The sequence below is a fragment of the Rhagoletis zephyria genome, unplaced genomic scaffold (genome assembly GCF_001687245.7).
Source record: "Rhagoletis zephyria isolate East Lansing unplaced genomic scaffold, Rhagoletis_zephyria_1.1 Rzeph_scaffold_00198, whole genome shotgun sequence".
Classification (NCBI taxonomy): Eukaryota; Metazoa; Arthropoda; class Insecta; order Diptera; family Tephritidae; genus Rhagoletis; species Rhagoletis zephyria.
The window spans coordinates 160,770-277,232 of record NW_016157282.1 but is presented as its reverse complement, the minus strand read 5'-3'; the positions used below and the strand labels follow the sequence as shown (position 1 = coordinate 277,232).

General features: G+C 32.2%; 1 protein-coding gene across 3 annotated transcripts; it reads left to right on the top strand.

Moving 5' to 3' along the window:
• The first annotated feature begins 26,758 nt into the window (after positions 1 to 26,758).
• Positions 26,759 to 108,662, top strand: LOC108358058 (protein kinase 3-like). 3 transcript variants are annotated; one of them, XM_017609189.1, is made up of 10 exons: positions 26,759 to 27,537; positions 71,012 to 73,201; positions 95,702 to 95,892; positions 97,844 to 97,927; positions 99,460 to 99,570; positions 99,871 to 100,108; positions 100,528 to 100,721; positions 103,543 to 103,732; positions 103,910 to 104,080; positions 108,223 to 108,662. In XM_017609189.1, exons 2-10 carry the CDS (start codon positions 71,455 to 71,457, stop codon positions 108,570 to 108,572), a joined length of 3,276 nt encoding a protein of 1,091 aa, XP_017464678.1. In that variant the 5' UTR covers positions 26,759 to 27,537; positions 71,012 to 71,454; the 3' UTR covers positions 108,573 to 108,662. The 3 variants fall into 3 exon arrangements, with proteins under 3 accessions (XP_017464678.1, XP_017464677.1, XP_017464679.1); XM_017609188.1 differs by lacking the exon at positions 26,759 to 27,537 and having other exon boundaries at positions 70,664 to 73,201; XM_017609190.1 differs by lacking the exons at positions 26,759 to 27,537; positions 108,223 to 108,662 and adding an exon at positions 105,396 to 106,240 and having other exon boundaries at positions 70,664 to 73,201.
• Positions 108,663 to 116,463: the final 7,801 nt, after the last annotated feature.

Here is a 116,463-nt window from a genome sequence, read left to right as displayed (position 1 = left end):
AAAAAAAAAAAAAAAAAAAAAAAAAAAAAAAAAAAAAAAAAAAAAAAAAAAAAAAAATAAAAAAAAAATAAAAAAAAAAAATAAAAAAAAAAATAAAAAAATAAGATAAAAAAAATTAAGAAAAATCATATAAAAAATAATAAAGAATTAAGAAAACGCAAAATTTTGAATAAAAACATATTTGAAAAATATTAGAACTAAAAGATATGTATAAAAAAAAGACAAAAAGTATAAAAATTTATAAAATTAAGAAAAATTTTGAAATATACGTTATTGCAGTTCATCTGCATTAGTTCACCCACGTAAACTTAATTTTATATGGAAAATCGGTTTATTTACGATGTTACCGCAGTCACGAGGGATTTACGCGTAGAGATGAATAGATTACCTTTAGGGCCAAATTCACAGTGTATAGTTAACTCAGAATCGGCAATTAACTATAGATTTTCAATAGTGTATAATAAATTTTAAAAAGTAATTCAGGTCAGAAATTTAAAAATACTCAAATATTCAAAACTTAAAATTAGTGCTTAAGGAACTTATGGTTGTCTACTGATAGTACAAAAAAGAGAATTGCAAACGAAAAAAAAAATCAATGTCTTTAAGAAGCATGCAAATTTTCAATATGGCCAATGAATAACTTTTAAGAAATCCCGCCGTCGGACTTCAAATATAGTGCAATAGAAAATAAAGTTTTATTCAGGTGGTTATTAGCCTAATGAGAAATGTTTTCAAAGGCTTCTTGTTGTGGTGACACTGTGGAAAGCATTCCTGATTTAGGTTGTCGTGTATAGAAAATATATGTAATTATTGAACTATTCACGACCATATAACTTGCAAAAAAGTTGCTTTTCAGTTTTATGCGTTACTTGCGCCTAAAAGTATGCACCCAGAAGCTGAAGAAGAATAGTTACGCCTAAAAGTATGCCCAACTTAATTAGCTCTAGTTAGCTAGCCATATTAAGTACTAGCACACATGCCATTACCATATACCAAAATTATCTGCCTCTACCAGGAAAAATACATGTTTTGGTACAACTTTACCGTAAGTCAGCTACAGCTTGTTAGAACAGCATCTTCACTGCCGTCGTGTTATTTGTTTTTGTTGTTGAGATGTATGTTCATATACATATACAGTATCGGTCATATCTATAGCACGCCATTTCAAAGTGATATTGTGTGCCACTTATGTTTATTTATTTATTTTTAAGAATTTTCAATTCAAATTTAGTTCATTCTCAGACAAACCCCATATATACCCAAGTTAAACAATTTGTAGAAAACTTCAAAAAAGTGCAACAAAATTTCACCTAAATTTCAAACTTTTTTCTCGGAAGTGTTAGAATTTTTTTGAGTACACAGTTTTTAGCCCCTGCAATTTTAGTCCGATAATGTGCAAATTTCAAGTGCCTACGAATTACCGTTAATTTTTTTAGAATTTTTTTTGTCGCATACCATATAATGAATAAACTCAATTTATTTGTATATGGAAGAAAACCGCAACACCTTTGGCGAAAAAAATTCTAAAAAATCAACGGTCACCTTTAGCCCCTTGAAACTTGCACATTATCAGACTAAAATTTATTGGGCTATAAAACTGTGTATTCAGAAAAATTCTAACACTTCCGAGAAAAAAGTTTGAAATTTATATGAAAATTTGTTGCACTTTTTTGTAGTATTCTACAAATTGTTAAACTTGGGTTTATATTGGTTTTGTTAGAGAAAGAACTATATTTTAATTGAAAATTCTTAAAAATAAATAAATAAACATAAGTGGCACACAATATCATTTTGAAATGGCGTGCTATAGATATGACCCATACTGTACCTCACTGGTTGTTCGTCTTCTTGTCTATTCAACACTTAACTACCTTTGCAGGAATTTGGGTCTCCATTTATGCTGCACTTGAGCTCATTATTTATTTATTGAAATACATGTACATACATATGTACTATGCCTATTTGTAAACACTTTTACGGGTACACATGCACGTATGCACCTATGCTAAAGTTTCTGCTCTTGTTTTGCTGTTCAAAAGACGTGACTGTTTCACTACAGCGCATTTTTATGAATTTTTTGTCGATTTTGTACAGCGTTTATAGGCTTGTGTTTTTTTTTTTTCAAAACACTTTCGAGTGGAGTTTGTTTGATCGATTTTTTCGAACAATAAATGCTTTGGTCGGGTTCGCTTCTTAAAAAAAAAAAAAACTGTGACTACTTGGTGTACTAAATCTTAGTTATTTCATATTTGTTTTTGCTGTTCCAAATTCGCACGTTATGGTCTTGCAATTTTGCATATTCGCTGCATGGCACGTTGATGACTTTTGACGGCCAGTTTCGTTTTAAATAACAAAAAACAAACAAAAAAGCAAATCTGCGTTAGTTTGCATTTTTTCGAGTTTTGATCTCAACAAATTTTATGTTATGATGTCTTACATATACATACATACATACATACATACATATGTATGTGCATGCGCACGCGTGTTTGTGTGTGAGTTTGTGCACACCCAAGTCATTTGTTACAAAGTGCTTGCTTTGTTGTTTTTGCTGATGACGCCAACATAATTGGGTCAACAAGCAACGGTCATATCGGACCAAAAACAATACCATACATTAAACACCCATTCACACACTCAGCAACTAGCACGCCAATAAACGATTTTGTTTTGTTTTTGTTTTGTCTTTGCTATTTCTTGGTTTTTGCTTGTATTTGTATTTTATGCGCCAGTGTACATGATTTATTTGATAAAAATTTCGTCATGACCATTATGTCGACGTGTAAGTATGTACATACATATGTACTTATGTCTAGATGTGTACTTGTAGGCGGTTGAGCATGCTTCTATGTACGGGTTTTCACTGCTAACGGTTGTCTTGCGAATTCCACAAGGTCGTTTCGTCCTTTGTGTGCTCATTGTGAGTGGGTGGGTGTGTGTTTGGATGATTTGTGTAATATTTTGTTCACACAAAGGATATTTTGTCTCTCTTATTAATTAGCTACCCATCACATTTGATTAATGGAAAGTGAAATTAATTACTAATCGACACAGAAAGATAGCAATTTTCGCTCGAATTGCATAGAAATATGTATAGTCTCGAATAGTTTTGCGTCCCGAATAAAAATATATGAGTTTACAGAAATATAAAAAGGTTTTATTTTTTGGTTCTTGAGAGTGGAAATTTTGTTTAAAAATTGAAGAAAAAGTCAGAGTGCTTAGAAGTATGCTAACAAAACGGGTTTTATAATTAAGAAATAATTCAAGTGTAGAAATAATTGTGTCACTTTTATTCAACTAGAAAGTTTTCAGATTCACACGATTTGTCTTAGAAAAATATTTTGCTGTGATTGCTAATCAATTTTGTTGAAATCAGGATTCAGGTTAGGTATAACTTAAGGTCCTTTATTCAGAAAAATTTATCCAATTCATGTGTGACTACAGTTTTTCGCCTAAGGGTATGCAACATTTTTTATTTGCAATTATCTCAAAAAAATTTTCTAGGTTTTCTAGACTTTATTGGTTTTCTGCTCTTTTTCTCGGCGATATTTTTGATTATTTGTGGCGATAAATTTTATTATTTAGACTTTACTTGTATTCGATACTTTACAAAATTAGTTGACAGACGCAGTTTTTAAAATCAAAGCCTCCAAATTCTGTGGACGAATGCTTCAACGCCAAAGTAGGCATTTTTTATATCAAATTACCGCCCAGTTCCTTACTGAGGAAACTAGTTTAAATATCGATGTTCAGCCAGGTTTTGACCCACCACAACTAATTGAAGATTTGACTTTCTCCCTTGGAACGAACGGTTGACTTCAACAAGGCGAAGTCCTAGGCATCAGTCAATTATCCGACTGCATTTGATTTCAACTGCTTGCTGTTTTTGCGTAATTCAACGGTTCTGCGCTTCGGTTTTGTTTTCAAAAATTATTGAACAAATCCAGCAGTGGGATTCTGAAAATCGCTATTTTCAATATCAAAAATCTCTAAATGAATAACACGAGCGCCTAACAATATGCAACATCTAGTTAAGTACATGCCAGATTTGGTTGATTATACACAGGACATGTTACTTTTTCATGTTGTTATACTTTCAGTTTTTAATTTAGAAAGTTTTGGCGACGAAAATTTAGCGCAGCGATTGTCAGAATGCTGCTACAGCTCTTTTTTAAATATACTAAAATTTCTTGATTTTCGCTCAAATGCATGTTTTTAAATTTTACTCACTAATATATTTTTTTCTCTTTTACCATTCCAGGTTTTTTTTTTAATTAGTTTCTTCAATGCAACATACAAAAACGGAAATAAATCACAGTTTTGGGCATACACTTTTAAAAACTAAGTAAATTAAATGAACATTTTTGTGCAATTGAATCGAATTCAAACGGGGCTAACTAATCATCCTCATACAAACACCACACACTACAACAATAGCAACAAGGCAAATAAGATCCAAGCGATAGTGGAAGCAGCACGCGCAACAGATGATACAAAGAGCAGCTTAAGAACTGACTGATTGCGCAAGAGGAAAGGCATTGCAAACTATCGCTTGCAAAACAAAAAAAAACGAAGCGAAAGCATAGTAAACGCTAAGCGTACGGTAAAAACACAACAGAAAATAGCCAAGCAGAGTGTAGATCGTACGCAAATGGGACGCTCGATGTGAAGTATTTGTCGGAAAACATAAAAAAGCGCAGCTTCGCATTTAGAGGTAAATTGTTTGAGTTGTTCTTACATTTTTTTGCCTTAAAATTAATTTTTTTTTTGTTTTTACATTTATCTCCCACAGCTTACCGCACATCACGCCGTATAATTTGTCTGCTTCCCCAATACAAGCAACAACAAATCGACTAGTTAATAACAAACTAAAACGGGTTTACTAAAATACAACTGTAACATATAAAAGTGGTACTACGGTGTAACCATTATCACCAACACAACAACAACAACAACAGAAATAACCTTAGAAAGCTGTCAGAGCTGAAGCTTGCAAAAAAAAAACATTTAAATTAAATAATTAAATTTCGACTCCTTTGTGTACCGCTGTAAAAGCGAAGAAATCCAAGCAAAATTAGCGCGCCCGTAGCAGTTGGTAAAAAAAATACCGCCGCCGGTACATCAGCGAGCGCCGCTGCCACTACTGCTGCTGCTGCTGGCACTGTCGCCGTCAAAAGCGTCACTCTAGCTGCTGCCGCAGTAGGAGACACGGACGACGACATGAGTGGGCGTCCAAGGACAACCTCATTCGCTGAGGGCAATAAGCAGGCACAACAAAATCTCGTGCTTGGCGGTGTTAAAACAAGTAGTAAGTACAATTTACTTAATGGAACATATTTTTAAAACACTTTATGTTGCCCTTAATTCAGATTTCCCGATTGACTATGTAGTTGTTAGACGTTAGATACATAGGTGAGCAAAGCATCAATAAGTTATTGGAAATCTACTCGATCCAACTGCATACTTTAGCGACATAACATTTTAGGATTGCTTTCGAACCGATTCTGTATATTCGTAAACGTTTCTTTTATAGTTGATTTTTCTTATCAGCTGGTAGGGCTGGGAATTTCATCCGGATTTTTCAACTATCCGGATAAACCGGATATTCGAATATCTGGATACCTAAACGAAAAATCCGGATATCCGGATGCTACGATAATATTCGGATATCCGAATATCCGGATTTTTCGTTGAATAATGTTTACTGTGTGCAGATCGAAAGTTATTAGATCGTTGAAGCACACATCGAAAAATTATTCACAAAAAGTGTTTGTTCCAAGGTACATTGAACAGGTAGTATCAGTAGAGCAGCTGATTTGATTTATTTTCAAATTATTTGGTCTCGAAAATGTCAAATATTTTAAATTTTTTCTCACAAAAATTCTGAATTGTTAAAGTCCATTTGCATGTGTAACCTTTTTCCATACAAAACAAGCGATTGAATAGCAGCTTTTGGAACGTTCGCCCAACTCGGCAGCACGACCGCTGATTACTGGGCCTTGCAAAGGATGGATCAATGCTTCGAGAAGCAAACAAATTTACTAGGAAAGAAAGTTGCATCAATTTTTATTTTTTCCAATTTCAATTTTTTATTTTTTATAATTTTTTGTATTTCACATGGCACGCTTTGATTTAGAAGAAAAAATTCAGAACAGTTTTTGACACTTTCGATACCAGAAGCAACAACAAAATACACGCAAATGTTGTTTTTGCTCTACTGATACTTTAATGTGCCTTGGTTTGTTCATTATTATATCTACGTCAGATCTATTCCGTACACAAATATGAGTGCTAAAATACCAAGTAAAATTTGGGATCATTTCCAAAAAAGTGAGGACAAGAATAGTGCCATTTGTTTATTTTGTGTCAAAACGCTACAAAACAAAGGGTCAACTTCAAGCCTTTGGAACCACTATACAACATTTTTCCATATTCAAGAGAATGGCGTGGACGCAGCTTATCTCTCTGAATCTCGGCCAGAGTCTACACCGATTAGCAGTTCATTAAAACGACACTTTGGAGACACACCTTCACAAAATTCGGAATGAAAAAGTTCGAACATCGCGTGTAGCTCAAGCTGTTCGCGCGAAGTATATGTATGTCTAAAGAACGTCAAGAGTTAATAACACAAGCGATGGTTAATATGATTTCTGTCGACTTATTACCTATTTCATTGGTGGAATGTGATGGATTCAAGAATTTTGTGAATATGCTAGAACCAGAGTACGTAATTCCCTGTCGCAAAACCATTTCCGGCAGAATTCAAGCCATGCATAACAATGAACTAGAGAAAGTTAAAAAAACTCTTAGTTCTGCATCTGATATAGCTTTCACAACTGATTGCTGGACATCAAGAGCCACGCGATCGTACATGGGACTCACAGCTCATTATTGTGGTTATTGTTAAATGAAATGAAGAATTTATTAACATTGCTACCGTTTGTTGTTGGCATTTCGCATGTTATGGTCATTTCGACATCTTTGATTATTTCAGCCAGTTACCTTTACATTTTTCTATTTATTCTATATTGCGCATAATTTAATAAACGAATATTGTTCACCAATTGGTTAATTTTTTAGTGGATATCCTAAAATACGAATATTAACCGGATTTTCTTAAATCCGGATATCCGGATAGTTGCACAAACGAATATTAACCGGATATCCATACTATCCGGATTTTATCCGTGTCAACGAATAATCCGGATGGATATCCGGATATTCGAATATGCGGATAGTCCCAGCCCTATCAGCTGGACGTGGATTGCAATGCAACCTCTGTTGGGTGGCCGATGGGCAACGCTACTGAAATGACAATGTATACTAGTTTAAAAAAGCTGCAAAACCAATAAAAAAAAATACAAATTTTTTCATTCAAAATTTACGCGACAACCACAAAAATGCAGTTCGCAATATAGCAACTCAGTTCCCAGTTGGTACCAGTAATATCATTTCACCCACTGGCAACTACACTGAAGTGCGATTGCGAACCGTGATCGACCCATTAGTATTTTCAGCATAGTCCAGCATTTATAAGAGAAATCGCAGAATAGTAATGGATTAGAAAATTTATTTCTTATGTTAGGATATGATTTGTAGACTTAAACGTGTTCTAAACGAAATTAATGCTCAAATTAGTGACTTTGCATGGTAGAAAAAGGTTGTAAGTATACTTTATAAAAACTCCAACCTTAGTGGTAACTTTTTAAGAAAATACGCTTTTACATACATTGATTCTAATTCCGATTTGACTAATTTAGTTTTGCTCCTCTGTGAAAACGTTTTGACCAAGTATTTTTACGTTAAATAAATACCTGTTTTGTTCTGCTTTGTTTTGGCGAAAATGTGATTTTGGTTTAAAAAGAAAAAAATCTGCCGTAAAATAGTTAAATTGAATCGGTATGAATAGTACACTTTGGCATTTGAATCGGCCGATGTTGTTGCAAAACGAGCCAAGGAGTGAGTTGAAATTTTTTGTATTTAATTTTATTATTTGTGCAAAGTGCACAAGTTGACGATGTAAATATAAACTAATTTATTATTTATTTATGCTACTTTACATGCGCTTAGTGAGGAAGTCGCTGTGCCATCAAACAGTCTGCTGTTTTTTTACATACCTATATTTGTGTTCAAACTGTTGGATCGATATTTCAATATACATAGTCGTTGTACAATAAAAAAATAGGTGTCATTTGTTTTGCCTATTTTTTTTTTTTAATTTGTGTAGGGACGCGTATTGGTTTTTGCTTAATGCTAGTGTTACATAAAATGAAGCTCATTTTTATAAAGCGAGCAGTTTGCTGAATGGATGCATGCATAAAGTTGACTTATGATGCAGTCAACGCTCTTGTGTTTTTATGTTTTTTCGTCGTGGAAATTTTTTCAATTCAGTTAGCTAAACGTAAACAAAGCCATTGTCATTAATTTGATGGTTTCAATTTAACCTTGAACTCTCTTTGTCTAATTGCCGATTTGCTTTTTTCCACTGTGGTAATGAAAGTTCCTAATCAACTGAAATCTGTGTAAAAACCCTAAAATGGACGAGACTCGAATTAATAACCAATTTTCATTTCGACAACTTTGAATCGATGGCGTGTCTAATCTTGTATCTCCCTTCTACTGGTCTAAATATTTTCTACAAATAATATTCTCGACAAGCCCTCCTAGAATATGATATGCATCAGCACTCGTATTATTTGACTTAATCATTCGAATTTAAATTAAATTCACCCTTAACACCGGTGGCCTTATATACATATATATTTTAACACATGTCCGCTCTGCTAAGATTGATCAAGTGTTGTATAGCGCACCAAGAAGTCTTTATAAACTCTGGCGATTGCACTCTCTCCCGTCTCAACCATTTAACCGCGTCTGCTCGTATTGATCATTGTTGATCGTGATGAAGATCACCTCACTCTTCTCTCCCTGTCAATATTTTTTACTATTCCGACTGTTTATCATTTTTTTTTGTGCATTTCGAAATTTCAACGTCGATAAAATTTATTTTTATTGCAAAATTTTATTTTTGTTTATTGTGGATAGCTCACTGTTGCCAACGCGCTTGCGGAGGCTTGCCTTTCTGCTGCATTGAGGTGTTTTTTTCATTACCACCGACACCACCGTGTTGTTGGTTGCCTTCGGATATGCTCGTTGTAATTTGTATGTACCAATACGTCAAAGTTGCTGACTCGTCTAGAATGTTACATTCGCACGCGACGTGTGCAATATGCACTTTGTAATTTTGTAATTTCGTATTTCTTCGCTGTTGTAAATTTCCGTTTAGCTATTTCCAGAGTGGTCTGTATTAGAGGTTTATGCCGACAGGCTTTGAGGCGGCGGGGTCGCCACTTTGAAAAAGAATCGGCGGCGAAGCCGGTGCGTCTGACAACGCCGTAGACAGATTCCAAAGAGCCACAAGGCTACTAATCTTATCACGTCATCTCGTCAGCGTTAGGGTTCGCCAGATTATAATTCTATTTAATTAGTTTGAATTAAAATGCGAAGTGAAGGTTTCTACTATTTGAAAAAAAAAATTAAAAAGTTATTTCCATATTTCTTGACTTCTGCACCACCTATCGGAAACGTTGACCTTGTGTAGAAAACATTGCGATGCGATGCAGCGATACACCAAAACCACACACAACCACCTAGTACTCGTATACGTATTTTGAAACCCAGAAGAAAAAAACTTACGCTTGTAGAAATTAGCAAACAAGGGTTTTGCTTTTATTAAAAGTCTGGTTAAAAAAATATTCAAATTGCATTGGTAGCTCAAACCAGCGGCAAAAAAATAAAATACTCACCCGGGACAAATACGCATATATCTAGCCTAGACGATCGGTTTCGCGGATAAAAGGTATTGTAACGAACCAGTTAATACAAAACTCGGTGAAAAAATATTCACGATTATTAACTCCACGTCGTCTGTGAGACGTATGGTATATGGTTAAGGCCCTAAAATGAGTGTTTTCTGATTGAGAAAAAATCTTGACCACCCTTGTTCACCCTGAGCCATTTTTCTACTTTTGAAAAATTGACTACTACGCAAAAAAATTGTCAAGTTACCAGTGTTTAATTCTAATTTAACAGTAATAAATGCTTTCGACCGAAAAACGCTTTTCCTATGCTTTTTTCTGAGTTACGTTTTTTAAATAAAGGAGTTCGAATTCCTGTACAGTGTCGACACCAAATTAGGTAAAAAAAACTCTTCAAAATTAATTTTTCATTTTGTGAAACGGCGTTACAACATGAAAATTTTGTACAAAATTCTTACGACGCCGAGCAACGAAAACATAGGCGCGGCGGCGGCGCGTGAGGAATGATAAAAACGGCGGCAGCGGCGACGTTTCTCGGCATCGTAACCCTCTACTCTGGGCTTGGTCGATTTTTTCTATCACTTCTATTTCCATTTCAACTTTTTTCCGTTGCACGCGAAGTGGAGAAAAGTAGCGGCTACAGCGTTGAACGCCAATTTCAAATAAGATTCCGAGTGGAGTTGGCTGGCAGCAGCAGCAGCAGCAACGACAAATCAACCGAGTTGTAATTGCCGACAAACTCTAATGGTGTGGCAATAGCTTTCGAGTTGCTGCTTGCATTTTTATTGCATTCCCTGGCCGCCTGCTCTCTACACTTTTCCACCTTATGCATTGCCAAGTGCTACAATGTTTATTTCCTCGTTGTTGTAGTGGTAGTTGCAGCTGCTTTTGTTTTTGATATGCGTCATTTTCTTTCTGGTTTTGTGTTATTTTTTTCCTTTATAAATTATTAATACTTGTTTGCTTTCAATGGTATTCTATTATTGCAAGTGTTTTCTTGCTGCGGCGAGTGCACAATCGATAAAATTTGTTTACTTTTAGTAGATATATGTATGTACATAACGCAAACGAATGCAATGCAATGCATGGTTCGCAATAGTGCTACGTTACTTTTCCTCCTTGAATCTACATATTTCAGGTGAGCCGGTCGACGTTGCTACGCTTTGCATAAAATTCTTTCTCCATATCTCCAAAACTGACCCTTCACAATTCAAAATTTTGTAACCAAGTTCTATAGAGATTAGAGTCATTGATGTGTGCTGGAAGGAAAGCAACTACAATTCTCAAACAGCTTATAAACTGTTTGGCTGCCGAAGTGTGTGCCAGAAGAAGGCGCTGGATAGGGTCGCAAGTTATCGAAAACTATTGAAGATTAAGTGGATAAGTTAATAATAAAAATTAGGTGTGTTCTAGCAATTTTCGGACTAAAGCCTCAAATGAGAGTAATACAATAATGACAGAAATAAATTGCTGGAACACAAAAACGCTTTTCCTTCGTGTATATAAACATCAAACAGTTTGTTAACAAAATCATTTATTTAGCCAGGCTAAATAAAAACTTAAACCGAAAATTGTATTTCATATGAAATTGACTGACATTCCCCGTATCTTCATGTATATATATTTGGGTGAAAATTTATGAAAACTTCCAATTTATTTCAAATAAGAACAATATCTTGTAACCTTAGACGTTTCTTCGCCGCTTTCAGTCTGCAGTCAAATACCACCCTGCTGATCATTTGCCAGTTTTCATTAAATTGGCAGAAGAACTTCGGACTAAATCCTGCAACTTCTAACTGAGAGAGCCTAAGTTACTCTCACGAAAGTACTGTCAGTTACAGGATTTTTGGCTCCTAGAACGCCTGGCTAAATGCTGTAAACCTGCAAATCTTATTTACGCTGGAACGCACCTATTATTTTGTATGTAATAATTTTCTTCAGAAATGTGTTTTTGAGAAAGGTTACCATCTAAAAATTAAAAAAAAAAAACTATAAAATTGTTTTAGAAGCGGAATTTTGAAAAGTTAAAATTTTTTCCCTAATTTTTTTCTTTTAACTTTTTTCTCTAATTAATTTTTTAATATTTTTAATTTTTCTCAAAAACCGTAATTTTAATAATTGTTCTTGACTGCGATAACGTAATACATTTTATAATTATATAATACATACACACCTAAAAATTTTAAATTTTAGAAAAGTATTTTGACATTTCTTCAATTTAAAGATCCTTAATATTATTTAAATAATTTGAAACTTTTTCACACAGTTTCAATTGTTTAACGATTTACATGGTAAAATTAGTATAAACAGGTGAAGTAATAAAACAGCTTTTTCGCTTTATTTTCTTGACATTCGGCAAATTTTCAAATAAGATAGTGTCAAATTTTTCCTTTCGCTCTAATTACTACACCTGGAATAATTTCACCATGAACGATTTATTAATCAATTTTCCGAAAAACGCCTAATTTATTTTAATGGTGGTATTTTTTTTTTTTAATTTATATAATTATACATAGTTCGACCCTTAGTAGGTTTGGTTCGCAATGAAATAATCCCCCAAAAAAAATCGACACATAACTCTTCCGTTAATACTCAATATAAAATTTCAGATTAAAATTTTTTCAAATGTTTGAATTTTCATTAAATTTTACTGTTTAATCTAGTAACTTTATTTTTTATTAGTTGTTAATTTTTACAATAGTTAAATTTTATTTCATTAAGTTTTTTTATACCACTAATGGATATCGTCTAGCCGACTAGCAACATGTTGCTTTGCGTTGATGTTGCTCAGAGCGTTGCCAACCGCATGTAGCCAGCCATAAATGCAGCGCTGCACTGCCACTGCTGTGAGAATGGCATAAAAATTCCTCATTGACTATTACAAGTAAAACATATGCACATGTTTTTGCACTTTGCATTTTTGCTGCCTGCTGATTTCTTTGCATGCTTTTCGCCTCGCTGCGCCGCCGCCGCCGCCACCTCCACCCCCGCAACAGCTAAATGCATGCCGCTAGAGTTGACGCCGTCGTCTCGGCCGCTTTTATTGGGCTAACCTCAAGTTTAACTTGTATGTTTCATTGATTTTTATATTGGTTGTTTTTTTTTGTACTATGTATTTGTATTTGCAGCTGCTGATTTTATGATTTTTTGGCTTTTGTTACTTTTGTATTATCTGCTTTCTGTGTGCGGGTTTGTTTTTTGTACTTTTTCTTAGCGCTGCAACACCGGCGCGTCTGGTGTTGCTGGCGCTGGCTGATGATTTTACCCTTTTATTACAAAGTATATATGTATTTTTGTACTTCTACTGGCGCTTTTTGTATTTTTATTTCTTTTTTTGTTTTAACATTTCACTTGCGCGTTGCCGTTGTAGTCATCGTCGCCGCGTCACGATTTGTTGCTGCTGTTAGCTTTTTCTTTGCTGCATCGTTTGGATTTTATTTCTTTCAATTTGCAAGTGTGTTTGTAGGTTCGGTGTTGTGCACTGCTTTTCAGTCCATTTCGGAATTTCCTTCAGTACAAATTGTGCGACGAACTGAGCAACGTGCGCGCGCCTATTTATTGTTTCACGTTTTTTCCGCGTTCCGCCGCCGTTTCCGCGCTCACAAAGCGGAAGAAACTCATGCAAGAAAACAGGCACTTAAATACGGGCGAAAACAGCTAAGAAAGCGAGCGGTTAATACAAAGAGCACCCCAGCGAATAAAAAAATTAAAAATAAATACAAAAGCAAAAACGAAAAAATTGCGCGTGAGGCAATGCGTGCGACGCTGGCGATGACGTGCCGTCTATCCGTATAAGCGATTGTATTCATTCGTTCGGTCGTCCGTGTGTTGTTGTTGTGGCGAGCTTTACGCAAGTGCTGCTGCTGTAAAAGTGGTGCTCTTCTGGAGCTTCGTTGTAGGCGCGCGAGCGTATATACATACATACTAAGTGCGGTTCTCGTCATTGCGCACTCGTTATTTTTCCCCTTTAAATTTACATATTTCCACATTGCGTCGTTTCGAAAGTGAAGTGCTTTATTTGCAAAACTGGCCCAAACCAAGCCGAGAGATTACCATTTATTCTAAATATTACATAGACTTTTTTATCTTTGACATTGTTTATGAAGCCTTGCGCTTCTCCTAAATGCAGCTCGTGAAATGTTGCTCAATCGTTGTGCGTTACTTGAAGGTAAAAAGAAAATAACTAATAAAATAATAAAAGTTGCTCCTAACTGCGTTGTCTGTGCACACATTTTGCAAAACTTTAATTTTACATCACACTCGCGGTCCTCTCCTTATTCTCTCTTTGCTGTCATTAAGATAATCGGTCTTTTTGTCATGGCGTGTTCTATTTTGTTCATACATATATCTAAGTATGTAGTATGTTCTTTCTTTATTCGTTAATTGGCATTTTCGCTTTCGACAGACGATCATTCGCTTTGACGGCATTTTAGACCTCGTAAAAGTATGTGCGCTGAAGAATTCTCCGATTACCCATAGACAATTGCTTCACTAAAGTTACTCATTTGTCTGCCCATGACTTTGATATAATAGGTGGATGGCGGCGGGTAAGAAGGGGCCGCTAAGGAGGTGTAGCTCGATGCACATATTTTTAACCGACTTCCAAAAAAGGAGGAGGTTATCAGTTCGTCGGAATATTTTTTTTTTTTTTTTTATGTATGTTACCGCATAACTTTATACTAGAGCTCTAGATACCCGGGTATCGAGCAATGCGAGTAGCTCGATACTCGCTCGAAACTCGTTCATTGCTCAACTGCTCAAATGTTTGTTCAAAGTTTTCGAGTTTTTGAACAATTTCATAAACAAAAGAAAATTTGTAAATTGTGTTTGTCAGCAGCTGCTTTCTAATTCATGTTAAATAAATTATATTATTAAATACCAATGTAACAATCTTTGCATTATATATCAATAATTTGAAAAATTTTAAAAGTTGCTACCAAAAATGTCAATATAATAAAAAAAACATTGCTCAAATTACTCGAAAAAACTCGAATTGCTCGAGCTCATGCTCGAAAATTTTCGAGTAATGAGCATTGAACAAGTGTGCGAGTACTCGGTGCTCATATACCCGGGCTGTTTGAAAATGTGTGAACAAAATCGAGAGCTCTACTTTGCACCACGTCAACCGATAATTCTTTTTGCAACGGAAAGGTAGTGTCTCAGAGGTGGTCCCATACTCATTTGGTTTAGATCCGATCATTGGATTATGAAATATATAGATATATATATATTTTTTTTAAGTCGGTTTTTTTTTGCTAAAAATTACTTGTTCATATTTCGATAGCCCTCTGCAATAAACACACAACTCAAAAATCATAACAATTCTGTAGGGAAAATTTTTAAGCTTTCAAATCATAACTGCTTTATAAAGATTTAGTAAGGATTAAACATGGATTAGTTAAGAATTAGAGAGAAATGTGCCACTAGCTCTGATCCAATACTTTTCGTGTAAAATCCTGTAAAAATGTCAAACAGCAAAATTACTGTCTGAAGTGAGAGTAAAAAGTGAATAACAAACAAAAAGTACAGGAACAAAAAAAAAGCGTTTTTCCTGTAAACACGCCAGACACTTCATGATTTGACCAGAAGAAAAAGTTCGGCTAAAATCTTACAACTTCATTCTCTACACAACTCTCCAAAAATCGCTCTCATTTACAGGATTTTTGAGTAGGGGAACATTTTTCCTCTAACCTTCTGCAAGTTCCTGTAAAATACTGTAAGTTCATTTAGTACTGGATCGGAGCTATTGTTAAGTAGTAAGGAATGCCAATTTCGTTTTTCTGACAAATGGCATACATAATTGCGCCCTCTTTCGGTTGGTAATAGGTACACATACGTCGATGTTCAACAGAAAAATATTGTTATTTATGAACCTAATCCGCTATATAATTTAAATAGATGAAAATTTGAGTTATGTCGTTATTGCAGAATACCATCGATTTGGGTGTTTTTTTTTTAATAGTTGTACTAGGGCTGTCAAAAAATGAAATTAAAACCATTTTAATTGTTGCCAACGATTTTTTTTATATTTTTTAAGTAAATTTTATGGTGTTTTACTCGCAGTTTGAAAGTGCTGTGATGTTTTTATTTAATTTGCTTTTACTGTGCTTTGACTTCGGCGTGTATGCTATTGAAAGCAAAGCAACAGGACAGGAAAAGAAATGCTTTGGCTGCCGTTTTGCTGTGAAATTACTAAAGAAACTAGACAATTCAAAAATAATTTGTGAAAGCACAAACGACAGCGCAGCAGGAGCAAACCAATAGCATAGCATTGACTACATACATAGGTACTATGTAGATAATACACCATGCTGTAAAGCTTCATGCGCACAGCAGAGCTAAGCAGATCACAGAACAGCAAAATCAATATCGCAGCAAATCGATAAAAAGGCTAAATCCAATTATCAAAGTCACAGCCAAGGTGTATTAAACAAGGTTTGATTGATAACTCAGTGCAGCTCTTCTTTAAGGACCCATGTTGTCAAAAAATATAAAAAACAACAAAAACGATTTAAAATTCATAAAATTTATACCTAGGATAGTTCTTATGAGAGCAATATCAAATTCAATCACACTTTGCTATATACATTTTGGTCGCAGCAACAGCAAAGCAATTCTAATGAAAATGAAAAATTTTATAACGTTTTTTTGTTACGTTTAAGAAAATTGTTTTAATTATTTGTTACATGTTTGCCTTTCTATTTATTCCCTTTTAAATTTATTTATTTTTTATATTATTTTAATTTAATTTCTTAATCTTTTTATTTCCTAATTTTAATTTCTTATTAATTTTTAAGTCTTTTGTTTGATTTAAATTTTTAGCTTATTTATTTTTTCTATAGTTTTTTATATTTTTATATGTATATTTTTAATTTTTTTATATATGGGTCATTCCACGTCAAAACGCATGCGGCTCTGCCCAAAAATGGAGAGCTATCGTTATTTTTAAGATGTAAAATGTTAGGTATTTTTATGTAGAATCGAAGGTTATGTGGCGCTTATAAGAAAAAAATGAGAAAAATACACTAAATAGGAGGCTTCTACCGTAACTATATGTTCTCATTTTGACTTTCAAATGACCTTTTATTATATGGAATAAAATGAGCAGCACCCTAGACAAAACTAATTCTCTAAAATCAACGGTAATTTTTAGCAACTTGAAACTTGCACATTGAATGGGATACAAAACTGCGTACCCGAAAATTTTGTAAAAATTCCGATTAAAAATTTTGAAATTTTGATGGCAATTTTTGGAAGTTTGATTAATGTTTGTGAAAGTTGTGAAAACTTTGAAACTTTTATTTATGTGGTATCTGCTATAGATTCAATTATAGTTTGAATGAAAATTAATAAAAAAAAACATTAGTTGAAAACAATATGATTTTGAATTTTGGCGCTAAATCTTTGCCACAGCTGTATGTACGTAAAAATCGGGAACAAAATGTGAGATTTTTAATTTTTTTTTAGATTATTAATTTGAATGAAAAACAAAACTTAAAAACAAATCCAATATCAAAAGAATAACATTGACAAAAATAACAATGAGAGAAATAAAAAGATAAAAGGAAAGTTATAAACTAAATTTTTTATTGTATTTTTTATTCTATTTAACTTAATTTATTTCATTTTATTTAATGCTATATTAATTTAAATCTTTTATCTCAATTTCGTTACTAAAATATGTGTAAGCATCCTCTCGTCGAGTACCCTCACTCACTTGTTCCTTCTCTCAGTCAATCAGCACACGTTGACAACGCAGGAAAACAGCTGATTCATGTTTGATGTCATACCGCGACAGAACAATTAATTGTACTTTAGTCAAAGTCGCTACACACAGCTGTATTAATGTTTGTTTCGACGTAAATCAACGAATTCCTAGATAATTCTCGGGGAATCGCTGATCTTTTTTTCGAAAGGGCACATACTTGTTTAGTAAATCTCAACTACGCTTAATCATTTGTCACAATGCTTTTACATAAATACATATTGTAAGACATAAAATATTTGCTTTCCACACCTTTTGATTGCCGCTAAAAATATGTGACGAACAAGCGTCATTCCGCATTAATCTATTTTAAATATCTCGACGGCAGAACAGCGGCTAGAAACTGGGGGCAGAAATGTCAAAATGGCAAAGTCAGCAAAAGAGAATAGAAAGGCAAAATAAAAAATAAAAATAAAAAAGGTAGTACATACATATTTATGTATAAGCTATAGCAAGTGGAAATAAATCGAAAAAAAGTACCACACATATCATCAACACCTCGTGCCTTGCCGATTTATTCGCAAGTTTTGTCACTTGAAATGACGCAAATCGAGCTGTGAATGCAAAGAAAAGTTTATTGGAGTGAAAAAGCCCTCAGTCACGGTCACAGCGACAGTATATAAAGCTGTCTGCTGTCTGCCGCCTGCCAACCTTAAATTCCCTGCGGCAGCAGAATCGTGATCTTAGCCGCAGCTGTGTCCATGGAACGCACGAAATCAAGACCACAGAACGCCAGTAGTGGCGCATGCAAATCATGGCGCGTACCACATCTTCACCACCACCTTACACCACTTCCATCGCCTTCACACACTTGAAGCTGCCGTATGGTATGAATGGTGTGGCTCTGAGCACTTTTTTGTATTGTAGTAGCAGCGTCCATGTATCGTGTTATTGACCTAGATACCTGAATACCCAGAAAAATTTAAATCGTGCTGCGGCGGCAAATGGTAGCGTTAACGCTTGAGAGCGCCAGTCCGTCACCTGCCGTCGCCGCTGCCGTGGGCGCCCCTTGTACTTGAGTGAAATTTGAAGAAAATTGAAAATAATTATGCATAAGCAAATTTTCACTGCTTTTTCGTTTTCACATTTGGTTACAGAAAGTACATACAGTTGCGGTCAAAATAATAGCATCAAAATTCAGAAAGGTTTTGCTTACAGCTTATGTTTATAATAAAAATATTCATTTAAATTATAGTTCGAAGGGCTACAGGATCCGGCTCTTGCTGCTGGAATTACTCCCTCCGCTGTTGCCTTCCGCATTGATACAATCTCGACCCACCTCGAGAAACGATCTAACATCACCAGCGCCATGGTGTTTCCGTGTTTTGGCCCATCTGGCCTGATATTCGCCTGTACAGCTCACCATTTTCGATGACAAAGTCGGGAAACTTTTCTGGAGGCCACTCCATCTCCGCCATCTTTTCTTTCAGCCACTTGCACTCTACCACTACTCCTCCCGCCGTCATCGAACCAAGCAATTTTTTAACAATTCATTTTTTACTTTTTTGATTTTTTTATTTAAATTTTTTATTTTATTATTGCCTTTTAATATTTTCTTAATTCTTTTATTACTTTATCATCACCACTAAAATTGTTGCTTTTGCAAATTTAGAAACATCTGCAAATTACTTTTATATTTTTTTTTGTTGCTTCTATGACTGTATAACTCAATTATTTGAACTTTTGGCTAAATGCCAAGAATCGATCGAAAAAAATCTATAAACATGACTATAATTAACGAACTGACATTAAATTCTCTCATATTATTCAATTAAAATTGCTTGCCAAAATACTATGTGTTTGTGCGAACGCAAAAAAAAAACATTGTATGCTATTTATTGCTTTAAGAGTTTAGTAATGTGCTAAAGTATTGACGAAAAAACTTGAATTAAAGAAATAAAGCAATACACGAATTAAAAAATAATAAGGAAAAGTAAAAGGGTGCAAATTAAATAATTGTTTGTAATAGAACTTTACCTCTTGCTTGGGTACATATGTATGTATGCACATTAGGGTGGTCCAAAAACAGTAAAGTCGGAATTGTAATGACCCTACCCCCTAGGCTTGTTCTATGTCGAAAAAAGGTAGACCCCTATTTTTTATTTTGAAATCAAAAAATATCTAGAGGTCGCTCAAAGCGCCTAATATTTTTTGATTTCAAAATAAAAAATAGGGGTATATTTTTTTCGGTATAGAACAATCCTAGGGGGGGGGGGGGAGAGCATAAAAATTCCGATTTTACTTTTTCCACATGCATTTCTGGGCCACCCTAATGCACATTTATCTACTGCCTTGGCAATTTGCTTCCTAAATCTAATGGATTCGAAACTTACCCAACTCATTTTCAGACCCTCCGACAGTCGTCAGTTTTTACTCTTATTTTATCTCCTCTTCTCGAGCACTTCCCGTATTTTTATTACTCGCTTTTTGAACGTCCACTACCTCTTTTGTATGCAATTTTAATTGTCTCGTCCCATCTTTGTTTTTGTTTCACGGTTCTTCTTAAATATGCACATAGCAATCAGCTGTCTTGTGATAGCTTTTCCTTCATTGCAATGCTCACATCTAAGGTGCTACAAATATGCAAAAGAGGAGCATTGCTTTTGATCTGGCACTGACAGTAGAACAACAAAGTAAAAAAAAATAATAAATAGAACGACAAAATGATATAATTCGTGACAACTGCATGATTGATTGGTGATTTTCGTTGTGATCGTCGAATGATGTCATTGGCAGCTATGCGTTTGGGTAGAGTTGTAGTTTTGTATGTGTAATGCTGCAGATGGTCAGACAGGGAAGAGTGTTAGTGTGTAATTTTTTTCGTTGCAAACTTTTGTTGCATACATAGATCCACTTGTATTGCAAATATGCAAATAGATGTCCAGTTCACATCCGTTTCTGAGAGCAAAAAAATGGAAGATCAGTGGATTTCTTTGTTCTTTGCACTCTGCTGAGTTTAAAGAAAAACTTGTGATACAAGCGTAGTAAAAAAAATTATTAATTTACCTTACCGAACGTGATGGAAATTTGGGGGCTCCTTTATTTCCAGATCCAATTCAGATTTATTAATTTAGAGTTCATGTTTATTGTTGTACCAGCTTAAAACATCACTTCTGCTGAGGTGACAACACTCTTCAAGATATACAAGTCAAGTTATTCTGGACTGTTTCGTTCAGGGGCCTATTCAAGTCTTCAACATTTTCTATGTACATATTTTTACATCTATTATGATGTTATGCACTATAACTATTAAATATGTAAATTTTTTTTCTCTTTACAGGTAAGTGTTTCAATAATTTTAAACGTACACATGCTACACTAATCTTTAAAATTCTCTGGTAAGCAATTCTGAACGTCAAAATCGAAAAATCATTTATACTTTTTTAATTTTTTATTGTATTAGCTTAAATTGTATCAAATCTTTTTTTCAAACCCATATTGTTTAAACTTTTTATTTACTTTTAAAACATTTTTCAGTATAATTTTAAATATTTTTTCAATGGGTTTTTATTTCCTATACTTTTTTTTTACTTTGGTCATATTTTTTATATAGTACTTTTTTTAATAGTTCTTATTTTTAGTTATTTTAGTTTTTTATTAATTTTGACTCTTTTATTTGTAATTATTTTTTTATTTAAAATGTTTTTTATTTTTTGTAATTATTTGTTATTAGCATATAATATTTTTCTGTATGTAATTATTTTTTGCTGTGAATTATTTTTTTTTGTCAATTATTTTTTACTGCCAATTATTTTTTATTATCAATTATTTTTTATTATCAATTATTTTTTATTATCAATTATTTTTTATTGTCAATTATTTTTTATTGTCAATTATATTTTGTTGTCAATTATTTTTTATTTTCAAATATTTTTTGTTTTCAATTATTTTTTATTTGTAATAATTGTTTTATTTGTTATTATTTTTTATTTAAATTTTAATTTTCATCTTTTTTTTACTTTACACTTTTATGTTTTTATTATATTTATTTTTATTTAGAAGATAATTTACTTTCCTCTATATTTTATTCTTGTTAATTTTTAAATAAAATGTTTACCCCTTTTAAATCGATTTTAATTCCATTTAAATACTTTTGTTATAAATTTTTATTCTTTTGAAACAAAATTTGTTTAAACCTCATATAGATACCTTATGAACAAATATGTTAGGGTTTTTTGAGTAAAATGCATAAAAAATGTATCGCTTTAGTGAAAGACTTTCACGCACGGCGAAATTCCGCCGCTTTATATCTACTTCATTAAATATCCACATTTAGGACATATTTTTTCTTCTCACTATTTTTAGTTATACATTTTTTATTTTTCGTCATATCATTGATTCTGTTTTTATTTTCTTTTCTTATTACTTCCTTTGGTCATATTTTATAAATATTCTTTTTGGTTTTGCTTTGATTTTAATATCTAGAAATTTACTGTGAGCTGTTTAATGTATTCGCATTTTGCACTTGCCCTGACCTCTGGCAATAATGTATTAATGCTAATGAAATAAACGCGTTTGAGATTGCGGCAAACTGCCGGACAAAAAAAAAAAACAAGAAAAAAGGCCTGATTAAAAATGCAGACAGTTTTCATAGAAGCTGTATTTTTTTTTTTTTTATTTCACATTTCTTAATTTTTAATTTTTTTTTGCTATAGTATTGCTTAATTTTATTCCATTTCCATCGTCGTCATTAAACAAAAGCAAAAAAGCTTTGCTACAATCAAAGTCAACTTGAAGCAGCGTTTTATTTTCTACATACTTTTTCTTATTGAGAGCTTTTTCTTGCTCTTTTAACAGTACAAATACCAATGTGTATTTTCTCTCACCAACAGGCACAAACACTCACTTAAAACATTGCGCTCATGTTTTTGATGAAATGCTTTTTCCGCTCGGTATTGCATATTTTTAGGCCTGAATGCAGATAAGGGCAAAAAGCAATCAAATTCAGGAAATTGGTTGGGAAATGCAAATTTGAAAGTAAGAAAAGAAATTAAGTGAAATGGAATAAAATGGGGAAAATATGTTCATACATACATACATAAATGTGTAATTTTATATTTGTGAATGCTGTTGTCTTGAGCGTCCATTTGAGCATAGAGTTGCTCATACGACAAGGCGTACAAATTGAAGAAGAGTACAGATGTACATACATACATACATATGGACATAAATGTGAAGTTAAATGCATATTAAAAATTTAAAATAAGAAAATTATTTTGTAATGATTTTAGGATCAGGAAATTACCCTGGAAATTAATTTTATTACCTATTCTTATTTTGACGCTGTAACCGCCTAAGCTATTTTGGCTGAGTCAAATAAAGCACCGCCAGTTGTAATTTTCTGTGCTAATTGACTGCCTTTTGGAAAAGAAAATAATTTCACCTTGTATTAAAAAAACAGGAACTAGTTTTTGACATGGAAGTAATTTGCATTATTTAATTTTTGTGTTTTTTTTTTTAATTTGAAATATTTATGAAATTTAGATATTTTTATTTTAATGTACTTTTTTTTTATTGATAAATCAAAAACATAGTTTAATTACTTTTTATAACTTAATATTTTTAAAATAATTTTTTATTATTTTGAATATTTTCATTATTTTCAGTTTCTTTTTTAATATACATACTATAATTTAAAAAAACAATAAAAACAATGAAAAAAAAAATAAATAAATAAAAAGTAAAAAAAAAATAAAAAATAAAAAATAAAAAAAAAATAAAAAATAAAAAATAAAAAAAAAAATAAAAAATAAAAAATAAAAAAAAAAAAAAAAAATAAAAAATAAAAAATAAAAAAAAAAATAAAAAATAAAAAATAAAAAATAAAAAAAAAAATAAAAAATAAAAAAAAAATAAAAATAAAAAATAATTAAAAAAAAATAAAAAATAATAAAAAAATAAAAAAATGAAAAAAATAAAAAATAAAAAAATATTACAAAAAAATATTACAAAAATACTAAAAATCGTAAAAAATTATTTGAAAAATATTAATTTGTTTATTTTTCAAATATTCTTTAATATTTTTTAAATACTTTTTAAATTTTTGTTTAATTTATTTTAATTTTTTATTTCTTGAATATTTTTCTAATTTGTTATTTTAATTTTTTTTATATTTTTGTTCTAAATATACACACATATTTTGTTTTAATATATTTTTCTTTAAATTTTCTGTCATCATACTCGTTATTTTTTTCAATAAATTTTTCATTACAAAAATGTTCAACCAAAAAAAAAATTGCACACCAAAACTAAGTCAATGGTTTTCTTTAAACTACACTCTACGCTGCAGCATCTAATCTTGCTTGCCTACAGTGAGGTAAACGAGCTGAGAAAGCAGTAACCGTAAAGTTTTCGCTACATTTGTACATAAGGGAACCTCAAAAGCAGTCAACAATTGATTCTCGCCAGCAATATTGGCCAATAGTAGTTATTAACCTGGCTCAGCTGCTGCCACTTTAGCTAATTTATGTACATATGTATGTAGTTGTGAAGAGAAAAAGTGTCGCAGTAGTTGTCCGCGCTCACTGGCCAAATCTAAGTATGTTGGGCGCACTCAGTGTTCGCACGATCATGCTCTCATTTACCTGGTTACCTCTAGCATGCTTATCATTTACTGCGTTGTTGGCCTTTTTGTGGTGAGTTTTTTGAAATATTTATTATTAAGATTTTTTTTAACATTTGTATTTCCATAATATCTGCCGCAATTTTTATAATGCAGCAACAACAAGCAGTAGAAAAAGAACATTGTACTTTTTCTGCACTTTTCTGGGTTGGCCTATTTAAATTTTTTTATTTGATTTTATAAAGAAAATGCACACAAAGGTGCGTCTATGACATAGCATGACGAGATAGAGAATTGTCGCAGTGCCTGTGTCGTGTGTGCTCCGACGAGTTGATGTGCCAATTATGAAATCACATAGGCATTTTTAAATTTTCGTTTTATTTTAATATTGGTATTTTTGGTTTAGTGTTTTCTAAACAGGTTCTGAGAAATTGCTGTCTTATCATCGAGTGAATGAGCACTCTGGTTGACACGTGCCATGGTTTTGCTCCATATATTTCAGAAGAATATTGTGTTTTTCATTTGCAAAAAATTAAAAACGTTTCTCGTTGATTAAAATGCTTTAAATCTATTAAGATTTTTAAACTAATAAAAATATTTAAAATTTATAAAAATATTTAAAATTTATAAAAATATTTAAAATTTTTAAAAATACATATTTTAAATTAAAAAATTAAATATATGAAAATATTTAAAATTTATAAAAATATTTAAAATGTATAAAAATATTCAAAATTTATTACAAAAATTTAATTCATAAAAATTTTTTAAAATTGAATTTAAATTTTCTAACTTATTGTTTTATATTTTTTAATATTAACTTTTTTATATTTGTTTTAATTAAATTTTTTTATTATTAGCAACCTATTTTTGTATTGAATTTTTTGTGTAATTTGTTTTTTGTCTTACTTTTTCAAATCTCTACTTAATTCTTTTTTTAACTTTTTTGTTTTTAATTTCTATTTCTTTATTACTTTTTTTAGTTTTTATAACTGTTTTTTTTATTTCCACTAAATGAATCAAAATTTATGTTTTTTTATTTTGGCATTTTACCTGCCTGACTCTCTTAACGTTTTTGCCAGCTCATTCTCGCCCGTTTTTGTGCCAACCTGCATAATTTTATTGATTATTTGTTGGTAGTTAATGCCTTAGATACACTTGATTAATTCCATATTAAATTTTTCCGGTCAGAGACCGGAAATGTGAAAATAAAATATTCATTCCTATTAACGGCACAATCAATATGTAAATAAATATTTACTGCCGCTGGTCGCCTTTTACGCTTTTCACTACCCGCCTTATTCTTTATTAGTGTTTTTTTCCTATGCATAGTCATAAATTATTGTAATTTGTTGAAAACTTCTAACTGCGTATTTATTTCTTACTTATTACTCTATTCTTCTGACGCATCACCGCTAAAGCTCGTCTAAAATGCGCTTAACACAAAATTGGTTATTCGCTTGAGCGACTTGTTTTCTCTACTTTTCTTGAGCAGCACTACACATACGTTGTTGATTTGCCATTTTCTGTTTAACTCATTCAGCAAATATTTGTTATTGTTGTTCTTAATAGAGTTCCTCAATACCTTTTCATAAGCACTCTTTTATTTTCTTTGGATGACATATGTATGTACATATGTTGATCTCTCATTGTTCGCGAACAAGTCAAGTCGCGCTCACAGTGCTGCCACTGCTTTCGATTCGGTAGAATTTTTAACTGATTTAGCTCTTTTAATAATTTGAGTTCTTGTTAAATATATTTTAGGAAAGGTTAATATTTTTACTGTATTTAATTTTTTGTATAAAATTTTTTTTTTTAATAATTTCGTTTTGTTATATTTATATTATGGGTATTTAGTGTTTTGTTTTTTTTTATATATATTTTTTAATTGTTTTTGTTTTTAATTTTAATTTTATTTTTAATCAATAACATTTTTTCATTCAATAAAATTTTTTATTACATTTTCTCTAGTTTTTTATAAATTTATTTTCTTTGTTTATTTTAAATTAAATCTTAAATTTCATTTTTAAAATTATTATCCTTCTCTACTTTTAGATGTTTTAATTAAAAAATTTTACTGTTAAAGGTTTGAAAAGGGTTTTAATTTTTTAATCTTTTAAATTTTTATATTTTTTAAATTTCCTATATTTTTTAAGTTTGCTTCAATATTTTCTAGTTCTTTAAATTTTTATATTTTTTTGTTTCTGTTATTTAGTGGTTATTTATTTTTCTTAAATTTTTTCTGTGAGTACCCGCTAGGTCTGAAGTATCCAGTTACTCTCAAACAATACCACTTGCAGGCATTTTAAAATCCTATGCGTTTATAGTATAATATGTGGCAACTCCATGCCTAAATACCGATCAAGCTGATCATTATTTTCTGCACTTTCCTCCTCCGCCAAACTTCCTAACACCGACTATGTCGTCTGCATGTTTCATTCGTGTTGCCTGCACTATGGAGTTGTTGTAGTTTAACCGGTGGTTGGTGTTGTTGGCACCAACATTGCCATCAACGCTAACAGCTACAATCGCCCTCATTGCCTGCGCTGCTCGCCGTCGTCATATTCATCGTCATCGCCGCCGCCGCCACTTCACAGCACAGACTTTACAGTTTAGTTTACTTGTAGACGAGCTACGAAGCAGTGGTGTATTTTCGTGTTTCCCTCAGTATCTGAGTGTGTGATATCGGCAGCCAAACCGAAAAATAGAAGACGACCAAGCGGTGTGCGCGCGTTCTCATTAAATGTACAACAAAATTGCAACAACGAATACAAACTTATAGCAAAAAATCGACTCCCGTCCCCGATCGTTCTCGTATCGCTCGTAGCGATAGCAGTCTCGGTTTCGTCAACGTATGCGCGTTTTCGACCAGCTCAACACCCGATTTCGATGTTTTTTCTAGCTTAAAATATAAGCGAACTGTGGATTAATTGCTTAATTTAATTTAATAAAGAATTCTATGGCATTTATTTCGAAGTCAATTAATAATTGAACTCCCGCCCGTGTAGCCTTATTGGTTGCCGATCCTCCGCATAGTTGTTGTTTTTTTTTAATCCCCTACAGCTTCGAAAACATTACGAAAACGGATCTAAAGCGTTGTCTTCGTACCCACGAACATCGATGTGTCTGTTCCAGTAAAATACAAAATTGCATAAGCAAAATTTGTCTACATTCAAATACGACCACGTACGCACAACAACGTCGTCCGCATTTGAAATTCCATAAAAAGCGAAAAAAGCGAAAGAGGAAAAAGTAAAAAAAAAAAGTGTGCTGGTGCAGGAAAATATATATACGTGAAAATTTATACGGTTGAAAATAAAAATGAACGACGAATAGCTGCAGCAAAAAGTTGCGCTATTTTGGGAAATTTAAAAAGCATTTGGCTGTTTCGGGTAATTAAAAGAAAAAAAATGTGTGAAAAAATGAAATCGATATGAAAAGTTTGGTTGAAAATTAAGAAAACTGGGGGGAAAAATATACAGAACAATAAAACAAATTAACAGAAAAAAGGAAACAAATAGGGGAAAAATAGAAAATAGGGGGGAGAAATATAAATAAAGTTATGAAAAGCTAAAAACATTAAAAGAAACTAACAAATTTCAAAAGCTTACAAAATTACAAAACGAAAATATTTTTTACAAGTAATGCAAATAAACTCTTATAAACTCTTTTTTTAATCATATATTTTTACATTTTCTGCGCTTTCACACACCATACACAGCTGAGTAGTTGTTTGCGAAATCCAATAAACAGCAAAATTTTATTTGCAATTGTTCAACTTAACCTACATTTTTTCGCACTAAACAAAACGCCGATATTTTGCCAGTGTTATTGTTGTTTTCCCCCTACGGGCCAGCACTCGAATAACACACGTCAACAATTTCTTAATTGAATTGAAACCACCGCTGCGCTTACCTTACCGACCTCCACTCTCATCCTTCGCCTTCCCTTGCCAGTACTATATTTGTTTTTTTTTCGCTTCAATCACGAGCACTTCAACTTTAAAGCCAATTGAGAGCACCCTCCTATCCGTGGATTATATATGTACATGACTTTGGCTTAAAGCTCTTCAATATGGTACTTCACTTTGCTGAGTTCGCTATGTGTGGGTTTTTGCGAGTTTTATCGGATTTGGATGGGTTTTCTACAAAAAGCTGAAAATTAATTAAATTATTTTCTGCTTTAATTAAGCGTTCATTAGTGATGCAAAAATATACAAATACGTTTGCGAAAGAAAAATGGAGAAAAAAATTATGATACAGAAATTTAATCAATATTTACCAATTAAATATTTATCTATACATAGTATACTAGGGTGCCTCACAAAAAAAAAAAAATGCTGGTTTGTCGCCGGAATTTTAAAATGTATTATATTCTACGACTTGCGCCAAAATATTTTGGAACAATTTTAAGATTTACGTGAGCTGAAACGATTTAAAAATACCTCTAAAAATCTCATTATTTTGATTCCGTTGATAAAATGTTTAAGCATTTTTATGTAGATCTTTTAAGCATAACTTTTTTTGTCATCCAAAGTGACTTTTCGAAAAAAAATTACAAATAGATACGTTTTATTTATAAAAAAATTAACTTTTGGAAATATTTTCAAATAGGTCCAGCTCACGTAAACCTTAATATTTTACCGAAATATTTTGCGGAAGTCTTGTAATATAAGAGAATTTATATAATTCCGATGAAAAAACAGTACTATTTTTTTTAGTGGTGAGTGATGCATCCTAATGTATATGCATTTATTTTTTTTACCACCTTATGACCTGCTCACACAAACTATTCACCTCTCGCTTTAGCGCTATTTGCGAATTTGAACCGGTTTCTTGATATTAATTTTTCGTTTTTCGCCATGTTGAGCGCTTCATTTTTATGGCGCTTTTGCCTTTACGTTGCCGTACTTGTGTATTTTGGCCATTAAATTGTGTGGCAGCAGCGGCAAAAGTAGCAAGTTGCGCGACTCTTCTTGCCTTTCTCCATTTCATACACACTCGCACACACTTTTTATGAACACTTCACATTCTCTGGTGACTTCATTTCGCGTTGGCTGATCGTCGATCGCCGACCGTCACCGCGTATGCGGCCGTTTTTTCGCTCGTTTGGCAAGTCTATGCTGTCTTGAGCATTTGTTTTTTACATCTTTGGCGTTACACTACACAGCGCAATGTTGATCAACTAGATATTGTGAGCGCATCACCGTTTCTTCTTTATGTTTCACGTGTTGCCCCCTTGGCGCTTGCCTCCCAGGCACATTCTTTCATCAGCGAGACAATCAGTACCAGATTTACATGCTTACACGCATTCGAATACTTGTCATGCCCACATGCCCTTTTAGGCCAGACCCGATGCGACGACTTGTAAACTGAGGGAGGTAGTAGTTACAAGTTAGAGCAAGCACAGCAAGCTTGTAGGCAGTCACATTTCGGCATCCATGCAGCTGCTTCAATGAGAACTTCTTAGTCACGTGCGGTGGAAGCTTCTGGAAATTAGTTTCAAGGCAGCTTTTTTTGATTGCGCTGAGCCCAGTTAAATTTTCCAAAATTTTTTTCTTTTTAGCGCGGCTTCGGACTAATTTTTTCGTATCCATATGAGCAATGACTCGGTTGTCCTTCTGTGCAATCCTAGTCCTACACCGATGATTTTAGACCATCACCTGTTTTTCAAATTCGGAGTGGTCTCAGGTTAGGACAAGGTTGTGTTCCTACGAACAGGTGAAAAAAGCGCGAGAGTATGCTGCTTGAAATTTAGCCGTTTCTAGAGCCCTTTTCTGTTGGACTGGTGAATTGGATCACTGGACAATCCGAGGAATATGAAAAGCTAACCTCGTTTCCATAGCCAATGCTAATCCTGGATATGCTGCCTGTGGAGTTTCTCCTTTTCCCTCCCGACTACAACAAGTTAGATTCATAGCCAGAGGTGATCGTAGTCGCAGCCTAAAACAGTCGTCCTGTCGATAAAAGATTTAGTTTCACTTCTAGCAGTGGATTTAGGCATTGGATCTTCAAAAGTAGTAAAGAACGTCCACAAAACATGTCATCGAAGACAAAAAGAACAGTGAGGCAGCATGTTGCTCTAAAACGCTTGGTTGCCTGGGTGTGTGCTGAAATGTGTTTCAAAATCGACTATACCAATAGTTTTTCACCGTCTGATACCTGAATGATAAGGCTAGTGGTATCGGTTAACTTAATCCCTTCCTCTGTAATCCATTAGTTTTCATCCGGTCCTCGAAGCAATGGGTCGTCGCGTACTTTTCATATCGACTGTTTGATAGGAGTTTTACGAAAACTTGACCATCGACTATTCCAAAACACTATCATCGTTCTCTGTGAATCTAAAACTTGTTTAAAATACTGTTCGAAGTACTCTTGAAAATTCAACGACCCTTTGCACAGCAGTTTCGGATAAACCATATACTTAAAAGGCAACACTTCTTTCTGTTTTCTTAGTGAGTTAAGAGGAAAACACTTGAGGGAATTTACAAAAAGGAACACTTTTCACTATGTCTATCAACTCATCAGCGACCATTAGATCACACAATGCTCTAATCTCTGACTAAAACAAAACACTTATTGTGAAAATCTGAATTATCGTGCTTTCGTGTGATTATTTTTAAGCAGTCCACCAAGTCTTCTATGATACACACATATGTACCAAACAAAAAATCTATATTTATATATAATTAAACCACCCCATCCGCTGGCTCCCAAATACCAGCAAATTTTTCGCTGTCTGCCCACTTGCTGTCAAAGCTATTTGTTGCATTATTATTCACACAAGCGACGTCATTAGTTGTCGTTGGTGCACTTTTGTTTTATTTCTTTACTTGGAACGCCGGTCTGCCACCATGAAGCTCTTCCAATGCTGTATTCTTCTTATTTTATGTAGATCACTCGCCACATTCCGCAGTAGTCGACATCTATTTTAAACCCCAACAAAATGCGTACGTGTAAAAGCAGTCCGCGCGCCATCGTGTGAGAGTTCTTTACTCATGAGCGCAATGCGTGCCTGTTCGCTGCTGTGCTCATTTCCCAAAATGCGTACTTTTTTGTTATTGTAATCCTTGCATTGCATTTGTGTGAGTATATGTATGTATGTGTGCGGTTGTTGGACTTTTACGGCATTATAATATTAATTTTCTTCTTTTTTTGCTTTGCATTAGTTCATTCATACTCGTGATCTCTACAACATGTGCTTATCTGCCGCGGGCAATGCTTCTTCCTAATTCAAGTTTCCAGCTGCGTTCATTATCATCATAACTCGAAACGATATGAAGTTTCTTGCCCCTACGAACGAATATTCTGTGTGGGGTGCGGTTAATCCCCTTAGCGGAGATATGCTTCGTAGAAATCAGCCTCGACTTGCCTCCTTTTTCACTCCCTTCCTTCCGTCCATTCACCATCTGCTTCCTGTCTCTAGTCATCTACAGCCAGGCTACTTATACAGTTTATAGCATGTCGATTCGCCTGATCGATTTCATTATGGCGCTGCTCACTCTCCACTCGTACGTATTACCCACGTTTACTCGTACATGTGTATATATGTATATGTGTATGTATGTATACTATAAAATATTAACACCAACTTAAAATGGGTGCTAAAAGTCACAAGAAACAAATATTGAATAAAGCAAATAATATACATGCATATATATGTATGTATGTGCGACTTTACTTCATGCAAAAATCGCAAAAGCCAACGTGGAAGTGCCATGAATCGAGCGGCCGTAGCAAGCAAGCAAGCCAAATCAAATAATTCAATAAAATAAACTAAAAAGCTATGTAGATTAAATCAAAATTCGCGAAAAAGTTTTTTTTTTATATTTTTAAAGCAAAAAAAAAACATTAAAAGAAGCAGATACATATAGATATGTACAGTGGGGAGCACTGATGAGTACATAGGTTTTTTTTTAGATATTTGAAATTTTTTGAATATATATTTTTGTTATTTTTTCAAAAAAATATGATTCATGCATATAGTATAATAAAGCGATGGCTTTTTGCACTTTTTTACATACAAGCATGCATTTATATTTTTTTTTGTTATTTTTTCAAAAAAATATTATGCATGCATATAGTATAATAAAGTGACGGCTTTTTGCACTTTTTTACATACAAGCATGAATTTCTTATTGAAGAAAATGCGCGAGGTCGTTTGAAAAGAAAAATAAAAATCAACGCCAGTTTTTATAAATTGCACATGTTATATGAAAAACCCCGCAAAAACCGCCAGCAAAAAAAAGAGAAATATTAGAAATCAACGCGATTTTGCAGCCGCTTAAAGCTTGTACTTTATTATACTAAAATTATTAAATTTACAAAACTACATACTCAAAATTAAAAAAAAAAAATTTGATTTAAAAGCTCAAAATTTTTATGAAAATTTGTTAAATTTCTTCTAAGTTCTGTATAAAGTTTAATTTTATATAGTTTTGGTTTTAAAGCATGAACCATATTTTTATGAAAAAATAGCAAAAAAAAGTTCAACTTTAAAAACCTTGCAAATATTTAAAAAAAAATCACCATGTACTCATCACCGCTCCCCACTGTATATAAGCCAGACCGCATGTTCGTTTCAATGGAAAATTCCCAACTGGTTTAAGGCAGTGTTACATATAGCGAATATTGTTTGCTCGCGCCGCTCGTTAGCTGACTGACAAACCGCTTCTGTATACAGTTGTTGGTTCTTGGCTTGTCTGCAACAAAAAAGCCTGTGCTGTGCCTTTTGTGAGTACATATTTACAAATATTTTATGCCATATTTGATTTGTGGAAGTGTTTTTTTTTTTAATTTTTTTCTTTTGATTGTTGTAATACTGAGTCATCATATGCCGTGTTTGCCCGCGGCGCGCAGCGCCTGCGTCCTTGAACTTCGTTTCTAATTGACTCGGCTGGACATGCTACTTCTTTTTTGATGTACTATTTGCAGTTGATTGAATTTGAACGAGAGTGGTCTTGTTTCAATGGGAGTGCTGTATTGGCATCTGTCATTGACACATACATTTTTCCTCACGACTCTATTCTAGTTCTTTTAGTATGTGCAAATGTATATAGGAACTTCTCGTTGCCTACAAGCACTTTCGTTATCGCCAAGCACATGGTCTATGGACATCTGACAGTCGTAAGTTAAGCGAGAACTCTTAATTGGGCTCTCGTCACAATAGATGATCTATAGAACTACGATTGGCACATTTCGAAGTATCAAAGTACACCCTTCAATACGTTCCAACCCCTTGTGCTTTAGCCTGAGCACGCTTATTTAAGTAGCTCTAGACAAAAATAATAATTCTATGCTCTCGTGTCTGGAGAGTGTCTGATTAAAAACTTGAGAAAATTTTTTTGTCAAGCACTTGAGAAATCTCTGCTTACGAGCTTCAAGTACCCTAATAGATTAGTCGAATTAACCAACTACTATTCAAGGCCTTGAGCTTTCTAAGTCGATTTAAGAGGTTACTAGCTACCGAAAGTTTTTGCGCCTCTGATTATAAATAATAAAGTATGAGCCGAAGTAATATACTTGAAAATAACGTAAATAAATTTTGTTAGTCGAGATACATACATATGTACAGTGGTCCACGAAATCGTTTATTTGATGTTCATTATTGTTTTATAAAAGTCTAAACAACAAACACCATATTAATTAACATCTGAAACTTTGTACAAAAATTATAAAAATTCGGCAGCTTCACGATAATTTAAAACTTTTTAATCAGAATCTTTGGACAAAATTTGGTATGCAGTTTTGTAACCCATTAAATTGTACATAGTTTACTAAATTGCAAGTTTCAAGCAGCTAAAAATCACGTTCATTTTTGGGATTTTTTTTCTGGCAGTGTCTTTCATATAAAAGAAAATTGTCGATCATACTTTGTATGGGAAAAATGTGAAACACCTTCGCCCAAAAAAATTATCAAAAATCAGCAGAACTTTTTACCAACTTGAAACTTGCACTTCATTATACTACAATTAAATCGGCTATAATACAAAACTGCATACCAAAATTTTGTCTACAGATTCTGATTAAAAAGTTTAAAATTTTGGTGAAACTTTGCAGAATTTTTGTAATTTTTGTATAAAGTTTGAAATGTGAATTTATATTTTATATTTCCTGGTAATGTTGATTGATATTTTCTGGTAATGTTGGTTGATAGATTGATATTTTCTGGTAATGTTGATTGATATTTTCTGGTAATGTTGATTGATATTTTCTGGTAATGTTGATTGATATTTTCTGATAATGTTGATTGATATTTCCTGGTAATGTTGATTGATATTTCCTGGTAATGTTCATCGATATTTCGTGGTAATGGTTATCGATATTTATCTGATAATGGCTGTCGATATTTTTTGGGCAATGTTTACCGATATTTTTTTGGCAAGGTTTATCGGTATTTTTCTGTCAGTGTTTATTAATATTTCCTGCCAGTTTTTATCGATATTTTTCTGGCAATGTTTATCGATATTTTTCTGGTTATCGATATTTTCTGGTAACGTTTATCGATATTTCCTGGTAATGTTGATCGTTATTTCCTGGTAATGTTTATCGATATTTTCTGGTTTTTGTTTCAGATCTGATTTTGAAATTCTGCCTCTTTTGAAAAGGGTGTGCGATGTTTACCTGTTGTGGTACAACTATGATTGCAAGACCTCTTTCCTTTAGCGAAAAACAACTACCAAAAACAAAAACTTTTTTATATTGTAGAATATGTACAATATATTGTGAACATACCTTAAGCAAATTTCCGCTGCTCGTCTATCACAGCCCGTGACAAAGATTACTAATTTTTCCACCTTCTATTTACTCATTAAATCAGCAGCGACTGCTGTGAAGTAGATCATAAGACTTGACATTCTTGCCATAATACAACTTACCTTAGTCCCACATCTACGCGATGAACTCTTCCCCTGAAGATCCCTAATATTTTGTGTTTTTTTCTTCTTCTAAGAAAAGTATCAGCACAAAAATCAAAACCAAGATGGCGGATCATCACTGATCACTGACTCTTGCTGAAATAATTCTGCTTGATCCTCTACTAAACCCCTGTTCCTTCCGCCTTTTCGTCTCACATTTCTAATGCTGCAAATACCAGCGTTACACAGACAACGATGCTCGCCATGCGCTACATTTAACAGCTAGGGCGTGGCACCTCTTCAATCCCGCCACGCGTTCGCAACATCTCTTCGTAAGTTCTTTTCTGTTGCCTTTCGACATACATGCATACATATCTACATACATATTTATTTAGGCGCGTTGTAGCTGTTGCTTGAAAAAATGTCATATCTAGTGTAGCACATACATATCATTGCACATTGCAGATGCGTGTTGCATGCAACATCGATCGAACAGCGGCGCATGCAATGAGTGCAACTTCAAATAACCCAACCAACAACAATAACAGCAAATGCAAAAGCAGCTGTAAATTTAAGTAGTTGGCTGTAATCCAAGTTGGGTGGCAGTCGCCGAGTGTGTATGTAGTTGGTGGGCGACGCGGCGCTGCAATTTATATGACTACATACATACATACATAAGTATTTATGTAGGCTGTCTGACTGTCTGCTTATTTTATTTTTAAATTATGCGACATGCCTTTCTGTAGTTTTTTGCTGCGTTGCTGCTCCTACTGCTATTTTATATGTATGTATGCGCCGCGCCAGTGCCGTGTCTAGTGACCATCGCTTGTCTACGCGTCTGTCTGTTTTATTTTTTGAACGTTTTAGGACAATTCGTGCGCCGCATATAACATATTCTCACGTACGACCAAAGCGCGTATACAATTACAACAATGCGCAGAGCAGGCGGTGGGACATTTTTTCTTTCGTTCGCTGTATTTTTCGAGGTTTCATTTTTATTTTATATTTTTTTTTACAGTTGAAAGGCCTTTGCGTACTATTCGCATATTTACGTAAATTTTTTTTTGTTAATTTTTTTCGTCTTTTTATCTCCATTGTTTTCTTTTATTAATTACATTTTATTTTTATATATTCTCTTTTTTACACGTTCTTTCTTTTGTGTGGTGTGCTTGCTATTTTTGGTCACCTGTAGACTAGATACCCGCATATGTATGTATGTATGTATGTACGTGCGTATGTAAACATTCACTTATTCGACTACATACACATGTCGCATGGCGTACATATGTTTTTCGCCTGTGCTTTGCCTACAAAGTGCTCGCAACAATGGCGTTCGCTCGCTTGTGAAGTGACGTTCTACAGGGTGTCAAGCAGCGCCATATTTGTGTTCGCTGGCTGGCGCTTGTTTTCAGTAATTACCCAGCGATTTTCGCTTAAATTGTGGCCGTTTTGGCGTAATTACTTTGTGATAATACAGTAGTGGCGAGTCAATTATGAACGGCATGATTCAGTAAGCATTCATAATTAATTTAGTAATAATAGAAACGTTTAAGCTTCAAAGCAGTGTTGATCACCTAGTTTAAATATTGTTAGAAAAAGTGTTGAGCTTTCACGAAAGCTTTCACTTCCAAGCAGGAGTAGTGACTGAGGTGAGATTGATTTTTTTCGATGAAAAACGAATTAAGTTTTCCAAGCCAATACGTTCACTAGGATTAAGTGAATGCAAAAGGATGCAATTTGGAGCTTTCACTGAAACTTTCATGCGCCAGTCTTATTGTAGAAAAGTTTTCTGCGCTTGTTTTCACTACAAAAGACTTGTTTACGGTTTTTGTTTATCTATTTAAAACCATTTTGAAAGAGTGTAACATTTAAAAGTTCACACGCGTTGTACGTGCTGCGCATACCATGCACAGCAAAAAATGAATAGATTAAAGTGTTGAAAGTTAATCATGTATTTTTTGCGCGCTGCAATTTTACGGAAATTAATGCCATTCTAATTATAAATACATACCTTTCATTATTGCAATGCATACAATACATGCCATTTTACGCAATTACTTCGTTAATTTATTGCCGCTCAAAACTGTTGTTTTTTGTTGCTGTTGTTTTTGGCTATCACATTTTTCACTTGCATGCGGCAAATTTTCACGCAAACAATGCGCTTGCCGTATAATTTTTTTCCTGCTTACTTACTGTAAACTTGCATGCATATATTTTGTTGATTGGAGTCAATGAAATTTGCTCATTACTGTCAAAGAGTTGACGGAAAATGAAATGAGCGCGCAAGCATTATCGATATTTGTTTTTTTTTAAGGAAAGCTAAAGTTAAGGGGGGTATGGGGTGGGGTAGCTGGCCGCGTTAAACAATCCGGTAGACTTTTAATGTGACTGTGTTGACAGGCGTGTGAGAGTTCAGCACGATTAAAACAAACACTCCACTTCGCATGTAACAATAGGTAAATTATATATCTACACTTAATTTTTATTAAAAAAAAAATGTGTTGAAATTGTGTGTTTTTGACGGTGTATACATTTCCGCATACGTGTTGTTGGCGCATGCTGGATTTTATTTGGCTGGATTGTATTTCGGGTAAATATTGTTAACATTCGTCAATATTATGATCTGAGCATCTGGATAGCAATCTTTATCTGCACTGGATTGCTTTAATTACAACTGGTCTCTTTACTTTGCTTTTATTGTAGGAAGTGATTCCGTAATGATCTCAAGAAGATATGAAAAAATTTCTGATTTGCGCAGCTTTGAAAGAAAAATTCAAGGAAAGCTTTTGTAATGAAAAATTTCACTTTGTGAGAGATGTATTTAGATATACATACAGTTGTCTACAAAATAATAGGAGTGCGATATTTTGACCAGTTTTGGCTATTTGTCTTTTGTTTATTTAATATTTATTATTTTTTTATAAAAGTCTAGCTGTTTACAACAAACACCATATAAATAGAGATTTCAAACTTTGTACAAGGATTATAAAAATTTCGCAAATTTTCATCCCAATTTCAAACTTTTTAAATCAGAGTCTTTAGAAAAAATTGAGGTATGCAGTTTTGTAGCCATTAAATTCAAACTGAAAATTTAATGTAGCTAGGACTTGCCGTTGATTTTTGGTAAATTTTTTTTTGTGGAAGAAGTTGCTCATTTTCTCTATGCAAAAAATTCTTGAACATACATACTTTTTATCGAAGAAGATGCGGAAACAAAAACTTGCCATAAATCAACGGTAAGTGCAAGCTACTTCAAACTGGCACTAAAATTTAACGAGCTAAAAAAGTGCATACTCAAAAAAAAAATTCTAGAAAATTTGATTAAAATGTTTCAAATTCGTCGAATTTTTATAAGAATTTTTATAATGCCACCGTATATATTGTGTGTATACATTAAAAGATGTTATGTTTTTTTATTCTAAAAACAAAATTGTAGCTTCGGAAATCTGGTCAACGTAACGTACTTATACTCAAAGCTTTTCTAAAAAATCGAATTGAAAAATTGAGAATTTCGTGTAAAATTACTTGGTATTTCTTTAATTTTTCCGAGTTCTATATGAAAAAAAAATATTCTTGAGGTTTTTGCTTTGATTGTTAGGAATTCAAAATAAGTCTAAATACACAGCAAGTGTACTATTTTTGAAAGTTCATATAATAGATGAATGAGTTCTTAAAGAGTGATTAGAGAATTTGCTGGCATACGAATTTTACATTTAGTTCAAGAAAAACGCATAAAAGTGAAGTTTTCCGAAAAAATTATGAAAATTTTTCGCATTAATGAATTAATTTTTGAAGCCATAAAACCCTTATATGCGGGGAAATTGAAAGGGGTTGAAAATTCCATACATCGCAAGGACGAAAAATTCACAAATTGAATGATTCGTTCTTTTAAACATACATACCTATGTATGTAATTCGATTTTTTCGATTATTTTCTTTTTTCAAATTGATATTAAAAAAGTTATAGCATATTCATTTCCAATGCTCTCAAAAAAAAATAGCACATGAAAACTTTTTCCGGTCTCATTTCTCGCGTTTTTCTAGCAATCATTTTTTTTTGCTATATATTTTATAAACTTCATTACCATGAACATGCCCAGTCTAAGCGAACATGCCCCAAAAGCCGGTTGGATACTTCACAATCAACTCGTACGATAAGCGTTCGAGCGGCTCACGATTTTATACAGCGCCATAGCGCCTCACAGCGCTCTTTGCACACTTAAATACATACATACATACGTGACCTTTAATATAATTTATTTTTATTTTTTGCTTATAACATTCTACGTTGACTCATCTTTTATTTAATGCACTTATTTTTCACATATTTTTTTTTTTTTTTCAATTAGTTATTGCCTTTTTAACTTAATTATGTATATATGTACGTATCGTTCACTTACTTCAAAAATGTCATAATTTAAAAAATAAAAATATTTAGTTGAGTATACAGAAATTACTGCTACCTCTTCTTCTATGTTGTGTAAAAATTTCATAGCGGTATCGATTACAAGTATCTCACTAGAACAAAATACATATGTACATATGTATTAATTTTTACTTTGGAAAACAATGTAAATTCAAAACTTAAAAGCCGTTTTTCTCGAGTTTTGCTTTTTTGAGTTATGACACTGTTGAAGTAAATCAGCGATATATGCATTACATCTAAACATTTGCTCTAACATAAGGGTGCGTCATGAATTTCAGGATATTGCCAACTTTTGAACTTGAATTCGTGTATTTCTTAGAAAATCGATTTCCACTGTATTATTGAAATTTTTAGAGTGGAGTTAATAACTGACTTACAGGCTATCAACCAAACTCATAAAATATAAAGAAAACTGTTAACTGCGTATGAATCGAAAATTTGTATGAGAATGTCACTTTTTAGAGCTCTTTAAATCTATTGTATTTTTCATGAATAACGGCATACACATATCATTACCTAAACGGGAAAAGGTGGCAAGTCCATTTTTTGAAATTGTTCAGGAGAGACGAAAAATCGATGTAGTTTCACACAGTCTGTCATTCTGCATCAAAAACTAAATTTTGAAAAAAATGGACTTGACACATTTTCACCTTTAGCTAGCGATATGTTTATCCAATAAAATCACCTTCAGCGGCAATAATAGCTTCAATTCTCTACCAAAATCGTTTGCATGCCCGGATCGAATGTTCCTCGTCCATATGCGTTATTAATCGGATAGTTTCTGCTCTTAGATAATCAGGGGCATTATGGAGATGTTTGTTGATCCTCCGTTCAACAACGCCCCAAACATAGTAATCCAAACGATTAAGATCTGTAGAGTTGGGTGGCCATAACATTGAATGTAAAAGTTCTCGGATTTCTAATCTTGCGTCTATTTAGTCTTCATGGCCTTGTCTGAAGTAAAATTTTGTTAGAATACGAATGGCCTCTCATAAACTTGTTCGACACTTGCAATAGGAATGAAATATTTTTCCTTGATCACAACTCCCTAAACCATAACCGTCGCCGGGAACTCTGTTCGCAATACATGTGGAACGGCTGAGGGATTTGAACATAGCCCCATATCGACTTTCAAAAATTGAGCTGTTTCAAGAACTCTGCGATTCGCAAGTACAGCAACGATAGATACCAGCGTGTCTCTTAATTTTTTGTATGTGAGTGTTCTCAAATACCAGACGACGCACCCTGTATGTTTTTATTTATTTTTTTCTTATTTTCGCTTGTTCAATTTATTTTATTTTATTTTTTATTGCATATGTGCAAGTTATTGTCTCATTTAATTTATTACTACCACACTTTAGTGGCCAAAAAATGCTGTCCGACCATCAGCGACTTGGCCGGTCTGGCTGAATGTTGCGGCCATCTAAAAAACAAGGTCACTATTTTGTTGCATTTATTTTTAACGATTGAAGGATGAGGACGGCTTAACGAATTATAAAGTAATAAAATATTTAAAAGTTGGGGCGTTTTGTTTTTTGTAGTAAATATGTATGTACATATGTACTGGCAAATTGACCACTACAAAGAAATCTAATTGAACGTTGCAGTTTTTTGATTTGTTAGTGGCTAGTTCTAATGCAAGTAATATCCACTTTGGATATGCATATGTATAAATGTATGTATGTACATTAGACCGTACCAAAGAGAAAGGGGCAATCAAAAGACAAAATTTTTTGTTAGAAACGAAATCACCATTAAAGTATTTTGCAAGTCAATTTCGAGTTTTTTTATATATATATAAATTTTTTTTTTTTACCGAGCGTAGGATCGCATTTTTCGTCATATTTTCGGCGTTTTCAGTCGGATCTTAAAGTATGATATATCGTGGAGAATTTGTTTTTTGCTCCAGAGCTCATATGTAGGCCTCCAGGGCCGCTTTTTATCACCCTAACGTACCACCCTAACGCCAGTAAATTGAAGGTCACCAAAAATCATTAAACTTTTGCTAAGGAAGTATTTCAATTAGTGTTGGGAAGTATCGAGTACTTTTGAGGATCGAGTTCTTTGTTATCGATACTTTAAAGGATCGGGAGTACTGAGTAGTACTTTCTTTAAATATACACATGTTGGTAACATTTCAATGCTAAGTGTAGAAATCTCGCAAGCTGGCGGCACTTTATTTAAATGAATATATTTATGCCAAATTGCGTCAAATGAAATGCTAACTGTACTGGGTGCAAGTATTGTATTTGAAAATTACTGAAACTTGAAGTTGAACACAATTATTTCTGAATAACGGTAAATGTAAATAAACCTCAGTACTTTTAAGTATCTATTCAACACATAATACTGATTATTTTGAATTGATCCGGACTACACGTTTTAAGGTACTGATTGGAACATAATATTTTTGGGATGAGTACTTTCGAGTTCTTTTAAGCTCTGAGTACTTTCGAGTTATTTTGTGAGTACTGAATACTATGTAGCAGCCAGTATCGATACTTTTAAAAATCGTGTACTGTCGATACTGCCCAACACTAACTGCAATTATTTCAGTAGAGCTACGAGCATTTTAAAAACATATTTTTTATTGCCGAATGTAGGTGTCACCGAAAAATGTAAAAAAGGCGACCTCCAGGTTCGGCAAAAAAAATTATTTTTTCGAAATTTCCCTACAAAAATATTTTAGACGCAGGGGTGTACGGCGTACTTTCTATGTTTACTTGTAAGGTAGTACGATCTAATGTACGTACATACTTACGTACATATGTGATTCTTCTTACTATCAACCACTAAGCATCGTTCAATAGATGTAAGTCGCTACATTCACTCAATTTTCTTTAATCATTGAAAGAATAAAGCAAAGATATTTTTTTGCTCGTTTACCTTTCACCTTTTTCATTATTCAGCATTAAGCTTGTGAGTCATTAGTGTGTAGAGCGCTAGAAACTATTTTTTTTTTTGCTATTCAGCTCACCTTTCTTTTTATACATACTAATTATTTTGCTACGCCTGAATGCGCATTAAGCGCCTTAATTTTTTACGGCTGTCCTTCACGCTTTTGGTTATAATATTGGTTACTAATTTTTGCTTTTAAAACCACTTCATTGCGTTTTCTTTGCGTTTGACGTAGTTAACTTGGTTAATTTAGCGTTTCGTTCACCTTTAAATAAAATTCCAGAACATTGTCAGTAAATTTGCAAACAAATAAGAATGGAATTACCAATTAATTATTCGCAGACAAATATTTACGCAAAAGTTATCTATCAGCAGGCAGCGTATATGTATCTATGTATATAGCATTTTCCATAAACATAAATATTTCCTTTCAAATTACTTATTTACTTTTCCATTGCAAGGTAAATACATTTTAACCAAACTAAGTGTGCAATGTCAATTAACGAAATTAAAATTAAATTAAATTTCCTTACAGCGACGCTGGCGTAAAATTAGCGCTTTTTACTTGTCTTCACCGGATCTTAATATGTACGTTTGCTTTCTTTCTTTGTCCGCCCCCTCTCGTTGGCTCCACAACAGTATCGGCACGAGGCATTCATTATTCATTTACTATATTTGCTACCACTTGCGACTTAATTCAATTAATATAATTGTGCGAATTGAAATCTAAATACATTAATAGATTAGCTACTCATAATCGATCAGCTAAGCTGTAGATATGTATGTGAAGGAGGAGGAGGAGTAGGAGTAGGGTGGTCCAAAAATGCATGTGAAAAACTTGTAATGTCGAAATTTTAATGCACTCACCCCCTAGGATTGTTCTATACCGAAAAAAAATTTATTCCTATTTTTTATTTAGAAACGGAAAAATATTTAGAGGGCGCTCAAAGTTTTCCATGTCTTTTAAATCGGGGAAAACAACTTGTCTTAGAAATTGTATAGAATTCTTGAAAATCAATATTTTTCTATCGGAAAACTGTGGTTCTCTTCAGGAGACTTCCAACAATAATACCCAATTTTTTATTGAACCATTTTTTCATAGTAACTTTATTTTATAGGTCCGCTCAAACCCCTGAAAATGCAATAAGGGTACCCAAAAAAATCGTTAGTATAAAAAGTGGTCAAAGAAACAATTGGGTATTCGAAAAATCTTGATTTTAAAGAATTCTATACCATTCCTAAGAAAAGTTGTTCTTTCCCCCATACAAAATATATGGAAAACATTGAGCGCTTTGAACGACCTCTAAATATTTTTTCATTTCAAAATAAAAAAAGTAGGGGTATATTTTTTTTGCTATAGAACAATCCTTGGAAGTGAGCGGATTAAAATTCCGACTTTACTTTTTTTTTTGACCACCCTTAGGAGGAGGAGGCTACTCAGCGGTGGCTATGGAAGTAGCAACAACAAAAGTCATAAAGTCGACTTCATTGACGGCATCACGTATCCGGCCCCTGAAACCATTTCCGCCACGTTTTGTCTGCGTAGTATATCAGTATCATTTTACTAGTATTTTTTGCATTGCCTTTTTCTTATTTATAAAATATATTTGCTTTTACATTTCACAATTGAATGCAGCGCAGTAAATTGTTTAGTCTGTCATGCTCGCCTAATTGATAAAGGCACTCAAAAATAAATGCTAACTATTGCAAATTTTTTTTTTTTTAATTTTCTATTGACGTTTGATATTTGTCTGAAAGAATGTCGTCGAATGTAAGCGTTAATTACTGATCACTGTTTGTGTGTTTGGCCAGCGTGCGGAAATTTCTGGCCTCTGCTAATTGAGATAATTGTTATTTACCTCTACGGTTAGCGAGTTGTAATATTTTTTTTTTATATTGTTTTATTATTTTTATTAATACTATTCCAATAAGAAATTTATTGCCTACGCTTTAGCTACTCAATCCGATAATTATCGATTTTTCGATGCATTTCATGTTTTTATTCACTAAATACACTAAACAAAATAAACACTTTTTGTTGCTTTCTCGCGCTAGCTTTGCATTAGGCATAATGTTTGTTTTTCAACTCCTTATCTCTAAGTATACGTTTACAAATAGTATGTACCTCTACTCAGTTGCTACTTAGGAAAAGTACTTGTTTACATAGTTCATTACAATGTTTTTTATTTTTCTCAATTCACAGGAAAATTCCGCTAATTGAGTAAATATTTATTAATTTTGCGCGACACGATCCATGATCCTATCAGGCAACAGCATCTCATTAGTCTCTGAATGTCATTTGTAGCAATACTTATTTGTTTACTTTTTGCTGGACTATATAACTTGACTCTCCCCGTCGTGCTCTAGTTTTTTTTCCAGGAATGTGTGGTTATCCACTGATTTCGCATTAGTTTACCTTTGCTCTTATCGATAAAAATCACTATTGTTCAAATATGTTTTGCAATCAATGATTTTTTTTTTTACTATTATTACTAGCACTTAGTTATACGCGTCGTAAATAATTTAATTTGTGTCAGCTTACAACAAATTCAATCGACTCGTATCTTATCTGACACTTACATAGCTACTTAAATGTGAGTTCATACACATATGCCAACACGAGCAATAGCTACCCAGTAGGCATATTTAGCTCAATCAATTACCTTAGAAAAATTAATTTATTTCTACTTATGCAGCAACGGATTTTTAGGACCTACAAACCTATAAAAAAAGCAAAATAAAATAAAGAAATAGGCTGGAAAATTCAAAATAAAATAACGAAATAGGCAGGAAAAGGCACTAGAAATCGCAAAAAAGGCAAAATAAGGCAATAAAAAAAGACAAAAACCGACAAATAATACAAAACATCGTCATGTTAAAGTCAACAGTTCGTTCCAAGGAAGAAAGTCAGATCTTCGATATTTAAACTAGTTTCTTTCCGTACTGGGTAATGAATCATAAATCATACTACACACATAGTATTTAGCTTCTCTTCTACATACATTTCAGCTTAACACACACATATTCCTACCGAAAATACTGCCAAATATTGAAATGCAATAATGAGCCAGCATTTATTTCGTATTTTTTTTATGTTTTTTTCCATTTTTTTCGCTATCAGCTCGGCTCGGCCAAGCGCATATGCTGATTATTTTCGAACGTGATTTGCGGTGGCAGCACTTATCTGCCTAATTCGAGGGTTGTATTTATACGAAATACGCATACAAATAGAACAATTTGGATTGCTGCTACAAAAAAAAATGCTCACATGCCTACATAAGGCGTTCGGCCTTTTTCTTGCTCTCTGTACTTTTTTCCCTTTAAATTCTTGTTGTTTAACTATGTAAAACTTGTACATGCACCGCTGTTACAGTACTTCATTCAGCATATCGTATGTATCTCGTCCTTGCATGCTTACGTCAATACGTTTTACTATACATAAATATGTGCGCCGTTTACGTCATAAATGAAATAAAAAATTCAAACAGTATGTCAGTGAAAAGTAAATACAAGTTTTAAGCTAAAAATAAACTCACAAAAAATGACGTAAAAAAATAGTCAAATAAGCAGGAATAATTATGAAATTGTATGTCAAAAAATTAAATAAAATTACTTTCCTAAAAATCTGTTAGTTTGAAGTTAAAAGTAAGAATGTTCAAAACACGTGTTTCGGCGTGCACGCAGTGCGGCTTGACTTTGATGCGAAATATTCGAAATTGCTTATTTATTACTAAATATTTAATTTTGTAAGTGCACGCCTTAGCGGGGTGCGTTTCCCATATTTAGGAGCTGATATGAGTTGTTATTTATAATTGAATTATCTAAAAAAATCTTTTGGGAATTTTACTAGATAAAAATATTATTTTGAATGACTCGGTATGGGTTGCATAGTTGTTTTTGAATTTCCGTCTAGTAGATAGATAATGTTGTATCCTTGTTATAATTTTTCCATGTTTAAACATTTTTTTTTAGTAAATAGCTTCATTTTTTTATTTTATACCATATATTTTTTTGTTTATCTCTTTCTGGTTTTACCAATTTTTAAAGGATTTTGAATTTCTCCCCCTTTTTGAATTTTTATTTTCAAATATTTTTAATTTTTAACAATTTAAAATTTCAACATAGACTGACGACCAAAAGGGAGCATGGCGTTTTTTGTTAAATATTTGCAAAGTTTTTCAAGTTACAATTTATACTTTGTTATTGTTACTTTTTTATAAAAATGTGGTTCCAGCTTTAACTTTCAACCTTTATAAAGAGCTTCTTCATACGCTGTTTTCAATTTTTTACCAAAATTTGTAATTCTTAATTTTCTCTTAAATTTCAATCAATCTACATTTCTTAAATTTTTAAGAAATTTTTAATTTCTCACAATTTAAATTTTTTCAAACAAATTTTAAATACCTTTCAATTTTAGCAAATGTTTAATTCTTTGACAAATTTTTAACTTTTAACAAATTTTTGAATCGTTGGCAATTTTTTTAACATTTTACATTTTTTTAACCTTTTAAAAATTTTTTAATCTTAGAAAAATTTTTTAATCTTAGAGAAATTTTTTAATTTAAAAATTTTTTAATCTTGGACAAATTTTTTAACCTTAGAAAATTTTTTTAATCATTGACAAATTTTTATTTTTCCAATTGGAATAGCAGATAAAAAATGAGTTATTCTCTTTTGAGGTCAATATAACTTTCTAGGATAAATCAAAACGTCCGAAACTATACGAATACATACATTGATTATGCGTCATTTAAGCGTTATAGAGGCTCAGATTCTTTAAATTCGAAATATTTTTATGTTTTATTTTGTAATTATGGAGTAGATTTGACCCAAACAGAGAAAAAATTTATGAAACTTCAAAAATACCTGTATCCGTAAAAAAAATTTGAAGTGAACCTACCTTAATTTTTATTAATCATAGACTGAACTCATTATTTTGCCAATTGACAAAAGTTTCTGAAAACCAACAAGTTTTTCACTGGCAACTTTATTAAGTTATTCAAGTGCACAGTAAATCCTGCAGGTTTCCGAACTTTTAACCCTTTCCTTCCCGAACTTTTTGACGTAGGAAAAAATATTTTGAATTTTAGTGAAAACATTCTTAAAAGTTGACAGTTTAAGGTCTTTTTATGATTCGACATCAAATGAGTATACTACATATATTTCTAGTAATTATTGTTTTTTATCCACAACTGCTACTAACTAGCTTGCGGTGCCAAATTAGGAAAATAGAGATTAGTATCCATATGGTTACCGTGGATAGGAAAGGTTTAAGCAAAAATAAATATATTTTAAACATATGTAAATAAATATTTCAAATAAATTAAAATTCGTAAACGTATTGCATACGAGTATAAATAGTTCAAATGATTCTCTGACCGCGCGTGTACGCTAATTACTCTTTAACTGTCGATAGGCAAATTTATAGGCTACAACATTCCAGTGAAAATTGACTCATCAAATATTTACAAGTCCATTTTGATGGTGTACAAATGTAATTAAAGTCGATTGTGTGACCGTTGTAGAGTGTGGGACTGGAAGGAAAGGAGTGCAGGTAGGATTTTATACCTTTTGCGGCACTTTTCGTTTTGTTTTGGAATTTTCTTAAGATTTCCGTCTGTTGGTAACGATTTTTTCTTCATTAAGTGGGACGAATGCGATTTTTTATCTCTTTAATTTTTTTTTTGGTTTTTGCTATTTACTACCGGAAGTTGTTCGCAATAACAGATAAAGTATTGCTATACTTTGCATCTGCGTAGGCGGTGCGGTTACCTTTGTTGTGTCTGCAATATGAGCGCATCATGCTTAGCTTGTTCATAAAAGCGTTCACAATTCAAAACTGTTTGTGAAAATTTGCTGAAAACTGGTGAAAGAGTTTGAAAAATCTTTGGAATTCGCCTATTAAAAAAAAACCTGCAACAGCTGATGCTGTTCGCAATACCTGTAGTTAACAGCCGAACGAAAGTTAACTCGCCGCTGTGAAAACGGCCCAAGTCTTTAATTCCGCACAATACATATAAACGTACTTTTAACATACGAATTTGGGTGGAAGTAGTTCCTACCCAACATTTTTATCACATACTACTCATTCCTTCCTTACATTTTTTATACTTCCTTATTTAAAAAAAAAATGTGATTGTACCAGGTCAGCGACACTCAAAAATTTTTGCTCATTAATTTTCTTACTTGAAAGTATGCTGCGTATGTTATTTAAAGTCATTAACTCCATACACGTAAACATTGATTTCCTTTAATCTATTATGATTTTAACCTTTTTTGGCATTCGATATGGAATCAACAATTTGCCGCTGGCAGAAATACATACAAACAGAAAGTCACAAGCAAAACATAAGCGAAGAAAAAGCAAAAAATAAAATAAAATATAAACGAAATGAATTTGGCGCTACTAACTGCATACATACATACCTAACAAAAAAATAAACAATCAATTACTTTACGTGTGAATATCCTATAATCGGCTGCTTGAAACTATAAACGTTAGTCATCGACGTTCGATACTATTGTTTTATACTTGTTTCAGTGCCATCATTTTATGTCACTTGCACATTTTATATTTTCATTTGTTGAACTCATTTACGGTTTCTCATGTTATAGTATTTGACATCTTAATAGCTTAAATTTGTTATGGTCTATTATCACATTTTTCTCCACGAGTCAGGCATGCGTGTCTACATTTGTGTAGCTCAAAATCCAGCACTGCCTGGCACCGCATCTTGCAGCTTTCCATTCAGCTCACCATTGCTGCGAATCATCTACAAAAATGGTTAGAAAAATGCGACTTGCAATTTTTGATCCAAAAATGTTTTAACTGGCTGACCGCTTTGCAACTTTATGGCCCCTTTCTTTGTACACTTCTCTGCTCTTTCACCAGCTATTAATTTTATTACATTTACTTATTTGTGGTGCTTTGCTGTTTGCGGGCATTTCACGCGGTGAGGTTGTACAACTTATTTAAGTCTTTAAATTGTATTTATATTTCCGTTACTAGCGGTGCAATAGAAGTTCGTATTTATGTATATATATGCACAAATTCATGAGGTTATCAGTATATTTGTGTATTACTAACGTTTGTACCGCTGACTCTCACTTTAATTAGCTTTAAAGCGCACAAAAAAGACGAAAAGCTACTGGCCGCACGTTTGCTTCCCTTGTATACCTATCGGTTAACATTTAACCGTACCGCAAAGTAGTAAAATTTTAGAGCTAAATTTCCATCATAATTCTATTATTGCAAGGATTCTGAAGAAAAATATTTCTTTTTTTTTTAGAAAATTTTTGGGTATGCAGGTTTATAGCCTATTCAATTTCAGTATAAAAAAGTGCAAGTTTCAAGGTTCCCAAAATTCGCGTTGATATTTCATAACTTCTTTTGTTGACGGTGTTGTGCATTTTCTTCACGAGGGCGCTCCGATAAGTACTTAGCCTACAAAAGAAAAACGAAAATTTTGGAAAAGTGGCGATTTATGGATTTCTCAATATAGTCTCCTTTTAGATACACTTGACCTGGCGATGCTCTAACTTCTTTAACCCGTGTGTAAAAAAGCTTGAACTTTCGATGATAATTTTTTGAAAATTGTAGAATTTTCGCAAGTTTAACACACTATTTTAAGCTTTGATTTATGTTACTGAATGAGCCATATTTTTATAAAAAAAAAATATATATACTATTTAAATTCAAAAAAAATGGATAAGCTTGAAAATATAAACATGTGAGCACTGTTTCTAATCGTTTGGCGGCACGGTTTAAATATTAACCAATAACAGTATAGAAAATACTGTTATCCCCTTAATTTGTCCTGCAATTCTGGAAGGTGACAGCAAGAAAGTTCCAAAAAATTGATTTTCCAATTTATTTTGGGACCACCCTAATGTACATACGTATGTACATATTTTGTTGTCTCATTTAAATATTCGCTACCCTTGCATATGAAATTCTGAAATTCACATGTTAGTCGGCGCTTCAAAGCGCTTTGCTTGCAACGCTACTGTCGTTAGCACTCAACACCAGAGTTCAGCTTTCGCGTTGACCTTAGTGACGCTCGCTGGAGCCGCTTTTCTATTTTATTTTATTTTTGTGCTGTACCCCTTCGCTGTCAGCGGTGGCATTTGGCTTCAACAAAAGCTAAGTATAGCGCCTCGTATTATCTTTTTTTTTGGCACAACGTCAGCAACTTGCTGCTAAAGGTTAATTAAACCACAAGGGAAAGGCATTCAAAAAAAAAAAAAAAATACACCCAGAAAACACTTGAGAAAATATGTATGGATATTATAAAGTAAATAAATACATACATACTTACTGTAAATCAATGCAGCGATTGTTGTTTTTGTTTTTAATTTTACTACATTTTCCCTTCACTGGCGCCGCTGTTTAGTGCAATAGGCTTGCGTCAGCGTGAAATTGGGTTACTGCGTTTCGTTTTGCTTTGTTGGTTGGTCGGCAGCGCGCACAAACACACACACACACACACACAATCGCCTTAATGCGAAATAATTTTGCATTTATATTGCAATTATTTGCATTTAAAGCCGATTTTTGGTTTTGCCTCTGTAACCAGCTATGCTTACTGCTGCACGTCTTCTTGCCTGCCAAGCGCGCACGAAATTCATTCATAATTTTTTTTTGTACCCTTCACGCGTTGATTGCTTGCTTGCTTGCCAAGTTATCCCATTTTTTTTTTGTTCAACGCTGATTGAGCTTCAATTAATTTGTTTGCTGCGTGTTTCTCGCACCATTGCGCGCCTATTCGGCTGCGTTTTAAATTATTAACAATTATGTATACAATTTTTGTACGTGATTTAACATTCATTTCGCATTCGCCGATTGAAAAGGGTTAATTGCATTGAGACTTTTTGTGTGTTGGTAGCCGCTCGTCGCGTTCAGTATCATTGGCTCTTTTTAGCATGATGCAATATTTGAAATTTGTTGCAAGTGCTCAAGCACAAATTAAATTGTTATTAGCGATGGAATGGCGAGCGTACGCATGATGTATGTATTTATGCGCCGCTACAAAAAAATTTATTTATTTATTTTTGCCAATTCTGTTTTGTTCGGATTTAAAATAAGTTTTCTGTTCATTATATTTAGTTTATTTCCCCATTCGCGTTGTTTACTCAATAACTTTTGGTTTTTTGTTTATTCTCTGACGGCTTCCTTATACTATTGCCTTTCAGTTTTTTATAATTCCTATCAAAAATAAAACGCTTTCTATTGTATTATCTGTTGTTACTTTGAAGTCGCAAAGTTTTTCAATGAGTCACAATTTCTGGTTAATTATGTTCACTTAATTATTAACGCTCACTGTAAATCAATAACATCGAGAGGGCTACACTAAATTATCTTGACTTTTCTAAGAATTGTGTACGTGTTTTGATGCCAAACGAGCTTACTGTGCGCAAATCTAAACTTGCATCAGCTAAAGTTAGCATAATTTTCTGGTTGTTTTTTTGCTATATTCGCTGAATCTGGATCGCTATATTTTGCGAGCTGGCATTGCCGAAGGCGCAGTTGACGTTTATTTCAAAGACGTTTGTAGCCAAAAAAGTCGAATCATTTTTTTTTTTTAATTTTTTAGCAGTGCATCACAATTGACGGCAAGAAGTAGAGAACCTGTTCAACAGTTAAAATGTTTTAAACCAGTTGTTTGACTATGTACAAATTTCGAAAAATTGCGAAATTCTCTTATATCACTTTATATTCCAAAAATTTCTCATTTAACTTTGCCGCGTCGCATCACATTTCTTACTTTATCCAACAAACTCGCAGCAACTAACTGGCATTTTTTCAGCCAATTAACCTTGGCAATTGAATTTAATTTACATTTGAGTACGCAAAATATTCAATTTAATTATTTAGGTTTGTAGTCTAGAAAAATGCTTAGTAACAGCCGGTTAGGAGTTGTCGCGTAAAGGCACTTTGTTCTGCTGTGCGGTGCGGTGCGGTGCGGTGCGTATCACTTAACTTTGATCTTTCGAATTGAGTGCTTGCTCAGCATTGTATGGCTGTTAATGAGTCAAAGACTTTGAACATCGATTAAGCGACGGCAGTTTAGTTAGCGATTTTTGCGAATTTCACTAGCAACCTGTTTTATTACGCTCTACAAAGCTTTCGTCATTTTAGGTCGCACAAAAATATTTCCAGTTGCCGTTCTCCTTTGCGCAGGTTGCGTCAGTTATGAATGACTTCCTCAGATGATTTCTTGTGAAGAAATGTCTTGTACCTACGTTATTATTATTATTGGCGCCCTTGCTTGTATTATCCACCGAAATTATCTGGCAGCAAGCACACGAAATCGATTTTTTTTTTAAATGTTACCACATCTTTTATTACGAAAAACCCACGTCTTCGAGCTGTTTTAACAGAACCAATATAATCGACAACATCCTTTTTTGTATCGATTAGCTACACTTAAGTAGCCTATAGACTATTCACATACGCATGGTAATATTTTCTTCAGCCTAGTGCCATACGTCAATCACCAATTTGCGATAGCAAATATTGGCTTGTTTGTATCATTTCCTTAGTACTATTGTATTATTTCAAAGTAAATTACACTAACAATTTGTTAACATACTTACATATACAGTAGCGCTCACGTAAATAGCACACAAGGTTTTACGTGGTGCAATTTTTTCGTTATTTTTTTATTTAAAAAATAGCAGATTCTTTAACATAAACTATAAAAGTCAAAGTTTAAAACTTTGTATACAATTCAGGAAAATTTAACAAGTCTCCAAAAAATTTCATCAAGATTTGCAACTTTTTATTCAGAATTTTTTTTAGAAACTTATTAGATATACAATTTGTAGAATATTCAATTTTAGTATAATAATGTGCAGGTTTGAAAATTCTGAAAAGATCGTTGATTTTTGCGATTTTTTTTTGTCTAGGGGTGGTATTATTATTATAAAATTGAAAAGGCTGCAAAACTGCATACCCAATATGTTTATAAAAGTTCTGTATAAAAAGCTTAAAATTTTGAAGATTTTTTTTTTGGAATTTGTTAAATTTTTATAAATTTTGCACAAAGTTTTAAACTAAAAAAAAAAGTTTAAACTTTTATTAAAAATTTACGGAAAAATGTATCACATAAAACATTGTGAATATTGTAAAAAATAAATATGTGCTATTTACGTAAGCGCCACTGTATGTGCGTACAATGTGACGTGCTTTTCTCTGCGTAGTTCTACAGTTTTTTCGGGATTTTTTTTGCTTTGATTGTTTACTCTTTTTAATGCCTGCTTTCTTGACTTACTTTTCTTACTTTTTTCACTTAAATTCTCTTTGCCACTAATGGCAGTTCAACAACGCAATGGTGTTGCGCCTGCTTTTACATATTTTTGCGTTTATGCTGTTATGAGTCAGTCAATTGTGGTAATTTGAAACCGTAAAAATATATCAAAGTGTACACCTTGTTCTAATATAATATTTACAATTATTTTCATGAAACATTTTTTGCATTATTTATTTATGAAAATATACGTAAAAATTCAAAATAAAATTCATCGAAATTTTCAGCTTTTTATTCAGAATTTCTAAAAATTCTCAATTTTAGTCTTTAGTGGAAGTTTCAACCGGCTACAAAATTGTGTTGATTTTTGAGAATTTTTTTTTGGAGACGGATTTTTGCAATTTTTTTCATATAAGTAGGAATTTCTTATGAAATAAAATGCGGGAGACCGTTAGCAACAAATTTTTGTAAATTCCACTTGTTATATATAAAAAAAAACCCCCGTAAAAGCAGTCTCAAAAAAAAAAAATCTCAAAAATCAACGCGATTTTGTAGCCGGCTGAAACTTGCACTTCATTAGACTAAAATCGAGAATTGGCTAGAAATTCTGAATTAAAAGTTGAAAAGTTTTGGATGAAGTTTTTTTTTTTAATTTGTGTGAACTTTACCTATGTAAAGTGAAACTTTGATTTATATGGTTTATACTATTATAGAATGAACTATATTTTCATAAATAAATAATGCAAACATTTTTTCATTAAAATAATTGTGAATATTATATTAGAGCAGTCGTCGCCAAGTGTAAATAAAAAATTAAATGTGTACAGATATTCGTTTGTGGGATTTTTCTCCCTATAAATACTGTTACATTAAACTATATTTAGATATGCATAATCCGTTACAAGAAATCTTCAAATAATTGTAAATTACCTTTGTTTTATTGCGTCATGTTTCTGCGTATTGAGCTGTAGAAAATTTTTTTTCTGCTGCACTTTTTCGATCAAAATTCGTTCAAACCAGTTTGTGCGTTCATTCGAAAAATCCCCGCATAAAAATTTTGGTTGTCATTTTTAATTTGTAACACTTAAAAAGGCCGTCATATGCCACCAAATATGTATATCTCTCTGTCTTAGCTTCATGACTAATTGCTTCACACATCTGCGTGCGTTGTTTGTTTTTTTGCTTAGCGCATTTACTAATTTTTATTTATTTATGTATTTTTTTTTTAAGTATTTTACACTTCGTGGAATTTTCGGTTTGCGGTTACCAAGAATCAGCGATGCAAGTGCGAAACTTGTAACAACAGTAAGCACTTGCAAAAATTCGCCACTGTTGCTGTTGTTTTGCATTTCTGTGTAACCATTAATTTTATTTTGCAAAGTCTTTATTAAATGTTAGTATAAGTTAGTATTTCGGCCAACAAAATGCTTAGAACATTGCAATGTGTGCACAACTAGAATACTTTGCAAATAGGTATGTTTCTACATATATCGATTTATTCTATGTACTACAGTAAAGTGTAAAACCCCGTAAGCTTAGCAGCAAGGTTAGTATTTAGTTATGGGTTTTCGATATTATTCATTTTGGCCTTTGAGCACACATTTCTTTGAAAGTCTCATATTTTCGTGCATTGAACTCTTTAAAGTTTTAAATCCTATGTTAATTGTTGCCTCTGCTTAGCTTTTAAAGCACTGCTACAAAGCAGCAACAATAAATAGTAGTGGTTTTTGCGTTATTAGCCTAGTAAATATCCGTTCAACTATAAATATTCGCGTGTTCTAGTGGCTGTGCTGAAATTCCGCAGGAATGTTGACTTTTATTAGTTTGAAATTCCTTGCATAAAATTATAATTCTTGCAACTCATTAATATTTGCAATGCAAAGAGAAATAAAAGAAGAAAAAACTCTTATTGAATAATTGCGCAAATTTGTAGTTGGTTAATCACTGCGATGTGCACAGTCTTCTATTTTGGACTTTTCTCCAAATCAAATTTCTTGAGAATGAGAAGAGATAGCGAAATGAATGTAACGGTATTTTAAACTTTTGAAGAGGGAGAATTAAGGAAAAATAGTCGACGTTGGATAGAATAACTACTTGGACCTTTAAAGTGACCTTTAAATATATGTAGGTTTTCAACTTTCTATTTTTTTTTTTTTAACTAAAACCAGTATGCCTGAACGTTTTAGAAACTTTAAACACAGTTTTGCTGTTCTTGCGTCAAGGGCCATATACGGTCACAAAAATATAAAAAATGCACTTAATTTTTTTTAAGTTCATTGAATGCTAAGTTTAGGTAAAAAAAAACAGGAAATAGTTGGACTTTTGAAGGTAGGTTTTGAGCTCTAATGCAATCAGATCTTTAAAATGACCTTCAAAAGTTTTTTATTTCCAATTTTTTTGTCTTAACAGCTTGCAATAAACCTAAAAAAAATTAAATTCGTTTTTCGGTTCTTGCAACCTTGCAAATGGATTTCTTAATGCAAAAACAGCAAAAATATGTGCTTAAACACATTGCATACGGATTATAGGAAAAAAAGAAAAAAAATCAAAAGCTTCTAATTTTAAAGGTCATTTTACAGGTCAAGGAAATTCTTTTATCCAACGATACTTTTTTCCCTGAACTCTCCACCTACAAAAGTTTTAAAATACCATTACATTTATTTCGCTATCGCTTTTCATTCTCGATATACATATATGATTTTGCCCCTTTTTTCCAAAATAGAACACAGTGCGCCGCGCTGAAGTGAGAAAAAGCAGAAAGGGTTTGTGCAATAAAATAAAATAAAGCAACAGTGTAAATATGACGCTTGTAAACAGCTTACTTTCCTGCAAGTCATTAAAATTTCACAGCAAAAAAAAATCAATTCCTCCCGTTAAAGCAGCAGTAGCCTCGCTTGCTTCTTCTCGGCACCGGCTTGTTATTTTTATTTGTTCCACTTTGTTTTGTACTTGTGTTTTTTTTCTCCGCGAACTCATTAAAATTCATGCAACTACTTGTATTCCCTGTTTATTTTGTAAATAAATAAATTCAATACGCAACTCTTTTATGTACAGCGGCTTATTGATTTGGCTTGGAACTGTGTAGAAAATAGTGAATAGTGTTGTGCCGCATTGTATGCGGGTGTTACACACTTACAGTGGCTGTCAAAAGTGGATGAATAATGTTTCGTTTTTAACCGACTACACAAAAAGGAGGATTTTTATTTTTATTTTTTTTTTTTTATGTACAGATGCGATCACCTAATTAGCAACGAAATTCAAAATGATATAGTTTGCAAATTATATATATTTATTTATTTTTAATAATTTTCATTTAAAATTTAATTCAATCTATAACAGTAACCACAATAATAAAACTTTAAAAGCTTGCACAAATTGTAAAAAAAAAATAATCAAACTTCAAAAAAATCTCATCAAAATATTTAATTAGAATATTTGGAAAATTTTCAGGTATGCAGTTTTGTAGCCCATTCAATTGTAGTATATGAAAGTGCAAGTTCCAAGTCGTTAAAAGTTACCGTTGATTTTTTTAGATTTTTTTTTTTGTGGAGAGTGTGGCTTTTTTTTTATATAAAAAAATTTTGATCATGTGTTATAGGAAGAATTATCGAAATCGGTTACGTCAACGCCAGTTTTCCTAAATTCCTTATTATATCTTATATATGTATATATAAAAAAAAACAAAAGCCGTCCGCAAAAAAGATATTAAAAATCAAAGCGATTTTTTAGCCGCACAAAACTTTCCTGTATACACAAAAATTTTTCAAAAATTCTGGTTAAAAAGTTCGAAATTTAGATAAAAATTTTTGGAATTGTTCTAAATTCTGTATAAAGTTTGAAAGTGTGAAAATATTGAAAACAAAACACCATTCATCCACTTTTGGCCGGTATTGTATACCCCATTTCCACCAAGCGCTTAACTGCAGCTAAGAGCTCAGATAAGTTGCAATCATTTTACCTCCGGGTTTTATTCTGTTTTTTCCCAAAAGGGCATAAACTGCAGTTAAGGTTTGGTGGAAATGAGCTATTAGACTCAACAGTTGAGAATTATAGCGCGTTACTTCAATTTAAGCCTGTATCTGAGAGTGCATTAGCACCGACGAACCTTTCATCAAAGTTGCTTCAACTCAAATCCACTGCATTTTGAGTTGTCTTTAATTTTTTTCTTCAAAAAGCTATAAGCTATAGCTGAAATAAAGCATTGTTTGCAAAATGTAATATTTTCACCACCAGCGCGGCTCTCCACGTCTGTTGTTTATTACATTACATTGTGTAAACAAACTATTTTACATTGTTTACATTTCATATCTCAAAAAACAGCAGCCGAACTTCGTCAGGTGTCTGTGCGAAAATATCGTAAAATTGCAATAAAAATGATAATAGCAAGTTTCACGCGTGAATGCCTGATTACATGATGGGACATTTGTGGTGGCAACACCAGTAGCAGCTATCGCAAATAATGCTATGTACAAACTACTTGCGCTGGCTCATACGTAATTAGTACAGACAGCTGTTGGCAAGTTAATTACAACACTTACTACATGCGCTTATCAACTTTTGATTCTACACGCTTGAGTGATTTTACAAACGCCCTTGACTTAGTTTACAAATCAGTTGAGTTGTGGGGCGTTGTGCGGTGGGGCAGTGGGCGGACAACATCAAAACTCAAAAGGTTAAAAGTTCGAGGGGAGAGCACTTAAATTATGCTTACAAGCTCTTTAAACTTGTTTAGACTACGAGCTGAACACGTTTTTCACAAAAAAAAAAAAAAAACTTCAAAAAATTTCAAAAATTTCACTTACAATCTCATTTCACATCCATTCTGTTTGCCGAAGTGCAATAACTTTAATCGAATTAGCAATGCAAATATCTGTTCTTTTGTTTTTCCTTACATACCATTTTCTCACACGCGCTTTGTTTATTTACATAGTAAATATATATTAATTGCTCTCATCGCATTTGCATGCATTTTATTTGCATAATAAATTATATCACTTTTTCGTTCCCTCGCTTCTCTTGCAACGGCTGCATTGAACTTCAGCTTTATTTATTCCGATTCATGTCATCTCCGCATGATCTCATCCAGCCTGGCTGTCAGTCAGCCAGTCGTCAGCTGTTTGTTTGCTTATCCAATTTTGATACGTGCGACGCCCTTTGCTTTCCCACAGCCTGGCTGCTTGCCTTTAGCTTTTCTTCGTAACAACGCCCAGTGCAATGAATTAACAAACATATGCTATATTTTGGTTGTTTTTTCTTTATAAATTGCAAATTTGCACATCTATTAATTTGCAAGTGCATGTATTATTTGCTCGCACTGAATCTCTGGCTCTAAGCAGTTCAAACTCTTTACATCTTCCTCCCATCGCTTCCATATAGCCGTTAGCTTTTTCCACCGGTCCAACGGCTTACATTGTTGTGACATCTCCTTTGTTTTGCTCTACAATGTCTACAATTATAATCTTGTCTATTTGCATTATTTTAAACTCCCACGAAAGCGGAAAAAAGATTACCGTACATGCATGTCTGAACCTTTGTGTCAATGTCAGATGCGACGTCGGCGGCGTCTACTTGCAATGCCGCCGCTACTTCGTTCAGCTTTCTGATAATCCCGTCATCACAGTAAATTGTATCCTTTGTTTCCTGGGGGTGTTATTACAAATATTTTTCCATTTTAATGGTTTACTTTACTTTGTATGACATTTGTCCAACAAGGTGCATGTTCTCTTTTCCTCCCGCAAATGACGCGATATCTTTTGTGTGCACATAAAAATAATCGAAAGAATGTGGCGAATAGCAGAAAGAGTTCTTCAGAAAGTTTGAAACTAGACACAAACCTTACTGAGATTTCATTTTAGTTTTGATGCTTCCGCAATTTTTCGAAGCTTCAAAGTTTTCCGATTTTTGCACCTTTCATGAGTTATTAAAGCTTTCACCAAGCTTTTTATGCCCTCATGAGATTTTTTCAGAGCTTTCACCTGGAAATTTTGGATTTTCGTTAATTTCGTTAATTTTTTGATGCCTTTATGAAATTATCCAGAGCTTCAATTATACATATATTTGCAACTTGTTTTATATTTGCTTTTTATGCTTTCCTAAAGTCTTTTAGGGTTTTGCACCCGCAATTTAAAAACTAACTGCAATGAATTTTTTTTTTTATTTATATATTTTTATTTTTTAATGTACTTTCCCCTTGTTTGTGTTGTTGCTTTCTTGCTTTTGTTATTTTATTTTAACCTTTTCGTATACATTTTGAACTTTTTTAACATTTTGAATTTATTTAATATATGTATTTATTTTTTAATAATAGATATTTTTTTTTTTTAATAATTTTTGTTGTATTTAAATTTTTTTTTGTAATTTTTTGTATTTTTTATATATTTTTTAATTTTTTTTTGTAATATGTATCTTTATTTTGTTTATTTTTAATATTCCACTTGTTATAAATGTATGTAGGTACGTAAAGTAGTCTTATTTTTTTTTTTTATAAAAATATAGGTAATTCATCAGCAAAACCACAGGAATCAATTTTTTTAATTTCAGTTTTGAATCCGATTTTTGAGATATGTTTGCAAATTGCAAGTGAAGAGGTCGCCAAGCCATCATGGTATACATTTTATAATTTTTATAAGTTTTATTTTTAACTTTGTTTTATTTTCAGAATTGTTTCTTTTTCTTTTAAAAATTTTATTTTTATATTTGTTTATATTTTTTTTTATATATTTTTTTTTATTTTATAATTTTTATTTTTTTATTTTTATACTTAATTTTTATCTTATTTTAATACTAATATGTTTTTTATTTTTATACTACTGTGTTTTTATTTTTATTCTTTATTATTTTTTTTATTTTATTATAAATTTTAATTTGTACCATTTTTATGTTACCTTTCTGTAGATATACTTTATTGTTGCACCGTTTAAGTTTCATTTTGCCTCATCTCTTTGCTCTTTATTATCTATTGTCGTAGCTGCCGTGTGTATACTTTTCCATCTGCACTTAATGGCATTTTCTTCATGTCAAATGCGTCAAACAACTTTATCGATTGATTTTTGTTATAAATATAATAATATCACAACAACAATAGTTGAAAAAGTGAAATAAATGCTAACAATAGAGAATAATTCATACATACTACAATTGTATGTATGTGTGTTCATATTTACATATGTCAACGATTTGAGAAAGTCCGTAAAGCGAGGTAAACACACACCGAAGCTTGAGTAAGACTGTGTGGTTTGCTGTCCATAACATGAATTTGTTAAATTAGAAGAAAAAATGAGGATGGGCTAAAAGTAGCTATGAAGGGGTCAATGCCATAGAGAGCTGTGGTAACAAAGGCTAAGAGGTTTGATAATAAAATTTTCTTTGGTTTTCTAAATTTTTAATACAATTCACAGTTGCTTATAACTTAGCCACACTTTTTATTGCATCATCGTTTTACATACATCGTCTAAGTACGTCATTAGCTTAATTTGTCTATTCGCCATAGTTTATTAGGTTTACGACCTGCCCACACTCGGAATGTAGAAAGGGGGAAAAAAAGAAAATTACATGTCACTGCATGGCTAGCGTGCGCTGCTCATTAATAAATTTTTATTTTTAAATATGAGTCTCAGCAATGACCCAAACCTCTGCTAGGTGTGGTTAGTGTACTACGCTCTCCAGTGCTGGTCGACATGGCGTATGATGTACGCAGCCAAATTTTAAACTTTGCGAGATAATACATACTGATTGATATGTATGTTTACCTTTGAGTGTCCACCCAAAAAAGTAATTTATCATTTTATTGATTTATTGATTTATAAAACTACACAAATTGATTAATTGTGCGCATACGATGTGAATAAAAATAAAATAAAATAAACAACAGAAAAAAGCTTGAGTGCAATATTGTTTATTTGTTTTTCATTTCTACATGTCGCAGCCACGTACATACATTCACTTTCGATGCGCAAAAATGCAAATAAAAAAAAGAAAAGCAAATAGTAAAATTAATCGAATACTATATTCTTTAAAAGCCTCAACGGCGTCAGTGTCATTGTGCGTGTGCGTATCTTCTCTTACAATTAAATTTGTTTTTAGTTTTGAGTGTTGCCAAAAAAATTCAATTAGTCAGAAGGTTGCCATTCGTACGCATTTACCGCAAGCATAGTTATCTTATTTTGCTTTCACTTTGACATGCGCTCTTCGGTTTTACCTTCGCCAAGTGTACTGCAGAACAGCGTGAGATGAAATTTTTTTATTTGTTTTTATTTTGATATATATATTTTTTTTGTTTAAAATTCCTTGCATGCTTTATGGCGTGCCAGATGCGTGAGCCACGCCCGCATGTCCTAGACCCAGTTGCAAGTGATTGAACCACCAATGCAAAAAGTTTATTGTACGCATTTAGTCTTTGAAAGGCTATGCAACACTACATCTAATATATTTAGATTTTGTCATGCTCATGTGGCTTTCAATTTGTTTAAATTTAATCTGAATTGTAGATTTTTCTTTAAAATAAATTACATTATGTTTTTACAAAAGAAAGTATAAGTTGATAGTATTAAAAATTTGTTTGATAGATTAGAGGAGAGTTCGCCGCCTTTTTCTGTTGTTTTAATGCTGGTGGCGCATGCCATATATCTGTTTTATGTACTATTTAGTTAATATGTACATATATATGTATGTATGTATGTATGTATGTACAGAAAGGGCTTGGATTTTTTCTTATTCGAAATTATTTAAATCTGGGTCTTGTTTTTTATTTTTTCTTAATTTTAATTTTTAACTTGTATGTATTATATAAACGAATGAGCATTGTTATTTTTTCGTTTTATTTTTTAATGGTTATTTTTGAAAAATTTAATTTTTTATTATTTTTTAATCTAAATTTTTATTTTTTTTAATTTAAATTTTTATTGTTCCAAAATGTTTATTTTGTAATATTTTCTTTAATATTTTACTTAGTTTTTATTGTCTTAATTATTTAAATTTTAAATCCTTTTATGCTTTTAATTTTTTATTTTTCCTTGAAAAATTTCTGTTTGTTTTAGTTTTGCTTTTATGTTTTTATTTGTTTTTTTAATTACTCTTTAGTTTTTTGTTTTGGTATTTTTTAGTATTTATGAATTTCCATTTTAAAGTTTTTTAAGCTCTTTGTTAATAGTTTTTTTCTTGACTTGTTAAATAATGTAAAATTTTTATTTTATGAAAATTTTTTAATATAGAACTTTTCTAATTTTTATTTATTTTTTGTTTTAAATGTGTTTTGTTTTAATTTTTTACTTTTATATTTATTTGCCTTTGATATTTCTTTTTTTAATTTAATTATTTTTTTATCTATTTTTTTATTAATTTCACTCGTTTTTTTTTTTGAATTTTATAATTTTTTTTTTTAATATCATTAAATTTTTTTTAGTTTCATTAATTTTTTATTTTATTCAAATAGTAATTTTGTTTTATGAAAAATTTTTTTTTTATTTTATTCAAATATTTTTTAGCTTTATTCAAATATTTTTTTAATTGTATCCAAATATATTTTTTTGGGGTTTTAGTTTTTGAATTCCTTATAAATTTTTTCTTAATTTGATTACCTTTTTCTTATTATTAAATGTATATATCTGCGTTTTTATGTTTCTCTTTAATTGTTAGTAAATTTTTTAATTGGCCTTGATGTTTTCTCCAGTTCGTTGGCCCATTTCGACCTCGCCTCGAAGCCGAATAATTCATATGTACATTTGTTTTATGTTATTTCTTAAAATGGCAATGTTAGCAAACAAGCATCTGAATGCATCATTTAAGGCGTGAAAAATCATTTCAGTCTATTCTTACATACATACATACTATGCTAAATGATACCTAGTCTATGAACGTGTCTCACAAAATTAATGCTGTGTCAACTTTCTTTCATGCGTTTAAAATCAATTATTGCCAATTCCTAAATTTTTTGCACACTCAAAAGATTTTAATTATACACATAGACGAATTTCGTCTTTTTTATTTTTACTAATAAAGTTTCACACTTTGCTTTCCACATACGTTTGCGCGTGTTCAACGATTTCTGATAAGAGTCGCCACTTTAATTGCATACTTGGGTGCTATCCATTAACATATTCTATATTTAGTGGCAAAAATGCACATAAATAAATATTTTCTATATACAATATACCAAATTTTGTTTAACAATACCACGAATTTTAGCGAATATTTGTCCAGCAAATCAGTCACAGTATCTAACAACGACTTCACACTTCTGAAAGATCACAAGTCTAAATATTGCTGCCTAGATGCTATTTGTAGCACAGTTCTAATGGCATATCTCTAATTTATTTCACCCGAGCATGAAATTAAGTATTAAAAGTTTGGCTTTCTCCTTTGGTAATAGCTGTGAAGTAGGTACCTACTTAGTTAGCATTTTTTTTTCATTTGTCATTACAATTGGGAATTTTTTTGCGAGCAGTTTAGTTATTAAATATTGACGCCTCAAGTTTAGAAATCTCCTTTGTTGAGTGGGTATCTGACTAAATTTGTTAATTGACAAAGCGGCAGCACTTTGGCCAGACTTCAACCTTTTCTGAATTTTTCTAAACAACAAGTAAAATTTTAAACAAAAAACAAAACCGACTTCAATTCTCATATAAAAATTTAATAGTACCGTTAATTTCTTCATGACCAAATGATCAGCCCTAAACCAAATTAGTATGGGACCACCCTTGAGGCAACACCTTTCCGATAGCAAAAGAATTATGGGAATCGGTTGACGTAGTCCAAAGTTATGCGGTAACATACATAAAAAAAAAATATTCCGACGAATTGATAATCTTCTCTTGTTTTGAAGTCGGTTAAAAATAAATAATGTTTTAAGCGATAATTTCGCAAAACGATCCTCCATTTATGTAGCCAACCTTTCGATTGTAAGACTTCCAGGAAAGAGTGTCACCTTCAAAGAGAAATGGCAGCAGCTTGAGTCTTAAAAAGTATATATAAATATTTTATAATCCGGTGAAGAATAACATGCAAGTGCTATACATAGATAAGTATGTATGTATGTAAGTACCCACTGGGAAAATAGGTAAGCACCTTGCGAGGTAAGCCATGTTTTCTTTCAGTTTTTAGTACCAAAATTGTCATCATGGCCAATGTCATCTACTAGTAAAGGGCAAAATGAACACCTCCGAAGACACATTACGTTGTCAGTTGCAAAATAACGTGCAGCCGAAGTTATTTCCAAGCACCGAACTACTCCGAGCGACTGCTCTGCATTACACGTAACTTACTTTGTAAAGCGGCTCAGAAGTATGTCTGATACCAAATGTACATTTTAAATTCCAACTTACATAAGGCGGCCATGCCTTTGTAAAAGTAAGGGGCGTTCGGCAGGGAAATGGTAATGACTGCCAGGTGAAGAGTAAGTTGCTAATAAGGTATTATTACGTGCTCCTTTTTCCCACTGGGTACTTAAAAATAATACATACATTAAAATCATAGTATTGCATGCAGGCGGGCGCACTATTTGTTACGTGAATACTTTTATCGCTCATCATGAAAGTGTCAGAATCCATTTCTTTTATAATATATATTTTTTTGGGAAAATATATTTTTTTTGGGAAAATATATTTTTTTTTGGGAAAATATATTTTTTTGGGAAAATATTTTTTTTGGGAAAATATTTTTTTTTGGAAAATATTTTTTTTCGGGAAAATATATTTTTTTTTGGGAAAATACATATTTTTTTGGGAATATATATATTTTTTTTGGGGAAAATATATTTTTTTTTTGGGAAAATATATTTTTTTGGGGAAATATTTTTTTGTGCACTTTTTTTGGGAAAATATTTTTTTTTTTGGAAAATATTTTTTTTTTTTTTTTGGGAAAATATTTAATTTTTTTTTGGGAAAATGTTTTTTTTTGAAAATATAAATTTTTTTAATGCATGTTTTGGTTTTGGTTTCATAAAAATAAATAATAAAATTTAAAAAATAATAATACATATTTTCGGAAATTATCGTCAGCGACAATTTTGCGACGCAAAATAAATTACTTTCTTTGTCATATAATCGCACACGCGTAATCGCTCACTCAATCATTTTCTTCTTAACTCTACCACACTCGAATAACTGCATGATATTTATATAATTAAAAACACAATGACTCCTACTTACCACCTTTTCTACCATAAGCGCCATCAACACGCAAAACTGCGTGCAATTGAATCCCAAATAATGATATAAAAAAAACATGCGTGTGAATACGTTATAAGCCAAAGTGACATAAAGTTGGTGTAAGTCCGATAAAGAAGAAAATACTGTCTCTTAATCCCAGTATTTTTTTTTTTTGTTCAAAACACAAAATATCAATTGAATAATGAAGCGTGTATGTACAATTGTAACTGATTGATTGGTTGTTTGGTTGCTTGCTTACATGAATGACAAACGTGTAATTTAAGTAATTGTCCACCTGCTTTTTTTTTGTTTGTGGCGGGATGTTACGGATATAGTTAGCAACCGGCTGTGCTCACCCGCTTCCTTAGAACCTTTTAAAAATTCATGCATGCTGCTCAAATATTGTTTCTCCAGACCGCTTCAAATTAATGTTCTACCGCTCGGACGATCGGACACTTAGTAAGTGCCCCCTTCTCCTTTAGAATCCTCGCCTAAAATAAGTAAAACTTGAAATGCACGTGGTAGCAATTGAGTAAAAAATATTTAATTTCTCATTTCCGTTTGCTTTATTTAATATAAAGTCGGGGGTGTTATCGATTTAGTTCCTTTGCCGACCATGCATTAATATACCCATCGCTTGTTGGCCGGGTGGCTCATAACTACACCAACGCTAGAGCGACTAGTGTAGAAAGTGTGGTCAGAAAACAATAACTATTCTATGTATTCAAATTCAGCCGGGCGCTGCGAACCAGCAGACACAGGAGTGCCCATAAAAATGGTTGGCGAAAATGAGGTCATACAGCGAGTATAGGGACAAATGAAAACGAGTTGGAGGACATACATACATACATACATATGTACTCATAAATGTCCTTACAGGTGCTCCTTTTATACCTGTATCATGCACACACTTCCTGCAATAACAGCTGACCCTTCGCCTTGATTTTATTTACACTCGCCTTACAGTCGTTGCTAAGCACACTATCTCTTACAAAACATATCAATATGTTTGCATACGCTGTAGACAAGCTTTTTGCACCATTACTTTGTTGTCAAGTATCGTATAACAAATTTCAGTACTGCAACTCAAACATCAACATTTACCGACATTTCGGTACCATACAAATTTCTTTGTTGACAGGCGTGCAACGCGCCTATTCCATTCGCCAAATCGCTCAAAATCATTTATCATCAATTTGCATTACCTCACGTTGTTGTTTTTTTTTGCAACCCCATCAATCAGTAATCCTTTTAAATTCGAAAATATTTTTTTTTTGTGCGGTCAATTAGTGACAACGTTAGATTTTACCAGTTTTCAGCAGTTAATAGGCGTCGCCTTTTAATTTCAGCCCCCCCACCCCGCCCTAGTTTTACGTAAATTTTTCAAGTACATATGACCACTTGAGCGATTAGGTGGCAAGATTCCTCGTGCTACTGGAACTGGCATTTGCTTTCAGGTGCTTGAAGAGCACCGATTTCTTACACAGATGATGATGGCATATCTTTAAACAACTTGGTTTGCTCTTAGGTTTGAAGTACGTACTTGTGACATTTTTTAATTTCAAATTATGAAAATTAAGTAAACAAGCTATTAATTGGCTAACAAATTAAAACGCCTGGAATTTGTTTAATTAGGGACTGCCGTCAAAGATAGCCTTCCCATCTCTCAACACCTTTCACCGGCAATGAGTGCTCTGCTGGCCATTTGTTAAAACGAACTGCTGTTGTAACCATCCTGAGTTGGATTTAGTGAGTCCAGGGGATCCCTAGAACACTTTACAAATACTCTACCACAGAACAATACTAGCCCAACGTAGAGCTGAAGTGCACTATTCTAAGAAGGTCTAACATAACTCATATCGAGTTCCAAGTGCTTTTACGGGAATTCGCATAACTTCTTAATTCTCTACAACAAAAAAAAAATAAAAGGAGAGGGGGATGGATGAGGATTTGTCTGTAATTTGTGCGAGAAAAATAAAAATATTAACAGCCTAAATTCTTCCCAAAGCGAACTCGACAATAGTACTACTAAGTTGTGTTCCTGGGCGGAATTTATAAATTTGCCCGTGTGCTAACAATCCTCTACCCAAAAACACAGAGTAAGACCTTTTTTATGGACACGGAGCTTTATTTAAATGTACGTTATGAAGCTTACTGAAAACGATTCCACCTAAACGATGTATATTCACTTCCGCAGAAGGCCGTGTATGAAAGACGCCTTGAAGATGTGCGGCCTAGCTTCTTTAATTAGAAAAAGTTGTCAGTATGCATTCTTTGTGGCGAAATATAAATTTAAATTTGAATATGAGAAAAGCGTAAAGCCCTGATAAGCCTCTTTGGTTGCCCGACTACCATTTCTCGTTAACCATTACTCTGTTGCCGAAATTTTCCAGAGATTTTTTTCTTTTTCTTAGTTGTAACTTCTGTCATTTAGTTAAGTAGTAGTCCAGTCAAATCTATTCTGCCGAAAGCTACGTAATTATGTATTACTACGGAACCTTACTCGAATGCAAAAAAGGATGGGAGTGGGCGTAGAACTCAGATATAAAACTGTAAATACGAACTGAATGCACCACTTTTATTGCTATGGACAGCTTTTCGATGTTTGACTATCTTTACCGTAATAATTACTAGTTATTATGTTCTTTGGGATCGATACTTTTTTCAAATTTATCGGCTTTTTCCGCGGGTAGTCATTTTAGTGTAATCATTATTTTTATGTCTATTGTCGATTGTTATAGATAACGTGTAATTCGTAATCGAATTTTTATTTGTTATCGATAATGTTTATTTTTAATCAAAATTTCGTAATTGAAATTGATACTTTTTATATGGTAAAGATAATTGTAGTTAAAACATTGATATTGTTATCGATAATTTTTATTTGTAATCGATAATTTTTGTTTGTAATCGATAATTTTTATTTGCTATCCTAATTTGTATTTGTGATATCGATCATATTTTTCCAGAGGCATTGGGTTTTCGTTATTACTAAGAACTTAAGTCTATTATCGATAAATTTCTTCTTTATTATCGATAATTTTATACACATATTTCATCGCCGCTATTGCCAATCAAATAAAATCCATTTCTTTCATGTCGTAGAAGCTGCAAACGATAATCTACATATACATTTTTATTTGCTTTCAAAATCATGTGACGTGACACTCACTAAGCTGCTTATTAACTGTCTTACCATGAAAATATTTTGTCTACATTTTTACTTCTGTGGAATCGCACTAAAGATTTTTATAATCGGCCTAATTAAAAATATATTTGCCGCTTACGTACTTTGTTGTAAGCTCTTTATGTAAAACCTTTAACAAACAAGCGCTGCGGCCGTGATACCCTTAAATACGTAAATTAATGTAAGCTCGCTCGGCGTTATCAGCAGCAGAGGTTTCTTGTCAGCTGGGCCATAGACTTACAGCTTATCAGCTTTTTTTTTTTTTTTTTTGAATTTATCAAGTATGGTATTTGTTGGTTGGCATTACAAGAAATGCAAAAGGTTATTTTTTCTGCAATGTGAATTCTTTGCCTCATATATAATCCAACAACGCCCACTAAGCATTCCAACAAAACAAAAAAAAAAATATTAAAAAAAATACACTACTCACTAGCTGCCGCTAATGTTTTGCAATTTATTTTAATTTTTTTTTTTCGTTTTTCTTCTTGTTTGCCATTAATTTCCGTTAATTCCATTCATTGCATTGCACTCATTTAAGTAGTAGTTGTACATGTATTTGTAAAAAAAATTTTCTCATCCCACCAAAGTGTTGAGCTTCGCGTAAATTGTGTTGCTGTGTTACCTGTCGTAGCGTTACTACTAAAAGGCACTTCGGCTTTTCCACACACGCACACAGTGAAAAAGCATTCGCACGCAACCCATTTACAGCTTATCGCGCACGCTGTGCTCCATTCGGCTGGCACTGGTTTGCTATTTGTGTTGTGTGGTTTAGGTGGCCATTCGTGGCCTCTCGTCATCGCGGCTGCCCTATGGGGAAACGCACAAGTGTCGAACTGGTTGTGTACTAGAGAATTTAGAACCATGACTAGTGCCCGTTAATTTTTTTTTGCATGCCAGCAACTGACGAATTTAATATTGCGAACTAGCCCTAAATTCTATAGTTCGGAACCAATTCTAAAATCGACACACGAAAGAAAAAAGTATCATGATTTTTCAATATTTTTGGGTTTCCGTGTGGTTGCAGAGGTGTTTGCTGTTAATGGTTAGATTCCAGAAGGTCCGAAGATGATGAAATTTCAGCACACATTTTTCTTTTGCATTACCAAACCATGAAAAAGCATCTGCGAAGTGCAGAATGAAAGCATACTTGAACGAAAAATCCGCCAAACACATAGTTCTAAATTCGACAGATAAGATCTAGTTCTAGACATACATAGATACATATATTTCGAATGAAAAAAGTGATATAAAATAGTTTTTTGAAGTACCACATTTCGCTGAGTTTGAACTGTTGGGGATCTAGTTACAATCGACCGGGTTCGTTTTTGGCTATAAAGGTCTAGTACGTAACTAGAAAGTCGACTCAACTAGTTCGCGGTTTCCCTGCAGGGTGGTCTTCGCTTGAGTGTGTGTGAGTTAGTTCGCCCCCTGTGGACGTGTGTGTATGTGCGCTTGGAAAATCGTCAAGAGTTCAACTTTCGCTTTTCTGTTTTCCACGAACGGCTACTCGGATAATGCGCCTCTCCGCATAGCGATGGAGGCTGGCGGGTGCAGATGGGGAAAAATATTTCGCGCACATTTTACACATACGCCGTGGCTACACAGTCATACATATGTGTGCTGTGCTGCTGGTCAATGTTTGCGTGTGAGCAGTAAGTGCTCTGGTATGAGTTTACTGCTCCTCGCATTCGTGTTCGTGTGCGAGCGCGCGGACGTTCGTATGTATGGTAACGCATTTTTTAATTTTTAATTTTAGTACAATCGTGACAATATGAGCGGCAACATGTTATAGTCAGTTAGCCAGTCAGTATTCGACAGTCACAGTAAGAAAACCACAGAACGCTCGGCCGATGAGAGAAATATATACGCAGAAAACGCGGGCAACGAGAACAACAACACTTAAGAGAAGTGTTTTTGTAACATAATCATAAGATTTTGGAAATCTTGAGACGAGAATTTTATTTTTTTTTTAAGTGAAATTTTATAAAAATTTAAAGAGAAAACCTAAAATCATATCGATTTCATAAAAACACGCAAAAAATTGTATACGTAAAATAACGCCAAAGCTTGCGTATTTCCCAGTACTTAATATGGCTATACTATTTCAGTAAAGTAAACAAGTGCAATGTGACTGTTTAGAAACGCCACGTTTCCTTTCATAAATATCCATAATTAAATTTTCGAAAAATTTGTGCGCCGCGTGCAATAAAACCGAATCAAGGACACTCAGTGCATGCGTCCTCAGTGTCAGTGCGAAATACTGCAACCCAAAAACAACAACTGAAACAGTGCCTTCCAAACTGTGCTTTTCTACAACTGAGTTTGTTAAGCCAATTAGCGGCATTTTAAAATAAAATAAAACAAAAAATCGAGAAACCCAAAATCGAAAAGTGTGAACAGCCAAGGCAAAACAGGCAACGCATAACAAAGCCGCCTAAGCCGCCACAAGTGCAGTGTAAACTGCTAGAAAGAGTGCAAAACAGCAGCAACAACAGAAACTTTCTAACCAATTCACCAAGAGCAAGTGTCTGCGCGCACCATTTCAACCCTGATGGCAACAACAGCACCGGCCAGCGCCCCCCTGATCAGCCACAGCAGCTCAGACAGCAGCAGCAGTAGCAAGCCGATTACCATACCCTTGCTCGAGCGCTTCTCCAGTCAAGTGTCCACCGGTTCGGCCGACAGTGGCGTCGTTGTTGGCGGCAATTCCTCATCCAGTACTAATGTGGCCGCAGCTGTCAAAAAGAATCGCACCACAGCGAACAACTGTTCACTGGACACCCGCTGTAATTCGCTTTGTCTGCATGGCTCGAACGCCAAATGGCAGCTGCAGAAGCTCAAGCAGCCCACCAACAAGCAGCTGCTCTCGCAGGATAGCGGCATAGATGCCGTCGTCGATGGCAGCGGTAGCGGTGGCGCATTGGCCGTAGATGGCGACGCGGACTCGACTGCCGGCTCGCAGCAGCATCTCAAGTCAACGCAATGCTCGTCGTCGAGCAGCGAGTCGCTGGGCGGCAATTCGTCCGGCCTGTCGCTCTCCAAGTACTCAGAAGATGGCGGCGAGTCGGAGCACTCGTCGGGCATTGGCATGAGCTTGAGTAGTGGCAGCGGTGGGCGTCGCATCAAGTATCGCAGTAGCGCCAGCACCTGCACGCAGGGTCTCGAGGACCGCATCGAAGAGGTGGACATACCCGAAGATTATGATGACGACGATGTAGTCGATGTTGGTGATGAGGATGAGGACGTTGACGTGGACGACGATGAGCTGGACGTGGGAGTCGGCGATGACGAGGATGTGGACGTCGATGAAGATGACGATGACAGTGATAGCGACAGTGACAGTGGCAGCGATTCCGGTAACAACTCGGGCGTTGTCGGCGAATCCGGCAGCGTCTCAGTGCCCGCTGCGGCTACAACACTCAACGGTTCGTTCGGAAAAATTGTGCCGACCAAATCCCTGCAAGCCGCCAAGGATGCCTCGGCTCCTAACCACCATTTGGGCGTCAAATCGTCCGTGCATGCGCAGTGCGCCTCAGCGCCGGTAGGCAGTGTCACTTACTCTACGTCCCTCCTCAAAGCCAATGAAACAAATAAGCCAACCACTAGCAGTAGTAATCATCATAATAACCTAAACAATAATCGTAGTAGTAGCACTAGAGATCATAGTAGTAATAGTAGTAGCAAACCGCAAGCAGCCACTAAGTCCACAAACCCCGAATCACAAGTATTGGCCACTGATGGCAATTATTATTTCCCGCTGCTGAAAATCTCCGACGATCCGTATATCGATTCGAAATTGATCAACAAGAAGGATGGCCTCCAAGACACCATGTACTATCTGGACGAGTTCGGCAGTCCGAAATTGCGTGAGAAATACGCACGCAAGCAGAAGGAGAAGGAACAGAAGCAACAGAAGGCGCAAAGGAAACAAAGTAAGCGCGAAGACGAGCGTAAGAGGCGCACAACGTTGACCTCAAATGCCGCCGCCACTGCTGCCACGACTGACAAGAAACCAATCACCAATGGATCGACTATGGCATCCAAAAAACAACGCAATGTCATAGACGATGCGACAAACTGTGATGATAGCTATAAGGATCATAGGCAAAGTAGTAATTGTAAGCACAAATGCGGCGGCGGAGGTGCTGGACACGAAAAGAAGGCGCTGGCAGCAGCCACCGGAGTGGGCGAGAGCCGCCAACAGGCAGATACGCGCATAACAGCGAGCAACAAGTCGCTGTCCGTCGCATCCTGCGTCAGCTGGAACAAAATGTTTCGCAAGTTTAAAACTGTCTTAGGTAAATGTGGGGCGATTTTATGAAAAATTTATTGTATAATAAAAGAAAATGGTGTGTATAAAAATTGCATGCTAAAGATTTGAGCTCTGAAATTTTGCAAGAGTAAAAGAATTTGAGAAATAATTCCAAACTCAAAGAGGTGTAAGAAACTTAAAACTGAACTTTTGCGGCACAATAATGACTTTTGGCTTATTTATTTCACCTTGGTATTATATTTATTATTTTTGCTTTACTTTTTTCATATTTTTATTTTTTTTCTATGTTCTTTTTTTCATTTTTTATACATACATGTATATTTTTTGTACTTACACTGCCGAAAAGAGTGTTATTGGCACGGAGAATTTTACACAATCGATGCAAACAAATTTTTTTTTTAATTTTTTTCCGCTAATTTTTTATAAAAATATAATATATACTACAAGTAAATATTAAAATGAAATTTCTAAACTTTTTTTTAAAAACTCAGGAAAATTTAATTATTTACTTTGGCAAGTTTTTATATTTATTAGTTTTTGTTTAGTATTTTTTATGGTTTTTTAGATTCTTATTTTGTACATATGTAGTGTGTATGCATATTTTTTGTACATGTGTTTTAATTTTTTATATTGCTTTCATTTTTTAATATTGTTTTTATTTTTTAATATTGTTTATTTTTATTTTTTTTTAATATTTTGAATCACTTAATAGAAATTTAAAACACATTGCATTAATGTAAAGAGTACTTATTTTATATTCAGATTTTTTTGATTGCTGGCTCAAAATTTTACGATGTTCAGAATTCCATTGCTTTCCTGAGACGTTCAAACCTCAAAAAGACATTTGAATAAATTTTAGAATGTTAGGACCAATTTTTTTTTAATTATCCGTTTTTCGCTCATACCCTTAAATTGTATGTATTTTAAAAAATTCGGTCAAAATTAAAAGTGATATTTATAAAAAAAAAAAAAAAAAAACAACCAAAACTATTGAATATTTTTTTTTAAATTTTTGGTACAATATTTAATTTAACTTTTTTCTTGTTTCTTTATAGGTAAGTCTCTTATGCAAAATAAAATCGTAAAACTCAACATTGGTAAGGCACAAGTATTAAAGAATTATTTAAACTTAAGCAAAATATTGAAAACAATACAGACAGAACTATTGAATGATCTCCCGACGACATTTTTCAACTAACTATATATAATTGTTTTTCTCCAAATTGCAAAGTTATTTCTTCACATAATTATTTGCTACGGATTTTATAGGTATTTGCATTTATTTTTTTTTTTTTGTTTTTGGTACATTTTCTATCCTTTACAACACACTGCGCGCTCCATTTCCGCCATTGTTTGCCAAAATTGGCTACCGCTAGTGTCAATGAATTCAATAAATTTTATTTTTTTTCTTTCAAAAATAAAACGTCATTTAAGGCATTTCGTCTTTTCGCTCATTACACGTTTTCTTGTACACGTGTATGAATTCTCGATACATTTCCGTTGCAAGTTATACTTCATATCAACAATTTAGCGCTGCCGAAATTTTCCCCAATTATTTTTGGAATTGTAAAATTTTTCTTAAAATTTGTTAATATTTACATACTTAATATTCATGTGATTATAAGAGTATTTCCATTCATAGGCACGTTCTTACATACCATATTGTTTTAAGCTTTGATATCTTCGAGGCCAACTTCACAACATGTGTACAATATACAGTGGCGGTAAAAAGTGGATGAATAATGTTGTTTCGTTTTTAATATTTGCAATGTTTCTCAAGATAATTTTTTTTTGATATTTTTTTTATAAAAAAATGGTTCATGCTTTAACAAAAACCATATAAGTTGGACTTTCAAACATTATACAGATTTTAGAAAAATTCCACAAATTTTTATCTAAATTTCGGGCTTTTTAACCGGAATTTTTATAATTTTCTTGGGGCATGCAGTTAACAGGCTTATGAAATTTTAGTAAAATAAGTGCAAGTTTTGTGCTGCTAAAAAATAGCATTGATTTAAAATTTCTTTTTTTAGTTGACGGCGTTTGCACTTTTTTTTCTATATAAACATGAATTTCTTTTGGAAGAGTATGAGCAAGACCGTTTGCGAAAAAAGTAAAAAAAAAAAAAAAAAAAAAAATCAACGCCAGTTTACCTAAATTTCGCTATTTCTATGAAAAAAAAAAACCGCAAAAGCCACCAGCAAAAAAAAAAAAATATTAAAACTCAATGCGATTTTTTAGCTGATCAAAACTTGTATTTATTTTACTAACATTTTGCCTGTTAATTGCATGCACAAAAAAAATATATAAAAATTCTGGTTAAAAAGCTCGAAATTTAGATACAAATTTGCTAATTTTTTTTTAAGTTCTGTATTAAGTTTGAAACTGTGATTTATATGGTTTTTATTAAAGCATGAATCATATTTTTGTAAAAAATATCAAAAACATTCAGCTTGAAAAACGTTGCAAATATTAAAAACGAAACACCATTCATCCATTTTTGACCGCCACTGTACATAAATATGTATAAAAAAAATGTAGTGCGAAATTGTAAACAATACTCAGAACAAAGACGAACGCGTGTGTAAAATGTTGTTGTAACACAAAATATAAGAAAAATTACAAAAGCCAAGTTTTCTATACAACGTTCCTTAATATAAGTGATTATTGACTCGTATACAGTCAGTCCATAGGCCAATGAATGATAGGCCAGCACTTTTTGTTTCATTTTTTTTTCTTTTACTCCCGCCTTTTCCATATTTTTGCGAAGAAGAGCTTAATCTAGAAAAAATATACAAATCACGTCATTGCAATAATTTTTAATTAAATTGCGGTTTTCCAAAGGTTCTGCGTTAAAAACAACAACTCCGCTGTTTATCATTTCGGGTCGAGCGCGCTGAAATCTGCGGCTGCCAGCAGCGATTCTCATATACATATATAGTACATCATGCTTATAAATATTCTGCGGTCAGTCAAATCGTCAGGCAGTCAGGTGGTCCGTCAGTCGTTAGCTGATAAGCGGACATACTCTTCATTATTTTATAACTTTTCAGCTTTGCATTTAGAGGGTACGCTTTTTAGTTTTATTTTTTATTTTATTTTATTCTATTTTTTTTTTTGTATTTTTTCTCACCCTCTGGCGCTTGTTTTTGTTTACTGTGCGCTTTGGCTTTTTCCTTTCCTACAAATGCCTTCAAAGCATTCGTTTTTGTACTTTTTTAAAACTGTAATTCTGTTTTTGTTTTTGTTTTTTTTTTCATTCAGTTTCATTCTTTACTTGAAATGAAATTGAATTATCATTGTTGAACTGAACGAGCGCGGAGTATATACTATCTGTATAATTTGCACAATAAAGTCGGTCATTGAGGTTATCGCGGCTTGAAAGTCAGCTGTTCTGTGTGCAATGACTGAATGACAGAGCCATCAGCGGTAGCAGCAGCAACATCAGCAGGAAACGGCGAAAAAAAGACTAGGAAAATTAAGTATATTCTACCTTCTACACATTTATGATGGAATTCCATAAATAATATTATTTCTTAACAAACAGGCATAAATTTAGACTGGGTTCAGCTTTTCGACAACTTGAGATACGTATAGGAATTTCTAAATATAACAAAGATTAAAACGATCATTTCCCTAAGCTTTGTGGTAATTTTTCGTTTTTAAATGTATGGTCCTGGGTGTGACCAAGGCGAATTAATATAAGGTGATAGCAGGAGTACAAAAACAAAAATTTACATGTATTTTGTTTTTGCTTTGGCGGCATAAACTGTCAAAATCTGTAATAGTGTGTGTAGAAATTCAAACAAAATTTTTCAAATTGATATCAGAAGCCGTGCAGCGAAACACATACACAAAATCAGCTGAGCTAGTAACACCACCTTATATAAATTCGCCTTGGGTGTGACTACCCAAAATTTGTGAAATTAGATGCCGAAGGCTTCAGTGTTGGGCACGCTCATATCCTTAGATATTGCGGTCTTGTGAAGTAGCGCTGTACCGCTGCTTTAATTTGCTTTGCCGTGATACCAACAAAGCGGCGGTGGCTCGCCATACATTGGTCGCTAAATATCGGAAGACGATAGATAGTGTATGGAAAATTTAAAAATGCCCCCCCCCCCCACTGAGAAAATTTTTTTCCGGGCATACTAACCCGATGCGATGAAAAAAAACCGGGCGTTTCAACCCGTTTTCTTTTAAATATATTTAGGCGTTTTTTTTTTTTAGAAATCTCGATGTTTCGATTACAGGGTAAACCAGTTTATTTATATACCAGAGTCTAAATTTTTTTAATATTTCTTTTATTGAACATGGAACTACATAGAACATTTTTATTAATTTTATATCTAAATACTGGAAAATTTTCAACTGCAGAAAGTTACTTAAAAAAAAAAAATAAAAGGAAAACCGAACGAAAATCGTTCACTGTTTCATTGTAGCAGCTTACTAAACTATTTCTAAATAATCTACTATAAATGTTGGCTTCCTTTTCATCTTACGGCAGGTAAAGGATGTGAGTGGGCATATTCAGTGGTTCAGCATATAAAGTGGTGGTTAGTTCCTTGTTATTAAAATTGGACTGAACAGTTAAACTTGCTAGAATATCCAGAATGTCTATAAAAGACTATATTTCTATAGTATTTTGGTATTTTTTCACTTTTGTTGGTTTTTATTAACATTTCTTAACAAAAATTTAACTCAATAACGAATTCTTTAACCCTGGAAGGTCATGCTTATTTTGCAAATGTTTTTCTTATAACCTATGTGAAAACATTAAGGAGATACTAAAAAATAATTTGAATGTAGTAAAATTTATTATGTCGTAATTTTTAAGCTTAGTGATAAATATCAAGTTTTAAATCGGATTATACGCAAAACTTCGGGTGTTTTTATTTGATACTTCATCTAATTTTTGGCACTTGTTAGTTTTTTTTTGTATTATGACGTATTATTTTTTATACTATATTTTCTACTTTAGTTTTGATGATTTTTTGTATATTTATTTTTACACATTTCTTAACAAAACTTTCCATCTGCTGATCGACTAAGCACACACGTAAAGCCCGCAGCGAGCGTACCTTAAAGCAAAATGTATCAATTTGTTTACTCGCTCTGAATTGATTCTTGTCCAGATGATAATTGTAATAAAATTAATAATAAACAACAAAAACGGATCATATAAAATACATGTCCATCCAGCTATGCAAATGTGTAAATCATTGCGCTTCATTAAGCTTGAATAATTTTTACATAAAGAGCATGTATGTATGTAGTATGTATTGTATGTATGTACACAAATTTATAATTAATGTATTAATTATCTTTTTTACATACATACACTTCTATGTATGTATGGATGTGCATATATGTATGAACATACATAGATATACATAGTACGTACATGGCTCAGATTGATAATTTTTTTTTTTGTCTACCAAACTCGTTACTGTCAAGCAAGCTCGTAGCTATTTTGTCACTAAAATGGGTGTGTCCGCTGCTAGCGATTGGCATATGCCTCCTTTTTCAATCATTATTGTTTTCTGAATTTTCTACATATGTACAATATGTAGTTGTTATTTATGCCAATTTCTTTTTCCCATTTTTTCTATTTTTCCCCATTTTTTATTTTTTCCATGACACATATTTAACTTTTCTCCTTGGTTAGGCGACACATTTGCGCCTCATAATCACAACAATTTTTTATGCACTTTAGTGCTTTGTCAACATTTCAAGTGCTTTGGAGCGAGAAGATACAAAAAAAAATTCGAAAAAATATTTCAATAAAAAAAAACACTTTTTTTTTTTAGAATTCTGCACTTATTTTTAGCATTTACGCGCACTTAAATTTAGTTAAAAATAACTTTTTAGATTTTTTTTTGTAAGGAATCTTCTAGCGCTCAAATATATTTCTTTTTTTTTTTGAGAATTATTCGTAAAAAAAAAAATGTTCTATGCACTGCTGCTCGTGGTTGTATGCAGACTAATAGCCCGAGTGGGCGATGTACGTCGACAAAAAATTTCAATCGCAAAAGACAAATGTGCTGAGCGTTTCGATGCGTATGGTCGCAGATTATATACTGCTTTCAGTTTATTTTCGAATTCGAAATTGGTACATAGTCTATAATTGAAAGCATTTTGTAGCTTCACGCCATCCAATAAGCTTTTTCCCCTTAAGCACCTATTTTCATTTTTAAGCACCTAAATGTAGGCTATTTAATGTGCTCTGCAGTTACGTGAAGGTGACAAAAAAACATAGAGTAAAAAAGTGTTTTTTTTTTTTAATTCTTAACTCACTAATGCCAAAAAATTACACAAGTTACATACATACATATGTAGCTCCGTTTGTGCGAGCATAATTTTTGGCAGACACTCGTGTTTTAATGAACACTTTTTAAGTATGCGTTTATGAAACAATTTTGTCTGCTAATTACATATGTCACATACGATGTGGTGGCGTCTGTGCTCATGTTTATCTCGATAAAATATTGAATATTTTGATTTTAATGGTCAAAATTGACAGTTTCCTAAAAAATCGCATTGAAAATTATGGGAATAGAACACCTTAAAGATTTTTAACAATAATTGGAAACATGATTTTTTGGGTGATTTTTTTGCACAATCAAAATTTTTTTACAACAGAAAAAACATGAATCCGATTTTTTTTTTTGGACTTTCGTATTTTTGGGTTTACATATTTTTATATATGTACATATGTATATTTTTTCTTTTTTCAAAATTTTTAATATATTTTTTTTTGTTCTTTAGTTTTTGTAAGTTATAATTTTGCTCCATTTTCTTATATTTTTCGATTTTTATGTATTTTTTTATTTTTTGTTTTTTGTTTTTACATTTTTTTTTTACATTTTCTTGTTTTTACATTTTCTTGTTTTTACATTTTCTTGTTTTTACATTTTCTCGTTTTTACATTGTTTTTGTTTTTACAGTTCTTTTGTTTTTACCTTTTTTACATTTTTTTATTTTTAAATTTTTTCGTTTTTACATTTTTTTGTTTTTACATTTTTTGTTTTTACATTTTTTATTTTTGCATTTTTTGTTTTTGCATCTTTTTGTTTTTGCATTTTTTTGTTTTTGCATTTGTTTGTTTTTGCATTTTTTGTTTGTTTTTTTTTCTTTTTTTTGATTTTACATTTTTTTGTTTTTAAATTTTTTTGTTTTTATTTTTTTTTTGGTATTAATTTTATTGTTTTAAATTTTTTTGTTTTAAAATTTTTGTTTTTAAATTTTTAATTTTTTGTTTTTAATTTTTTTGTTTTTAAATTTTCTCGGTTTTAATGATTTTGTTTTTATATGTTTTTTTTTTGTATTGTCTGTATCTTTTTATTTTAATGTTTTTTTATACAATTTTTTATATATATTTGTTACTTTATATATTTTTTTATGCTTTATGTACTTTTGTTTTTATGTTTTATGTCTTATATTTTTTATTATTTTTTCTAAATTTTTTCTAAAATTTTTATAATTTTTTTTAAGGAAAGGTTGTACCTCAGAGGTGGTCCCATACTAATTAGGTTTAGATTCGATCATTTGATCGTAAAGACATTAACGGTTTTCTTAAATTTTTATATGAGAATTTTATTCGGTTTTGTTTTTGCTTAAAAATGACTTGTTGCTTTTGTTTTCTTTTTTGATTCTGTTTTTTGTTTGCTGTTGTACTGCAGTCTTTTGGCAGTTACGCCACTGCTCGAATGGTTTTTTCGATTATTTAGCTTCAAAAGCTGTTCCACGCCGACTGTCGCCTCCATAACGCCCACATCCAATTTTTTGTTGTTTTACTCTTTTTCACATCTATGTACGGTGCTTAGGCAAAAGAAAATAATTTAATTATACACGAATATAAATGACTGATTTCATCAGTTTGTTTTTCAGCGAAATTTGCTTTCCCACTACTGCAACGGTGCCTGCGTATGCTTGCCATGGCTGCGAGCTCCTCGCACAGCGCTGGAATTCGTTCACTACATTCCACCTAAGAGTTTATGCAACCACAATACTTTGGCTTCTTTGTAATTATTTCCCTTCGTTCCTCCCGCATGGGGACTGCATAAACTTTCTACCTATTCACTGCATTTCCCCATTCGTGTTTTGTAAACATTTACCTCTTTAATGTTTGCCCCATCCATCCATCACTCACTGCTGCGTCTGTTGTACAAGCTTGGTAGCTAGCTGTCTGAGGTCACCCCTTAATTTTTCGCCGGAATAGTAAAATTTAACTTTTTATAACACATTTCCTTGGTATTTTCCTTGTTTGTGATTTTCACTCTACGCGGAAACTAATTAATTCGACTGTTGTTGTGCGAAATTTGCACAGAATTTTTCATAATACATATATGCTCCAGCTAAAGTTGCATGACTGGCGGGTTGTTGATTGCTTAGTTAGTGCTCCATGTACGCTACATTTTTAATACCTCTTTTTCTAATTAGATACTTATCCATAATTCGTTTTCGTGCTTCTCTTTTAATTCTTCGCTAAAAATTTTCTCATTCATTGATGTCATCACCTAACGCAAATTTTTACTGCTGTGTTTTTATCCAGATTTTCTCCCTTTTTCCTATTTCGTCTTAGATTAAATTATTTTCTGATGCCAGTTTCCCACTTAAAACAATACACCTTGCTGACTTTCGTTGCGCATTTGTTTTCTCTTGTGCAAAATTAAATAAACACACATAGCGAGCAGAATTTTGTATTTTCTTTGAATTATTTTCATTTTACCTTTCTACTCATTATCTACTTTTGGTGTGTGTATTTTTAGATATTCACACATTTTCTTCTTAGTTTATTTTTGTAACATGTGGCCACTCACTTTTTTCCTTTTTAATTTATTTTTTTTTAATCACCCTTATTTACTTTATTGGCAGCCCTCAATTGTGTATTCTTATAAATATACGAGTATGTACTTATATTTGTATCTATGCTGTTTTGTTGTTGTTTTCGTGACGCTCACGTTTTTATTTTTGTGTACTTGCTACTGCTTGTGATTGCTCTCGTTACTCCATTGCCACGATCAACAAGATCGCGTGACAGGTCATCAGTTGACGTTTTCATTTGATTTAAAATTTTTTTTGCCAATTCCCTACTTATTTTCTAACTAAATGTACATACTTATGTACAAAGTTCGTTTGCTTATTTTCAAAGTTGGTATCTAGAATTATCGCTTACATTTCGTTTAAAAAGTTTTCAACCGAACAAGAAGAGTATGTCGGTTAAGCTAGTAGCTAATATAATTGATATATTACAGTGAATGATGTCGAATATTTCTAAAAGAGACTTATCGCACTCATGCACAATTGTCTAAAAAAAAATGATTTGAGGTTGGTAACACTGTTCTTGAACGTGATCATTACATAAATATTGTAAAATCCTTTAGTTAGTAAAATATAGGATTTTTCTCGCTAACATTTTTTGCAGTTTGAGAAAGCCATACTCAGTAATCTTCAGAAATCGTTAAGCATAGTTACAACTGCTCAATAATATGAGGGATCATGAAAGGAGGAGATTATTTTTTTTAGTTTTAAGATTCAAAAATCTTCAATATGCCGGTGATACTCACAATTATCCAAGATTTCTCTTAACTCTTTATTCTTGCTGCACGCTTTTGCAGAGTAGTTTAAAGAAAACTGCAATATGCAATCAGTGTATCTTTCTTTAGGTTCATCTGGAATGAGCTCAAGAAGTGGAAGTACTTTATTTGAAACGAAAATTAAGGAAATTGTTGCAGAGTTCTCCAGCATCCCATATCGGGTCCTAATACCGAAGAGGACTTTATCTAGCTGGTGATATAAAAAAAAATAGAAAAATAAGTCGATATTCCTCAACAATTCCTTAAATACTTACATAAAAAAAAATTGGAAAAATTATAAAATTGTGAAGATATGAGTCATCAATCCCACAATAGGACATCGTCTGAAAATTACAAAAAAAAAAATTTCTTATTTAGAAAGGAAATAGTTGGCGCGCTATGTAGGGAAAGATTTTTTTTTTTTTAATTTGTTGGCAAAAATGGCACTAGTTTGAAGAAAACGACATGAATTTTCATGAAAATGTTTAGTTAATTAAATTCCTAACTTAAGAAACGGGACATCGGATCAAAAAATGTAAGCTAAATCGGTACGGAAGATCTTTACGATATCGTGTAGAACAATTTAAGAAATTTCGTTTCGAAAAGAACGCAACAAAAAATTACCGCCTTATTATATCGACCGCTTTGGCCGCTGTGGCTGAGTGATTAGAGGTTCGTACTTACATTCCGTGGGACCTGTCGATATGCATGAAGAAATTTTGCGAATTTTAAGGTTTTATCAAAGGCTTCTAGCACGCCACGATTTTTTTTTTTTAATATTTTATTAAGGCAAAACAATTTAAGGCCGGTTCGTGGTACCGTATGCCTTTCAGGTGTTTTTGTTGTAACCGCATCTCAACGTCTACATTGAAGTTGATATGTATACACAACTCATCAAAACATCGATCACCTGAAAAGCTATTTATCACTCCGCTTGCTTCTCATGTTGATAAAGAAATGCTTATTTTTATCAGAAATCCCACTGGCACTGTGACCACATCACTAACTATTTACCGTTCTATATTTAGACTTGTTAATAACTTATACTGACGATTTTTTTCTTCAACAAAAAAAAAATATTTATATTTTTTTTCACGAATTGGGCTGTCACGATCACATGCCATTAGCGCTCATTAGCACACGCATACAATACACGTGTACACACTGCGCCACAACTACCAACACCCAAAAAAAAAAAAAAGAAAACAAGCAAAACAAGATTGAAGATTGCAACAGTTACTCGGTGAGGGTTAGCAGTGATCGAAGAATAGAAGTAAATAGTACATATACAAAATTTGTTTTTATGCAAAATTTTTTAGAACAATTTCGGTAATTGGCTTGGCTGATGAAATAAAAAGGTCAGTAGTGAAAAAATATAGATAAAATGGAACGAAATTGCTTGCTTTTTGTGTTGTTTGCAAATTTTTTATTAACACACGCAAAAGCAACAAGTTTCTTTTGTTTTTCTCAATCGAGATAATAGCAAAAGTTGTGTGCGGGCCACAACAGGTTATTTGATGGCAAACTAATACTTGTCTGATGGCACGTTACACACAAACACTCGAGTAGATAAAAATGTCTTAATTACCAAAGCGACCATATGTATATAAGTCTAACCGGCTTTAGCATGCCTTTTGTATCTGATATTCAATTATCATTTCAAAATCATGCAAATATCCGACCCACTGCTCGCTATCAGTTAATTGCTTAATTATCATTCAACCATGTGACCTAAACTCCATAAATTCAATGAAGCCGCGAATAAATAAATTTCTCCATTAATAATAACAAATTCAATTTGATTGCGCTGCTTCCGCCAAATTAACGCTAATTGCCAGCGCAAAAAAATCCAAGTTAAGACGCTTCACTTTCTGTTGGCGCTGAATGTGTCCCTTGAGGGATTTGCTTTGAAATCCATTTTTTTTTTTTAATCTTTTCTTCGAATATTCGCATTATCGGCGCAGCAATATAATTGATAGGAAAATTTTCATATCAAAATGTATGAAAATGTTGACGTAAATCGAAAAATGTCAGACGTTGTAGAAAATCAATCAAAGTGCTTTTGCTAATTTGAATCGTAAATATATGCCAATAATTGTGCAGTTTGTTGCTTAATGCACTATTTGTTGAAGTGTTAACGAATTTTTGTTATGTTATTTTATATTTTATTAGTATTTAAAGCTCATTCGGGTGTGCGTTTTGTATTTGATGATCGTCACACTTTGCTAAGTGTTAACAAATATTTGTCGATGGTCGATTGAGTATTGATTTTTAATTGGCATGACTTTATGAAAATTATTTCTTCGCATTCAAAATTATGTGCAAATAAAAAAAATGTGTTAGGCTTTAGCTTGAATGCTTTATCAGCGATTGTACTCAGTTTTCTTTCAAATAATAGCAAGACTTTTTCAACTGACTATTGTTTTTTATTAATTGCATTTTGTTCAAAGCTAGTCTGCCATCTTCTAGTGATGTTCACAAAAGATAACCTGTTTACTAGCTTCGATTAAATACCACCATTGCACAGTGGTTCAAAATTGGCATTTTGTGTTCACAATTCACTGCAGCCTTCGTTTTGCACTCAATTAATTTTTTTTTTATAATATTTGTAAGAGACCACAGTTGAGCCCGATTTTTTGAATTATTGTTTGTGTGTATTAAATTTTTTAATGCAAAGTGCAAAAAAGTAACCATTTTGAAGAAAATCGATGATACTGTTCCAACATTTACTAACTGTACTAGCAAAATGGATTTTCTTCAAAGTTTCTACTTTTTCTAGTTTTTTGCATTAAAAATTTAATATAAACAAACAAAAATTCAAAAATCGGGCTCAACCGGTCTCTTGCAAATTGTATTGGTATTCATTCTTAAGCAAACAAAGAATTATTAAATTGGGTGAAAAATTAAGACTCCAGACTGAATTGTGAACACTAAATGCCAGTTTTGAACCACTGTGCATTAATATTCAAAACTACTGTTTTGTAGGCAAAAGTGCTCGTCATCGGCTTTCTTTTTTTTATAGAATTCATAATGTTCCCTTCTGTTATTAGTTGCGGATTACAACTCAGTAGATCCATTCATTTGATATTCGAGGCGTTGATTGTAGAATTCATTCCTGCCATTTTTTGCGGATGATTGTGGATCTATAGACCTGCGCAGGTAATTTTTTTTTTGCATCAATGATCGTTAAATCAGTGATCTTTATTTGCACTGTGATCTTTATCATCTCAGACGCCTTTTTGTAGTTATATTTCGAGATCTTTTAAATATTCTTTTCTATTCACGTTCACTGATATTTTCAAACGGAACTGTGTTCTACAGTACAGTTTTCCCCAAAAATTTACTCTAGTTGTTTCTAAAGTAAATTCTGTATTAAAACTATTCGGCTCCTGATCGAATCAATTGATATTTCTCTACTCAATTAGTGATCCTCAATTTTTTAGTTATTCATGTGAGCAAAACTTACCCAAACTATTTCCTACATTAATTTCCTTAATATTATAATTCCTCAACAATTTTTAGTTCGTCTAGTAGTACTGTACGCGCGCCCATCGCGCATATGTCGCATATGTCGACGTAGCAAGAGCGCCAGCTGTCTGACGCCCATTAAATTGTATACTGAAGGCAGCATTTGCAAGGCATTGACATTGGCTAGCCGGCCTGTTGATATCTAAATTAATAGTGGAGTAGTGGCGATACAGAAATCGCTATTATTTTTAATTTTTATTATTTCGTTTTGAGCTAGCATTTTTTTTGTACTTGCAATATTTCGCTACAATTTATTACAATTTAATTGCGCTACCTGAGCTGTGCGCTTCACTAAACGTTTTTAATGAGTACGTGTGCGTTTCATTTGATTTTCATATTTTTTTCCTCTTGTTGACGACGTTTGCATTTTAGCGTAACAATTTGAACAATAATTTCTTATAACTAATGCAGCGGTGCATGAAATGATGAATTTATATAAATTAAATGAAAAATTTTGAGAAATTTATTAGTGGATATAGAGATCCGCACTTATGAACAAATTTATTTTATTAAGGAAAGAACGGTTTTATAAAAATATATTTAGGAAAATAATAAAAAACAATAAACTGACATAAAAAATTTAAATTGAAATAAAAGATATTAAATCATCTAAGTCAATTTAAAATGTTACTTATTAAAAATTAAAGAATTAAAAGGAATTAAAATGTTACAAAAATCAAAATTTTTACGAAAATTCACGATCTCAAAGTGGTTATTTTTACAAAATTAAAAAAAAAATTAAACATTCAACATTTTTCAAATCTAAAAATATTCCAAAACTCAAAACTTAAACAAAATTTTAGCATCTACAAAGTTTTGAAAATATTCAAAAGAAAATATGGTTTTATCAAACAATTTAGGAAAATAATAATAAATAAAATGAAAACTAGGAGAGATAAAATGAAGTGAAATACATAAAATGAAAAAAAGAAATAAAATAAATTGAAATAACACAAAATAGAAGAAATAAAAGAAATTTAAATAATATAAAAAAAGAAATATAAATAAAATAAATTGAAATAAAAAATGAAATGAAATGAAAAATAATGCAATGAAATAAACATAAATGAAAATGAAAAAAATAATGAAATATTAATCCAAATAAAATGAAACAAAAAATTTATAAAAAATTAAAATGAACGAAAGTAGTAATATAAAAAATAAATATATATAGAAAAATTAAAATAAAAGAAATTGAAAAGTAGCTTATTAAAATTTAAAAAAATGCAAGGGAATAAAATTTTTAGAAAAATTCGAAATTTTAAAAAATCTAAATTTTACAAAAATTCGAAATTTTACAATTGCAATTTTTAGAAAATCCCGAAAAATTTCAAAAATTAGAAATTTTAAAAATCTAAAAAATTTCTAAATGTATAAAATTGTACGAAAATATAAATTTTGCAAAAACCATAAAAAATCTTCAGTCAAAACGGGCCATAATTGGCAATATTTCCAACATTTCCTCGCAATTCGCTGTCAAATTGAGAAAGCTTTACGGAAATCAGTTTCAGAAATAAAATTTGCAATTAGTGACTGGAACAGAAAGAGCGCAAATCGATTTCGAAAATATGTATGTATAATTCAACTTGCTCGTGCTGCACTAGCAATTTTTATTTTTGATGCAGGTGCTGTCTGTCAAACCATTCGAGGGTTGCCGTGTGACACTGATCGCGAATTCCTGTGAAATAATAAAGAAAATTATGAATAAAGTCTCAATTTGACCGCCTTTTCGGAATATATTGCACTGCCACGTCTGACACGTTCCTTAATCCAACATCAATAAAAATAACCACTACATTTTTTTACTTCCACCAGCTTTAAGCGTAAACTTTCTCCTGAATATTTATTTTTCACTAGCAAATTTATCTCCATCTTTCATTGCTTTTCACATTTAATTTATTTCAAATGCAATTAATAATATTTTTCTCGAAGCTCAAAGCGATTAGCGGGGTTTTACATACATACTATGTATGTACATTAGACTACATCACCAAAAAAAGTTACGGGTTTTCCGCCGGGATTACAAAATTGATTATATTCGAAGACGTCCCCCTAAATACTTCGGAAAAATATTAACATTTAGGTGAGCTGGACCGATTTGAAAATACCTCCAAAAAAGGAGTTTCTAAAGTACTTATAAAAAAAATCCCCTCAGTTGATATACCAGTTTAAGCTTAAAAAATCTGCATAAAAATATTTAAAAAAATTTTCAACGGAATCGTTATGAGATTTTTGATTTTTTTTTACTTTTTTCAAAGATTGGTTTGCGAAATCAGTGGAAAGGTATTTTGTCACTATTTTTATTTCGTTGCAATAAAAACTCATTCAAATCCCAATTATTATTTTTTTTTTTTTCAAATATCAACACATCTCAATTCAACTTAGAATGACGCTCGTACATCCTTCCTTTCTCTTTCATACTATGAATGAGTTTATTTTCAAAGAAATAAAAGGGGTGAGAATACACCTTTCCAATGACACCTCATAGGTCTAAATCGAAATAGTTTTGGTCCATGTATTCAAGTTTTTGAGTTGATTTTTTTTTTTAATATTTGTATGCAGATTTTTTAAGCTGAAACTTTTATGTCATCTGAGGGTATTTTTTTTTTCAAAAAATGCTTTAAAAAATTATTTTTATACATAAAAATCTTCATTTTTGGAGGTATTTTCAAATTAGTCTAGCTCTCGTAAATCGTAATATTTTTCTAAAATATTTTGGAGTAAGTCTTAAAATATAATAGATTTTATAATTTCAATCGAAACACAGTACCATTTTTTTCTGTATGGGGAGTGATGCAGTCTAATGTACATACATCGCTCGTTCGCGCTCATTGCTCGTAAATTATTTTCGACAATTTTCTTAATTACGCGCCACAATCAAAGCGCATTTTTCATGCGACCCAACACAAACAACAATTTGTCTACCTTTGATTTGTGCAATTGTTTATGCACATACATATGAACACATTTATTTTGGCTCTTAGCAATTAAAGAGTTGCGGTCAGAGCATTGGTAACGCGCGCGCGCGCGGTATCTGAATAGTTGCTGCTGCTGCGGCGCGCGTCAAGAAATCACCTTATGTTTTTGAGGAAGCACGGAGGTGGGAGATGAGCGCAGTGATGCTGATTGCTTTTTACTCATTATTTTGCATGAATTCTAGCATTGCCAATTGCCATGGCACTACTCAAGAAAAAATGAAGAATTGCATTCGTCGTGTGGCACTCGTCGGCGATTGTTTATTTGTTTGTCATAGCCGCCAGCATCGTTGCAGTGATCGCCGCCTGTTATACGCTATTCTCTACACAACAGTGATTGACGGCAATCGAATATCGCTTTTTAATGTTCACATAACTTTGATTTCGCTGTTCGCTTTTTTTCGCGCTACTCGAAACGTCATTTCACATGCATAGAGCAGGCGCTTGATAAATTAAAAAAAAAATAAAATAAAATAAAGAAAAAACGGCTGAGAGTAAACTAGAAAAAACTAAAAAATTCTACAAAGAAGCAGCTGCCGTGCGAAAGCAGTTTTATGTAGCTCGGCTGGCGTCGGCGGGTCCCCCGTGATTTGCCATTGCAGCATTGCAGTAGTTTCCGCTGGTCGTCCGTCAATGCAATTAACTCGAACGTGAAGTGGTGCTTGCAACGGTCGATTTTTCTTTTCTTTTTTATAGTACAGTACTCGGGCGCGTCCCTGAGTTGGTTATCTTTTTTTGGCCGCTCGAAAAAGGCTTTTGAAAAACTAGGTCAAAACCACATTGTTAAGTGAAGTGAATGCCGAGCGAGAAAAGTTAAAAAAAAAAAACCAAAAAAAGGAATTGTGTCATAGCATAATAGCATTTATGTAAATAACGCCCAAGTCAAGTTCCAAAGTGTGCCACAGAAAGTGTTGAATAAAAAACAAAACGATCAAAATCAGCAGCGCTTACCAAGTCTGCTAGCACAAGCACGACTTGCCATTGCCATTGAGTTAATTTCTTTTCTTATCCCCCTCCCCTGTAAACGTAATCGTCGTTCATTCGGCGATTACTTCAGCAACTGTCGCCAAAGTGATTAAAACGGGACGTCCGCGTAAAATCATAAAAATTGTGCGTAAAAAAAAGAAAAATGGCAGCGATGCCACCAGTGAAACGGACACCGAACGGCGCAATTCCACCGCATCGCTCAATATAACGACGCGCTCCTTCGATACAGACGACGATATTACTGATGGTGGTGGTGGTGGTGGTTGTGTCGCTGGTGAGGGTGTTGATAAGCCCGTAGGCCTCAAGCGCGTATATTCCGCTGACGCGCCTTTAACAAAACTCGCGAATACAACGGCAAATGCGTCGGGCGCAAACTTACAAAAGAAACCGCCCATTGCGGCGGCCACGCTCAAAGCGAAATTGCTCTCGAAGCAAAAGGCGTGTGATAGTTCTGGTACAACAACTACAACTTCCGATACAACAACAACCTCAACAACGACTACAAGCAGCAGCGGTGGCACGTCCACATCCTCCAGCAGCAGCAGCAGTAGTAGTGGTGGCATTGGCAATGGCAGTGGTGATAAGCGACGCATGCCGCCGCCATTGTCTAAGATCAGCTGCGGTGGCGGCGGTGTGGTGAAAAGCGCGCGTACGCTGACGCGCACCAATTCAAAGCAATACGATCCAAGTAATATCGGAGAAAAATTAAAAAAAAAAAAAAACGAAACAATTCTTGAGAGAATAGCGAGCGGGCAGCGCAAAAGAATAAAGGGTTCAGAGCCAATGCGAATTCATTCGTACAGGATGGTGTTACTCGACCAGCTGATTTTATTTTTATTTTTTCGTTCGCCTCAGTCTTTAAGATGTCCGCAAAATGAAATGACGAAAAATATCTCCTCTATTTCGATTTTACATCCTTAAATACAAAAAAAAAAAAGAAAAAAAAGAAGTGGCAAAAGACATTTAAGGGCTGTTTTCTCAAGTAGCTTTTAAAATTGATTTATGTGCCCTTCAAACATTTTGTGATAACAAAATTTGTCTTTAAATGGCAGATACATTTTAAAAGCTACTTGAGAAAACGGCCCTAAATGTTTGTTGTTGGGCTACTGCTACCACCTTGTATGAATGAATTCGCCTTGGCTCAGAGCGAAGATAAATCCTTGATAAGCTTACTTTTGACTTTTTTTTTACTTGCTTTAACAGGTATTTATTTTTTGCTTTTTGAAGCAATTGAAACTCTTCAGGGTTATACCCATTTTCCAACTGCTACTAGCAAATCTAATTTGCACTGATAAAATTTTATGCTGTTTGCCAACTTAAGTCGAGTGCTGCTACCTTGCAATATTCGCATTTTTTTAAATTTGTATTCAGCTATTATCGCCCGCCTCCTTTTGACAGCTGTACTAAAGCTGAAAATTTAAAGCAGTTCATAAAATTTTATAAGTATTTCATGCTCTTTTGATAAATTTTATTTTTAGTATTTGTGTTTTAAGTCATATACATACTACTGCTATACTTACTGCCGTATGCGTGTACATATTTTATTGTTTTATTATATTTGACATTTTTTGCATTTGTTGGCAGTGAAGCAAAGCATTTGTTTTTTTTTGTAATGCTAAATTTTTAATTGCATAATTATTTAATATTTTAAGCAAATACATCTTATAACTACCATTAGTTTCAACTTCCGTTCTTTAGCATATATTTTGTTTTATTAAAAAAATGTATTTGTTTTTTGTACAAAGCGTATTCTACCAGCTCGCTTAATTGTTTATGATTAATTGCTTAATCGCTGACACAGTGAATGAACTGCTAAAAACGAGTTTGATGTACTGCTTATGAGAATAAATCGTGTTTAGCGTGCTTATTGCAAGTAACGGATGAAATAATAAAAAAAAAATATTTTTGAACCACTCTATGCATTTAATTTAATTATAGATGCACTTAAGTTCAAGAACAGCATTTAAATTAATTGCATTGTGGATACATTTACGTCAGCTGAAACCTGAGCACATTGTGTAATTCACGCATTTGTTAGTTATCGATTTTCGATACTATTAATTCGCTGGAGACAACTGCTATCACCTTTTCGTTAGCAAGCACATACATACATATATCTATTATATTTACGTGCGTTGAACTCATTAATGATTAATCGGAATTTTTTCTTACCATTAGGATAATGTTTACTACATAGCTTGCTCATTAGCTTACAAATTAAAGTTGTATACAACAAAAAACATAAAAAATATAATTCCTAAACTTTGTGGAAAACTCGCGAAAATGCAGCAAATTTTCATGTAAATTTTCAACTTTTTAATCAGATTTTTAGAATTTTTTTGAGTATGCAGTTTTGCAGCCCATTAAATTCTAGTAAAATAATGCAAGCTCGGAGTTAGTCGAAAATCGCATTGATTTTCGAGAATTTTTTTTTTTTTGTTGAAGGTGTTTTGCATTTTTTCCATATTAAAAATTTTGGAAAGTTTTTTGTATGGAAGAAAAACCACGAAAAAAATTGCCAAAAGTCAACGGTATTTCCTAGCTACATAAAACTTGTACTCTAGTTTCAATAAAATTGATTAGGCTACAATTCTGCATATTACAAAAAAAAAATCTAAAAAGTCTGATTAAAAAGTTGAGAATTTGCTGAAGTTTCGCGAGTTTTGCACAAAGTTTAGAAATTAAAATTTTTATGTTTTTTGTTGTAGAATGAACCATATTTTTATACAAAATTGGCGGAAAAATATTAGAATAAAAATTGTTGCATATATTTTGAAAAATTTACTGGCCGATGCTTTGTTCCGACAGTGTGTATAGAATTTTCCAACATTTTATACGCTTTCACTCAACGTTTTACACGTGCACATTTATTTTTTAGTCTGAAATTTTCCGGAGCTATTTCGCAACTGTAGAACTTCAGTGAAATTTTTTTTAATTTTTTTTATTGATTTGGAAATTGCTTCCAACGCTTTTTTTTTGCACGTTACGTTTTTTCCCTTCAAGCAACTCTACATCACCTTGACAGGTGCACAAAAAAAAGTGACAGCTACAACCTTCGCTTTCAACGTACGGTAGACAGAAAAATGTTGTAACTTTGCCAAATTTAATTAAAATAAACATGTTTGTATCGCATCTAACTAAAAAATTAAGAAAGCAAAAGGGCAAAAAATAGTATAAAAGCTCTTAAGCATCGCAGTTTTTTAACTGGCGTTTATATGACTATATAAGATTCTATATGCATTAAATTGCGCTGCAACTACATTAAGAAAGTCTTCAAAATGCGTTGACGCTATTAAATTTTCATTGACATTAACCTCAATCTTTGAATTTTTCACGCGAGCATACATACATGTATTTTGCATTGACAGTTTGAATGTCAAAGCTAAGGGCAACATAGAGCAAGCTTGAAAAAAAAACGTCAACACCTGTCAGCTGCTGCGTTGAAGCATTTACACATATGTACATACCACATAAATAAAAAACAAAAATTGCATCAAATTATAAATAAAAATAAGTCAATGAAAAAATAGCTTTTTCTTTATTTGCAGCCGCGAAAGTGGCAGCGCCGCAAAATACTAACTCTTTTTCCTATTCGCGTTTATTTTTCTTCTTTTTTTTTGTGCTTCATTTTATTGTGACTTGATTGACACACAGCTGTCATTGGGTTCAGAGGTAAACGCCCACTCGCATACTACCGGTGCTAACATTAAGCATTCCTTCCCATTATTATTTTTTTTCCCACCGACAACTGTCAAGCGTTCACACTAGTGCAGAACGCCAACAACAAGTTTGTAAGACCTTAGGTAATCTTAAATGAAACTTGGCTACTGCGTTTTATTGACATTGGACGCATAAATATTATATTTACTCGTACATACCCATTTCTTATTTAATTGTTCCAAAGTCAGCTCGCTTGCGTTATCAGCGCGCTTTTTTATCAACTGGGGTAAATAAAAATTCTTTGTTAATCTTTGAAGACAATGATAACAACAACCACGCAAAACAACACGACGCACATTTGCACACAATCCACAAAGCCCTTGCCACAGTTAAAGTGTTTGATGCATGCAACTCTAACGGCGCTGCTTAAGTGTAAACTTAATATATACATCATAATTCCTACAAATATTGTTGATTTGCCACACAAAGGCGCTCGTTTATCAAGGCATATTAATCGCGCAGAATTTACATTTATACACTAGCACACGCATACATACAGCTTTAGAAATTACAAAATAAAAAAAGAACAATATGTAGAATGCCTCGCGATAAGCACATGCCTGCATAAACAATTGCGAAAACATCGCCCTACAATCTCAAGTACACCTTTATTACTTTAGTCTTATTTATATAGCGTTATTTGTAGAGAATTTACTGCATCAGATTTCTAGGCTGGTTGGCTGGCTGGCTGGTTGGCTGGCTGGTTAGCTGTGCTGTTGGCTGGCAGTCAACAAAGTAAATATGTATGTATGTATGTGCGTATGTATTTATTTTCCCTATTTGCTCTTTGGCTCGTATTACTCGACGCTGTTTATGACTTTGTTTTTAGCAATGCTCCACATTTACCACTTGGCAACCCGACTACCAAGTTAGTTCATGCAATAAAAGTTAAACTTGTAATTATGGCTGATAAGCTGCGTAAACGCCCCATAATTTTTGTGCTGCCCGCTCTTAAAATCACGAATAAATACTTGAAAATAGTTAATTGAAAAAATTATTTAATAAACAATTAACGCTTTGTTCACCAATAAACAACTCTTTTTTTTTTGTCTCTCGCCACTCGTGTGCTTCTCCTTTTTCCTACTCTCTTCTATCTGTGCACTCGTCGCATCGTCATCTGCTCTACTTTGTTGTTGCCTTAATGCGGCTTAAGGTATGCGACAGCTAATTGGTAAATTGAATGGCCTTTGGCCCGAGCATAGTGTAGCAAATTCTATTCCAAAAGAAATCGATCCAACGAAAGAGAAATTGGAAGGCGCCTGGGAGACGATAGGTAATTGGAATGGAAATATGTATATATGTGTGCATTGAAATACCATTAAAAAAAAATCGTGCATGTGTTTTAAAGCACCAAGTGGAAGCAGGCGTTAAATCTTGTGGTGCTGATGACGGCCCAAAGAATTGGTGGAAAACTAAGTTCACGCAATACAATAAAAAAAAAAATATTAAAACATTTATGTACCTTAATTAGATTTTTTATGAAAATTAAATTAAAAATATCATTCTCTAAAAAATATTTTAATATTTCAGTAGACTATTTCCAAATTTCAACTAAAGTTTAAATTTTTTAACCCATTTTTCTGCGACATAAAAACTTGTGCCTTGCCTAAAAATAGTTACATTCTTTATAGATGTAATATAACTTTTTTATATGTATATATGGACTAATTTTTTATAATCTAAATCACTGCCTCATACTAAAGTACAATTTTCTTCACTATTTTTCTTTCCACTTTTTAGGCAGAGATGGTTCCAAGATTACAACAGTCGTTGCCACGCCTGGCCAAGGTACGGACCGCGTGCAAGAAGTTTCCTACACAGATACCAAGGTGATTGGCAATGGCAGTTTCGGTGTGGTCTTTCAAGCGAAATTATGCGATACCGGCGAGCTGGTAGCTATCAAAAAAGTTTTACAAGACAGACGATTTAAGGTGAGCATATTCTTCGCATAAACATTAGGAAATACCACTGCGCTTAAAGGTTGGGTACAAAGTTAAGATGAAATAATTTAAACACAAATAAAAAATCGATCAATAATGGGAATAAAAACTTAAAAAAAAATGTTAAATAATAAAAAAGTAGTTAATAAAAATTATGATTAACACCAGAAAAAGATAATAACTATTAGTTAAAAAAATATTAATTTAAAAAACCTAAACAAAGGACATGAGGGTAAACCAATCAAAATAAAAAGTAAAATTAGCAATTTAAAATGAAAGTGGCAGAAGCAAATAAAGAAGAAAAAAAACAAATGAAAATACAAATAAGAAATAATAAATGAATAGAAACAAAATAAAAATAAATATATAAATAAAATATATAGTATAAATAAAAAATATATATAGAAAAATAGATGCATGAAAAAATACATAAATAGAAAAAAATAATAAATATACATACATATAATTGATGGAAAAAAATTAATTAAATAAAAACTAAAATATAATAAAAGATACAAAAAAAAAAATACGAGCGAAAAATAAAGATATAGTGACGGACATATCATTTTAGACCAAATTCAAAATAATATTGTTTGCCACTTATGTTTAGTTATAAATTTTTATGAATTTTCAATTCAAATGCAATTCATACTCTCACAAATACCATTAAAACCTAAGTACAACGTAATTCATAAAATTTTCATCCAAATTACAAACTTTTCTCAGAAGTGCTAAAAATTTTTGAGTATAAATTTTGTATCCCTTAAATTTTTAGTACAATAAGAATTACCGTTACTTTTATATTTTTTGTGTACGAAAAAAAAAACACAATTTTTATATGGAGGAAACCGCATAGAAAATCTAAAAAATCAAAAGTAATTTTTATCCAGTTGAAACTTTCACTAAAATTTATTTATTTTATTATACTAAAATTTAAAGGACTATAAGGACTGTATTCTCAAAACAATTTTAGCACAACTGAGAAAAGAGTTTGAAATTTTAATAAAAATTTGATGATTTTTGTTTCAGTGTCCTACAAAGTTTTAAAGTTTAGCTTTATTTGGTATTTATGAAGGAATAAACTGTATTTGAATTGAAAAATCTTCAAAATTATGTTTAAATGATAAACAATATTATTTTGTATTTGGTCCAAAATGATATGTCCAACACTGTACCAACAAAGAAGTTAAAAAAATAAAAACTTACAAAAAACAAAAATTAAGTAAAAAATAAAAAGTTTAATTACAAAACATGTTCATACATATGTATGTATGTATGTATGTATGTAGCTACATACAGTAGCGGAAAAATAAATAAGGACACGACTTATTAACAAATTTTGGCTACTTTCCTTTTATTTATTTTATGAAAGTGTAATTTATCTTACTCAACGCATTTTCTTCCATACACTGCATTTAAATTTTTTTATACCTTCAAATACGTTGCATCTCATGCAAAAAAATTATCAAAACCTACGGTATTTTGCAGCAACTCAACACTTGTAGATTGTTATACTAAAATTTTAACGAGCCTTAAAATTGCATACCAACTTTTTATCTAAAAATTCTGATTAAAAAATTGAAATTTTGATAAAACATTGTTGAGTTTTCCTAATTTTTGTACAAGGTTTGAAATTGTGACTTATATTGTTTTTGTTAGATAATTAGCTATACTTTTATAAAACAAAAAATACAAAACGTTAAATAACAAAAAAAAATAAACTTGTTAAAATGTCGCGTCGCCATTTATTTTCCCGCTTGCTTTGGAGGCGTCGACATGCATGCAGATAATTCAAAAGTTAGGAAATAAAATATGTACATAAATGTTAAAATCCCAGTAATTCTTTATTTGTCAATAAGAATAGCGCAGTAAAAAAAAAAACTTTTTTTTTTAATCTATCACAACATCTATTTAACTTTTCTCTTATTTTTATCTCCCACAGAATCGTGAATTGCAAATTATGCGTAAACTGGAGCATTGTAACATTGTAAAACTTTTGTATTTTTTCTATTCGAGTGGTGAAAAGGTAAGTTCTTTTTAACAAGATAACAAACAATTTAATAAATAAATAAACGCACCCACGTGTCCGTCCCTACTAACAACAACAACAATTACAAGCAAGCATTAATGGCACATATCAACTACACATACAATAAATTATGTCGAGCAATTTTTTGGGACACATCGCTCAGATGGCCCTGTGTTTAATGGAAAATAACCGCATTCCCAATGAAGAAATTAACAAAAAAAAAAAAAAATAAGAAAAGCACGGGTGCAATTTTCATTTGCCACACGACAAATCATCTGCTAATTTTTTTTTTTTTTAACATAATGGCAACTGGAAGCGCACAACCAATGTTCAGTCAACATTTTTTCTCATAACTGCAATTTTTCATCACATTTCAGTGACCGATCGATCCCCTTTTTGCGTTCCTTATGTTTTCAAATGTTTCATACAGCATTCCAACAAGAAAACAATCCATGTTTATCACTTCAATTTTTATGTTCTGTTTCTAATGAATTCTTTTTTTATATTTATATTATTATATGGACAACTCAACTGCGCTTAAAAAATAAACGCAAAAATATGAATTTCCGAAAAAACAAACGAAATGCGCAAAACAAACAAATTGCAAAAAAAAAAAAAATTTATAAATTTTTTATGCACGCGCAAATTCTTGCAAATTTTTGACAACTTTCCAAATACAACTGTAATACACACTCAATACGAAAATGTAAAATGCAGTTAGCTGAATTCCCGATCGATATTGGCATCTTCGCCAGTGTCCTTAAACCGCAGGTAGCTAGAAAGTGTTACATGCAAAAAAACCGAAACAAAAACTATGTAAAATATCAAATAAATATCTTAGATACTCATCTCATCGATAAAAAACAAAACAGTGGAAATGAAAAAATTAAATATAAAACAGTAGGCAGCATGACTGCCAACAACAACAACTACAATCAAAAAGCAAAAACTGTACTACTCATGTCATCACGACATTTGGTTTGTTAGTGCTAACAATGATAATACTTTTTTGAATTCTAAACAAATCGCTACTCTCTACTACAAAAGCTTGTTGCAGTAAAAATTAAATGTACAAAGAGTACAAAAAATTTATTGTATATAAAAGTACACAACATTGCTTACCTTATTTTCTTCTACGCTGCCCCGCACACATGAAGTTTACTGCTCGCGTCACTTTTTAATTATGTAAACCAAAAGCAAAAACAACAAATTTCCAAAAATTTTCACAGTGTAAATAAACGTAAAATTTAGTGCTAAGTCTTAGCTACTATGCGGCATTGAAGTAATAAGCAGAACATTATTATATTACATTAATGTTTTATCCCCCCCGCATATTGTTTTTCTATACTCTTCCCCCGCCACCAATTTCGAAGTGTTTTCATTTTATCAATCGTTTATCATTCGCAATTCGCTAAATGTGCACTAATTTTGTGTTCATTTTTGCTTTTATCCATTTCCAACAAATATTTTAATGCGTTTGCGCTTCTTCTCTTACTCTTTTCCTACAAAAAAAAAATAAAAAATTCTAGCGTGATGAAGTGTTTTTGAATTTAGTCCTCGAGTATATACCAGAAACCGTATACAAAGTGGCACGTCAATATGCCAAAACTAAGCAAACGATACCAATTAATTTTATACGGGTAAGTGAATATGGATTTTCTATTTTAATGCCGCATTTTCACTGAGCTTTGAAATTACAAAAAAATGTTGGCCATTGGAAATGAATTATTTTTATAAATTCGATTTGGTATTTTAATGTCCAACTTTGTCATTAAAATTTTTGTAATTTAATGCATAGTGGAAATTCGGTATAAACATTTTATTTTTCAATTCAGCATTTACGAATAATATTATTTTTTTTTTTTTAATTTTAAAGCAGTTATTTTTTTGATGAAATATTTTCTAATTTTTATTTTCTTCTGCTTCTCCCCCTCCGGCAGCTCTATATGTATCAACTGTTCAGAAGTTTGGCCTACATCCACTCCTTGGGTATCTGTCATCGTGATATCAAACCACAAAATCTGCTCTTGGATCCAGAGACGGCTGTGCTAAAGTTATGCGATTTTGGCAGCGCTAAGCAATTGTTGCACGGTGAACCGAATGTATCATATATTTGCTCGCGATATTATCGTGCACCGGAGTTAATATTTGGCGCCATTAATTACACTACAAAAATTGGTAAGTAACGAACCACTGAAAAAATTAATAACACGAATTTTATAAAATTTAAATAGATTTTTTCACATCAATTTACCTAAAAATTAAATTAGAAAAAAAAAAAATAAAACAAAAAAAAATTATTTCTTTTCTTTATAAAATAAATTTTTTTTTAATTTTAAAGAATTAAAAAAATAATAAGTTCCAATTTTGAGTTATGTATATTGTCTTAAATTGTTGATTTTTTATATGATTATATTTTCTGTTTCAGTCTTTTAGTTTCTTCAAATTCAAATTAAATTTTTTTTTCAAATTTTTTATTTTAATATTCTTTGTTTATATTTGAAATTTGTTTTCTTTATAACTTTTTTCACGCCATTTTCTTTCTTTCATCATGTTGTATGTGAGCAGTTAAACACATTTTTTCTCCTCTCTTTCAGATGTGTGGAGCGCCGGCTGTGTATTAGCTGAATTACTGCTCGGTCAACCGATATTCCCCGGTGATTCTGGTGTCGATCAATTGGTTGAGGTTATCAAAGTTTTAGGCACACCGACACGAGAACAAATACGCGAAATGAATCCAAATTACACGGAATTTAAATTTCCACAAATTAAAAGTCATCCATGGCAGAAAGTAAGTGTAACTTAGAGGTTATAGAAACTGTATGTAGGTTAATGTGAAATATGTAGTTTTAGTTGTAAAAAGGAGTGAAATTAAGAGGCAAACGAAAGGAGATAAAAATAAGGACAAAATTACGAGAGTTAGAGCAGAGAAAATATATGTATTTGTTTATGAAAATTATGTGATAATTGAAATTGCAAATGAAATATGCAGCTTTAAGCCGCCCCGCCGCCCCGCCCCGTCAGTCTTTGATAGATAGATTTATTTAAATGGAGTTATCGCGTTATTGGTGTTATCGACTTTCGCTTGCTTTTTGTCTTGAGCGTTAATCAAATTCACTTAGTATAGCCATTATTTAAGTTATAATTAATTTATTCAGTTGCTGGTATGTTTAATGGTCAGCTAATGTTAGTCGTACGTACCGCTATCGCTTAAGTCACTATTCTTGTTTTTTTTTTTTGAGTTCACTTCACCAACGTCATCATCATATACATACCTACAAATTTGTTTATTTTATTTATTGTACATATTTGTTTCTTCAGTTTGCACATCTCATTCTAAATTCTGCATATGTATGTACATATATTTTATATTTGCTCAGGAGTTACTTGCCATTGTTTTTCTTTGCCTACAAATTTTCGTATTTGTATACATCTTTGTATTTGTTTTTGTATCTGTATTTGTGTTTTTAACTGAAGTGTGAACTATTTACAGTCACTACTTGAACGTAGCCAATTTTCAAGCGCCCTAAACCAGAAGCAACGTTGGAGAGTAAGCAAAAACCAAACACACCACCAACATACATACCTACCTACAATATATAAAATAAATTTCTAGTTAACACGCAAGAAAACATAAATAAACATATACCATAAGTAACAAAAAAAGCGAAAAAAGAAAAACTTGAATAAATACCAAGTGCAAAAAATAAGAAAAAGAGTCAGCATTTAGCATGCTAAGTCACATGTGAAAAAATCGGAAAGTATTGCGCAGAAAAAACAGCAACAAATGCAAATTGGTTTTACCTTTACAACCTCTAACTGTCGGTATCGATTTAAAAATATTTACATACCTTAACTTTTCATACACTTTTGAATTCAATTGATTTGACTGAATTGGCTTGGCTGCCTGACGGTTAACAACAACAACGCGCTAACTACACAAAATATCCATCGATTAATTTTTGTATTGGCCGATGATTTTTTTTGTCGAAAATTTTCATTTTCATTTGAATTTTGTAAAATTTTCTTTTCTTTTTTTTCAAAAAAGTATCTCGTTCGCTTAGGAATGCAATGAAATTAGTAATGAAATTGAGCTTGCATATACAACATATTCTGTGTATGTATGTATGCGTGTGTATGTAGTACGTATGTATGTTTGGCAGTGCGTGCGTGCGCGCTTACGTTGCTTCAAAAATAGTGCATCACATTGCAATTAATCCCACGCTCGACGACGCTTACCTTCCTACGTTTTTCTTTCGATTGTTTTACTTTTTCGGTTTGAAAATGTCTCCCTTTTGTTCCCAATGTATGGGAAACTGCTGTAAATACATCAACATATTTGCAAACCTTGGCAATTTACACTTTTTCCCCTTGACAAATTTTGCTCCCCCTCCCCTTTAGCAGGACTCATTCATTGTCATTTGTGGCCTTGCGCGGCAGGAAGAATGTACTTTAGAGACGCGCTTATATTTTTTTGAGGGAGGTCAAGCCTTTTCCACCAAATAGGAAAAGTCATAAAGTGTGGTAAACTAGTAGTGTACAGTATTTTTTTTAATACGCTTTTCATGGTTTTACGGAATGAGTTCTCAAGCAAATAACTGAAGTAGTGGAATAAGTAGAGAAGTAGGGTATATTACTGGCAGGAGAAACACAAATCTAAAAAATGTAAGTTAAAAGATATGTTGGCGTTTAAAAAAGTTATATTTTTATTCTCTTAAAGCCAGATGCAGACTCTTCCCGATTTTCTTAATTTTCACTGCTAAAGTATATGAAAAGTAAACTAAATAAGCGCTTAAAAGTAACCTAAGTTTGCGGCAAACCAACAGTGAATATGGGGAATTTTTTTGCTGTTGGAGCTTTGAAAATCTTACATATATCTGGGAAATAATCATACTTTCCAGAGCGTTCTGGCAAATAAAATATGTTAGACTACAGATTTTCGAAAATGTTGAGGTTTTCTGGTGGAATACAAAAATTTATAAAATCTTAATTACGAAAATATTCATTAAGGCATAGTTTTAGGTGCATAAAGTCAATATATTCAGTTTTTTTGTGCATCTTTAGCGATTTTTTATGATTCCCTAAAAACCTTAAAATGTTCTACTTCCACGCATATTTGTACGTGGGCTGTTGTTTGTTATTAAACTTTTTTGAGTAATAAAAATTGTAGTGGATTTCGAAGTCAAAAAATGTTTACTCCCCCATTTCTTAAGAACAAAAGAATCGCCTAGATTGGAAATTTTAAATTTTTCTGTTGTTTTGTGATCAAATACAATATTTTTCTTGGAAATCCATCAGTTATTTTTTGTCATTTCCTTTCGGCTTTAATTATCCTTTCATGTCTGTAATAGCTAATACAACTAAAGTATATTTTTTTTTATATATTTTTGTAAAACAACGTGTTGTAAACTATGAGCAATTTTGAAGTTAAAAAAAAAATCTAAGCTTGATATCCTTATTTTCATTTGGATTTCCAAGCGCCTTTACCCTTTTTGCAAACTACATTCTTTCGTGTTTCCCCAATTTTGTACAGCATTTTTAAACTAAACATTTTTAGCTTAAAAATAGAAATAGTTTTTTTTTTAACTAACACCAAATTTTTCTTTTCGCAGGTTTTCCGTATACGCACTCCGACAGAAGCTATCAATCTGGTATCGCAACTGCTCGAGTATACGCCAAGTGCACGTATAACGCCACTAAAGGCCTGCGCACATCCATTCTTCGACGAACTGCGTCAGGAGGGCAACACTACATTGCCCAATGGACGGCCTATGCCCCCATTATTTAATTTCACAGAGCATGGTAAGTGTGTGAGTGAGTGGTAATATAGCAAAAAAATAAAAAATTAAAAATTGGCGACTGCTTCCAAAATTATGCTGCAAATTCTTGTAAACATTTTATTTACAGTTTATTTTTTAGTTTTTTTTTGTATTAAGCATTGTTATTTTTGATCAATTTCGGTTTTCTTACCACCTGCAGAACTTTCGATACAGCCAAGCCTAATCCCACAATTGTTGCCAAAACATCTGCAAAATAACAGCGCAGGTCGACCGGTCGCCGGTGCTGGTGGCGAAGGTGCTTCTGGCTCAGCATCAAATCCGTCAAGTGGCGCCGGTACGCCAGGCGGCGCAACTTCCCAAGCAACTTCAGGTTAGTAGTGCGATATTGATTAATAATATAGTTTATGAAAAGTTGTCATAAAATTTGTTTAAATCAAATTTGCATAAAGGACATTGTTAATTGTTGATATTTAAAAATATTATTTGTTAAATTCGTTATTGTTATTTTTTCACATATTTATGTTTGTGGCTTTAACAAATCACATTTGACAAGAAGCTATGCGAAAAAAAAACAAAATCAAAAAACTACCACATGCACATCGCATGAGGCAAAGTTGCATATAGTACACCAAAAAGGAAAAATAATACCAAAAGAGAGTGACATAACTATTAATTGAGTAAATGTGGTGTTGGTTTTATTTACTTTAAAATGTGTAAAATTTACTTCAAAGCGTATTTTCTTTCCTTGCATTTTTTTAAGTTTTCATTTGTTATTATTTTACGTTTTTGATTTATTTTCCTCATTTTAAATATTTTAGCTATAAATCTATTTTTTTGCACAAAATTTATTTTGATTTTTTCCATTTTTTATTTTCCTTGAAATTTTTTATTTCGTTTTTATTTTTCATCTAAATTTTGAACATTTCTTGTTCACCCATATTCGTTTTTAGCTAATCAAAAGTTTGAAATTTTTATTTATTTATTTCATTTTCATTAAATTCGGAAGTATTCATTTAGTCCCAGTTTGTCGACATTTCAAGTTTTTTTTTTAATTTAAGCTGATTTTGGAACAAATTTAAAACATTTTTTTTTTGTAATTTCAACTTGAATTTTTCCATAAAAAAATTAAAATTTTTATCTATTGGAGCTTGATTGATCCAAAAACTCAATTTTTCGGTTCGTTTTTGTTTTTACAGCGTTTTTTTTTTATTTAATTGTTTGATATTATTTTTTATTTCCTATTTTTTAAGTTTTTTAATTTGTCATATCTTTTAATTTTTTCAAATTAAGTTTTCACTTCGTTTTTGTTTTTGTTTTTGTGTTTTTTTTATTTAATTGTTTGATATTTTTTCTGATTCCATCATTTTTAAAATGTTTTATTTTTCCTTATTTTAATGTGATTTTAACATTTAATATTTTAATTTTTTTTGGCATCTTTTAATTTTTTAGATTTCGTTACATTTTTGTTTTCTTTTTTTTCTTCTAAAATTCAAATTGTTCGCTTCTTTTTTAGCATGTGCTGCCTGACTGTCTGTTGCCCATTTTTCATCCGCTTTTCTTGGCTTTTTGTTACAGACTTTGTTACATTTATTTGAATCTTCTTTTTGTGTTTATGTTCACTTCTCACACACTTTTCTTTATTTTATCTGAAAATATATATGTTTGTATATTTTTATTTTTTACAGATTCATAGTGGCATAGTTCTTTATTACGTTATGTTATAATAATAATAAACAAGAACATAGGAAAGAAAAAAAAAAAAAAAAAAAACAATCATGATTTCTATAAAAATAATAATAAGAAATGTACCTATGCGTAATAAAATAGAAGGGCAAAAACAAAAAAAAAATCAAAACAAAGCGAAAATGGCCAGCAAGCAAAAGCGCTATATCTATCAACATAAATATCATACATATACACATATAGTAAAAAGGCAAAAATCATATTAAAAAAAAACTTTTTAAAGCAAATTTCTGCAAAGAAAAAATTAAAATAATAATTAAAAAAAATATAAGAAATGCACTGTAAGCGCGCAAAATTTCAAACCTAGAAGCATAAGAAGAAGCAGCAGCCACAATAAGCAAAGCAAATCAAGCGAGCAACTCTAGATATTTCTTTGAAAAAAAAATAAAATATAATGAAATAAAAAATTTAACAAGCGAAATCTTAAAAGGAGAAGAAGCAGCCAAACACAAGCAAGCGAGCGATCGAAATTGCACCTCCACTTTTATAGATACATAATTTTATGTAAAAAATTTGCATTAAATTTGTAGTTTTTTTAACTTCCTTTTTTCTGTTTTTGTATATCATTTATACTTATATAACTTCTACATTTTGCGCTGCACTTATTTTTATGAAACGTAAAAAATTAAAAAAAAAAACCAAACCAACAAACGGAAAAAAGAAAAACATTTTTTTTTAAAATTTTTTTTTCCGTTAACTAAATTAGCCCCATATCTCGCAAGCACAACATAATTACTTTGTATTTGTGCTTTGCAAAAATTGTTATACAATTTGTTAGCTCGTAGTATTTTGTAAAAAAAAAATGCTGAAGTAACTGGGAGAGCAGTTGTTTTACGGTTGGCAGACGGAAATGCGCTTCGCAATTAGCGGAACGGAGCGCGGCAGGCTGTGACGCGCGAAGTCAGTGTGGGAATTCGACTACCCTTTTAGCCGCTCCGAGGCCAGCGGAGTTGCCTTAAACAGACGGCAGAAAACTGGGAAGCTGCAAATGATTCTCCATTTAAAAAGCAGTTATTATTTGCATAGGAAAAAATTGTAAAGAAAAATCTTTTAAAGCCCGTGGAATGAAATATTTTAGATAATTTTTCGCTTTTATTTTGCATGCCTCTGTCTTTTTACCTTCAATCACTATTTACCACATATATTTTATTAAATTTGTTACTCAAAAGCGAAAAAAATATTAAATATTTACATACTGCACGAAATGAAGAAGCTAGTTTTATATAAATGAAAAAAAAACATGAAAAATAATATATGTATGTACATTATAAACTTAGATTTTTTCGTTGTAACTACTTGCTTTATTTTAAATATTTTATTTTATTTTTATTTTTAACACGTATTAGGTAAAACAAAAAATCTTGTAAATTAAAAAAAAAAAAAAAAAAAGAAATCAAAAATGTAGCGTGAAATCAATTGTTTAATACAATGCAAATTATAAAAAAAAATGCTTTAAAAGTAGACAATTAAATTATTAATAATTATTTTTAATGAAACGACAACCATAATATACTACATACATACTGTGAAAATACAATTAAATGAAAGTGAAAAAATTTTAATAAAAAACAAAAATATTATTTTAAAACAAATGGCATTCGGGGTTTTTTCTAACTTTTTACGTAGTTTTGTTGCTGTAGCCTATCTCTTATAACTGTGCCATCATCTCTTTGCCTTATTCACCACATCACCAGTAGCTAGCAAAATTTTCATGCATCCAAAAATTTATCTATTAAAAATTTTAATTTTAATAAACCAAACTTTAATTTAAGATTTTATAGTAGTATATCACTTTTTGAAATTAAATTTTTTGCAATCAACACTCTTTCATCACTTTTCTCGCTTAGAGTTGTCTAATCAATTTTATTTTATTTTACAGCGAAATTCTATTTGTAGTTTTGTTGTAAAACTTAAGAGGGAGGTGTCTTAACGAAAATTACATAAAATTAAACATTTTGATTTATGTGCATATATTTTCAGTTATCATTATCTAAATTCTTTTATTACATAAATTATATTTCTATAGGTAAATTCTTGAAATATTTCGCAAAAGCAAAATTTATTTTTTACAAAAAAACAACAATTTTTTCATTTTTTTTTTTTTTTGAAAAATTATCTTTATACAATAAATTATAAATCTTAAAAAGTATATATTTTTCTCAAAAAATATATATCTCTATTTGAAGTTTTAGATTAAGGTTTTAACAGAAAAATTTCCAATATACTGAAACTTGTAATATAAAAATTTTTGTCAACAAACAAAAATAAAAATAAATATCAAAAAGTGTTAATTTTCCAACTGAAAATACTTTTGGCATATATATATATTTTTTTTCTTTTTCAAATATATTTCTTTAACTATTCGATTTATTTTAAATATTTCTTCTTATGCCCACCTTTAGCGTTGGGCGCTATTTCGGTGTTGCATGCACTTTAACAACTCGTTTTTTTTACATAACATTTTTATGCAAGTCGCTCTCTTTTTAACAATATGTAAAATACATGTTTAAAATACGACAAATATTATAACAATTAACAAAATGTCACTTTACAGTTATCGAAATCGATAGTTACTTGCCATTTTTACGCTCTACTTGTGCTGTGCGACAGTCAAAATGTAAAATTTACTAATCAAATGTTTATTGTTATTTATCTCCTTCCTTCCTCGCATTTCACCACATCGCACGTGCGACACACATACCCACCCACATCATTTGACCACCAATTGACCATCAACCCACCGACAACCATACCATATTTGACGTGCAGGCACACAATCGAGCGCTTTGGCTAACGCCAACAGCAGCGGCGGCGCCGGAGCAGCGGCCACCACATCGTCCAGCGCTTCAGTAGCAGCAGCAGTCGGTGGCAATACCGCGAGCGGTGGTGCGCCTGCAGCGTCTTCAGCAGCGCAAGCGAGCGGAGGCAGCGGTGATGCGGGCAATAGCAACAATGGTGGCAATCAGCAACAGGCGAGCGGTAGCGGTGCGGCAGCGGCAGGCGCGGACGAAGTCGCATCGAACGCTGGGGATGGGAATGGCGGCGACGGTGGCGCCAGCAATAACAGCGGGGGCGGCAACGGCACGCAGCCGCAACAGACAGCGACGACAATGGGTTAGCGAGCTGTAATCGAAGTATATGGAGGGCCTATTAATTCTAATAAGAATAATTAAATTTAAATAATAAAGAAAAAAGGAAACATTTAAAAATAAAGTAAAAAAATGCTATAAAAAGTTAAAAATAAAAATGTGTACGAGTAAAGAGAGAGTAAGAGAGAAATAACAGTAAAAAAAAAATTAACAAAAATATAGTACGGAAAATATTGAAAACAAAACTAACATATAATTAATTATATATTATATAATAAATAATTCATTATTATTAAAGAAAATAATGCTAAAACGTAAAACACTTTGAAAGTAAATAATTGCAAAAGTAAGAGAATAATATAAATAAATACATTAAAAATTCGCAGCTGTTTAAAATGTGCAAGAAACCACTTGCGATACATACAACAACAACAAAACAAAAAAACAGAAAATTTAATTTTCAATATTATTTTTACTTTATCCTTAGCAGAAAGTATAAACAACATAAGTGAGGTTAGGTGAATAGCAACAGGTAAATAAAAGAAGAAAAAAAGGTTTGCATAAATACGACAAGTTAAGCAACAAAAAGAAAAGGAAAACAACAATAGCAAGCAGTAAAAGAAAGAAAACTAATAAAAAAAAAATTCTTATTGATAAGCAACAAAGAATGGTAAATGCATTAAAAACAACATAATTAAAAAAAAAATATATAAATAAAATATTAAACAAAAAATATTATTAAATTTATTATTACAAAAGCAAACGTAGCATAAATCATAAAAAAATCATATATTTGCGTTGTATAGATGATGATAAATGATTAAAATAAAATAAATTACAATTATAATGACGATACTGATGCGCTGACGATATGAAATGATAGAAGTGCGCAAAAAATAGTAGCTTAGTTGAAGAATTCAAGCAGATGCAGCAGTTTGAGGTTATGTGGCGTGCGGCAAGCAGCCATATATACATCCATACATGCATATATTGAGAAGCAGCAGTTAGCAGTTACTGGTAAAATGAAATGTAATCAAAAAAATCTAAATCTAAAAAAAAATAATAACTAATATACAAAAACAAAAAACAGAAAAAATTGCAAAAAAAAAAATATTTGAAACAAAAAAATACATATGTATTTGTTGGCAAGCATAAAGAACGCAAACGGAATGTGGGAAAAATAAGAAGCAATGCCGTTGCACTTTGCACTACCCGTACGCAAACTCACTGTGGCAAGGACTAACAGCATATTCAAAGTTTACAAACTAAAACTTTATTATCCAAAACGAAAAATCTGCAAAAAAAAAAAACAACAGTCGCTAAATAAAAACAAAAATCAGTAAAAATTTAAACTACCATCACACACATTCATATTTCATACATGTTGTATGTAAAAAATGCAATCAATCAAATGCGCTTGAAATGCTACTGCAACGCTTGCTCAAGCGAACGATTGGCAACGCCACTAAATGTGAACAGAGGCTGAAAAGCTGTTGGCAACGCGGCCGCTACTTACATTCACCAAACGTTTAGTTTTCGTTGTATCACGTTGCGCGCGTGTGCCAAGCGTTTCAAACGCATTTATTATTTTAAATACAAAATTACGCGATTTGAAAATTTATTTGTGTATCATAAATTTATTTCACTGATTGCATGTAGTTCAAAGCAAAAACAAAAAGCTTAGCACTGTGTTTGAGCCGCCGGCACAAAGTTGTGTCACTTGCCGGCCGCCGCCGCCCCCACCGGTGCAGCCTAAGCACTATCGCCAAATGCAAACATCAGTTCAGCGAACAAATTTAAATAGAAAATCAGAAAAATATGTGCAAACCCTGTTTTAGGAAAAAAAATAAAAATAAATAAATTAGCTGCATATGAAGCATTACAGCAAAGTGAGAAGCATTGAAGAAGTTTAATTATTATTAATTACTTTATAAGCAAACTTGAAAATATACTAAATAAAAATAAAAAATAAAATAAAAAAGAAAATATGTAAGCAGTAAAGAAAAACGGAGATTTCACATCGCTCGCGGTAAGTTTGTCGAGTTTCATTAACTAAGTATGTATGTACTATGTTGTTCTTTATACTTTATAAAATAATTAAATGCAATTAAACTAATTACTTAAATTTAGTTTGCCGTTTTTATTATGATTATTAATAAAATAAATATTATTACTTTTATGATTAAACAAAAAATTATTATTTATGTAACTTGTGTATGCTATGCTACATGTAAACATCATTTTTGTAAGTCGTTAAGTCAAGGCGGTCATGTTTAATTTTATTTCTAAATACAATTGAAAAACAAAAAAATGCAACAAATAAAAACAAAATAAATAAATCTAATTAATAACTATAAACTTTGGTATGTTTGATTTAAGGCAAAAAAGCAAACGCTGAGAGCTGAAGAAGCGTATAGTGCAATAGTATAAATAAATCAAAAAAAAACAAAAAAAAAAAACAAAAACAAGAAGGGTGTTCCTTAAGCTCGAAAAACACCCGAGTTCCTCGACAATCGCAAAACTTTGGCTTAACTGTCAAAATTTGCATGAAAAATGCTTGCATGTTTTGTGAATTTTTCGTGTTTAAAAGAATCACCTGAATAAAAATAATCATGCTTATTACGGTATCCGACGGTTGTCATGCGCACGTATCGAGCTCGATTCGCACTGTCGTAACAAGCGAGTGTGAAGGATTACATTCGTGTGAATGGGATCGTTAGCACCGGAATTGGCGTGTATCCTACGGATGCTGTTCTGACGAATCTAATTCTTAATACTTAATCGTAATAGGCATGAATAGCTAAGAACAAAACACGAGTAAAATTCGATTTTTTAACTCATACTGACAGGTTCTGCAATTCACTTCCGAGTGAATTTCAAACAAAAGTCACTTTGAATTCAACTTGAATGGGGTTGAAATTCACTCGGAATTGAATTGCAGAACCTGCTTGATATATAGAGCAAAGAACTTAGAAAACAGGGAAGCTACATAGAAGTGCACCACTCGGCTGGTTGTTTGTTGTTCAAGGCAACCAGCCGATTGGTGAACTTCCAGCCGCGTTACGTTGGAACGTGACCTACTACTATGCACCTTCCTAGTTTTCTATGTTCTTTGGATATAGTATCTATGCATCTTATTGAGTTCGCTGCAAAAAATTTATACCTATTTATTTATTTTCATTGCAAATTTTCAATTAAAAATATTTTTAGGGTTAACTTTCTGATTAACAGTTATTACCGTAGACACTTTGTGACGCCCATACCATTTCTTTTGTGAACATATGTATATTGTCGATTCTGTAAATCACGAAGACCACTTACACAATTCTGTAATTCTCAACAGGCTCACTATAACAGCCCTGTTCTGCAATCCGATCCGAATAAAAATATAAATGTAAGTGATCAAAGGAACATTTTAAACTTTAGCGAACAACCAAAAATGTAAGTAAACGAATTAAAATTGAAAATAATTAAAAATAAAAATAAATAAAAATAAAATAAAACCAGATTAAACTGCGACAGCTTGAGTTGGAGCTAGAGAGTTTCGAATTTGGAATTCGGATTGCAGAACAGGGCTGTGAAATATTCATTACACTGTGTATTTACCATAGACATAACGGCTGTTGTTGTTGTAACAGCAGAAAAAAACCTCCAAATAGTCTTTGGGGAATGCTGCTAGAGTAACCATCCTTGGCCAAGAATGAATCTGTGTTCTTCCGGTTACGCAGACCCTACTGTAGTGGGAACAATAAACACAGCAGTAACCAGCGGTGAGCTTTATTCGAATAAATTGTTATTTAGATAATATTTTGAATAAAATGTTATCCATAATTTAATTATTTGCAAATAATTCATTCACGATTGATTAATTCGAGAATAAATTGCTTATTCGTGATTTTATTCGTTATTTGAAATAATATTTATTCATTCATTCCCTTATAGCACACTGATCGACGATTTGATTTTTTATTTCCTTAGTGTTTTATCTTGAATATTACTTGTTTTATTTTCACTGATTATTCGAATAACGAATAAAGTAATTTATCCTTCACTCGAATAATTTTTCATATAGATACTAAATTATTTACAAATAACGAAAACAATATCTTTTGGGGAATGATGCTGCAGTGACAGTCCTTGGCCAGATATGAATCTGGGTCGTAGACCCTTTTGTCGTGGAAACGGAACATAACAGTTATAGATTTCGGTTGTATAAACAATAGCACGAGTCAGTTTTTAATTTTTGGGAAGTTGGTAAAAGCAACAAAGCCTAAAGCTGCCTTTACATGGGTCGATTTTTGTCGACTGGAAAATCGACTGAGTAATCGACAAGCCAAAACACTTTCATTTTACGGTTGAATTGCCACCGTCGATTTGGGTTGAAGGACAAAAATCGACCTGTGTAAAGGCAGCATAAGGTTTTATACTCCGTGAGTCTAAAATGTTTTGAGTGTGCACAAATTTTTGCTCATACAAAAATATTGTTCGTGAGGCTTGGGTTTGTTTTGTGAAAAATTATAACGTCAAAGTGCGCAGCACGAATTCCAAGCCAAATGCCGTTCCGGGCAATTGTTAAACCAGACATTAGACTCTTGAAGTAGCTAGTTCTTGATCTTCAAAAATCTTTAAACAAGTGACACATGTGCCCAAAACAATCCAACATCTTCAATTGAAAATCGCTTAGAATTTCATGTGTTTGCATTACAAGAATCCACTTCTAAAGTATTTCGTATGGAATTTCCCGTGACGAGTGAGTACCAAATCTTGTCCAATAAAATAAATGGCTTACTAATCACGTTCACGTTTTTCAGTGTATTTTAGTATTGCTCGTTTTATATGCTTTATGCTCATTTTCGTTTCACGAAGGAATTCTAGAGCTTAATTAAGCGCCACTTACTCAACAACTGATAATGAAAAATTTATTTGTTGGCGACTTTTGTTGAATAAAATTAAAAAAAATATATATATGTATGTATAATTTTCTTCACCAATATTTTTTTTTTTTTAGGAAGTATAAAATATACAACCCTACAACCCATTTTAAGCTTAATTTTTAATTTCATATGGAGAAAAAACTATTATCCAGTAAAAAATGCAAACAAAATAATAAATACATAATTCCATAACATCACATCTAGCTCTATTCCACACGACGACTTTAAGTTTACTATATAATTTCTTTTTTAAAACATCACATAAATGAAATTGTAAACATTAATAATAATAATATTGAAATAAGGTATAATATAAAAATTATAAATTTATTAAAAGAGCAATAGTGGGAGATATCGAATTATATAAATTCTCTAACTGTTTAGCTATAATAAAAAATATTAAACGAAAATAATACATTTTAGTAGTGCTTTATTTTCCAAAATTAATGAAATTTATAAAATTTGAATGCATCTTTGAAAATTTGAGTAAAATTTTGGAAACCCTTGTCTGAAAAAACTGCAGCGTTGTTTACAGGAAGTAATGCAATTGCAGTTTTAGATTTTCTCCTGTATTCTCCACAAAAATAGTATCTAATAAAGTTTTTCAGATCTGTCATATTGAAAAACTTTAACCTATGTTGTTTATTTCCATGTTTTTTCTAAGCTTTTGTATTGGCTAGGCGACAAAATAAAAAAAAGTGATATTTTTAAACTAGATATTTTCAAAACTCATTATTAGTTACATATGTACGAATGTACATACCACATATGTACATATGCCTAATGCGAAGTACGTAGTAGAAGTGAGTGATCTGCTCTAAAATTTAGATAATCTACATACATGTGTGAACGCACTATTATACTGAATGTTGCCTCCCAGTTTAATGCAACCTAAGTACACTCACTACTATCGAAAAATCCCGATTTTTTGAACCTACGTAAAAATTTAGAACCATAATTCAAAAAATTGAATCATTTCTTTTAAATTTGTAGCTGCAATATTAGCGTGTATACATATGTACATGTTTTGTAGTTTAATGTTTCAAATAAGGAAGAAAAAATATAAACGTAGTAAACAAATGTATATTGAGTATATAATTACGATTCCATCCGTCAAAAAAATCACATGTAATGAAAATATTCACACAATCGGCCATAGTTCCTTATCAACCACGATTTCACATTAACTATTATTAACAGACAGAATTTGAAACCATTTTTTTAAGGCATAAACGTATATCTCATGCCTAAAATTATGCACTCTTTGTTTTCACTAAAAGAGTTATTTACCATTGAAGTTAAAATTTCTTGCTGTAAAACAAAAATACATATTAAAAAAAAAAATATGCAACGCTGTTGCTATTTATAAATAAATGGCTACTACCGCAACTTGTTTACTTTATCTTAACGTTAAAAACAGAAAAACAAATTAAAAACTTAAAATACTGAATGTACTATTTATTAAAACACATTGCATATACTCATAATAAGCAAAATTACAAAAAATTCAAAATTTTCGAAAATTGTAACACCAATAGCACAAGAACATGAGAATAAAATCTTAAGAGCAGCATTAACATCAGTTTAAAAAAAATATTTACATATGTACATAAAAATACAAAATATGTAAAACTAAAAAAAAAATATTAAATTACGAACAAAAAAAAAAAAAAAAAATCTTGCGTACGTACTATATAAAAAAAAAAAAAAAAAAAATTATATACATACATATTAAACGCATGCATATGTATGCAAAATAATATCACACACCTTTTTCAAAAGGGGCACAAATAAAAAACATTTGGTAGATTTTTTGCATAAATCAATTCGTAGGATTTATCTCCAATTAATGCAAACATTTTTTTCGTGAGTATATTCTCTAACTAAAAAACTGCTGTTAAAGCTGCACGATCCACAAGCAGTTATATTTTCGGATCTGATTTTTGAGTTTGCCTCTTTTTTTTTGACTTGTATATCGCACACTCACTCAAAAAAAAAAAAAACAATTCTTAGGATTTATCTTCAATTAATGCAAATATTCTTAATGGTTATATTCGCTAACTAGAAAACTACAGTTATACCCGTTTTTGTATTAATTGCGTTAAGTATTAACGTTCCGGAACTGATTTTTGATGTGTGCCGCTCTTGAAAGGGGTGTGCAATATGTATGTACATGCAAAAATACCAAAAGCTGTAAAATTAAAACAAAAAACTATTAAATAAAAAATGTCTAAAGAAAAAATAGCGGCAGTCCCTATCAAGAAACAAAAGCGTGTAGCACTTTAGTAAAAATAATTTAATTATATAAATGCATAATTACAAAAAAAAAATGTAATAAAAAAATGCAAAGCCGGTTAATACACAAAGAAATAAATTCATAATAAAATGTATAAAATTTCCAAATACATTATTACCATAAAAAATAATAATAATCATAATAAGTCTACAAAAAATATAAAAAAATATTGATATGAAAATATTCAAAACTCTAAAATTAAGTAAATAAAACCAATCTAACTGATAAGGGTAAAAACAACAGCAAAAAACGTAAACCAGGAAATCGAAGTAACAGAAAGGAAATGTGTTAAGCGTTGAAGATGTGTAAAAATAATAAATATGCAACAAAAAAAAAAACAAAATAGGGTTTCAATTAATGTGAGGTTAGGTAGAAAATTGTGTTAACAACTATCCATGTAGTGCTTCTCCTGCGATTTGCTATGTTTAATTGGCTTTCTTTTAAAAAAATTTTAAATTAAAAATGGTTTTCTATGCATTTCATGACTTCTGTATTTTTGAAGCTCAGAATCCATTACGATAATATTACAGTTCTAAATAAATAAGGCGAGCGTCGTTTACCCTTTTCTTCCTTTAGGTGTTTTTAACTCGAATCCCCTTAATGGCGACCGTCGGAACCACAGTTAGCCTGAAAGCTTTTACCCTGTGCACCTCAGTAAACATTGCTGATAATAAGCTCTTTTCCCTTTAGC

Coding starts and splice junctions, on each gene's coding strand:
- LOC108358058 (XM_017609189.1), top strand. CDS start 71,455: ATGGCAACAACAGCACCGGCCAGCGCCCCCCTGATCAGCCACAGCAGC. Junction 99,571..99,870: donor TACCAATTAATTTTATACGG/GTAAGTGAATAT, acceptor CCCCTCCGGCAG/CTCTATATGTATCAACTGTT. Junction 100,722..103,542: donor AAAGTCATCCATGGCAGAAA/GTAAGTGTAACT, acceptor TTCTTTTCGCAG/GTTTTCCGTATACGCACTCC.